This window comes from Balaenoptera physalus (genome assembly GCF_965194825.1).
Source record: "Balaenoptera physalus genome assembly, chromosome: 4".
In the NCBI taxonomy this organism is placed as follows: domain Eukaryota; kingdom Metazoa; phylum Chordata; class Mammalia; order Artiodactyla; family Balaenopteridae; genus Balaenoptera; species Balaenoptera physalus.
The window spans coordinates 140,431,394-140,553,289 of record NC_138891.1 but is presented as its reverse complement, the minus strand read 5'-3'; the positions used below and the strand labels follow the sequence as shown (position 1 = coordinate 140,553,289).

General features: G+C 45.8%; 2 long non-coding RNA genes across 2 annotated transcripts; both read left to right on the top strand.

Moving 5' to 3' along the window:
• Positions 1 to 7,063: 7,063 nt before the first annotated feature.
• Positions 7,064 to 18,825, top strand: LOC309659304. The gene is made up of 2 exons (XR_014262733.1): positions 7,064 to 10,861; positions 14,458 to 18,825. It is a non-coding gene; the product is annotated as an uncharacterized lncRNA (long non-coding RNA).
• A 12,400-nt stretch (positions 18,826 to 31,225) lies between these two features.
• Positions 31,226 to 72,630, top strand: LOC309659306. The gene is made up of 3 exons (XR_014262735.1): positions 31,226 to 43,139; positions 56,399 to 56,549; positions 68,541 to 72,630. It is a non-coding gene; the product is annotated as an uncharacterized lncRNA (long non-coding RNA).
• Positions 72,631 to 121,896: the final 49,266 nt, after the last annotated feature.

Here is a 121,896-nt window from a genome sequence, read left to right as displayed (position 1 = left end):
TTAGCGCCTAGCCTCGCGGCCAGTGCAGATGGAGTGGCTCATCCAGGCAGCTCTGTGAAGCTGCTCGATTGTCACCCCCTCCTCCAGCTGCTAACTCGCCACAGGTCCAGGTCCTGCAGCAAGTAGGGGAAAGGGCAGCCCCTCCAGCCCAGACCTGCCTGGCCCCCAGGCCTGGGGTTTTCATCTCTGTTCCATCCAGACTCTCTTTGCCTTTTTTTTGGAAACCACGGTTTAAGGGAAGAGCTCTGACAGTGTCCTTGGAGGGAGGATGTGCTCTTCTTTGTGGGAAACAGCACCTTAGAATTTGATTGTCAACTTTGCCCGAGTTAGGGAACTTCCCAGGAAGTCATCGGATGTGAAATTGATTTTGCTTTTAAAAACATCGGAGGGTGATAAAAACTGTTGTCAGTGTTCCTTTGTTCGCCTGCTATTTCCTTGTTTCCTTGCCTGTTCTCTTTGTACCTGTATGTGGCGGGGGTGCCTGTTGATATTTGACTGGTGGGAGACAAGTGTGGAATCATGCTGTGGAGGTTTAGGTGTTTCTGAGGAAGCAAAGCACTGTCCAGCCATGGGGTAGGCTGCTCTGTGCAGGTCATGAGCTCCCCGCTACTGGAAGTAACCAAATTGCCCAAGAAGACCTCCTGGAATGCATGATTTGGAATACTCAAGATGTAGCATGGTGCCTATATACAGTCGGCGCTCAATAAATGCTTGTTGGATGAATGAGTTTCTGAGCTTGGGCGTCCCCTTCCTGCCCTGAGGAATCTTAGACAGGGTGAATGTTACAAAAGACACTGAGGGATTTGTCAATGAAGTCATTGGCCTTTCATCTTCAAAACCAACCCAGCCAGAGGGTGGCCACATTTCCTCAAACTCACTCAGCTGCTCACGTCGGGGACACATCCCAGGACTTCAGATGTTTTGTAATCAAGAAGTTCTTAAGGTGCTGTCTCGAGACCCTTCTGCCACAAGTGAAGTTCACTTCCCTTGGCATCCTCCCTGGCAGTGGAGATGTAATTGCACCTGTACCCATATGTGTATATGTATATGCGTTCTGTCCTATCCTGTCCTGTCCTGTCCCGTCCATCCTTGGAGGATGCAGCACTTGGAAGGAGGTCACATCCTTTTGTGCTCGTCCTGGAGCTGAGGTTGGCACGCTCCAGCGCGAGGGCCACATCTGGCCTGCTGCCTATTTTTGTGAATGAAGTTTTATTGGAGCACCGTGAATATTTTACGTATTGTCTGTGGTTGCTTCATGCTACAAAGGCAGAGCTGAGTAGTTGCAACAGAGACCACAAGGCTCATGAAACCTAAACTATTTACTTATCTGGCCCTTAGAGGAAAAGTTTGCTGACCTTTGATCTACAGCAAAAAGATTCAAGATAAATGTTGAAAATATGAGCAGATATTACACAGAATACACTGAAATGTAAGGTCTCAGCAAGGTCTGCTGTGAAATCAAAACGATGGGGCTGCAGAGCAATTTCATCCTTAGGTATAGACCCCAAAGAATTGAAAACAAGGACTCCACAAATAGTTGTACACGAACAATTGTGGTGGCATTATTCACAATAGCCAAAAGGTGGAAATAACCCAAATGTCCATCAATGGACGAAATGTAACATATCCATACAATAGAATATGATTCAGTCATAGCAAAGAATGAAGTACTGACACATGCTACAACATGGATGAACCTTGAAAATATTATGCTAAATGGAAGAAGTCAGGTATAGAAGGTCATATATTATATAATTCCATTTATATGAAATGTCCAGAATAGATAAATCCAAAGAGACAGAAATAATTAGTGCTTTCCAGGGGCTGGGTGGGAGGGGAAGAGGAAAGGACTACTTAACGGGTGTGGGGTTTTATTTTTGGGCTGATAAAAATGCTCTGGAACTAGACAGAATTGATGATTGTATAACATTGCGAATGTACTAAGTGCCACTGAATTGTTCACTTTCAAATGGTAAATTTTATATTGTGTGAATTTCACCTCAACTGAAAAACATGACAGGGATGCTACACAATACGATATATCCCAGAGGGGCACCTGCAGCCTCAGGGTCCTCGGTGCGCCAGCCTCCCCGCGTCTGCGATGCATTTGTGCTTGTGCGTCTATGATAACCCCAAGTCACTTTCAATGCAACACCATATACATGGTTTCCTCCAGGTGGAGTTCTATTAGGTAGGCAACCAGAGTCTCATTATCCCTCTTCAGAATTTCTCCATCATGTAGATCCCATCAATTACCAACTAATTTCCCCATTCCAACCTTCATGCTCCTTAAAGTTTCCTTGCTTAGATAGAAGCCTATTTTCCGCAATTCATCCATGTTAGATGTATGTACATTTCTGGGAGGTGTAGGCGGGCAGGAAAGGCAGAGAATGGGGTGGAAATACATGAACACAGACAGTCTTGGGTCTTGTTGCAGGGTTCTGTAAGGGACAGGATGGGGATGGCACTGGGAATGGGAGAGACTGAGAACTATGGTCAGAGAGAAGGTCCCCGTGGACAGTTAGCATGAAGACAAGGGAGGGATAATTTGTTGAAGGGATGCTTGCTGAGTTGTGCAGTTTTTTTTGTTTTATTTATTTATTTATTTACTTATTTTTGGCTGTGTTGGGTCTTCGTTTCTGTGCGAGGGCTTTCTCTAGTTGCGGCAAGCGGGGGCCACTCTTCATCGCGGTGTGCGGGCCTCTCACTATCGCGGCCTCTCTTGTTGCAGAGCACAGGCTCCAGATGCGCAGTCTCAGTAGTTGTGGCTCATGGGCCTAGTTGCTCCGCGGCATGTGGGATCTTCCCAGACCAGGGCTCGAACCCGTGTTCCCTGCATTGGCAGGCAGATTCTCAACCACTGCGCCACCAGGGAAGTCCCGAGTTGTGCAGTTTTTAAGCACCATAACACAATGGCTACATGCGTGGAGTCCCTGGGGTTGAGTAGTGCACAACCTGAGCAACCGTACATGGTGGCCTTGGGAGAAAACCAATTCACCAGACTGATTATCTTTAACTTTGATGTTCAAATTACAGACTCATCTGAGATCATTATCTCATCTAACGCCCTTATTTGAGAACTGAAGAAACCAGGATCCTAAGAGGTTAAGTGCCTTATCCAAGGTCACATAGCAGAGACTTTGAGTCGTAATTCTGTCTTTCTTTTCTGATGCCCTTAATCACTGAAGAGGTTGGTGTAGAAATGGAATGAATTGGAAAACCAACTGTCATAATTTCTGCCCCCGAACTTTGCCCTTGACAAGACACTAAGGGACACTAACACTCAGCAGGAAACACTTGAATTTCATCTTCTGGTTTTCTTTGTTGGAGAGAGAGCCAAGCAAAAAGACAGGCATAAGAGAAGGGGTTAGTAATGGGGAAAGGACAAGGAAAGGGGTGTGTCAGAAATTTAGAGAGAAAGGCTGGGAGAAAGAGGAAAACAGAAAGCTGTGTGTGGAACGAAGGGAAAGCAGAGATTGGAAAACCATCATAGCTGATGGTAGAGACTTGGTTCCGTGTAACACAGCTTGGGAATCAACACTGGTGGGAAGACAAATAGCCGAAATCTGCAGGTTCAGGGGGCTTTAGGAGAATCTCCACCCAGCCTCCAAGTTGCTACCAGCAACAACTGTACTTTAAAAGCCGCAACCTGGCAGTTGTTAGTCATGAAAGCATTTAGTGTAGCCTGCTTCCTCGTCTTTACGCTTGTCTTCAGGACCTGTTATGTAATTTGTGGGCCCCGTGCAAAAGAAAAATGCAGGGACTCTTGCTCAAAAATTAAGAACTTCAGTATGGCAACAGCTGTGTGGGCCCTTCTGAGCGCGGGGCCCTGTGTGACTGGCCCTCTCTGTTCTGAACAGGCTAGGGTGATTATTCTCATTTCGGGTGGAATAACTTGGTCACAGAGATGGGCTCTATATTTTGAACTACAACATAGGTATTAGATAAATGGCAACAGGGGATTCCTTGGCTGTCCCGTGGTTAAGACTCTGTGCATCCACTGCAGGGGGCACAGGTTCAATCCCTGGTCGGGGACCTAAGATCTCACAAGCCATGTGGCATGGCCAAAAAAAAAAAAGATAAATGGCAACAACAGAAATGTGTCACCTACATGGAAAATGCCAGAGTTGAGCTGTCTACTAGAGCACTTAAGTTTCTGCCATTCATCGTGTGAGCATCAGTGACCTGATGCCAAACAACGAGCCTTGTCTTCTGGCCCAGCTTTGTGGAAATTCTCCCAGTTCGTCTTGTGGCACCAAATACATGTCTTTTCCAGGGAGTCGGAAGTATTCCAAAGATGCTCCCTATCCAGGGTTGCTAGATAAAATACAGGATGCTCAGTTGAAGTTGAATTTCAGAAAAACAACCAATAATTTTTTTAGCATAAGTATATCCCAAATATTGCATGGGACATACTTATACTAAAAAATTATTGACTATTTGTCTGAAATTCAAATTGAACTGGGTATCCCGTGCTTTTGTTTAAGAAATTGATAACTCTATATCTAATGCATTCTTAGGACACCTGGGGCTATATATGGGAGCTGCAAAATCACTGATGTGGGTCTGAAGCCCAAGCTAGGCTGACATGTCTGAGTGATGGAAAATAAACCAATAATGGGAACTGTTGGAATTCTGGTCTGTGTTAGTTTCCTAGGGCTTTTGTAACAAAGTACCATAAACTTGGTGGCTTAGAACAACAGATATTTATTCTTTTACAGTTCTGGAGGGTAGAAGTCTGAGATCAAGGTGTCGGTGGGACTGTGCTTCCTCTGATGGTGCTGGGGAAGGATCCATGCAGGCGTCTCTCCCAGTTTCTGGGGCCACAGATGGTCCTTGGCTTGTGGCAGCATAACTCCAGTTTTCTCACGTTATTCTCCTTCATCTCTTCACAGCTCTCCCTCTGTGTGTGTCTGTGTCCAAATTTCCCCTTTTTATAAGGACGCCAGTCATATTGGATTAGGGCCCACCCTCATGACCTCATTTTAACTTGATTACCTCTGTGAAGACCCGATCTCCTCATAAGGTCACATTATGAGGTACTGGGATGTCTTAGTCTGTTTGGGCGGCTATAACAGAATACTATAAACTGAGTGGTTTGTAAACAACAAAAGTTTATTTCTCACCATCTGGAGGCTGGGAAGTTCAAAAGCAAGGAGCCTGGCGAGGGCCGGATTCCTGGTTCACAGACCACACCTTCTTGCTGTGTCCTCACGTGGTGGAAGAGGTGAAGGAGCTCTCTGGGGTCTCTTTATGAGGTCACTAATCCCATTCAAGAGGGTTCCACCCTCATGACCTAATCATCCTCTGAAGCCTGACCTGCTAATATCATCACCTTGGGGGTTAGGATTTCAACATATGAATTTTGGGCAGACACAGATATTCAGTCTATAGCATAGGTGTTAGGACTTCAGCATATCTCTTTTGGGAACACAGTTCGATCCATAACACGGCCCTAGAACTGTCCAGGGCCTTTCCTTTCTGAGACTTGGTTGGATGGCTTACATTTGGAGGGCTGGAGAGCCCATCTGTATCTGGCCGTGAACAATCAGTCTTAACTGATGACAGTTCACAAGGTGACAGCCACGGCCGGTCCAGAGGGGTCAAGTCACAGGAAGTCAGCTCATCAGAGGACAGGCATGGAGAGGGCCAGGGCTGTCTGTGGAGAGGAGAGCGTGTGTCTGCTCAACACTCCAGCTGTTGTGTGGACATGTGGAAATTTTCAAGGGAACGGGCAAACATGCATGCTTACTTCTGCAAAGTAAACACCTCTGGAAACTCTTTCTTCATGGAAGCGGCCCACGCATTTTGCACAAAATGTTGCATAAGCTTTGGAAGTCATGGGTGGAAATTGTTTGCAAAATCCCTTGGAGCCTTATAACAAATGTTTGCCTCAGTCTTGAAGCCTAAAACAAACAATCCTTCTGTTTCGAAAACGTTGGTTATATATAAAATAGATAAGCAACAAGCATACACTGTATAGCATGGGGAATTATACCTATTATCTTGTAATAACCTATAATGGAGTATAATCTGCAAAGATATCGAATCACTATGCTGTACACCTGAAACTAACACAATATTGTAAATCAACTATACTTCAATAAAAATGTCAGCTAATGAGATGTTTTGTTCATTTTCAGCTGAACCTGTAATAGGGAAGAGGCTTTGTGTTCTATTTACAAGTTAATCACTAAAGGGATATTGCCTGTATGCTTAAATTATACATAGCGGCCCATCTCTGGGAACACTGCCTCCCAGATAATGAGCATTAAGCTACAGTACCTTTGTTTACCTCACAGGAAACATCCTGACCAGGCCCACCTGTGAATGGCTGCAGAAAGGAAGAAAGTAACACATCCTCTCTGGAGTCTGGCCAGAACCAAGAAATGTTGGACTTTACCCCCTCCCCTGTTAGTATGAAAGGAGCCTGAATTCTAACTCAGGCAAGCTGGTTCTTTGGGACACTAGTCCGCCATGTGCTAGGTCTGCTGGCTTTCTGAATAAAGTCAATATTCCTTGCCCCAACAACTTGGCTCTTGATTTATGGGCCTGTTGTGCAGCGAGCAGTATAAGCTTGGACTTGGTAACAAAAGGGACAGGAGAAGGTATCATTAGGAAAAAACAATTTGCTTGATCATGTTGGTCAAGCAAAGTATCAGCTGGGGACTCCAGTCATGCTTGTTGCTTTTATCAGAGGGTGATAGCAGGTTAGTATTTTGCTGGATAGACTTAAAGATCAATTTATTATTTTATTTTATTTTATTTTAATTAATTAATTAATTTATTATTTATGGCTGTGTTGGGTCTTCGCTTCTGCGCGAGGGCCCTCTCCAGCCGCGGCAAGCGGGGGTCACTCCCCATCGCGGTGCGCGGGCCTCTCACCATCGCAGCCTCTCCTGCTGTGGAGCACAGGCTCCAGACGCGCAGGCTCAGTAATTGTGGCCCACGGGCCCAGCTGCTCCGCGGCATGTGGGATCCTCCCAGACCACGGCTCGAACCCGTGCCCCCGGCATTGGCAGGCAGACTCTCAACCACTGCGCCACCAGGGAAGCCCAAAGATCAATTTAAAGGATGAGCCTCTGATACCTGGAACTGGATATGTTCAATCAAAGGCCACCATGATAATTTTCAAAGGAAGCCTTGGCGAGGCTGAGGGATAACTTGCGGCAGATAAATATCTGGTTCCATTAGCCCTTTCCTTCTCCTTTCTAGTGAGAAGAGGTGGGATGACAAGACCATTTTGACAAGCCGAGAAATTGTGTGGATTTTCGAAAAAGAGGCAATCGGATACAAAATGGTCTTTAAGAATACTTCCAAGAATCATAGCTTTAAAGTTTGGGGAGAGCTGTAGATCAGGGCTGCCCAAGAGAAAGAGAATCTGAGCCCTTTTGTTGTCTAAAATTTTTTAGTGACCACATTCCAAAAAAGGAAAAAAGAAACAGTGAAGTTAATTTTAATCATAAAGCTTATTTAACCCAGTATATCCAAAATATTATCATCGCATCATATATTCACTCTAAAAATGGAGATTTTTGCATTCTTTGTTTTATTCTAAATTAAAGTCCATTGTGTCTTTTATACCTATAGCACATTTCAACTCTCATTTCTGACCAACTACACTTCAAGTGCTCAAAGCCACAGTAGCTAGAGCTACCTAGCTATATTGGATGGTACAGCCCTGGACCTTTGTTCCTCTAAGTGTGGTCGGTATGGTCCAGGTCAACTGGTCGTATCTGCATCAACTAGAATTTAGTTGTTTTTTAAAGTTAATTAATTAATTTTGGTCTCGAGGCTTGTGGGATCTTTGTTCCCCCACCAGGGATTGAACCTGAGCCCTCGGCAGTGAAAGCATGGAGTCCTAACCACTGGACCACCAGGGAATTCCCTGGCTGTTAGCTGTTTACATGCAGAACCTCAGGACCCACCCACACTTGCTGGGTCAGTCCCTGCATTTTAGCCAGATGCGGCTCTGTGGTACATTTCACCTACGCAGGCCCTTTACCTTGAGGCAGAACCCTTCTGTGCAGAGAGATGAGACAGTGTCTCTCTCCCAGCAGCTGCTTTCCAATCCCCAGCTTCTCATCCCGGACTCTGGGCTCCCCCAACTCAGCTGCCTCTCTGTTGAAGCCCTACTGCCCTGGGCTCTCTGGGGAAGGTGCCCCCTCATATCTGATGGCTGATGATGAAAGCTCGCCTGCAAACAGCAAAAGGGAAAAGAAATGTTCAATTCCCTCCTCCTCCGATGGGGGCTTCAGCTGGCTGGACTTCAGTTCAGGACATTCGACAACAGTGAATGGACTGTTGTTTGCTGTTAGCACCAAGGCGGAGAGGAGGCGGCCCTGGCGTGTGAAAAGCCATGTCTGTGTCCTGGGTCACGGGAAACCGGCTCTTTCATCGTATCTCGGTGAAGTCAGGGAGGTGGGTGGGTCGTCTAAGCTTTTCTTCTACTTTCCTGAAGAATGATGCTCTCCCCTGCTTGAACTTCACAGTTCGGTTTTCTCCCTTACGTGGGTAAGTTTAGATTCCTATATACTGGACCCCTGTAAATTGAAATTCCATCTTGCAGAATTTGTTCGAAAGTCAGTCTAAGGGCTGTGACTTTGACTCATTTGCTTGCTGATCCCGGGGTAGGTGTGGTCACAGCAGATGTGCCGTGGTTGGGAAACGAAGCCTGGTGGGGAGATACCAGGATCTCCCGTTTGGGATGATGGAGCATGTAAATGCAGGCTTCCCTGGAGGTCAGTCAGAGAGACTCCTGTGTGTGGGTGTCGGCCCTCGCTAAGGACAGCCAGCTACAAAAGCAAGCAACCAAGAGCCTAGCAAATCGCTTAGCCTCTTGGTGTCCCTGTTTTCCCATCGATGACATGGAATTTACATTCCTGGAGGGTCTCTCCTGAGATCGGAGAAGACATTTGAGGGCCACCCAGGGAGAGAAGGAACGAAGAGCAGGCGCTGGGAACAACACACACGCACAGATGGGATACAGAGATGTTGGGGTAATAATCTCCAAGTAGGAAATCCAAGAACCTCCCAAATTCAGATTTTATCAGAAAGGTCATATGATCCTCAGGCAGTGTAAAGAAAAAAGAGGAAAACAAAATTAAACAAAAACGTAAAGAAATCCAAGAGATAATGGAAAAAATCCAGCCAGACCCTCCCAGGGTATAAATGACCCCATGGGAGTAGACCAGGCTGCTGTTGGCTGTAGGAACGTTTCGAGCCCTTCTGGAACTTTTGAGGCTGGTGGGTAACAAAACCTTGCTCAGATCTCTGTCAGTATTCCTTTCATATGATTTTAAAGAAAGATTCCTAAGAAGCCACTGGCATACAAATTCCTTTTACCTAAACACCCCACTGGAAAACGAGTTCCCTGCTGTAGGAGGTGGCTCAGGGCCGGGTCTCTGAGGACACGGCTGCCAGCAGAAATACCACTAGGCAGGTTCCCCCCATGGTGCGGGGACAGAAAGTCTGATTTCTTGTGGAGAAAGGCGTCCGAAGAGTGTGTAGAATCCTCGGCATCATATCTTTCTGCAAAACAAAAAAGGTGAAATGCCCAAGTCATCTCTGGACAGAAATCTCTAGAAAGATGATTACCTAATAATAATTAACCAGATTCTGGTCCTCTGGGGACATCTAGGTACTCAAATCTGACTTTGGTAATGTTGAGTGGAATTCTGGAAGCACAAATAAATCCTTAATTCCATGATACGGTGGCTTATTTTAAAAATCAAGTAATACATTCACCAGGTGTGAATTTTAAGTGCTAAGGTGCATTATGGGATGGCATTAGCCCTTTCTGAGAGAATGTTCCCCAAACACATGGCTGAAGACTCAAGAGTGTTACTTCAAATGGCTCATCACTCTCTACTCTTAAAAATTAAAAAATATATATTTTTTCTAATTATCCGTTATACATGCCCATGGTAGAAAGCTGGAAAATTAGAGCATAGAGTAATGAATGAAATTTACAATAATAATCCCACCAGCCAAGATAGCCACTGTGAACATTTTGGTCTAGAACATGTTGATTTATATAGCTTGGATCTTACTGTATTGATTTTTTTCGCTTTTCTACTTAATATGGTGTATAGTATACAATGACATTTTTCTCATGTCACTGAAGATTATTTGTAAGCATGGTTTTAAAGCTTTTTATTGTGGAAATTTAAAAGCGTACCAGATTTGAGAGCAGTTTATCATGAACTGGAAACACTGGCAATGATCAGAATGTGACCAATCTTGTTTCTTTTAACCCCTCTAATCAACACCCTGCCCCTGAAATCATCTGGAAGCACTTTCCAGGAATCATATAATTTCATCTCTAAATATTTCAGTATGTAACTGAAAGATAAGGAAAAGACTGAGAACTTAAATAATACCAAGAAAACCACAGTACCATTATCTCATCTAAAAACAATGACAAATTTTTAATCAAATTAAAATCAAAATTTTAATCACCAAATACCCAGTCAATGAGTCAATGTTTACATTTCCCTGAATGTCTTGTGAATGTTATTTCGTTTTCGACAGTTTATTTGAATTGGAATCCAAACAAAGTTGGTTCATTTAGATTGGTCCATACATCTCTCTCTTCTTATTAAATTTTCTTATAATTTATTTATTGAAGAAACCAACACATTTGCCCTGTAATCTCCTAGAGTCTGACATTGCTGATTGCATCCCCATGATTTTGTCTAATGTGTTGCCCTTTTCCTTCTTTTTCTTACCCATTAGTAGTTATTGGCGTCTTCCAGTGAGTCTGCAAGCTGCAACATGCCCCGAGGGAGAATCAGCATCCTGAGAAGGGGCGTCAGCAGGACCAAGGTGGTCACGTGTCAACAAGAAATTCCAGGTGCCGGTAATCTTGCAGGTGACTTCTCCCCTGAGGACACATGACTTCTCCCCTGAACCCTGTGGTTCTCTGCCAGGAGAGGCTGCAGACATGGGCTCACAGAGGGAAGAGTGGAGGCAACGTTCTAGAAAGTATAAAAGGTGGGGGTGAGGGGCGTGTGTGTATGTAAAATACCGGGATAACTGCCTTACCTCTAGGCTGGATTCTGTGGTTGAGATAGAATTAGTTTGGTGCTCAAATTTGGAATATTTGCTATTATTGATGGAACATAACTTAGATTAGTTGTAATCAAGTTTCTATGTTTGTGTGGTGACGTGGGAAGAACACTGAGCTGCGTTTGGGTCTCAGCTCCACCACCGAAGAGCAGTGTGACCCTCAGCAGCCCCCTTGTGCCTCCCAAACCTCAGTTTCTTCATCCACAAAATGGGGGCAGCAACCCTTGCTGACCTCACAGCACTGCTGGGGGTGGACAACGGCAGGGCATTTGGCAAATGCTTTGTGAATTTGAGGAACTCAAAGCGCAGTCCCCGCAGGAGACAGGTCGGTGGGGGCTGTGACTTCCCCCATCCCCCCACAGTATTTTTTAAGTGCAGAGCCCTGGGCTTTCCATGTAATATGTGTTCAATAAGCCTTTGCTGTATTGCGCTTTAAAAAATTTTTTTAAGTGAAACATTCTTCTTTATTTTTAGTAATTTTTCTTGCCTTACAGTCTACATTATCTAATAATAGTGTAGCTATTCTGGTTTTAATTTTTTAAATATATTTGTGTATATATTGCATGGTATAGTTCTATTCTCTTACTTACATTCCATTTTCTCATAACAGTAATTCATTTTTTTATTGTGGTAAAATATACATAACATAAAAGTTACCATTTTTACCATTTTTAAGTGTACAGTTCAGTGGCATTTAGTATATTCACTTTACTGTGCAACCATCACCACCATTGGTGTCCAGAACTTTCCCATCTTCCCCGACTGAAACACATTAAATGCTAACTCCCCATTGTCCCCTCCCCCAGCCCCTGGCAACCACTATTCTACTTTCTCTATGGATTTTATACACTAGGGACCTCATATAAGTGGAATCACATTATACTTGTTCTCGTGTGATGACTTACATCACTTAGCATAAAGTTTTCAAGGTAGTATTGAAATCCTAACATTATTAAGTCTTCCAATCCATGAACCCAAGATATCTTTCCATTTATTGGTATCCTCTGTAATTTCCTTTAGCAATATTTTATTACTTTTGACCCTATTATAAATGAAACTGTTAATTTCCTTTCTGCACTGTTCATTGTTAGTGTACTTTGTGTGATGATTTTGTATCTGGCAACTTTGCTGAATTCCTTTATTAGTTGTAACAGTTTTTCTTTGGTGGAAGTTTTAGGGTTTACTCTGTATGAAACCATGTCATCTGCAAGCAGAGACAATGTCACTTCTTTCTTTCTGATTTAGATGTATTTATTTGCCACATTAAATCTTTATTAATCCTATTCTAGAACCATTCCTCAAATAGCTATAGGTCAGAAAAGGAGGAAGCAGAAGCCGGGCTAAAGACTGTGCATTTGGTTAGTCTCTTCCCCACCCATAAAGGAGTGTCTTAGTTCAAGACAATTTTGACTGAGGGGCCTGGTTTAAATTAACACCAAGGCAGCTGAAAGTCTTAATTTGGGACTTAGACGCTTTGCCATGTGTCCACTGAAGCTTCCAAAGTGGAGACTGTCTGGTCAGTAAAGAAAGTGCCAGGGAACACTCCGTTGCATTAATCGCCCAAAGGTCACAGACACTGAATTCTCAGCATCTAGGAAGATGGTTGAATTAGCAATATCTCCTTTGTTGATAATCTGAAACTCCTTCTGAACCAAACATCATTTTACGGTATTTTTCCACAAGCAAGAATGGTCATATATAATTTACGTAACTTTATAACTTATATAACCGGGTAAAAATAACAGCAGCTATAATACACGAATCAGGAACATTTCTCTGTATTAGAGGGCCCTGCAAGATTTGGGGAGAGAAGACAAAGTGTGATAGTAGATGGTGACCACGTCCTGGGATTTCTCTCTGCACAGCTGTGTCACTTATCTGTGTCTGTAAACGTGTGTGTGTGTGTGTGTGTGTGTGTGTGTGTGTGTGAGAGAGAGAGAGAGAGAGAGAGAGAGACAATTCTGAGATCCACATACAGGAACTGTTTGAATGAGTCACCACGAGTTAACCTTCGTAACAAACAATCCCATCATTTTACTGGCTTAGTACAACAGAATGTATTCTGTGTTCATGTGAAGTCCAGTCGGTGGTAGAAGTTTGGTGGGAAGGGAGTCTGCCCCACAGCGTCATTCAGGAACCCAGGCCCCTTCAGTCTTATGGCCATGCCATTCTCCAAGGCCTTGGCATCCTCTCCACTCAGCAGACGTGGCAAGAGAGCGTATGAAAGATTTCCCGGAAGATTTTTCAGGGTCAGACCAGGAAGTGGCATGTGTTCTGCTCACGTTCCATTGGCCAGAACCATCACATGTCCACCTGTTTGCAAAGGGGACCGGGGAGTTGGTCCAGCTGTGTGTCTCGGAAGCAGAAGCCCCTTGGGACACAGGGCATTCTCTGTCACGCTGGCCAACCTGCAGATTGGTAAACCAAACCATCCCGGGAATGGGAAAATAATCTTTTTATTAAATCAGAGTATATTGAGTTAGTATCTATTACATTTCTTTGGGATTCAGTTGCTTTATGACTCAGTGAAAAGACTTTTAAAATTAATATCTTGTTAATAAAGTTTTTCTCAGTGTTTGGTCTGGCTTCATAGTTAAAATTTAAATTTTCTGTATAAAGGTCTTAAGACGTATACTTTTTTTTTCCTTCCAGTTTTATGGAGATATAATTGACATACAACACTGTATAAGTTTAAGGTGTACAGCATGATAATTTACTTCCATACATCATGAGATTATGACCGCAGTAGGTTTAGTGAACACCCATCGTTTCAGATAGATACAACATTAAAGAAATAGAAGAAATTTTTTCCTTGTGATGAGAGTGCTTAGGAGTTCCTCTCTTAACCACTTTCATATATAATGTACAGCAGTGTCCATTATATTGATCGTTTGTACATGACATCCCTAGTACCTATTTGTCTTACACTGGGAGTTTGTTACCTTTTGACTGCCTTAATGTAATCCTTCCTCGCCCCTGCCACTGGTAACCACAAATCCCGTCTCTTTTTCTATGAGTTTGTTTGTTTGTTCATTTTTACTTTGTCAAGAACTACAAAGGGCCCTATATTTTACCCTACTTGTGAGCTAACAAGTCAGCCTGCCAGTTTCATAGCAAAAGACATGAAACTCCCGAGTCAGAGATGTTATTTATCTTGTTCACTGCTGTCTACTCAGTGCCTAGAGCACACTGCATGGCACACAGAAGCCTCAAGTAGTAGGAAGGAATGAGTAAGTAAATATTCATTTATTATGGATTTGTTAGTATCCAAAATAAATTAATACTTACTTGCATCAGTGAATAATTATGTTACTAATGAATAAGGAAATATTATGACCTACTCTCATCAAACCCTCTACTTACACTTTGTCCTCTGTTTCAGTAAAGGACACTTCTCAGTTGCCCGGATCAAAAACCGAGGGCCACTCTGAACTCTCCCTACCAGAATGGAAATGATCACAGGCACGAAAACACCTACCAGCCAACGATGGTTCCTCCACGTGCCAGCTCCTGGTGACTTGATTCTGCTGTCGGCTTTAAGATGGTGGAAGGAACCATGGAATGCAGGCAGCCACTAGAAAGCCAGAGAGACAAGGAAACAGATTGTCCCCAGCGCTTCCAGAAAGAACCAGCCCTGCTGAGACCTCATTTTTGGTGCTACCCATGTCAGATGTCTGACCCCTGAACTGTAAGATGACACATTCGTGTTGTTTTAAGCCACTGTGTTTATGGTCATTTGTTACAGCAGGAAATCAACACACAGGAGAGAGGGGGCTCACGGGGAACCCACCCCTACCCCTGGGAACTGGCCAAGGACTCTGATGACGTCCTGAAACGTTTAGTTTTGTAGGATGAGCGCAGAGGGGGAAGGGGTGTTTCACACATGGTCAGGAGCAGGAACTGGAGAGCCTCTGAAAGAGGTTTCCAGGCTAGGCTGGAAGGAGCCAGAAGGGAGCATCCTGGCTTCTCCGTCCTTGTTGTTGAGAATCTTCAGTGTGTACGGAAGGGTATGGGGACAGGTGGGGAAGGGAGAGGTTAAAATTAGCACACAGGTAAAAAAAACTTAGCAAACAGGTGCACAACTGTGCAATAAAACCAAACCCTCCCCCTGCCCTTGGGAGCAAAGGACTTTTCTTTCCTTTGCAGGGGACCTTCCCAGCTTCTTTCACCTCCATGTGACTGAGATCTCTGCAGCTTACGTGAGGTCCATCATCCCGGCTCTGTTCTGGCTGCTGGGATAGTAGCTTTTTCTTTTTTTTCACTTTCTTTTAAATATTCTTTTCTTCTCCCGATTGCTTCTACCTCAAGTTTTTCCAGCAGAACTTGGAATTTAATAAAGGGGAAAAAATGACAGATGAGACTTAAAATTAGGATGTTCTAAATTTCTAAAAGGAGACTATCGAAAAGGAAAAATGCTCAAGTAGCACCTAAAAGGGAGGAAAGAGAAACAAATGAAATGATCGTACAAGAGGCGTGGATGGTCAAGGATTGAGCGGTCCCAAACGAGTCACCCACCGGTGCCCCTTGTCTCCCAGAGAGAGATGGATGGATGGAAATACAAGATAAAGGAAGGTCGAGTTTTTCGCATAGACATTAGAAAGGCCTAAGGAAGGATGCACACTTCACAAACCTGATGGTTTGATTTCCCTATTCTGATCCTTGGTCTTCTCTTTGACATCTTTTCTCAAAGCTGCATCATATTAGAAAGAAGAAATGGCTCTTGGAATTCTGCACTTCCTTTCTCGTACTTCCTGAAATAGCAGCCCCAGTAATGTAGGTTGCAGTCTTGGAGCACAGACCACATTTTCTTCCACAGCACAGCCTCATGGTATTTTGTGTCCTGTCCATTTTTCACCTGATTCCAAATATGTATATGGTCCTTATAGTTGAAAGAGACAGTGTTTCAGGTCTTATGCATGTATACATTTCTGAAAAATGCAGACTGCTTTGTCTTCACACCCAACGTTAAAGAACTTGTATGGACTTGTCAAGTGACGTTGTGGATTATTATTCAGGAGTCATCCTCTCTAAACTTGCTTAGAAGTTATGAAATGTCTCTTGATATTTGTAATCAGCCTGTGCGTTTGAGCTGACAAGTGGCCTCAATACAAAGATGTTTCCAAACAGATGCGTGTAGACGGGTTCCCTGATGCCTTCCGCCACTCATTAGAGCTTTTATTTGCAGTTGTTTTTTGATCACTTATCAGTTGTGTTAATTATGCTTTGTTAATTTGTTCAAGTTTCATATTTGCTGTCATGTATAATCATAACATTGTCATAAAAGCCAATAATTTGTAGGTGATGGCAGATGGTAGGGCTCCAGATGGGTGCCAGAGACAGAAATGAATTTATAGATCACATCATGATGTTCTTGTCTTTAAAGTTCCTTTCTTGTTCTCTTGCAAAATCTTTTTTTTTTTTTTTTTGGTGTGTTTGTCTAGAGGACACGAGCCTTTGAAATAATTTTTCTCCAGGATGTCTCTCTGGTGCCAACTCTCCATGATGACTGTTGAAAACACCCTGAGATGTTTTATATAAAAAAACCAAAACCCAATAATAGTAATAAAATTACTGGAAGCAAGGGTAGAGATCAGCCAAGGCAATTAAAAAGTTTCTGAGTAGCAGAGCAGTCATTTCTGCAGTTGCAATTCCAATCATGTTGGAAATTGTCATTGTCTTGAATCCCTTTGATGAGAAATCTCTCTGGGTCTCTTGTAACGCCTCTGGTATGAGTGTCTTGGAAAATCAAGTGTAATTTCTGGCTTCCCTTGGGGAGGGGGAAGATGGAATATTTTTTGCTTTTCTTGAGCAGTGTGTGATTTTGCCAGATTCCCTCTGTGAAGCTTCAGATGGCATCGATGTGATAAATGGCTACATGGCTCTGCAAATAATTTGAAATCCCAGGGAAATTCTCCTGGGTTGGCAGGAAGAGGGGGTCTGTGCCACCTTTTGGGAAAGTAGATATTTGAGATGAACGGGATCCCCACCAGAGTACACACATATATCATGCCAGTTGCCCACCTAGAAAGGGCAGACCAATAAGACATTGACCATCTCACAATGGGGATATTGACCAATCTCTCAGTCCTTGGACATGGCTGAACTCTCCTTTTAAGACCTGCCTGCAGAGAATGCGGGTCTGTCCCGCACCTAGGACTTCAGAAAGTTGGCAGACAGCTTCAGTTATGTTGGGGAAGCATCCAGATGAAGGTTTCCCCTGGGGCTCTCGTTCTGACTTGAAATTACTAGAGTCATTTACTCATCTGGGAAGCTGAGCACCTTCCAATGGGTGGAAATGGCATCTGAATGTCTCCTTGTTTGGATCCTGGCTACCATCACTGTAGATTTGTGGTTTCTAGTGGGAGGCCAACCTCCTCGTGGGGCCTCTCGCTGCCAAGACGTGGCCAATTTTAGGGCCTGGGACACCCCCTCCAGAGACTTGGGTATGTACTGATGGGAGGAGAAGGAGGGATTTGTCCCTTTCTCCCTCGACCCTTTTTGGGCTGACCTTTTCCTGGAGGAGGGGATAGCGGATGTTGCCTTTCCAGAGCATCACAGAACAAGCACTTGTTCTAGTTGCCTCATCAGATTCCCAAGAATCTCAACATCCTTGGAAGAGATCCTCTTAGTCTGTGGAGTCTTTCCCATGGAATTTCATTGAGGGCGACCAGTCAATAAGGGCTGAGCCAGCAGTTAAATCAGGTCTGTGCAGATTTTAAGCACTTTGGGAATGCCCTGAGACTCTGACTCCACGGCCTTGCCCCTTCTTGGACAGCCTCCACCTAGCAAAGACCAGGGTTGGGGAGATCTTCATGGGCCATCCTTGAAACCCCACAACTATTTTTTTTTTCACATACTGTAAAAGTCATCCTTTTAAAGGGCACAATCCAGTGGTTTTTAAAAAATTTTATTGGAGTCCAGTTGATTTACAATGTTGTATTTGTTTTAGGTGTACAGCAAAGTGTTCAGTTATACATATACATATATTCATTCTTTTTCAGATTCTTTCCCCATATAGGTTATTAATATTGAGTAGAGTTCCCTGTGCTATACTGTAGGTCCTTGTTGGTTATCTATTTTATATGCAGTAGTGTGTGTATGTTAATCCTAACCTGCTAATTTATTCCTCCCCCTACCCCCTTTTCCCCTTTGGTAACCGTAAGTTTGTTTTCTATGTCTGTGAGTCTCTTTCTGTTTTGGAAATAAGTACACTTGTACCTTTTTTTTTTTGTTTGTTTGTTTTAAGATTTCACATATAAGTGATATCATTTGTCATTCTCTGTCTGACTTAACTTCACTTAGTAGATAACCTCTAGGTCCATCCATGTTGTTGCAAATGGCATTATTTCATTCTTTTTATGGCTGAGTAATATTCCATTGTATATACGTACCACATCTTCTTTATCCAGTCATCTGTGGATGGACATTTAGGTTGCTTCCATGTCTTGGCTATTGTAGATATTGCTGCAATGAACATTGAAAACCCCACAATGATTGCTAGCCCCCTAGGTGCAAGGAGTTCTGGAACTGAAGAGCATGCTTGCGTTCCTGAGGGGCAGGAGGAAAAGTACCTTCTTGCTGGTGAGTCTATGGCACACTTTTCCTGTAAAGGGCCAAAAAGCAGGTTTTTAAAGCTTTGCTGGTCATCTAGACAATGACTCAACGCTGCCATTATAGCATGAGAGCAGCTATGGGTGATACTTAAATGTGTGGTCACAGCTGTATTCCAATAAACATTATTCGCAAAAACAGGCAGTGGGCTGCAGTTTGCTGATTTCTGGTCTATAGTAACTCTCTCTTCCCGCTGAAAAAGAACGGCAGGGCACTAATTAGTTTGCCAATGTCTCAGCTTATGGAATATAAAAGTTTGATTATATCACACTCGGGTAAGAACAGAGCAGACAGAGGAGGGCGGGAAGTGCTGGTGGAGCATGGGGGAGGGGCACCTGATCTCCCCCACATGGGGGCTAAGGTTGGGGGAAAAGACTTAGAGGGTGGAGAGGGTCAGTGAGCTTCTCAGGTGTCGTGGTGCCAAGATGGGTTTTGAGGATGAAGTGGGAGTTTCAGGAGGTCAAAGCCAGAAGGGGATTCAGGGAAAAGCAATGGCAGGTGCAAAGACACTGAGACACAGCAGAGCTGGAGTTTGCAGGGTGCCCACGTGCTCTGGTGTGTCACTGCCTAGGTCAAGGATGGGGGGTAACTTCAATAGCAGAGGAGGCTGGTGAGTCAGGCCAGGACCAGGTCATGAATGGTTTCCTGCCTTATGCAAGGAATGTGGGCTTTTTCCTATTACTGCTGCAAAGCCACTGAATTCTAGGCAGGTGACAGACGTGATCAGAAATGGGAGGGTGATGAGAAGGGAAGATGGGAGGTAGGTGGGATGCCCATGCTTGGCCTTGGCCCGAGGACCCTTGGATGAGTTCTGAGTCCTCTGCAGGTTTGGTCCAGGGCCTGGGTTAGTGACCCCCAGCACCCGCTATGTTCAGCCACTTGTGTTTGTGTGATCTCGGGTTGGCCAGCAGATGCTTCACCTGGTGTGTGTCTCAGCGTTTTCATCTGGGAAATGGTGCCAGTGTTCCTCCTCCGATGACAGAAAAGCATTTCATGGTTTGATGGTTAGTTTCATGTGTCACCTTGGCCTGGCTATGGTACCTAGTTATTTCATTAAATGATAATATAGGCGCTGCCGTGGGGATATTTTGTAGGTATGATGCTGATTTAACCTCAGTGATCGGTTGATTTTGTCAAGGAGATTACATTATCCTCGATGCTGTGGATGGGCCTCATGCAGTCAGTTAATAGGATGTAAAAACACATCTGAGGCTTTCCCAAGGAGGAAGACATTCTACCCATGGACCGAAATTCTACCTTCAGTTCCTGCCCGAGAGTTTCCAACCTGCCCTACAGATTTCAGACTTGCCCAGCCAGACCACACAACTGCATATGCCAATTCCTTGAAATCAATTAATCCGTCTGCCTGTTTGTCTCTAAACACACACACACACACACACACACACACACACACACACACACACACACACACAGCTGGTTCTGTTGGTCAGAATCCTGAGCTGATACACATGGTAAGAGCAAAACTGAGATGTAATTGTGATGATGAGTTTAATTAACAAAGTGAAAGTTTAATGATGTTTTCCACTGCAAAGGTAGAAAAAAAAGCGTCTTGAATGGAAAAGGTGGGTATATTTTTGGTTCTTCTGTTTTCATCCCAGGGGTCATTCAGAGACACTGAGACTTCTGTTAACCTAGAAATGTATTAATGGGCCCCTCTGCCTGCCCCCCGCCCCCCAGTTTGGCTCTACGGGCCTTGGAGATGTTCACTTATGATTCCCAGGTATGAATCAAGACACTCCAGGCATCGTAGATGCTTGCCTAATTCCAGCTCTGCAGGTGAGATTATGCCCTGTCATGCACACCCTAGTAGGGCTTTGTGGGAAAATCCAGTGGTGTGCTTAGGCATTATTCACTCTTGCTAATGAGTAAGTCATCTTGTGTAGACAACAGAGCTGGTCTGGGGAAGCGACTCCAGGGGCTCAGAAGAAAGTTATGAGCCATGTCGGGTCTGAAGCTTAAAGTAAATTACCTGGTTGGCGCCCAGGCTAAGTGCCAGGCAGGGGGCCCGGCAAAAGCTACTGGGCTGGGTCTTTTCGCAGAGAGTGGCTGTGATGAGTTACCCCAATGCCAGCTCATAGAAACACAGTCCAACAAGTGTTTCACTTCTCACAGGCAGAAACCTTTGTGCAATCTGGCCGATGGCCTATGGACAAGAAGGGGATTTGTGGGAACTGAGGTGGCAGAGGGCAAGAAGGGCGACTGTCTAACTGCAGAGCGCAGAGAGCCCAAAGGGCGCCGCTGCCATGGCCCAGAGGGCTGGGACAGAGATGAAAGGCCCTCTGGTGCCCACCATTTTGGAAAAGTCCACACCTTCTATCGGAGGAAACACCAGAGACCTGGGGCGGGAGCTTGCTTAAGGGAAGAAGAAACGTTCTTGAGTTTCAGTTGCTGGTTCGGGATTTAGAGCGCCCAACTTGAAGCAGAACAGGGGATGAGACCAGATGCCAAGAAGCCAGATCCAACGAGGGCTGTGTCGACTCTGGAACATCAACCATGGTGCCACTGCCAGCACGAGCTAACAGAGGCCAGCCCGTGGTCAGTCCTCGGCAGCTCCCACCCAGTGTTTAAGGGCAAGAGTTGGAGGAAGATGTGAATTCATGCTAAGAGGAAAGAAGGGGGTGAGCACCTCCCCCAGAAAAGATCAACCCGAAACTGCCAAGGATTAGGGAGTTCCAAGCTTTGTGGCTAAACCTCTGACTAGGGCTTCCAGATTTAGCAAATAAAAATACAGGATGCCTGAAAAAATGGTGCTGGGACAGCTGAATGTCCATATGCAAAACTATGAAGTTGAAGCCTTTCTTTATATCATATACGAAACTTGCTCATAGATCTAAATGTAAGAACTAAAAGTATAAAACTATTAGAAGAAAACAAAGGGTAAATCGTTGTGACTTTGGGTTAGGTAAAGCCTTCTTAGGTAGGACGCCAAAAGCATAAGCAACAAAAGAAAAAGTAGATAAATTAGACTTCATCAAAATTGAAAATGTTTGTACTTCAAAGGACACAATCGAGAAAGTGAACAGACAACTCACAGAATGAAAGGAAATATTTTCAAATCATATATCTGATACAAGTATAGTATTCAGAATACACAAAGAACCCTTAAACTCAATAATAAAAAGATAAACAACCCAATTGAAAAATAGGCAAAGAATCTGAATAGATATGACTTCAAAGAAGATACACAAATGGCCAGAAAACACATAAAAAGATGCTTGTTAGCCATTAGGAAAATGCAAATCAAAACCACAGTGAGATAGCAAGCACTTCATACCCTCCAAGATGGCTATAATAAAAAAACGCCCAGAAACTAATAAGAGTAGTAAAGAAGTGGAAAAATTGGAGCCCTGTATATTGCTGGTGGGAATATAAAAAAAATATCAATAGTTTAGCTGCTGTGGAAAATTCTCAAAACGTTAGAGTTATCATATGACCCAGTAATTCCACTCCTAGGTATACAACCAAGAGAAATGAAAACATATATCCACACAAAAACTTGTGCACAAATGTTCACTGCAGCATTATTCATAATAACTCAAACATAGAAACAGCTCAATGCTCATCAGCTGATGTTCGGGTGAATGAAGTGTGTTATATCCGTCAAATGGAGTAGTATTTGGCAATAAAAAAGAACGAGGTACTGACATGTGTCACAACATGGATGAACTTTGAAGAAATTATGCTGAGCGAAGTATGTCAGTTCTAAAAGACCATGTATTGCAAGATTTCATCTATATAAAATGTCCAGAATAGGCAAATAGTAGAGTAGTGGATGTCAGGGACTGGGGAGTGGGGTTGGGTGCAAGGGGTAGAGCGTGACCACTAATGGGCATGGGGTTTCTTTTTGGGGTGATGAAAATGCTCTAAAAAAATTGATTGTGGTGATGGTTGCACAACTCTATGAATATACCAAAAAACCATTGAATTATATTCTTTAAATGGGTGAATTGTATGGAATATAAATTATACCTCAATAAAGCTGTTAAAAATACAAAATGCATAGTTAAATATGAATTTCAGATACATTGTGACTAATTTTTAGTATAAGTATGTTTCTTGCAATGTTTGGGATATACTTATACTAAAAAATTCGTCATGTTTATTTGAAATTCAAGCTGCAACAGGCATCCTGTATTTTATGTGGCAACCTCACACCTGAGTGCACTGCAATCATGTGAGAATAACTTTGAGAATGATTAAGGCTGGGGGGGCGGGTCACTATTTTTTAACCCCCCCACCACCAGGCTACCTGGAATCAGAGACCAAATCAACCTGGAGGCTCCTGATCTCATAGCCCAGAGGTGGTTCCAGCTCTCTGAACGCCCTGCCTTGAAACGTTTCCCGAGTTACTTCTAAATAGTTTGTTATCTGTTTTGCCAGCCAGGGAGGGTTTTCCTGGAAGCTCTCAGGGCTCCTACTGTGAATGAGCAGGGCGTACAGGTTATCTCTTTTCTGCATCTCGTCCTGTAATACAGGCGCATATTTCCTGTCACCTTGGTTGGAATCAGGGCAGGCCCCATGGCTCTTCTGGTTACTTTCAGATCAGTGAAAATTCTCTGGGCATCTTATTTCCCTCAAGGTCTCAGATTAGTAATTAGCACATGTCCAGCCCCATGTACTCATGAAAACACCTCACTTCACTCCTTCCCCAGCCTTGGGAAAGGGAAACAGGGAAGGGGGCTGGTTCTTCTTTCTTTACTCTGCCAGCCAGCTCCTTCCTAACTGCCCTCCCCCACTGGGGCATTGACTTCTCCAGGGAGGGGGAGAGGCAGGACATGTTCTACTGTTCTGGTACCAATGTGGAGCTGGTCTTGGAGGGTTTTTCAATTAGATTTTCTCATGTTCTGTACCAATTCATGAGAATTTTTGGATTCTATGTTTCTATGTAGCTGTCTGCTTTATTCTTATAATAGGTACATTGGTCACCAATTAAATATTGGACTTTTTGATCCCCTCCTCCATGTTTCCATCCCTGCCCTTTTTGGCCAAAAGCCTGCTTTTGGTTTTAGGGTTCATTGGCTTTGCTGGCAAGATAATCCCTTGTCTCACACAAATAAACAGCTTCAATCAAATCTTTAATAGAAGGTGATTTAACTTAATTTCAATATACAATCATTAAAAGGAAAGGAATAAGAACATTAACAGAGTATATAACAGAGCATACATCACTGAATTGGGCTGACACCTACTTCCAGATCCAAGCAGCAGCTGGGAAGTCCCTTGAACAGCAATCTGGAGTCCCATTTGGGAAGGTCCCAGGTGGTGTGTCCACCCCACGGGTGACACTTCAGAGTGCCGCCCAAAGGAGTCCTGCTTTTAACGCTGATGACTATCAGCTTGCGTGCAAATATGTAGCTCTGGCTATTATTGCAAATGCTTTGATACTTTAGTTGTAAGTCTCAGAATATTCCCTGATCCCCGGGAACTAGCCAGATTCCCAAGGCCCAAGAAGCTTCGTGACTTACTCCCTTCTTTATCTGTTGGTTCCCAAGACTTGCTAACACCATTTCTGCTGACCTGCATGTAGTCTAGCAGTTCGGCATGTAGCTCTTTCAGGGTCTTTGTTTAGTCAAAGGTCTATTGTTTCCTCTGAAGCCTGAACAAGACTATTTTACTAGCTTCCCCAACATGCCTTCAGATCTTCTGGTCAAACCTCTGCTCTAGGGATGGGTGGCCAAGCCATCTGGGCTCACACCTGGGGGTGGATGTGAATCGCCCATCTGGAGGAGTGCTGAGCTCCGGCTTGGGACCCACAGTCCCCAGAGGGTCATAGGTGTGGTCACCAGGCTTGAGTGGAGGCCTCCTGCTTGGAGGTCATCTGACTTTGGAAACACCAGGAAATTCTAGGTCATTCTCTCTACTCAGTGCTGTTGGGTACTGGTCTATGTTACTGCCACACACACACACACACACACTAATAATTTATGGGGTGTGATGCAATTATCTCAGGTTTGCATGGCTTTTAACCTGCTAACAACCACCAAGCGAAAATGTTGTGCCCTCCTAAGGCAGGTCCCCATATATTGTCTGGCAAGAAAGATAAGCAATGGCTTCTCTGCGACATTCAGGTGATAGGTTGATAGTGTGTCATCTGCACTTGCTCAGTAGGGGGTGAATCCAGGTCTCCTTCCCAGCTGCTGCGGCCCCAAGACATCCTCCTGAGAATTGTTCTGGAACTTTTCTCAGAATAGTCACCTCCTCAGATGAGTACAGAGGGAAGACATGAAGTCAGCCTTGCTTTTACTGAGACATGAGGGGAAGTTGTCTGGGCATCGGTGTCATCAAAGAACCTGGATACAGGGACAATCTCCAGGGCCAGGGCCGGGTGGAGGGCACTGTGGGGGGTGGCAGGGATGTGGGCAGGTACCTGTCCACCGTTGCTCATCAGCGTCACTCAGAGTGGCCAAGAGGTGGAAGCAGCCCAAGTGTCCATCGATGGATGACTGGAGAAGCAAAATGTGGTCTATCCATAGGATTATCCAGCCTTATTCCTTATTATGAATATTATTCACCCTTCAGAAGAAGTGAAATTCTAAAACGTGCTCCAACAGGGATGAACCTTGAGGAAGTTAGGATAAGTGAAATAAGCCAGTCACAGCAAGACAAATTCTGTAAAGATTCTACATGATATGAGGTGCCTTGAGTAGCCAAACTCATAGAGACAGAAAGTAGAGTAGTAGGTGCCAGGGGAGAGGGGAGGGGATGGGGAGTTACTGCTTAATGGGACAGGGTTTGAGCTTGGGATGATGAAAAAGTTCTGTGAATAGAGGGTGGTGATGGTTGTACAACCATGAGAATGTGCTTAATGACACCGACCTCTACACTTAAAAATAGTCAAAATGGTAAATTTTGTGTTGTGTATACTCTGCCACAAAAAAAAAAAAAAAAAGGTAAAAAAAAAGACACTATGAGGAAGAACCTCCCCTCCTGCCCTGGGAGGAACTTGAAATGGTCCTTCCAAAGTGCTGGATACACCATGACAGGGCCTCTCTTATCATTCAGCTTCTCAGCTGGGCTTTGCATCCTCCCCTTTGAGCCCAGAAGAAGGAGCAAGTCTTCTCTCTGTCCTGAGGTCAAGATGCTTAATTTGCAGTGGAACCTCTATTCTCAAGAGTAAATTCTCTCTTGCCCACAAATACTTGTTCCAAGTGGAAAACCAAGTGCCAGGCTGATCCAAGCCCTGTTACACAGCTCCCTTCCAAGGCTCACTCTAGCCCCATGTCAGTTAAGTGACTTGCCTAAGGTCATGCAGCTAGAAAGTGCTGGAAGCTGAAATTGAACCCATGTCAGTCTAACCCAAGGCCCATGGTCTTAACCACTGTTCTTTATGGCCATTCATTTTTCAAAACTCAGCTCTGATTCCCATTATCTCTGAAAGCATCTCCTGGCTGGGAGCGATCAATATCACAGCTGCCTCCTGTCCCTCTGCATCATCATAACAAGCAGGCCAGCCTCTCTGTGAATCCCTGGAGCCTTCAATATGAGCATGATGCTGTCTGAAGTCCCTTTGAGTGTGATGCATGGAGAAAAATGACTTCTGCTCTGCTAGGGAATCAAAATATTAAAGGAAGATTATGTCTTTCACAGCTGGGAGCAACTCTGATTTTTCTATGGTTCCTGTCTTTCATTGATTTGTGCTTCATTAGTCTTTTGGGAATATCTTAATTCTACAGTGTTCTGAGCAAGGAACAGATTTAGTTGGCATGGCTGGCATTGTGCAATTAGACAAAGTCCTGCTGATTACTGAACTGGAGAAAGTCATCTGAGCCCAGCGGAGCAAAATTCCAAATTGTCCTTTGTCCTTCCACATGTGTCTGCGCCAATAGTATAGCACATTAAAACGAACAGAAGAATTTTTGTTCAATAAAGAAGACCTGTTCAGTAAAGAAGATAAGGCAGACATGCAAGTGTCACTCTAAGAGAAAGTATTTGTAATATCTAAAACTGACAAAAGATTAAAATTGAGATTAAATGATACAAAAAAATTCTTAGAAGTTGTCAAGAAAAAGATTGACTCTATCTTGCTAACTTGTGTTCTTGCTTCCTGATTTAATGGTAAAAAAAATTTAATGGTTGAAAATATTTAGGCCAGGGAAGACCTGAGTCTTAGTGTGTAATGTTGTGACTGAAAATATCCAAAATTTTAGTGTATTTTCTCTAATTGATATATTGATACAGAGAGGCCACATGATGTAGTAGAAAGACCATGTTATGGTCTGAATGTGTCCCCCCAGATTCCTGTGTTGAAGCCCTGACCACTGGTGTAGCTGTATGGGAACTGGGAGCTCTAAGGAAGTAATTGAGGTTAAACAAGGTCGTAAGTGTGGGACTCTTCTCTGAGAGGATTAGTGTCCTTGTAAGAAGAGACACCAGCGAGCTCGGCTGTTTGCAAGCCAGGAAGAGAGCTCTCATCAGAAGCCGACAATGTGACACCTTGATCTTGGACTTCTTCTCAGCCTCCAAAATTAGGATAAAATAGGGACTTCCCTGGTGGCGCAGTGGTTTAGAATCTGCCTGCCAATGCAGGGGACATGGGTTCGATCCCTGGTTCAGGAAGATCCCACATGCCGCAGAGCAACTAAGCCTGTGCGCTGCAACTACTGAGCCCGCATGCTGCAACTACTGAAGCCCGCGTGCCTAGAGCCTGTGTTCCACAGCAAGAGAAGCCACCGCAGTGAGAAGCTCGTGCACCGCAATGAAGAGTAGCCCCCACTCGCCCCAACTAGAGAAAGCCTGTGCACAGCAATAGAGACCCAAAGCAGCCAAAATAAACAATAAAATAAAATTAAAAAAAATAAAGTGCTTTAAAAAAAAAAACAAAATTAGGATAAAATAAATTCTTATTGTCCAAGCTGCCTGGTTTGTGATATTTTGTTATGGCAGCCTGAGAAGACTAATACAGACCAATAGTTTGGGACCAGAAGAAATTAGTTTGGAATTCTGGTTCTTTCACTTTGCTGGTTGACCTTGGACAAGTTACTTAATCTTTCTGAGCTTGACAAGTAACACAGGATCAATGTACCTTGTTGGTAGGTTTGTTATTAGTTAGAGATAACATTTGATACAGAGTAGACACCCAATAGGGTCTAATTCAATTGTAGGATATGCCCTAAGCCGGTTTTCTTTCCTAAAGGCCAATCCTTGCCCATCCCTTGAAATGTGAAACACTGAATATTTGGTAACTTGGAGGATATGTGTTATTGGAATTGACAAGGCAAAGGGGACACTTTTCCAAATGCAATGTGTATTTCTGTATTTCTTCTTTTCATTGTTAGGTATTGGCACAGAATCTTCTTGGGAAGAAACCAGTTCACACCACTACTAATGACCACACTGGTGGTCATTACTGGTCCAAACTCCCCAATGAGGCTCTGAGGAGCTGCAAACTTACAAATAGAATCCAACCTCTTCCCTTAGACCCGGCCAAGAGAAATGCATCTTCGCCCCAAGGGAAAATGCTTTTAAAAGAGCCTATTTACTTAAAATGTGGTGAGCACTTTCATGCCAGCCACACACAACCAATATTTAACTAGACACTAACTACTAATTCTAAGGTGAGTCTTTGTGAAGGTGTCAAGAACACCGAGAATTAGACACTTAAATGTTGCTCCAATACCTGGTTCCTGCAGTCTTTGTGTGGATTGGAGAAGGTGGCATGTCTTTGCCAAAATTGATCTTACTGGTGACAAGTCTCAAAGTTGCTTCTGCAAATGTTGGAAAACTGTCACTCAACATCCCCCAAATCCTTAGGTTTAGAGTTTCTACTGAGCCTGAATTTTTGTGCGCTTGGTACAGTCACTGCTTTCCAAGCGTGGGACCATATTCCGTTGCTCTAATTATCAATTTTTTGGATGAACGTGTGGGAAGAGTCCAGAAATTCCTTTGTGATTTTTGTTACTGTGGATTCCAATGGGGCAAAATGTGAAACTGGAGAATTTATGTCGCCTTTTTAAGCTACAAAATAAATAATACTGACATTTGATCCATCAAACAGTTGCGACAACCCATGATGAACCTACTTTAAAATCGAAGGTAAGCTTCTTTTCTTCCTGGGAAGGACAACCCTCTGCCCCTTGATTATTCTCCTCCCTATTAGTCATGGAGACTTTTGTTCAGTACTTAAAATTACAGGCTCATCTACATTCCTGAAAGGCCATATCAATTGTAGGTGTCTTGAGCCATTGGCCATTGAGGATTCCAAATTTACTGCGTCATTGCCACGGGCTTTTCTAACCCCCATTCTAAGCTAATGGACTTCACGGGCAACTAAACTAGGAGTGGAGAAAGTGGTTGGTAAGAAAATATCCTGAGGATGAAAAACATTTATCATGCACCCCTGTGAACTGCTTATCGGTTCGTTGAGAATGTGTCAGTGTGTTGTTCTCTTAGAATCTCTTGGGCAGAGTGCAAACGACTTGGCCTGACATGACACCCGGGTTCCTGGCATCGGTTCTGATCCTGAAAGACACATGAGGGGTGAAGTAGCTAAGAGGTACCCGACATTCCGTGGCAGGTGACAAAGAGCATCATTCAAGAATCCACGTGGGAAGGCTAGCCCAGGAGAGGAATTTCTTGAAATTGTACATCTCTTCTCACTATATAAAATGATTTAAAAGCATTGGTCATCTGAATGACTGACAGCAGAATTCTTCTCAAGGAGGAAATAGTCGTGATATTTGGAAAACACCATGACACTTGAGGTAGGAGAAAGACCCCTTGCTTTTTCAGAGATGAGAAGAGGAGGATGAGAAAAGAGGGGGGAGGAGAGAGAGGTCAGGGGATGGGGGTGGTGGTGCTGCGGCGCCTGAGGGTCTGCAATTGGAGGTAGTTTTGCACGTGAACTTCAGTTTGAACCCTTCTCCATCTCTCTGGCCACCAATCTGCAGTGAAGCCAGTCACCCCTAACGGGTGTCCTGTGCGAGTTGGTTTTGTGCGAGTGTGCACGCCCGTTCATGTACATGTGTCCTCTCATGTGTATACCTCTCCGTGTGTGTTCATGCACGCACACATGAATAGCCAGGCATGCTCGTGCCCACACGTGCACGCATTTGCTCTGCTCGGCTTTTCTTTCTTTTTTCTGACATTCTTTTTTAAAATATTCTTTTCCATTATGGTTTATCACAGGGTATTGAATCTAGTTCCCTGTGCTACACAGTAGGACCTTGTTGTTGATCCATTCTCTATAAAATCGTTGGCATTGGCTAATCCCACACTCCCAGTCCTTCCCTCCCCCACCCCCTCCCCCTTGGCAACCACAGGTCTGTTCTCTATTTCTGTGAGTCTTTTCCTGTTTTGTAGATAGGTTCATTTGTGCCATATTTTAGATTCTACATATAGTGATATCATATGGTATTTGTCTTTCTCTTTGTGACTTACTTCACTTAGTATGATCATCTCTAGGTCCATCCATGTTGCTGCAAATGACATTAATTTGTTCTTTTTTTATAGCTGAGTAGTATTCCATCGTATATATGTACCACATCTTCTTTATCCATTCATCTGTCGATGGACATTTAGGTTGTTTCCATGTCTTCGCTATTGTGAATAGTGCTGCTATGAACATAGGGGTGCATGTCTCTTTTTGAATTATAGTTTTGTCCAGGTATATGCCCAGGAGTGGGATTGCTGGATCATATGGTAATTTTATTTTTAGTTTTCTGAGGAACCTCCATACTGTTTTCCATAGTGGCTGCACCAACTTTCATTCTCACCAACAGTGTAGGAGGGTTCCCTTTTCTCCACATCCTCTTCAGCATTTGTTATTATGCTTGGGTTTTCATGTGTGCTTGTGTGTTCACATGCTGGAGACCCTGCCCCAGGGCCAGGGCCTGGAGGCTGAAACTTCAGGAAACCATTGGATGAATGGAGAGGACCTCACACTGCTGCATCTGACATGGAGTTGGGGGTCCAAGCTGACGTCGTTGAGGTCTGGGGGATGGGGAGAACCCCACTCGACATGTGGCTACAGCTTTATTTTTTGTTTTATTGAGGTATGGTTGACAAATAAAATTGTAATGTATTTAAAATGTACAATATGGGGATTAGATATCCGTATACTTTGTGAGAGATTCCCACCATCCTGCTAATTATCACACATCCAACACCTCACGTATTTACTCTCTCTTTTTTTTGAGAACACTTAAGTTCCACTCTTTCAGCAAATTTCAATTATTCAACACAGTATTCTAAATGACAGTCACCATGTTATACATTCCATCCTCAGACCTTCCTCATAACTCAGTCTGTACCCTTTCACCAGCCTCTCCTGTTTCCCCCACCCCCAGCTCCTGGCAATCACCATTCTACTCTCTGTTTCTATGAGTTTGACTTTTTTATTTTTATTTTTTTTGAATTTTATTTTATTTACTTTTTTACACAGCAGGTTCTTATTAGTTATCTATTTTATACATATTAGTGTATACATGTCAATCCTGATCTCCCAATTCATCCCACCACCACTCCCTCGCTGCTTTCCCCCCTTGGTGACTTTTAAATTAATTAATTAATTATTATAAATTTATTTTATTTTTGGCTGCGTTGGATCTTCCTTGTTGCGTGCGGGCTTCTCACTGCAGTGGCTTCTCTTGTTGTGGAGCACGGGCTCTAGAGCACAGGCTCAGTAGCTGCGGCTCACGGGCTTAGTTGCTCCACAGCATGTGGGATCTTCCCAGACCAGGGCTTGAACCCGTGTCCCCTGCACTGGCAGGCAGATTCCTAACCACTGTGCTACCAGGGAAGCTCGTGAATTTTTTATTTTTAGATTCCGCTTTGTGTTACAACCTTAACAGCGAGCATTTCTTGCTATGGCTCTGCATTTGCCCCAGCTGGATTTCAAGCAGTCACGCTGTTACCAGGACCCTCAAGCAAAGGGCTGGGCTCAAAGGATGTACAAGGCATGAATGGTTTTCTGTAGCAGATGCTAGAAGGTTGGCCAATGCCATTGGTTTCCCGGGGTGTAATGTGTGTCACTCCATGTTCTGCGCCTGATGAATTCTCACCAGCCATGTCTCATCACTCCCTGGAGTGTCTCCACCGAGGCTTCGATGAGACCTTACACCACAAGCAAGATCCTGGGATAAAGGGTGCTAAGTGCTTACGACAGTTCCTGGCAGAGAGCAGGCGCTGGTTATTGGAATATGTAGGTATTTCAGGTACTACTCTGATGATACCTGCTCCTACCACATTGGAACCACAAATTGGGTTTTCTTGGAAACCATGAACTCAGATGGCCCCGACATACTGGGGCTCAGTGGGGTTTGTCCTGGGGAGGAAGGCGTGCATGGGTGTTTGTGCCGCGGGCTCCGGATGGAACAGCTCCATTAGAAGGAGCCTCCGTAAAGCCTTCAGCCACTGGAATTTAGAACATACCTGCTGAGCCGTCCCCAGAGGTACAGGCTCAAGATGGGGACTCTCTGGCCATTGCAAGGAAATGCCTGGCTTTTATACATTGGCTACTGCACGGCTTGGTTTGCAATGTAAAGATAAGTTCATTACCAGCTTTGACTCCCACTGGACTAAAGACCTAAATGTGAACCGTAAAACCATAAATTCAATAGAAGAAGATGTAGGAGGATGTCTTTGGCCTTAGAGAGGGAAAAGGATTAGTAAGCCAAAGTTTAAAAGCTCACATCACAAACAAACAAACAAAATCAATAAAACCTATTGCCCATGAGGACCCCATGGACAAGGTTAGAGAAAGACAACAGATTGGAGAAGGTGTCAGGTTGCAGAAAGATGTGTCCACAGCTGAAACTAATAAAGAATATATGAGAAACACCTACAAACCAGTAAGACAGAGAAGGAGTTCTGTGAAATAATGCCATTTGCAGCAACATGGATGGACCTAGATAGTCTCATACTAAGTGAAGTAAGACAAAGAAAGACAAATATCATACGATACCTCTTATATGTGGAATCTAAAATATGATGCAAATGAACTTATTTACAAATAAGTACAGCAGAAATTAACACAACATTGTATATCAACCATACTTCAATAAAAAAGACTGTTGAATGCATAAGCCAGCAGAGACTTATAGACTAACTGGTAGAATGACTTTATTTCAGAAACCGGTTAAAAAAAAAGAAAGGCAAATACCATATGATATCATTTACATGTGGAATCTAAAATCTGATACAAATGGACTTAATTACAAAACAGAAACAGACTCACAGACATACAAAACAAACTTATGGTTACGAAAAGGGGAAAGGGGGTGGGGGAGGGATGAATTAGGAGTTTGGGATTAACATATACACACTACTGTATATAAAATAGATAACCAACAAGGACCTACTGTATGGCACAGGGAACTATATTCAATATCTTGTAATAAAACATAATGGAAAAGAATATGAAAAAGAAAAAAATATATATATATAAAACTGAATCACTTTGCTGTACACCAGAAACTAACACAACATTGTAAATCAATTATATTTCAATTAAAAGAAAGAAGAAATTCTAATGGAAAAAAGGATGAAGGATATAAACAGGTGATTTACAGGAGAGGCAGACCTCCAAAAGGTGCTTAAGCTTAGGAGGAGACACTCTTTAGGAATGGGAATGGGAAAAATGCAAAGTAAAAGAATAAGATATCACTTTCAATCCATTAGGCAAAATTAGGAAGACTTCTAATACCAAGTGTTGGTTGGGGAGTGGATAGAGGAGCCCTCAGGCCTTGCTGGTGGGGTGTTCACAGGAGGGCAAAATGGCAGCTCTTCAGCTAAGTGCCCAGGCACACTCAGCGATGGGCACCCAGGGCAACAACATCAGCACCATGTGTCCCAGATACATTCTTTTTTTTTTTTTTTAAATAGATCTTTATTGGAGTATAATTGCTTCACAACACCATGTTAGTTTCTGTTGTACAACAAAGTGAATCAGCTATATGCATACACGTGTCCGCATATCCCCTCCCTCTTGAGCCTCCCTCCCACCCTCCCTATCCCACCCCTCTAGGTCATTGCAAAGCACCAAGCCGATCTCCCTGTGCTATGCTGCTGCTTCCCACCAGCCAACTATTTTACATTCTGTAGTGTATGTATGTTGATGCTACTCTCACTTCACCCCAGCTTCCCCTCCCACCCCGTGTCATCAAGTCCATTCTATGTCTACCTCTTTATTCCTGCCCTGCAACTAGGTTCATCAGTACCATTTTTTTTTTTTTTAGATTCCATATATGTATGAGTTAGCATACAGTATTTGTTTTTCTCTTTCGGACTTACTTCACTCTGTATGACAGACTCTAGGTCTATCCACCTCACTACAAATAACTCAATTTTGTTTCTTTTTATGGCTGAATAATATTCCATTGTATATATATACCACATCTTCTTTAACCATTCATCTGTCGATGGACATTTAGGTTGGTTCCATGTCCTGGCTATTGTAAATAGTGTTGCAATGAACATTGTGGTGCATGTCTCTTTTTGAATTATGGTTTTCTCAGGGTATATACCTAGTAGTGGGATTTCTAGGTCATATGGTAGTTCTATTTTTAGTTTTTTAAGGAACTTCCATAATGTTTTCCATAGTGGTTATATCAATTTACTTTCCCACCAACAGTGTAGGAGCGTTCCCTTTTCACCACACCCTTTCCAGCATTTATTGTTTCTAGCTTTTTTGATAATGGCCATTCTGACCGGCATGAAGTGATACCTCATTGTAGTTTTGATTTGCATTTCTCTAATAATTAGTGATGTTGAGCATGTTTTCATGTGCCTCTTGGCCATCTGTATGTCTTCCTTAGTGAAATGTCTATTTAGGTCTTCCACTCATTTTTTAACTGGATTGTTTGTTTCTTTGATATTGAGCTCCATGAGCTGTTTGCATATTTTGGAGATTAAACCTTTGTCTGTTGTTTCATTTGCAAATATTTTCTCCCATTCTGAGGGTTGTCTTTTTGTCTTGTTTATGGTTTCCTTTGCCGTGCAAAAGATTTTAGGTTTAATTAAGTCCCATTTATTTATTTTTGTTTTTATTTCTGTTACTCTAGGAGGTGGGTTAATAAAGATCTTGCTGTGGTTTATGTCAAAGAGTGTTTTTCCTATGTTTTCCTCTAAAAGTTTTATAGTGTATGGTCTTACATTTAAGTCTTTAATCCATTTGGAGTTTATTTTTGTGTATGGTGTTAGGGAGTGTTCTAATTTCATTCTTTTACATGTAGCTGTCCAGTTTTCCCAGCATCACTTATTGAAGAGGCTGTCTTTTCTCCATTATATGTTTTTGCCTCCTTTGTCATAAATTAGGTGTCCATATGTGTGTGGGTTTATTTCTGGGCATTCTATCCTGTACCACTGATCTATATTTCTGTTTTTGTGCCAGTACCATACTGTCTTGATTACTGTAGCTTTGTGGTATAGTTTGAAGTTGGGGAGCCTGATTCCTCCAGCTCTGTTTTTCTTCCTCAAGATTGCTTTGGCTATTCGGGGTCTTTTGTGTTTCCATACGAACTGTAAGATTTTTTGTTCTAATTCTGTGAAGAATGCCATTGGTAGTTTGATAGGGATTGCATTGAATCTGTAGATTGCTTTGGGTAGTATAGTCATTTTCACAATGTTGATTCTTCCAATCCAAGAACATGGTATATCTCTCCATCTGTTTGTGTCATCTTTGATTTCTTTCATCAGTGTCTTATAGTTTTCTGAGTACAGGTCTTTTGTCTCCTTAGGTAGGTTTATTCCTAGGTATTTTATTCTTTTTGTTGCAGTGGTAAATGGGAGTGTTTCCTTAATTTCTCTTTCAGATTTTTCACCTTTAGTGTATAGGAATGAAAGATATCTGTGCATTAATTTTGTATCCTGCTACTCTACCACATTCATTGATTAGCTCTAGTAGTTTTCTGGTAGCGTCTTTAGGATTCTCTATGTATAGTATCATGTCATCTGCAAACAGTGAGAACTTAACTTCTTCTTTTCCGATTTGGATTCCTTTTATTTCTTTTTCTTCTCTGATTGCTGTGGCTAAAACTTCCAAAACTGTGTTGAATAATAGTGGTGGGAGTGGGCAACCTTGTCTTTTTCCTGATCTTGGTGGAAACGGTTTCAGTTTTTCACCATTGAGAACGATGTTGGCTGTGGGTTTGTCATATATTGTCTTTATTATGTTGAGAAAAGTTCCCTCTATACCTACTTTATGGAGGGTTTTTATCATAAATGGGTGTTTAATTTGTTGAAAGCTTTTTCTGCATCTATTGAGATGATCATATGGTTTTTATTCCTTAATTTGTTAATGTGGTGTATCACATTGATTGATTTGCATATATTGAAGAATCCTTGCATCCCTGGGATAAATCCCACTTGATCATGGTGTATGATCCTTTTAATGTGCTGTTGGATTCTGTTTGCTGGTATTTTGTTCAGGGTTTTTGCATCTATGTTCATCAGTGATATTGGTCTATAATTTTCTGTTTCTGTGATATCTTTTTCTGTTTTTGGTATCAGGGTGATGGTGGCTTCGTAGAATGAATTTGGGAGTGTTTCTCCCTCTGCAATTTTTTGCAAGAGTTTGAGAAGGATTGGTGTTAGCTCTTCTCTAAATATTTGATAGAAGTCACCTGTGAAGCCATCTGGTCCTGGACTTTTGTTTGTGGAAGGTTTTTAATTACAGTTTCAATTTCATTACTTGTGATAGGTCTGTTTATATTTTCTAATTCTTCCTGGTTCAGTCTTGGAAAATTGTACCTTTCCAAGAATGTGTCCATTTCTTCATGGTTGTCCATTTTACTGGCATATAGTTGTTTGTAGCAGTCTCTTATAATACTTTTTATTTCTGCAGTGTCAGTTTTGATTTCTCCTTTTTCATTTCTAATTTTATTGATTTGTTTCCTCTCTCTTTTTTTCTTGATGAGTCTGGCTAAGGGTGTGTCAACTTTGTTCATCTTCTCAAAGAACCAGCATTTAGTTTTATTGATCTTTGCTATTGTTTTTTTTTCATTTCTATTTCATTTATTTCTGCTCTGATCTTTATGATTTCTTTCCTTCTACTAACTTTGGGTTTTCTTTGATCTTCTTTCTCTAGTTGTTTTAAGTGCAGGGCCAGATTGTTTATTTGAGATTTTTCTTATTTCTTGAGGTGAGATTGAATTGCTATAAACTTCCCTCTTAGAACTGCTTTTGCTGCATCCCATAGGTTTTGGGTCGTTGTGTTCTTGTTGTCATTTGTTTCTATGTATTTTTTAAATTTCTTCTTTGATTTCTTCAGTGATCTCTTGGTTATTTAGTAGTGCATTGTTTAGCCTCCATGTATTTGTGTTTTTTACAGTTTTTTCCCTGTAATTTATTTCCAATGTCATAGTGTTGTGGTCAGAAAAGATGCTTGATATGATTTCAATTTCTTAAATTTTCTGAGGCTTGATCTGTGAAACAAGATGTGATCTATCCTGGAGAATGTTCCATGTGCACTTGAGAAGAAAGTGTATTCTGTCACTTTTGGGAGGAATGTCCTATAAATATCAATTAGATCTATCTGGTCTGTTGTGCCATTTAAAGCTTGTGTTTCCTTATTTATTTTCTGCTTGGATGATCTGTCCATTGGTGTAAGTGGGATGTTAAAGTCCCCTACTATTATTGTGTTACTGTCGATTTCTCCTTTCATGGTTGTTAGCATTTACCTTATGTATTGAGGTGCTCCTATGTTGGGTGCATAAACATTTATAATTGTTATATCTTCTTCTTGGATTGATCCTTTGATCATTATGTAGTGTCCCTCCTTATTTGTTGTAACATTCTTTATTTTAAAGTCTATTTTATCTGATACGAGTATTGCTACTCCAGCTTTCTTTTGATTTCCATTTTCATGGAAGATCTTTTTCCATCCTTTCACTTTCAGTCTGCATGTGTCCCTAGGTCTGAAGTGGGTCTCTTGTAGACAACATATATATGGGTCTTGTTTTTGTATCCATTCAGCCAGTCTGTGTCTTTTGGTTGGGGCATTTAATCCATTTACATTCAACGTTATTATCGATATGTATGTTCCTATTACCTTTTTCTTAATTGTTTTGGGTTTGTTTCGTGGGTCTTTTTCTTCTCTTCTGTTTCCCGCTTAGAGAAGTTCCTTCAGCATTTGTTGTAAAGCTGGTTTGGTGGTTCTGAATTCTCTTAGCTTTTGTTTTTCTGAAAAGCTTTTGATTTCTTCATCAAATCTGAATGAGATCTTTGCTGTGTAGAGTAATCTTGGTTGTAGGTTGTTCTCTTTCATCACTTTAAGTATATCCTACCACTGCCTTCTGGCCTGCAGAGTTTCCACTGAAAAATCAACTGATGACCTTATGGGGATTCTTTTGTATGTTATTTTTTGTTTTTCCCTTGTTGCTTTTAATATTTTTTCATTGAATTTAATTTTTGTTAGTTTGATTAATATGTATCTTGGTGTGTTTTTTGTAGGGTTTATCCTGTATGGGGCTCTCTATGCTTCCTGGACTTGGGTGACTATTTCCTTTCCCATATTAGGGAAGTTTTACACTATAATCCCTTCAAATATTTTCTCAGACCCTTTCTTTTTCTCTTCTTCTTCTGGGACCCCTATAATTCAAATACTGGTGCGTTTAGTGTTGTGCCAGAAGTCTCTGAGATTGTCTTCAATTCTTTTCTTTCTTTTTTCTTTATTCTGCTCCTCGGCAGTTATTTCTACCGTTTTGTCTTCCAGCTCACTTATTTGTTCTTCTGCCTCCGTTATTCTGTTACTGATTCGTATTTTTCATTTCAGTTATTGTGTTGTTCATCTCTATTTGCTTGTTCTTCAGTTCTTCTAAATCATTGTTAAACATTTCTTGTATTTTCTTAATCCGTGCTTCCATTCTATTTCTGAGATTCTAGATCATCTTTACTATCATTACTCTGAATTCTTTTTTCAGGTAGATTGACTATTTCCTCTTCATTTATTTGGTCTTGTAGGTTTTTACCTTGCTGCTTCATCTGTGACATATTTTTTTGCCATTTCTTTCTTTCTTTCTTTCTTTTTTTTTTCTATGAGTGGGATTGTGTTCCTGTCTTACTGGTTGTTTGGCCTGAGGCTTCCAACACTGGAGTTTGTAGGCTGTTGGGTAGAGCTGGGTCTTGGTGCTGAGATGAGGAATTCTGTGAGACCTCACTCCAATGGATATTCCCTGCGGTCTGAGGTTCTCTGTTACTCCAGTCGTTGGGACTTGGAGCTCCCACTGCAGGAGTTTCCGCCCAACCCTTGGCTTCCAAATCAAGATCCTGCAAGCAGTGTGGGGTGGCAAAAAAAAAAAAAAAAAAGAGAGAACAATAACAAATTAAAAAATAAAATTAGACTAGGAAACTAACAGCTATGTTAGAAAGAATATAAAAATAAAAATACAGATGAATCAACAACCAGAAGGTACATCAGTACCACAATAGTAAAAAAGAGGAGGAAGGAAAAGAAAAGGAAAAAAAAAAAAAGGTTGAGGGGGAAGGCCTTGGCTGTGATGCTTGGGGCCTAAGCAAGGGAGAGGTTTGGGTGGTGGGCGGGGCCTATGCTCAGGACCCACAGGGCTGGAAAAGGCACTGGGGGCTGTGGGGGGTGGGGTTTAGGCTCAAGGAACAGACGGGGCCCAGGCATAGCCCCCACCCCTGGTCTCAAAGGGCAGGGACCTCACCTGGGAGCCCAGCAGGCTTCCTGGGCTCGAGTGGGTGGGGCAAACGCCCTCCTCTCCTCTCCTGCTCCTCCAGTCTGGGGTCTGGGAGGGCCCCTCCCACCTGCCTCTTCTGACCTCCCCAGCCTCCCTCCTATGCCCCCAGGACCCATGCGGCCTGGGTGGGGCTTTGGAGGGGGCGTACCGGCTTGGGAGCTCAGCAGGCTCCCCCGCCCGAGTGGGCAGGGGAATCATCCTCCTCTCCTCTCCCGCTCTTCCTAGAGAGTCCCTCCCACCCGCGTCTCCTGATCTCGGGGCTTCAGGGGCACCGATCTTGTCTGGCCTCCACTTCTCCTCCCCCCTCAGTCCCCCTACATCCTACCAGTTCACTCTGGGGTTCCTCCTGTCTCCTTGGGGGTCAGTGTCCCCCACCAGCTGCCGGCAGAAGCTTTAGTTGTGGGGAGACGCTAATTCCCCGTCTTCCCACACCACCATCTTGACTCCGTTCCCCTCCGAGATACATTCTTATCAGAACCATAGGGGCACGTGCGTGAGGGTGTGTGGTGCACAGTTGAGGGTGGTCCCAGAAACCTGGGTACACCTGGCTGCCCAGGCTTGGGGCTGGGGGGTGGGTCACGTGCAAAGAGGCTCTTCGTGAAGCATCAGCAGCAGTGAGAGGGGTTGAACCAGATGCGCCAGACAAGCTTCCTGGGACATGAACATCTGTTTATGTGTTTCCTGCCTTCCCTTTCTTTCCACATAGATCTCCAAGTCTTTTTCCATTTGCTTATATTCTTCACGGTAAGCAATTCACCCCAAACAACTTTCCATGTTCTCTTGTAGCGTTTTCCTACCTTTGCCTTAGGTGCACTACTTAGTGATAATTGATGGAAAGGTCCTCGGTCTGCTCTGCCCCCTCCCCTCCTCCCTCCTTCACACACTGGGCACCACCGCATGCAGGTGCTGTGTGGGTGCTGGGAATGTAAGTGTGACTAAGTCCACAGGCTGGCTGACCCCCTAGAACTTCAGGTGAAGGAACTGAAAACCAGCATATCTTTATTTGTCATACAGGGTAAGGGTTCTCAAACTTGTTGGTTTTGGAGCCCCTTCACACTCTTAAAAATCACTAAAGACCTCCAAGAGCTTTTGTTTTTGTGGGCTGTGCTACCCAGAGCATTTTTACTGTATTAGAAAGTAAAACTGAGAAATTTTAAATATATTTTATTGAGTAAAAAGTAATAGGCCCATTACAGGTTGACATAAATAATATATTTTATTAAAAAAACTATATTTTCCAAAACAAAGTCGTCTACTAGGAAGAGCAGCATTCTTTTGCATTTTTTTTTTCAAGTCTCTTTAATGGCTGGCCTACTGGAAGACAGCTGGATTCTTTCTCATTCCTGCCTTTATTTTCAATCCGTTGCAATATCACATGTCACAAATCTTCTGGAAAACTCCACAGTATATTGAGAGAGCAAGAGTGAGAAAGGCAGGTCTTAGTGTTACTATAAAACTGGCTTTGACCTCATGGAGTCCCTGAAAGGGTCTGAGACTCCCGGGGGTCTCTGGATAGACCACACTTTGACAACCACCGACATTGGCCTTTCTGGCGATGTGGTATAGTTACTGCCTTGATTCTAGAACCCATAGATCTAGTGCTGTGATATGATCCAGGGTTGAACTCTGGCTTAGATCATCAGACATTAACCTAGAAATTGGGGGTGAGGGAAAACTGAGGTGGGCTGCAGGCATTAAACTTTCTTTTCAGTGTTTATTCATCTCTTTTGAGTGTTTAAGTGGTTCGTATTTTATTGACTACAGGAAGCAGGTTGTAGGTGGCTCATTGATTTTTCGCTGTTATTTACTGAGCACTTGCTATGGGTTAGTCATTTTGCTGAGTGCTTTCTCTTGCTAAAATTAGTTTATCCTTTGCATGGCTCTTAACATACAAAGTGTTTGAATCGAAAGAATCGGGTGTTAGTGGAAATTTAAAGGTGCTGTGGGTCCTTTAATTGTGTGATGGCTTTGACCTTGTGTGAATCTGTAATACCCAGAGATTCTTTTGTATATTGGGCATAAGAGGGTTTCACAATCCTTACATTGGAGGCAAATTCTCAGGAAAATTCTTGGAAGAACTTAGGTGGAGAGGGAAAAATCTTCAGTTCCCAACTTCTGTGGGGTAAAAATGTGTGCTCCCTGTTGGAAATCCACTTTTTACAACTGAGACACATGCCTTGGGGCCCTGGTGTGATTGGCAGTGATTTCTTCATTGCCTGATGGCTTCTTCAGGCACTAGTGAACAGATCACATTTGAAAAATAGATTTGGGTAATTTTGTACAGCAAAATGTTGGCAACAACATACTTGTCCCCCTAAAATAAGACTGGTTAAGTATATCATGGGACATCCATACATACAATGGAACGCTACAGGGGGTGTGCCTTTTATGTACTAATGAGATGGCTCCAAGAAAGAGTGTTAAATTACAAAGGAAAGTACAGCAAGTCCCCTGCATATGAAACTTCAAGTTGCGAACTTTCAAAGATGTGAACGTGTGTTCGCATGTCCAATCACGTAAGTTAGTTCACGTGTCTGGTGAATGTTGTCATGTGCGTGCATCCTCTACAAGTGGCTGTGCTTTTGTGTACTTTACTGTACAGTACTGTATAGAGTACAGTAGTACAGTATCTTTATTTCAAACCCAGAACCTGTACCATCAACATCAGGCGTGAGTGAAATTGCAGCTTGCCCTCCGTCTCCTATTGCTGACCACCCTTCAGCTCTACCATCTCCCACCTCCTCTCCCTCCCCCAGTCAGTAACTCTTCTTGCCTGTTCACTTGATGCCAGCCCCTTTATGCCAGCTGTTGTACTGTACGACTGTATTTTTCACGATAATATACTGTAAGATTTAAAATGTTTTCTTTGTTTTTTGTGTTTTCTTAATGTATTATTTGTGTGAAAAGTATTATAAACCTATTACAGTACAGTACTATATAGCCGATTGTGTTAGTTGGGTACCTAGGCTAACTTTGTTGGACATACGAACAAATTGGACTTACGAACGCGCTCTCAGAACGGAACTGTACAGAATAGGGTATAGGGTATGCTACCGTTTGTGCAAAAGGGGGAGTATCCGTTTGTTTGTATTTGCATAATAATCTCTGAATATTATTAGATAGAAGGTAATATGTAAAACCACCCACTAAGTGTGGAGGTTTGTTGGATGGGGCAGGAGGGAAACTTCTTACTTGTATACCTTCTCACACTTTTTGATAACAGGCAAGTATTACCTTGTCAAACATTAACTATGTCTAAAAATAATTAAAAACCTAAAATAAAATCCAGATGGAAAGCAACCCAAATCCTTTTCACTAAAGCCCCTTGCTTTTTCTAGACAAGAAGGAGCCCCGCTGTAAACTGAGACAGTCCTGCTGTTGACGTGAATGACCTTTTAGTTTTAACGGACGTCAGGCTTTCTGACTGCATAACTGTGATAAATGCAAAAAGGCACGCACTAAAATTGGCTGAGGTTGGCTCAGCAAAACCAACCTTTATGGATCCACGTCGCGTCTCATTGGCTTGGTTTTAGCAAGGAAACACACAGACCCAGTGTTCAGAACTGCTGGATTGAGGGTGGAAGTTTTACAGTTTTCTTTGGACAGGTTTCAGGGGCTGTGAACATTCTTGGAGAGAGGGCCTGAGCGTGCAAATCCGTTAGGTTAGACTCCAAGGCACCCCCTTGTTTAGCCCGTCACCGGGAAGGATGTAGTGCCAAGCGGGGGCAGGTACTTAGCCGACTGCGGTGACAGGATTGCTGTGTCTCTGGGGAAGCTCTCAAGGAACAGCAGCTAAAGAAGGTAAGTGAAATTTTCAGTGCAGATGTGGTGGGGATGGGTTCTGGTGATGTCTCAAACCTAGCAGTAAAGAAAAGGATTTGGAGTCCTGACAAAAATGACCATTTTCACAAATGAACTTATTTACAACACAGAAATAGACGCACAGATTTAGGAAACAAACTGATGGTTACCAAAGGGGAAAGTTTGGGGCAGGGATAAATTAGGAGGTTGGGCTTAACATATACACACCACTATATGTAAAATAGATAATCAACAAAGACCTACTGTATAACACAGAGAACTCTACTTAATGTTCTGTGATAACCTATATATATGTGGGGAAAGAATCTGAAAAAGAATAGATAGACGTATATGTCTAATTGAATTACTTTGCTGTACACCTGAAACTAACACAACTTCAATATAAAATAAAATTTTAAAAAATGATCATTTTCAAAATGTTTCAAAAATCACATGATTCTCATATGGTTACACAGTGAACATATAGCAGAGTTTTAGTTTAATTAATGAGGAGACAGAGGTTTGAAACATTCCCCCTTTTCTCAAACATTCCTGCTGTGCACCAGTGAGTGTCCAGTGCCCGCAAACAGCAAAGATGACCGTCAGGACAGGTCCAAGCCAAGTCAACCTCTCTAGGCTTCCTTGGTGTCCCACCTGTGTGCTGTCCCGCCTGTGTCCCTGCACTCAGAAGCGAGCTGCTCTTGGTTTACTGCTCAGTTGTAATTTCTTAATGTTTTAAATGGGAGTCCCATGTTTTCACTTTGCAATGGGCCCCCAAATAATATAGCCACCTTGCATTTAACTCATTGTACCTGGAACCAGAGTTCCATGATAGCTTTTTTTTTTTTTTTAAATTAACTGTGTCAGATCGAATATGCTTTAAAACAGAGGTCTGCTCTTCTTGAATTTTATTTCATTTTAAACGCACTCTATAGATTGGTTTTCTATAAAAGGCCATCTGTCTACTCAGGAGTAGTTTTGTACAATAATCCCTGATAATTAGCTCATAATCTTTCCTGGAACGAGATGTTTGTTCTTAGGATAGGAGGGGCCCGGGAGCCAGAAAAACAGAGCCCCATCTAAGGTAAATGAAACCTGGCACCATCGAGTTATTCTATTAGAGGTACTGAGTGTTTAAACAGCTTTGTCATCAGAGTTGGCTGTGTGTTTAGGTTTGAACTGAAGTAGGACCTTTAGTGTGATCGGTATAGCTACCAGGGAAAAAGTCTTCTATTTTTCTTGGAACGTGTGAAGAGTTTTAATTTCAGAGAGTGTATTGAGTAAGCATTTGCTCTTTCACCTGAGAGTACTTTGTGTGTAGTTTTGAAAATGCGATGCCATGTCCTACTGCAGGATTAGCCTTCAGTTTTACTGAGGATATGTTAAAACAACAAATGCTTCTATTTAAGCAGGAATATTCTAAAGGAACGGCAGGACACTGCCTGGGGAGCAGCCCTGTGTTTTAGACTTTCTGCTTCATCAGGATGTGTCGGGAACAATTGTGCAGAGAGTTACGGTTTTAACTCAATCATTTAAGAAAGACTTAAACATCCAAATGAATTTTTTCCTTAAAAATTTTAAAATTTATGTTCTTTTGTTTTATTCTACTATCTTCCCTTAGCCTCTCCCTGCATGTTGGAAGATAAATAACTTCCCACTTCAGTCTGAAAGTTCGAAGTGTTCCTTCTCAGTGTACAGCCATGCATATTGTGGGATCCAAATTCGGTAGATGATATTGACATCGTTAGCCTATTAATTTTTTTTTAACATCTTTATTGGAATATAATTGCTTTACAATGGTGTGTTAGTTTCTGCTTTATAACAAAGTGAATCAGTTATACATATACATATGTTCCCATATCTCTTCCCTCTTGCGTCTCCCTCCCTCCCACCCTCCCTCCTATTAATTTTAACATATACAACAATGTCATATGAATTCTATATAATTTTAAGGGTGGCTTTTATACTGGGTTATAAAATTATAAATATAAAGACTATAAAATTATAAAATAGCTTCATATATATATATTAGATGATTTTTCTTTTAGCAGTTTACGTTTACAGAAAAATTGAGTGGAAAGTACAGAGAGTTCCCATATATCATCTCACTCCCCCTACCCCCCATTTCCCTGTACTGAACATCTTATATTAGAGTGTGATATTTGCTACAAATGATGAGCCAGTATTGATCATTATTTTTTTAAATTTATTTTTTATTGAAGTATAGTTGATTTACAATGCTGTGTTAGTTTCTGGTGTACATCAAAGTGATTCGGTTATATAATACATATATTATATATACACATATACTATATATACATATATAACATATATACATATATAATATATATGTATATGTACACATATATATTCTTTTTCATTATGGTTTATCACAGGATATTGAATATAGTTCCCTGTGCTCTACAATAGGACCTTGTTGTTTATCCATTCTCTATATAATAGTTTGCCTCTGCTAATCCCAATTCCCAGTCCTTCCCTCCCCCACCCCTTGGCAACCACAGTACTGATCATTATTATTAGAAGAAGTCCCTGGTTTACATTAGGGTTCACCCTTTGTGTTGTACATTCCATGAGTTTTGACCCATGTAGAATGACATGTGGTATCATGACAGTATCATACAGAATAGTTTCACTGCCCTAAAAGTCCTCTGGGCTCCACCTCTTCATCCCTCCCCTCCTACCCACCCTGAACCCCTGACAACCACTGGTCTTGATACTATCTCTATAATTTTGCCTTTTCCATAATGTCATATCATTGGAATAATATAGTATGCAGAGTTTTCAGATTGGATTCTTTTGTTTTGTATAATGCATTTAAGGTTCTTGCATGTCTTTTTGTAGCTTGATAGCTCCTTTTTTAAAATGGCTGAATAATATTCCATGGTACGCATGTACCATAGTTTGTTTATCCATTCACCTATTGAAAGACATCCTGGTTGCTTACAAGTTTCGTGGCTTTTGTGGCCGCCTGGTGATTGGGACTAGTGCTACCCATCAGCCCCTTGTTCTAGGGTTTCCTCAGACTTGTAAGAGATGAAATTTCCAAGGAGGCAAGCCACGAATTAATCAGATGCTTCACTTCAATCAGAATCAGGCTTTCTGCCAACATCTGTTTTGTCGACAGCCCCCGTCACCACAGGATCTGGCCTTGGAGCCAGTTTTTCCGTCTGTATTTGGAAACATTGCCCATCTTCTCCCTGGCTGGGTGGCCTGTCATATATTCCAAAAACAACCTCACCTCTGTCATCTTTGATGTGATCCTTGGCTAAGTACTCTGAAGGCCCCACACATTTTCATCCATGCCCTTCGACTACCGTGTTTGTGATCCTCCTCCTCTCTGGGTTTCTTGGAACACAGTACATACTGTTTCATTGCTGCTCTAATCATCAATCATTTCCACCTAGTTACAGGAATGCCTAACATTTATTTCTTTCTCTTAAAACTTTAATGTTACTTTGCTTACAAACTTACGTTCTCTGAGTTGGAATACAGCCATCAACGACTAATATTTTAAAAGGTTGCCTGGTTTATTTTTTGTTCTCAGTAATTTTTGTGCATGCAAAGGCATCTATTTCTCCTGTCAGAGTGCAAATGGAACTGAGAACCAAAGTCACTGCTCAGCTTCCACTGTAAATGTTGAATTTTAAGTGCATAGTGAAAACGATGATCTCAGAGGCTAGGCGTTCTCTACACTGACGATAAATTGATAAACAAATGAGGGGGGAGGAAGACTTTCTTACAGGAGGATGCCGACTTGATAAATGAAATGCAAGTGTTGCAATTGTAAAAATCATCATGTTGAGTGCATCATGGTAAACACTGGTTTAAGCAGAAACATCAATGGATGCTAAATCGTGTGTGTGTGTGTATGTGAGTGTATGTGTGAGTTAGTCTCCATCCAGATTGCATAGATGACTCATTATTTGCAAGGGGGAAATAGAGACAATACTGTGCACGTGTCAGACAACACCTTTAACTGGGAATTAACATCCCAGTCGAGGGCAGACGACACCGGGCGCCTCCAGATGGGGTACCCCCAGGAGGATACAACATTCCACAGGCTGCATTGAGCTGGGAGGCATGGCCTGAATCTAACCAAGAGGAAACATCAAACAAACCCAAGTAGAGGGACATTCTGTAAAATAACTGGCCTGTATTCTACAGATATCATGAAAAACAAGAAAAGTTGAGCCGTTAAAGGAGATTTAAAAAGGCTAAAGAGACGACAACTAAATTCTAGACCAGATCCTGTATTAAAGGGGATTAAATGCTACAAAGGACATTATTAGAATAATTGATGAAAATGGAATACGGACTACAGATTGGATAAAAGTATTGTGTCAAAGCTAAGTTTTCTGAATGCAGTAGCTTTCCTGTGGATCTGTAAGGGAATATCTATGTTCCTAGGAAATTACTACTTTAGTATTAAGGTGTAAAGGGCCATGAATATAACCTATTCTAGAGTGGTTCAGAAAAAATAAATAATAATATGTGTATAAGTAGGTTTTTGTGTGTATGTACACATACAGGTAGACCTCATTTTATTGCACTTTATTGCGCTTCAAAGTTATTGAGTTTTTTTTACAAATTGAAGATTTGTGGCAGTGCTGCATGTCTGTCAGCGCCATTTTTCTAACAACATTTGCTCACTTTGTATTTCTATGTCACATTTTGGTAATTCTCACAATACTGAAGAATTTTTCGTTATTATTATATTTGTTAGGATGACCTGTGACCAGTGATCTATGATGTTACTGCTTATGACTCGCTGAAGGCTTACATGATGGTTAGCATTTTTTAGCAATAAAGTATTTTTCAATTAAGATATGTAAATTGTTTTTTTTGTAGACATAATGCTACTGCACACTTAATAGACTACCGTACAGTGTAAGCATAACTTATATGCACTGGGAAACTGAAACATTTGTGTGGCTTGCTTTATTCCGATATTTGCTTTATTTTGGTGGTCTGGAACTGAATTTGCAGTATCTTTGGGGTATACCTGTCTATATGCACATATTTTTAAAAAAGAAAGAAAAAGCAGAGCAGGTAGGAAGGAGTGGGGCTATTGGGGGTGGGAGGGGATGGGCAGGTTGCAGTAGTCAATAGAGTGGTGGAATAGTGTCCTTGGGCTGCCATAACAAACAGGGTGACTTAAAACAACAGCAGTTTATTCCCCCATAGTTCTGGAGGCAAGTAGTCCAAAATCCAGGGGTCCACAGGGCCATGCTCCCTCTGAAGGCTCTAGGGAAGCCTTGCCTCTTCCTTGTCTCTTTAAGCTCCTGGTGGCTCCAAGCAGTTCTGGTCTTGTGGCCACATCACTCTGATCTCTGCGTCTGTCTTCTTGGCTTTCTTCCCCTATGTGTCCCTCTGGGCATCAAATCTACCTTTCTTCTTACACAGACACCAGTCATTGGTTTTAGGACCCACCCCAAATCCAGGATGATTTCATCTCGAGATTTTTAACTAATTACATTTGCAGCATCCCGATTTCCAACTACGGTCACATTTACAGGTTCCACGTGGGCATGGATTTTGGGGAGGGGCACTATTTGATCCACTACAGGGTAGGTCAGGATAAGCATCAATGAGAAAATAAGGTGGAGAGAAAGCTTAACGGAGGTGAGGGGCTGAGCCAGACAGCTCTCTGGGTTAAGTGTACTCCACGAGGAGGGGTCAGCCGGAACCGAGTCCCCGAGAGGCTGTGTGGCTGGGGCAGAGGCAGTGCTGCGGGGGTGGGGGGAGCTGCAGAGGGACAGGCATCACAGAGGGTCCTGTGGACCATTATGAGGACTCTGCCTTTAACTCTGAGTGAACTGAGGGCGGAGGAGTGACACCAGGTCACCACAGGTGATGAGAACAGGAACAGGAGCTGTCAGGAGGCTGGTGTGCGAATCCGGAGCGAGCTGAGGGTGGCCAAAGGGCCAAGACACTGAGAAATGCTTGGGTCCTGGATATGGTTTGAAGGATGGGCCAGCAGGGTTTCCTGTCTAATTAGAGGTGGGGGGGGGCTTGGGGGTCGGGAGAGCGAGGGAAAGGAGAGTAGAGAACGACTCCAAGACCCTTGGCCTGAGCAACCAGAAGGCTGAGGTTGGAGTCAAGGGAAGTGGGGAGTGGTGGGGCAGTAAGTTTGGGTAAAAAGAGCTCAGCTTTTGGTGCACTGGTCAGGAGATGCAGGGGTTGAGGTATTGAGTTGGCTGGTGAATAAGCGAGTCTGGAATTTGGGAGGGAGATCTGGGCTGGAGACATAAATTGGTGGGTGGATGGCTTTTGTTCATTACTGGCTTTCCCCAGATGTTAGTATTTTGGATGACAGAAGGAAAAGGAAGGGGGGAGAGGATCGAGGAAGGAAGGGGAGTAAAGAGATGGCAGGGAAGGTAACTGGAGTTGGACAACCTCACACAGGGCCCACGACTTGGGTTTTATTGGCAGACGTGGTGTGAAGTGGTGTGAGAAGAAAGGGCTTTGGAATCAGACAGACCTGAGCCTCTGTTTCCACGGCTGTGAAACAGGGATAATCATCATTGGCATCCAACCCTTGAAGACCCCGGTGTGAGTGAGAACAGAGGTAGAACACTTAGGTTCTGTTAAGACAATAACAGTAGCTAACGTGTCATGGTTCTCACTATGGGCCAAACTCTGAGCACTCTGCCTGTGTTCACTCATTTACCCTCACAATAGCTACGAGGGAGGTTGATTATTCTTTCTATTTGGGAGCTGGTCATTCTGAGTCACAGAGAGGTTACGTGCCTGAGTTCACACAGCTGGTAAGAGGTGGTGCTGGTTTCACTCAGGCCATCTGCTTCCAGCACCTATGTTCTTCACCTACATTGCTTCTCTGCATGTGTGCTTGGCATGGACTAAACGCTCAAAAAGTACTCCTGTGTCCAGTCAGGGGCATAACTGCGAGTATCGGGAATTATAAAAAAAAAGGGGTCCTGGGACAGCCAAGCTGAGGGAGCGACTCCCATCGTTTTCTGCATTTCCCCCGTGTAGGTATGAAGCTGAAAGGAAATAAGCGTGAATGTCAGACTAAGAGATGAGAAAGAGGGCCCATTCCGTTCTGCTGACTTAAAATGTTTCAGCAGATCAGCCTGGGGGCACTTTTCTTCATATCCTGTTACCTTTGGACAACGATTTTCTTTACTTCTCTTTTCCGGAATTGCCTATCTCCCTTTGATTTTTAACCTTGTGTGTGTGTGTGTGTGTGTGTGTGTGTGTGTGTGTGTGTGTGGAGAAGAGAATCATGTAATATTTATTAAATAATTTAGTGTTCAACAGCCAAGGGCCTGGAAGGCAAGATCAGGGGGGTCAGGGTCCCTCCGGCTCTGCCGCAACCCTGCAGGTCCCAGGGCGTTTGCCCCCGAGGTCGGGGTTCCGGGTGTGCAGCTGCCCTGGGCTGTCGTGTGTGAGAAGGCACATGTGATACATGGGCGGTACTGCCCCCAGCAGAGAGACAGCAGGCGAGGCCGTGGTGCTCCCGAAGGTTTCCCGACCAAGGAACGGCTTTGAAGATCCATCTCACACTGATGGCCACAAACTGCCCTGGTGAGGGATCTGTATTGGAGATGAGGCTGATCAAAAACTTGTAGCAGACAAATGCGACCCCATGTCACTTTGTGAATGTCACAGGGCGGCCGAGGGGGGGCCGCCCTGCGACAACTATGCCTTGCTCCGGAACACATAATAATTGTTTGGGCTGTTTCCGAACCTCGGGGCTGGCGGAGGGTGATACTAAAATAGAGGCGAAAATATTAATATGCCACCGTTCCTAACATGCAGAAAAGAAATAAAAGGGACCCCATTCCCAGAGTCTCCTGGGGCCATTTATGGACATGGGCAATGCCCCCTGCCGCTTCTCTTTTTTTTTTCCCCCTCTAACAAAGTGTTGATATTCCTTTTATAAATAAGTTCTTCAATATAGAGGCATCAAACACAGCGACCTTATCAAAGACATGTAACAAGTATCAACAATTTACAAAAAATATGCACAATGTCCTTAAACACATGAAAAGAATCTCAGACTTGATTCAAGTTAAGAGAGATGCAATTACAACCACACTAAGATACCATTTCTAAACTGATAGATTGGTAAATCCAAAGGTTTGTCAACACACTCAGTTGGTGAGGATGTGAAAACCGTGTCCTTTCCCACACTGCTCACAGGGATGCAAAATGGTATGATCACTGTAGTAGGCTTAATATTGGCTTCCAAAGATATCAGGCCCCAATCTCTGGAACCTCTGAATATTACCCTATATGGGAAAAGGGTCTTTGTAAATGCAATTAAATTAAGGATCTTGAAATGGGGAGGTTATCCTGCATTATCCAGGTAGGCCCTGAATGCAACCACAAATGTCTTATAAGGGAGCCTCTGCCTCTTTTCTAAAACGGTTCTAAACCACTGCCAAAGTAGCATCAACCACAAACCCCAGCTTATTTTTCTGAGAAGAAAGTCATAAAATCACTGGGAAGCAAATGGAAATTCAGAGAATTATAAAGAAGAAAATTAAAACCATACGCTCTTCTGTCACTGTTAACGTTTTGGCATATTTCCTTCCCAGGCTTTTCTCTATGTGTATGTGTTTTGATGGTGTTACAAAACTGGCTACATTTTTGTTTCTCACATTTTAAACTTATTATCTTGTGATTGCATTCAACTTTGAAAAAATGATTGTAATTAAAATCATCTTTATGAAAATGATTTTAATTGATCCCTATCATCATATTGTATCTTATGCTATCATAATTGATATTAACAGTTTAATACTGTTAGTCTGTTTCCAATTTTTTTCATAACCAATTACGCTGCAGTGAACACCCTGGCAAATAAATCTTGGTGCATAGCTCAGATTCCTTGCTTTGGATAGTGCTTCTTCAACTTTCCTTCCTAACCCTAAAGTGAATCTAATAGCAACTTTGAGGTCTTCATTTTTTTCTTAAAATGTTATATGAATTTTATCTTCTCTAGAGTGGACTGGCTTATTTTAATGTTAAAATAATGCTTTCAATTACTGATCACTTAAATGACCTCTTCTAACCTTACCCCCAAAGCCTTTCAGTACAACAGATGTCCCAGGAAGATGTGACCTGGGGACCCTGAGGCCTCAGTCTCAGCTGGTAAGCGGTCACACACCTCAGGGGACAAATGTGCACCAGACTGAGAAACAGACCTCAGCAGAGAGATGCAAAAATGGAATTGCAGGGTTAACGGGTGGGAACTTTTTAGAAGTTCTCGATTCATGTTGCCATTAAAATAAATTCTACGTGTATAAAAGTTAAGTAGAAAAAAGGAATCATAGAAGAGTTAGAAAATGTAGATGCATACTGACTGTTCTCAGGGTAAAGGATTTCCTAGATATAGAAGCAAAGATACAGCACAACGAAAAAATGAAAGGATTTATCTACATATCCAAAAATGACATCAATGAAATTAAAAGGTAAACAGTAAACTAGGAATCTCTATTTGCTGTACCTTTGTAACATATATGTATCTATATGTGTACATGTGTGTGTGAGAAGGCGCACCCACCTCTTTACTGAGGATGCCTTTCAACAGAAATTAAGCCAACAACACCCAGCGGAAAGACGAGCACCAAACATACACAGATATTCACAAGAAGAGACAGAAGTGACTAATACTCATAAGAAGAGCAGTCAACAACCTCACTAGCAATCAAAGAAATGTTATTAATACAAAATGCCACTCTCAACTAGTGTATTGGCAAAGATTTAAAAAAAGGCCAATGGGCAGGCCAGGCTGGGGCTGGATTCTCTACCCAGCATTCTCCTGTGCCTCTGCTCTGAGTGTAATAAGTTAGTCCTTGTCTCCTGCCCAAGCCTGGTGACTTCGGGCTGTGTTCCTCAGCTCCCGTTTTGCCCTGTCTCTGTTTCCCCCAAACCCAGGTAGAAACAACTTCACCTTCATTTAAACCCCTGTCACCTGTGTCTGTGACTCTCTTAGGTAGTATGAACTATTTTACTTGATATTATTAATACTAAAAATAGCTATGGTTATCTTACAGTTTGGAAATACATAGCATTATGTTATTGGATCTATTCAACACATACCTTTTGCGAGTCCATGCCCTGTTCTGCGTGCTGGGCATGCTGCAGTGGACAGAACAGACCTGGTTCCCGTATGTCATGGTCTGCTGGTGGGGGACACAGGTACTCAGCAACCAGATACGTAAAAGCCTAAATGTGCGGTTTCAGCAGGGGTGACGCCAAGAGAAAATTAAGAGGCAAGACAAGAGGGTAAAGGGCCACGGAGGGGGCGCTCGGAGGCATTTTAGCTCAAGGTGTGAGAGAAGCTGGCATTCGAGGCGAGACCTGCATGCAGGTCGGGGACACGTCATGGGAGAACCTGGAAAGTTCCTCCAGCAAAGGGAGCAGCTGTGCCAAGGCCCTGAGGCAGGAACAGGCTTGAGCAGTTCCAGGTGCAGGAGGGAGGCCAGTGTGGGCAGCGGGAAGTGGTAGGAGGTGTGGGCAGGCAGGTGGCCAGAGCGGGAACACACAGGGAGGGCCAAGCGGGTCAGGGGGAAGCTCTGCCTTGTACTCACAGGGGGAGGGGAAGACTCCAGACTGAGGACTTTAAGCTAAGGAATGTCATGTCCTAACTTACTTTTTAAAAAAAATTGAGATAAAAGTCACATCAAATAAGATTCACTCTTCTATTTATTTTAAAGTGTATCATTCAGTGGTTTTTAGTATATTCATGATGTGCAACTGTCTCCACCACCTAATTCCAGAACAATTTCATCACTCCCAAAAGAAACTCCTAGCCCATCAAGCAATCACTCCTCACCTCTCCCTCCCCCCAGCCCCTGGCAAACAGTACTCTACTCTCTGTCCTTATGGATTTGCCTATTCTGGATGTTTCATATAAATGAGATCATACAATACAGGGTCATCTGTGCCTGGCTTCCCTCACGGAGCACAATGTTGGCAAGGTTCATCCACATTGTAGCAGGTGTCAGAACCTCAGTCCTTTTGATGGCCGAATAATATCCCATGGTATGGATGGACCACGTTTTGTTTATCCAGTCATCAGGGGATGGACATGTGGGTTGCTCCCACCTGACTTTGTAAGAGAATCTCTCTGGGCCCAGAGCAGAGCAGGTGAGCAGGCAGGAGGCGGCAGCCATCACCCTAGTCATGCAGGTGAGGGATGACGCTGGGGCCCACAGGTGAGTGACGGCCGAGGGAGGAGGGGAAGCCAGTGAGGCAGAGCCTGTCTCCGCACGTTGTTTCTTTTTTTTCCTTAGCCTCTTCTGCTTTATTTATTTTTAACATCTTTATTGGAGTATAATTGCTTTACAGTAGTGTGTTAGTTTCTGCTTTACAACAAAGTGAATCAGCTATAGATATACATATATCCCCATATCTCCTCCCTCTTGCGTCTCCCTCCCACCCTCCCTATCCCACCCCTCTAGGTGGTCACAAAACACCGAGCTGATCTCCCTGTGCTATGCGGCTGCTTCCCACTAGCTATCAGTTTTACATTTGGTAGTGTATATATGTCCCTGCCACTGTCTCACTTCGTCCCAGCTTCCCCTTCCCCCTCCCCGTGTCCTCAAGTCCATTCTCTACTTCTGTGTCTTTATTCCTGTCCTGACCGTAGGTTCTTCAGAACCATTTTTTTTTTTTTAGATTCCATATATATGTGTTAGCATACAGTATTTGTTTTTCTCTTTCTGACTTACTTCACTCTGTATGACAGACTCTAACTCCATCCACCTCATTACAAATAACTCAATTTCGTTTCTTTTTATGGCTGAGTAATATTCCATTGTATATATGTGCCACATCTTCTTTATCCATTCATCTGTTGATGGACACTTAGGTTGCTTCCATGTCCTGGTTATTGTAAATAGAGCTGCAGTGAACATTGTGGTACCTGACTCTTTTTGAATCACAAGTTTTTTTCTATCAGTGCCCTACCTGCTCTTTCTCAGTCCTCTGCAGGCTGGCTTTAGGAACTCGGTCATGGTTACTGTGAATGAGCATCCCCCAGACCCCCGCGGGATGTCCTTCCCCAGCACTCCTCCACCTGGACCACGTCGACTTCCTGTGCTCTTTCTTTTGCACGAGGATTAACTGTTAAGTGGCATCTGGAGTGAGCTGGGCATCCTGCGCCAACCTGGAGATGGGTATTAATAGCGATTTTCCTCTGTGAGGTGTAGAACCATCAAGTCAGGACAATGGGCCCCACGGAGAAACCTTCCAGAAGCGACCACATGCTGCTGCTGCAGACTGAGCCCCCGAGGCCCCCACTGCCCACCTCTGTGGGGGAAAAAAGTGCACAGAACAATTTCTGAAATTAAGTGCCATCCACTGGGTTATTTTAAACCAGAGAAGGAGAAAAGCCTCCTTCAACAGACAGAATGGACTGGATTTGATCCCATGTTTCCAGGGTCAATGCAAGTGCTTTGGGTCAATGCCACCCCTGCAGTGTGGCTCCGTGTTTTGTTACCAAGGGTGTCATCATCTAGTAAAAAAGAAAACATCATGTGTTGCGTGGGTGAGATGGTGTTAAGTCTGCAGCTCAGAGTAAAGCTTGGCAATTGCTGTTCTCAACATCCCTCTCTTTTCTAATTTTTAAAAACTTCCTTTTCTTTTTTACATTTTAAAAGAGTTCTTTTCATATTTCAAATGGAACGCAAACTTATACAAAATTCAAAAATTACAAACAAAACCAGCCAAGGTTAGCTTCTGTCACAGCGCCGTCACCAAGGACCTGGGCTGTCCTCGCAGGCGTGTTCACGTTCTTGTTGGTACGTGATGTTCTTCTCAGCTGCTCTGGGATCTGAGAGCTGCTTTGACTCCATCTGCACTTCCTCCGACTTTCGGCTCTGGCCTTGCCTTAATTATGACTTGCTATCTACAAAGAGTGCAGAGAAGGACGGTGACAGAAGCAACAGGCTTGCCGTTGACGCTGTAACCGAGCAGGGCGCTGGCTAGGCTAAACAATTCACAGGATCCTCTGCAAACGCTTTGAGCCGAGGGCTGATTGAAGCAAACGAGCAAAAGATACAGCAACACAGGGAAGGGCCCTGATGGGTCTTGGACCTCGGATCTATATATCTCTATCTCTAGCTCTATCTCTATCTCTATATATCTATATCTATATCTATGTCTATGTCTATGTCTATGTCTATGTCTATGTCTATGTCTATGTCTATGTCTATGTCTATGTCTATGTCTATATCTATATCTGTATCTATATCCTTCCCCAGAAACCCAGCTTCATGGAGACCCATTGACACTTCTGAGACACAACGGAATGCCTACCTCATCCTAACTGGAATCAGTAACTCAGAGCTGCCCTGGTCGTCATGTGTTTGCGTGGCCTTGTGAGGACGTCCTTCCATTCTCAGTTCCAGGCTGGTAAGTTTTCTCCAGATCCCCTTCCCTCACCTTTCCTATACTCTTTCCTGCATTTCTCCCCAGAATTTTTTCAGAAACTGAGAGATTCATCAAGTTGCCCAGGTGGCAAATCTGGATCAGAACCCCAGGCTCTCCACCTAGAGCCAAAGCTCTGAAACCCCCAGCAGGGTTCTTGGGAAACTCGTGGATTTACAAGGAAAGGAGGGAATTCCCCGGCGGTCCAGCGGTAAAGAGGTCTCGCTTTCACTGCTGAGGGCCTGGGTTCGATCCCTGGTCGGGGAGCTAAGATCCCACAAGCCGCGCAGCACGGGCCCCCCCCCCCCAAAAAAACAAAACAAAAACCCAGAAACAAAACAAAAACAAAGCAAACAAAAAGAAAAAACAAGGAAAGGAATGAATGATGCTGTAAACAACAGGGATGGTTAGAGGTGGTCTCCCTGGGGAGGCGCCACTCTCCCCAGATGGAAGCCTCTGCCCAGGGAGGGGACCGCAGCTCTCTGGGACCCAGTGCAGGCGGCTCCCCTTCCCTCCGTCTCCGGGCAGCAGGAGTCTGCTCAGCGCTGCCCGGAAGAGCGTTTGCGGGGTTCTGAGATGAAGACCGCGCTTCTCAGAGCAAACCCCTCGGTTCGTTACTCCCAGAAGCAGAGATGACATACATTTCAGTGGGTCTAGCTGTACTGCACCTGCCTGTCTGTCTTGAATTTAAGGACGTACATCCTTACAAGCGAGCCAGGAAGGATGGTGGCAGGAAAGATGTGCTGGTTTGGGGATCACCTACTCGGTTCCTGTCCTGCATCTGACTCTTCCAGATGGGGTGACCTCAGCCAAGCTGCTTGGCCCCCTGAAGCCCCAGTTTCCAGTTTGTAAGATGGGGCCAGTACTCTGGGAGTGACCATGAGGACCAAGGAAGGTAGTTCAATTCTCCTCCATACAGCACCTGGCTCCTATGACGCACTCAGGGACTCGCGATGTTTACTTGACATATTTACACTTCCTAACGTGGGTGGGTGTTAACCTCCCCTTTGCCGCATCTTCCAATGTTCCGGTCTCCACTTATCTGCCTGCATGAACCCTCCCTCGCCCCCTCCCAAACCACAGAGGTTTCCTCTCTTCCGTGGTCAGTTTAGTTCATTTTACTGCACCCCAAGAGCTCCCTGGGAGCTGGGACTCAGTGAGCTTCCTGAGTGTAAATATTGCTTCACCAAGAGCAGGAGGTGGCGGAGGTGGTGGCTCAGTGGTAGTTTAAGATGTTGGTGAGGGGACAGACGGGAGCCACATTTCTGCTCTCAAATAGGCAGTGACGAGGCCACTTACTATTTTTCTTTTTAACTTCTATAGCTTTATCCAATACATCCCTCCATTTTTTTTTTAACATCTTTATTGGAGTATAATTGCTTTACAGTAGTGTGTTAGTTGCTGCTGTATAACAAAGTGAATCAGCTATACGTATACATATACCCCCATATCTCCTCCCTCTTGTGTCTTCCTCCCACCCTCCCTATCCCACCCCTCTAGGTGGTCACAAAGCACTGAGCTGATCTCCCTGTGCTATGCGACTGCTTCCCACTAGCTATCTATTTTACATTTGGTAGTGTATATATGTCCATGCCACTCTCTCACTTCGTCCCAGCTTCCCCTTCCCCCTCCCCGTGTCCTCAAGTCCATTCTCTACGTCTGCGTCTTTATTCCTGTCCTGGCCCTAGGTTCTTCAGAACTTTATTTTTTTTTTTAGATTCCATATATATGTGTTAGAATATGGTACTGGTTTTTCTCTTTCTGATTTACTTCACTCTGTATGACAGACTCTAGGTCCATCCATCTCACTACAAATAACTCAATTTCGTTTCTTTTTTATGGCTGAGTAATATTCCATTGTATATATGTACCACATCTTCTTTATCCATTCATCTGTTAGTGGACACTTAGGTTGCTTCCATGTCCTGGCTATTGTAAATAGTGCTGCAATGAACATTGTGGTACATGTTTCTTTTTGAATTATGGTTTTCTCAGGGTATATGCCCACTAGTGGTATTGCTGGGTCATATGGTAGTTCTATTTTTAGATTTTTAAGGAGCCTCCATACTGTTCTCTATAGTGCCTGTATCAATTTACATTCCCCCCAACAGTGCAAGAGGGTTCCCTTTTCTCCACATCCTCTCCAGAATTTATTGTTTGTAGATTTATTTGATGATGGCCATTCTGACTGGTATCAATGAGGTGATACCTCATTGTAGTTTTGAGTTGTATTTCTCTAATGATTAGCGATGTTGAGCATCCTTTCATGTGTTTGTTGGCAATCTGTGTATATTCTTTAGAGAAATGTCTATTTAGGTCTTCTGCCCATTTTTGGATTGGGTTGTTTGTTTTTTTGATATTGAGCTGCATGAGTTGCCTGTATATTTTGGAGATTAATCCTTTGTCAGTTGCTTCACTTGCAAATATTTTCTCCCATTCTGAGGGTTGTCTTTTCATCTTGTTTATGGTTTCCTTTGCTGTGCAAAAGCTTTTACGTTTCATTAGGTCCCATTTGTTTTTATTTCCATTTCTCTAGGAGGTGGGTCAAAAAGGCTCTTGCTGTAATTTATGTCATAGAGTGCTCTGCCTATGTTTTCCTCTAAGAGTTTGATAGTGTCTGGCTTACATTTAGGTCTTTAATACATTTTGAGTTTATTTTTGTGTATGGTGTTAGGGAGTGTTCTAATTTCATTCTTTTACATGTAGCCATCCAGTTTTCCCAGTACCACTTACTGAAGAGGCTGTATATTCTCCATTGTATACTCTTGCCTCCTTTATCAAAGATAAGGTGACCATATGTGCGTGGGTTTATCTCTGAGCTTTCTATCCTGTTCCATTGATCTATATTTCTGTTTTTGTGCCAGTACCATACTGTCTTGATTACTGTAGCTTTGTATTATAGTCTGAAGTCTGGGAGCCTGATTCCTCCAGCTCCATTTTTCTTTCTCAAGATTGCTTTGGCTATTCGGGGTCTTCTGTGTTTCCATACAAATTTTGAAATTTTTTGTTCTAGTTCTGTGAAAAATGCCATTGGTAGGTTTGATAGGGATTGTATTGAATCTGTAGATTGATTTGGGTAGTAGAGTCATTTTCACAATGTTGATTCTTCCAATCCAAGAACATGGTATATCTCTCCATCTGTTTGTATTAGCTTTAATTTCTTTCATCAGTGTCTTATAGTTTTCTGAGTACAGGTCTTTTGTCTCCTTAGGTAGGTTTATTCCTAGGTATTTTATTCTTTTTGTTGCAATGGTAAATGGGAGTGTTTCCTTAATTTCTCTTTCAGATTTTTCATCATTAGTGTATAGGAATGCAAGAGATTCCTGTGCATTAATTTTGTATCCTGCTACTTTACCAGATTCATTGATTAGCTCTAGTAGTTTTCTGGTAGCATCTTTAGTATTCTCTATGCATAGTATCATGTCATCTTCAAACAGTGACAGTTTTACTTCTTCTTTTCTGATTTGGATTCCTTTTATTTCTTTTCTTCTCTGATTGCTGTGGCTAAAACTTCCAAAACTATGTTGAATAATAGTGGTGAGAGTGGGCAACCTTGTCTTGTTACTGATCTTTGTGGAAATGGTTTAAGTTTTTCACCATTGAGAACAATGTTGGCTGTGGGTTTGTCACATATGGCCCTTATTATGTTGAGGTAAGTTCCCTCTATGTCTACTTTCTGGAGAGTTTTTATCATAAATGGGTGTTGAATTTTGTCGAAAGCTTTTTCTGCACCTATTGCGACGATCATATGGTTTTATTCTTCAGTTTGTTACTATGGTGTATCACATTGATTGATTTGCGTATATTGAAGACTCCTTGCATTCCTGGGATAAACCCCACTTGATCATGGTGTATGATCATTTTAATGTGCTGTTGGATTCTGTTTGCTAGTATTTTGTTGAGGATTTTTGCATCTATGTTCATCAGTGGTACTGGCCTGTAGTTTTCTTTTTTGTGACATCTTTGTCTGGTTTTGGTATCAGGGTGATGGTGGCCTCATAGAATGAGTCTGGGAGTGTTCCTCCCTCTGCTATATTTTGGAAGAGTTTGAGAAGATATTTTGGAAGAGTTTGAGAAGAGTTTGAGAAGGTGTTAGCTTTTCTCTAAATATTTGATAGAATTCACCTGTGAAGCCATCTGGTCTTGGGCTTTTGTTTGTGGAAGATTTTTAATCACAGGTTCAATTTCAGTGTGTGTAATTGTTCTGTTTATATTTTCTATTTCTTCCTGGTTCAGCCTCAGAAAGTTGTGCTTTTCTAAGAATTTGTCCATTTCTTCCAGGTTGTCCATTTTATTGGTATAGAGTTGCCTGTAGTAATCTCTCACGATCCTTTGTCTTTCTGCAGGGTCAGTTACTTCTCCTTTTTCATTTCTAATTCTGTTGATTTGAGTCTTCTCCCTTTTTTTCTTGATGAGTCTAGCTAATGGTTTATCAGTTTTGTTTATCTTCTCAAAGAACCAGCTTTTAGTTTTATTGATCTTTGCTATCGTTTCCTTCTTTTATTTTTCATTTATTTCTGATCTGATCTTTATGATCTCTTTCCTCTGCTAACTTAGGGGTTTTTTTGTTCTTCATTCTCTAATTGCTTTAGGTGTAAGGTTAGGTTGTTTACTTGAGATTTTTCTTATTTCTTGAGGTAGGATTGTAGTGCTCTAAATTTCCCTCTTAGAACTGCTTTTGCTGCATCCCATATGTTTTGGGTTGTCGTGTTTTCATTGTCATTTGTTTCTAGGTATTTTTTGATTTCTTCAGTGATCTCTTGGTTATTTAGCAGCATATTGTTTAGCCTCCATGTGTTTGTATTTTTTACAGTTTTTTTTTCCTGTAATTGATATCTAGTCTCACAGTGTTGTGGTCGGAAAAGATACTTGATACGATTTCAATTTTCTTAAATTTACCAAGGCTTGATTTGTGACCCAAGATATGATGTATCCTGGAGAATGTTCCATGAGCACTTGAGAAGAAAGTGTATTCTGTTTTGGATGGACTGTCCTATAAATATCTATTAAGTCCATCTTCTTTAATGTGTCATTTAAAGTTTGTGTTTCCTTATTTATTTTTATTTTGGATGATCTGTCCATTGGTGAAAGTGAGGTGTTAAAGTCCCCTACTATGATTGCATTACTCTCGATTTCCCCCCTTTTATGGCTGTTAGCATTTGCCTTATGTATTGAGGTGCTCCTATGTTGGATGCATAAATATTTACAATTGTTATATCTTCTTCTTGGATTGATCCCTTGATCATTATGTAGAGTCCTTCTTTGTCTCTTGTAATAGTCTTTATTTTAAAGTCCCTTTTTTTCTGATATGAGAATTGCTACTCCAGCTTTCTTTTGATTTCCCTTTGCATGGAATATCTTTTTCCATCCCCTCACTTTCAGTCTGCATGTGTCCCTAGGTCTGAAGTGGGTCTCTTGTAGACAGCATATATATGGGTCTTGTTTTTGTATCCATTCAGCCAGTCTGTGTCTGTTGGATGGAGCATTTAATCCATTTACATTCAACGTTATTATCGATATGTATGTTCCTATTACCATTTTCTTAATTGTTTTGGGTTTGTTATTGTAGGTCTTTCCCTTCTCTTGTGTTTCCTGCCTAGAGAAGTTCCTTTAGCATTTGTTGTAAAGCTGGTTTGGTGGTGCTGAATTCTCTTAGCTTTTGCTTGTCTGTAAAGGTTTTAGCTTCTCCATTGAATCTGAATGAGATCCTTGCTGGGTAGAGTAATCTTGGTTGTAGGTTTTTCCCTTTCTTCACTTTAAATATGTCCTGCCACTCCCTTCTGGCTTGCAGAGTTTCTGCTGAAAGATCAGCGGTTAACCTTATGGGGCATTCCCTTGTATGTTGTTTTTCCCTTGCTGCTTTTAATATTTTTTCTTTGTATTTAATTTGTGATAGTTTGATTAATATGTGTCTTGGCATGTTTCTCCTTTGACTCTCTGCACTTCCTGGACTTGATTAACTATTTCCTTTCCCATATTAGGGAAGTTTTCAACTATAATCTCTTCAAATATTTTCTCAGTCCCTTTCTTTTTCTCTTCTTCTTCTGGGATCCCTATAATTCGAATGTTGGTGTGTCTAACATTGTCCCAGAGGTCTCTGAGTCTGTCCTCAATTCTTTTCATTTTTTTTCTTTATTCTGCTCTGCAGGAGTTATTTCTACTATTTTATCTTCCAGGTCACTTATCCGTTCTTCTGCCTCAGTTATTCTGCTATTGTTTCCTTCTAGAGAATTTTAAATTTCATTTATTGTGTTGTTCATCATTGTTTGTTTGCTCTTTAGTTCTTCTAGTTCCTTGTTAAATGTTTCTTGTATTTTCTCCATTCTATTTCCAAGATTTTGGATCATCTTTACTATCATTACTCTGAATTCCTTTTCAGGTAGACTGCCTATTTCCTCTTCATTTTTTTGGTCTGGTGGGTTTTTACCTTGTTCCTTCATCTGCTGCGTATTTCTCTGTCTTCTAATTTTGCTTAATTTACTGTGTTTGGGGTCTCCTTTTTGCAGGCTGCAGGTTCGTAGTTCCTGTTGTTTTTGGTGTCTGCCCCCAGAGGGTAAGGTTGGTTCAATGGGTTGTGTAGGTTTCCTGGTGGAGGGGACTGGTGCCTGTGTTCTTGTGGATGAGGCTGGATCTTGTCTTTCTGGTGGGCAGGACCGTTTCCGGTGGTGTGTTTTGGGGTGTCTGTGAACTTATTATTTTAGGCAGCCTCTCTGCTAATGGGTGGGGTTGTTTTCCTGCCTTGCTAGTTGTTTGGCATAGGGTGTCCAGCACTGTAGCTTGCTGGTCATTGAGTGCAGCTGAGTCTTGGTGTTGAAACAGAGATCTCTGGGAGAGCTCCCGCTGATTGATATTACGTGGGGCCGGAAGGTCTCTGGTGGTTCAGTGTCCTGAACTCGGCTCTCCCACCTCAGAGGTTCAGGCCTGACACCCGGCCAGAGCACCAAGACCCTGTCAGCCACACAGCTCAGAAGAAAAGGGAGAAAAAAAAGAAAGAAAAATAAATAAATAAAATAAATAAAGTTATTAAAATAAAAAGTAAAAAATTATTAAAATAAAAAAGTAATAAAAAGAAAGAAGAGAGCAACCAAACCAATAAACAAATCCACCAATGATAACAAGCACTAAAAACTTAACTAATATAAACATAAAAATCAGAAACTAGTTAGTCACATACAGCAAACCTCAAGTCTACAGTTGCTACCAAAGTCCACCTCCTCAATTTGGGCTGATTCGTAGTCTGTTCAGGTATTCCAGAGATGCAGGTACATCACGTTGATTGTGGAGATTTAATCTGCTGCTCCTGAGGCTGCTGGGAGAGATTTCCCTTCTCTTCTTTGTTCGCACAGCTCCTGGAGTTCAGCTTTGGATTTGGCCCCGCCTCTGCATGTAGGTCGCCCTCTGGCATCTCTTCTTTGCCCAGACAAGAGGGGGTTAAAGGAGCAGCTGATTAGGGGGTTCTGGCTCACTCAGGCTGGGGGGAGGGAAGGGTATGGAATGCGGGGCGAGCCTGTGGTGGCAGAGGCCATTGTGACATTGCAACAGCCTGAGGCATGCCGTGTGTTCCCCAGGGGAAGTTGTCCCTGCATCACGGGTCCCTGGCAGTGGCGGGCTGCACAGGCTCCCGGGAGGGGAGGTGTGGAGAGTGACCTGTGCTTGCCCACAGGCTTCTTGGTGGTGGCAGCAGCAGCCTTAGCGTTTCATGCCCATCTCTGGGGTCCACGCTGATAGCCGCAGCTCGTGCCTGTCTCTGGAGCTCGTTTAGGCGGTGCTCTGAACCCCCTCTCCTCGCGTACCCCGAAACAATGGTCTCTTGCCTCTTAGGCAGATCTAGACTTTTTCCTGGACTCCGTCCTGGCTAGCTGTGGCGCACTAGCCCCTTCAGGCTGTGTTCACGCAGCCAACCCCAGTCCTCTCCCTCAGACCACTTATTATTAGTGTGATTTTATTTCATTATCTGTAAAGTGGGTCCAGAATTCCTCCTAGAGTTGTTAAAAAGAATTAAATGAGATCTTACGCATAGACCTCTTAGAACTTTGCCTGACCTTGTAATTGCTGCTTACGTGTTAGCTGTTATTATTATTCCCACTTATAAAATTTTTGGTAAATCATTTCTTCTTTCTGAACCTCAGTTTTCCCATCTGAAGTAGTAGTAAAATCTGTCCTCCTGGGCTGTGGGGATTTGATGAGGTGCTGTGTGTGCAGGACTGGTGTGGAGTAAGCACTCAACCCTGGCAGCAGTTGCCCTACCACCTGGGGGCAGGAGCCCTGCCCTGATTCCCCTTTCCTCGAGAGTTCTGGCAGGAGCTGGCCAAAGATTTAGCAAATAAAATCACAGGACTCCCAGTTAAAATTGAATTGCAGATCAACAACAAGTAGCTTCTTATTACGTCTCAGATAGTGCATGGGACATACTTATGCTAAAGAATTGTTCATTGTTGATGCACAATTCAAATTGAATGGGAAATCCTGCCTTTTATATGGCAATCATGCATGAGAAACTAGTGTGAGGCTTGGAAGGTAATTATGGTCAGAGGCAGCAGGGGCCAGAGCAGAGGTGCCCGTGGGTTCCAGCTTGTTCTCTGCTCTTCTCTGCATCCCTGTGTCCCCACTGCTGGCCCTGCTGACAGCTACTTGCCTCCCGGCCACGAGCTACCCCTTGACCATCCTGCCTCAGCATCTGGATGTGCTTGGCTTGTCCTTACCCACGCATTAGGCTTCCCAGTTTTTCCAATGTCGCATAAGGCGAATTCTCACCATAACCCATGGCGCTCCTATTGGTTCTGAGCCCTGCCAGCTCCCCACAACCCACACTGGTCCCGACTGCGGCAGCCTGTGGCATCTGAGTGGTCTTTAAACCTCTTGTCTGTTCTCGCACCTTCAGGATCCCTTTCCTGGGGTGAAAAAACAAACTCCATCACAGATTTGGTTTAGGAGGAGCTCTGACACCCCCCTTCCCTCCTCTCAGTGTGACGAGCAGCCCTATCAGAGACCTGGGGACGCTAATGACACGTCCTCCTTTCAACAGCATCTCGGAGATTTGTGCAAAACCCGAGTGGAAGAGCATCTCCAATTTCTCATGGTTCTGGACATAGTGCAGTCTGGGGCGGTTCTGGAAGCAGGCTGGCTCCAGCCAGTTCCCTGCAGCCTGGAGACGCGGCGTGGGTGGAATTCCCCTCGCTGCCCCACCCCAAGGCTTCGTTCACCATAATCATCGCCCAATGTGACCTCTCCACCCCTCCCTTTCCCAGGCTGCTCCTCTTGGGGTCTTCCAGTCTCAGGAAATGGAAATTCCATCATTCCGGTTCCTCGGACCCAAACTTTTGAGTCCTTCTAGACTCTCTCTCTCTCACATCTGATCCACCAGCAAATCCCTTAAGGATTGTGCAGAACCTGGCCGCGTCTCATCCCTCCCGCCACTTCCGCCCTAGTCCAAGCGGCCACCATCCCTCTTCGCTGATCTCCCAGCCCCCGCCTTGCTGCCCCCCAACTGCCCCCCCCACCCCCATACAGCAGCAGAGTGAGCCTTTAAAGACATCACTCTGCTCAAAACCCTCTAGCGTCTTCCATTCTCACGCAGAATAAAATCTCCCAGCCCAGACCTCTGCTTTCAAGACCCTAGGTGGTCTGGCCCCCGTGGCTCCCTGACCTCTACCCGCCCACCCCCCCTGGTCACGCCATCACTCTCCCTGTTTCAGACACACTGGCCCCCTTGCTGCGCCTTGAATACACACACAGCCGTCCCAGCCCTTCTCATCCCAGCTTTGCCCTTGCGGGCTGGTCCTCCCGGATGAAACCTTCTCCCCCACGGCCACCCAGTTCTCGACGTCTTCGCCCAAATGTCCCCTCACTCAAGAGGGCTCTGCTCACGTGGCCTTGCTTTTCCCTCCTGGCGCTGGACACCGTGTGGACCACCGCCCCGCCCTCATCACAGAGGGATGCTTTCACATAGGCAGATGCGGAAGGAATGCGTCACAGACCGGTGGAGAGGCGGCGGGCTGGCCAGCCCCATGGGCTCCAGCACTGCCAGGGAAACACACTGCATGTTCTCGGGTGGCCGGAGGGAATCACTGAGAGCGAACCAAGCTTCTGGGCGTTTCTGCCTGCCCTCCTCATGTCTGCTGGCGAGCTCACCTTGATTCTGTACTCTTTACATCTGTTAATTCCTCGTCTTCCTTCTCTTTGTTGCCTCAAGTATCTGTCGGCCACACCACACTCTCAGGTATTTAAAAGGACAGCCTTGCCCCCCAGTAACAGGAATGATGAAAGGTTTTGCTCAGTGGCCTTGGCTGTCAAGGCGGTTCCCTATCCTTAGGTCACTTCGGCCCGTGTGCCCTACAGCCATTCTCAGAGGTCGAAGGGACACATATTCTGTCCATTCTGCAGTTAGAAACCCGAGGTGTGCAGAGTTAAACGCTTTCCCCTAATCTCACAGCAGCTGCGTGGTAGAGGTGATACGAATCCATTGTTTCTTCCTTGTTTCTAATTTTAAAAATATATTAAATAAAGAGAAGTTTAAGATAAAATGCTAAGAGGAAAACTGTCCATAACCCCTCGCCTCCAATACAGCTCTTTTTGTTTCCCCACCAGGCCTTGCTCGTATGACAGGCATCTCTCATAACTGTACTAACAAGTATGACTCAGCCTTGTTAGAAATAACTTGTCAGGTGGCCACATAGCCTCGCAATAATAATTTTTAACGACTGCAAAATAGTCCAACAAATAAAAATTCCAAATGATCTGTCTTCGGGTTATTTCTCTATATATATACTTTTCTAATTTTTATTATTTATTTACTTATTTATTTTTAGCTGTGTTGGGTCTTCGTTTCTGTGCAAGGGCTTTCTCTAGTTGCGGCAAGCGGGGGCCACTCTTCATCGCGGTGTGCGGGCCTCTCACTATCGTGGCCTCTCTTGTTGCAGAGCACAGGCTCCAGACGCGCAGGCTCAGTAGTTGTGGCTCACGGGCCCAGTTGCTCCGCGGCATGTGGGATCTTCCCAGACCAGGGCTCGAACCCACATCCCCTGCATTGGCAGGCAGACTCTCAACCACTGCGTCACCAGGGAAGCCCTATTTCTCTATATTTTTAAACTACCACACTGCAGTGGAAATGTTTGAGTTATATTGTTGTCTTTCTTTTGAGCCCAGGTGTTCTGGGCTGATGTGTCCCTCCAAATATATGTTGAAGTGCTAACCCTCAGTACCTCTGAATGTGACTTTCTTTGGAAATAGGGTCATTGCAGATGTCATCAAGGTAAGATGAGGTCCTTAGGGTGGGTGCTAGTCCAATGACTGGTGTCTTTAGAAGAAGAGAAAACGCCACAGAAGCAGAGACTGGAGTGAGGTGTCTACGAGCCAAGGACTGCCAGCCCCCTCCAGAAGCCAGGAGAGGCACTGAAGGATCCCCCGCAGAGCCTTCAGAGAGAACGTAACCCTGCCAGCACCTTGATTCAGACTCCGGCCTCCAGACGTCGAGAGAAGACATTTCTGTGCTTGTTAAGCCTCCCAGCTTGTGGTGCTTTGTCACCGTCGCCCCAGGGAACCAACACAGACTCTAATTCTGATATTCTGTCACATACACACGCATCCCATGACTATGCCTTGCTGGCCGGGGGTGACTGTTGGCACCGGGCGAGCTGGTACAGGTCCAGCCACCCTGGGAAGAGGCTGTCTTTGTGGTCCAGCCTCCAGCGGGCTACACGGGGCAGAGGCCTCGGCCTTCCTCCAGCCTGGCCGGCAGGGTCCTCTGTAAAAGGATGGACTCGAAGATTTTGCCTGTCAAGCTCAGCCAGGGTGACCTCGGCGGCCAGCCTCATGTCCCTTCTCTGCACTTGGCTGTGTGTCCTCAGCACTCGGGCCTGGAGCTGAGCCCCTGTGTTGAGACACAGGTATGCAGCTCGGCCAGGCCCTAAGTGACCCCCAGCGGGGCCTGGGACGCTGCCTGCGCCTCCTTAACTCTGGATGTCATTTGTGTTCCAGACGGTGCGGCTGCAGGAGCGCAGCCAGAGTGAAGTTCAAGCCCGGATCCGAGGGGCGCCCTGCTGTGGGCTTGCCTCTGACCCCAGCGACTGCATCATCGCTTCAGCACCCCTACCCACGCCAGCCCTGAGTTAACCGCGCATCTCCACTGCTGGCTTGCGGCATTGCCACATTCACAGGTGCTCTCTGGTGGCACAGAAAGACGATGCCCCCCTCCCTTTGGGTCAGTTTCTCTCCCTGGACTCACAGCTAAGCTGGAGGTATTAGCTGGGCCTTCAGAGACATGAAATCCTCTACCAGCTCTGGTCCCTGCAGAGGTAGGAACGGGAGGCTGGAGGTGCAGGCCCTGAGGGAACGGGGCGAGCCTCTTCCTAGAAAAGACGCTTCCCGGCCCTTGGCGCAGGGCTTTGCTCTTCTTTCAGCCTCCTTGAAAATGGCCCGTAGGGGCTTTTTTTTCTTACATGCATGACAGATGGGGAGGTAGGGTGTGGGCTCTGGGCGGGGGTCTAGTCTTAGCCTCTCACCGGCTTGGTGACCCAGCCTCAGTGGAGCCCTGACAGCGCCCAGCCCCCTCCTCGGACGGGGGATGTTGGGTTGGTAGTGGTGGGTGAGTGTGTGAGCTCTGGGAAACAGCTCCTGAGAGCTTGCAGGTCCCATGATCAGCTCTTTGATTTTACGGTTGGAACAGATTTCCAAGTGAGTGTCTGGTCAGCGCCTTTACAAATGAATGGAAGTGGAGGTGGAGAGGTATGTCACGTGACACAGGCTCCTGGGTTCCCTGCCCCGTGCTTTGTTCCCGTCCCACATTTGGGACGGAAAAACACCTGGCTGTGGGATTAGCGACAATCGATGTTATTATTGGCATCACCCGCAGGGACTAAATGAGCCTGTCCAGCGGGGATGGCGGCTGGACACTGCCTTTGCCCAGGGCCCGTTCATGTGGACGGTGACAGCCTGTGGGCCACCCCCTGAGGCGGGGCGGGGACTCTCCCTGAGCCACTGCTTCCAGAAGCCTGAGCTAACCCAGAAACGCCATGTGCAGCTTGGAGACGGGGTTCGGGTGGCCCCCAGGGGAAGGCCCTTGTGGGCAGGTGCTGGGAGAGAGTGGCTGCCAAGGAGGAACCACCGAGAAGTGAGCCCGCCCCCTGGGGAAGGGGCTGAGCCCAGAGGCTGGGCCACCTGCCTGGGGCGGGGAGGGCTGGACACCACCCTCCAGCTCTCATCTTCCCTCAAAATGTAAAGGCTCTCACCACCTGGGCTGCGACCCTCTGGGCGTGAAGATTGTGTTTGCTCGTTTGGAGCTTCCCACAAAGGACAGGGAAGAGATGCTGATGGATGACTTGGCAGGTAGAAGGGAGACCCGGGTCTTTCAGGGGCAGCTTAGAGCCAGAGCCCACTGGACCCTAAGCGTGGCTTTCCTCTCTCTCTTCCCTTCCCTCCCCTTTTCTCCTCCAAGGATCCCCTCCCCCAAGCCGTCTGCGAGAGGGGCTGTCCCCTCCCCACTCCGCTCCTTGCTGCTCCTCGCAGCAGTTTGTGTTCAGGGCTTCCTTCCGGGACGCAGGGCCCTGAACACCCACCCACCTGCTCAGCGGGATGAACTTGAACCTTGTGGGGTCAGGCAAGCTCTAGGGGTCCCCCCCCATAGAGCTCCCTTCCAGCAGCTCCTTCTGGCCCACCCTGCCTTCCTCCACGCCCAAGGTCCATGGCAGGTCTTGGGAGAACTGTCCTACTACTAAAAACTGTGTTTAACGCAGAGCTTCATGAAGACAGGACTTTAGTACAAGGTTCCTTGAAAATGGTTACAGCCCTGCAGAAACAGGGACACAGAGCAGGCAGACACAGCAGAGATTTCTGTATCTACCAGGGCACATCCACTTGCCTGGACACAGCTCTACAGAGGCCCAAGCCACAGACAAGTCGGGCTGCAGCTTTGCCCGCTGCGCACTGCACCCGTGTTTCCAGCCCAGTGTAGCCAGAATTCCCACGGTGGCTGCAGAGAGAGCCAGCCTGTGCCCGGTGACGTGCAGCCTGGCAGCGGGCCTGAGCACCTGGGGGCGGATCCAAAAGTGCTAACGGAGCACCTGCTCTCCCTCTGGGGTGTGGCGGGTGGATTTTGTTGGTGGGCACGAGCCCTTCCACCCTGCCTCTCCCAGGGGCGTCAGGTTTGCCCCTTTTGCTGTTTTGTTTAGGGCGAGGATGTTAAGGGTGGAGGGTGATATTTACAAGGTGGTGTGAACATTTTACCCTTCAGCTGAAGGGCAGGAAGAGGCAGCAGCTGCCCTACAGCAGGAAGTGACACCTCCAGACTGGCAGGGGAGGGTTTCGCCAGGCAGTTGCTATGTCTTTGATGTCGCCTGCCCTTTTCTCTCTTCCCGACCGCTGGACAGCTGAGTGGGCTTAGGGGGAGGCAGGGGCAGGCTTCCGTTTCCAGGAAAGCAGCCTCTGCAAAGGTCACTCCAGACAAGCTGAGCAGGGACCTGGGACTTCTGAGTCCCTCCCTGCCTGATCCGAGACCTGAGTTTGGCCCTTGGCCTCATCTCCATCCTCTGTGGCCACTTCCAGCCTCTCTAGGTGAAGTCTAGCCACGTGGCAACTCCAGCAAGAGGCCCACCCTGGGGTCATGCTTATTAATTTACCACAGGGGAAAGGAGCTGGGCATCTGTGTTACTGTGTGGAGAGGGTTGAAAAGGAAATGCCCTAAGTACATTTAAAGAGTTAAGGAGCCTGATTTAAAACAGGGAAGAGGAAAGCCTTTAAAAAACTTAATTTTTAATGTGATTTATAGGTTCTTATTCTATATTCACCTATCAAATGGATTATTTCCTACCCCCAAGGATAAGCAGAAGAAGAAACGTATTAGAATATATATTTTGAAGTATATATAACTTTTAAGTAAATATTTGTTTGGCCAAGACCTACTATTATGTGGTGGTAATTTATTATAATTCTCCTATGAAACTATTTTTATCTCTATATTTGCTTTTCACAGCTGCTTAAAATGAGTTTATGAACATGGTAGCAAGAGTATTCACCACTAGTGCTAGTACAGTAGCCAGTAGTCACATGTAGCTATTTAGCATGTGAAATGTTGTTAATCTGAATTGAAATGTGCTGTAAGTGGAAAACACTCACTAGATTTTAAAGTCTTATTATGAAAAAAAATCTCATTAATAATTTTTTATCGATTACATGTTGAAAATAATATTTGAATGTATTGGGTTAAATAAAATATACTATTAACATTAAAAAAACTTATTTTTTAAAAATTAAAAATGTCTTAAAAATAACATTTATCTTTTTTTTTCTTATTATAAAAGATGAAATGTTTACTGTAGAAAATCTAGAAGTGAGAGAAAAGTTTCAGGATAAAGCAAAAAATCATTTTGAATTCCACCAGAAACTGATAACCAACCTTTATTAACTTTATGGTTTAGTCTTGATCAACAGACAGACACACAGACACATAAACAGACACCCCTTCACTCATGAAGGAGACCATCCTACAAATACAGCATACATCCTCTTATTTTCATATAAAATTTCATCATCAGCATTTTCCCCCCTGTCTTTGAAAACGTGAATTTTTAACAGCTACCTGCCGTTCCACGGAAAGGCTAAGCCATTTATTTGGAAAATTTAATTTAAATGGATTGAAATGTACAATTTTGTCTTACAAGGCAGAATAAAAAATGTGCCACCCTGCACCTCAGTTTTCCCCATCTCTAAAGTGGGATAACACAGCCTTAGTTCAGGTGGCTGGTGTGGCCTTTAATTAACGTTTAGGAAAGGCCTTGCAATTCATGAGTAAAAGATTGCTGCTTAAGATTTTGTGTCATTGTCCGTAATTATTGTAATTTTCTCATTATGGGCAATTAGCACATCACAGGACAACAGAGAGGAATTTATTTGGGAGTGGATCTGCGTCTTGGTCTTGCTTGAGCTGGCAGTGGAGGTTCAGAAGGCCCATGATTTTCTTCCGGGCTGGAGAGACAAGGATCAACCAGGAGGCGTCCGTCCTAAATGGGCGGAGGTAACTGCTGGTGCTCCCGTGCTGCAGAGGGCGGCACGGGGTGGTGGGGAGGAATGCCACACACACACGCTCACACACACACACACGCTCACACACTCACTAATACACACACTCATGCACACTCACACACATTCATACACACATGCTCACTCTTACACACACACACACTCACACACTCATGCTCACGCTCTCACACATTCACACACACACTAATACACACACTCACACACGTTCATACACACACGCTCACTCTCACACACACTCACACACACGCACTCACAGACACGCACTCACACGCACACTCAGACACACACACTCCCCCCCCCACACACTCACACACGCAAACAGCGTTGGGGGCAGGGTGCAACTGGGCTTTCCCCCTTGCAGGGTGGCCACTCGCCATTCCCCTTTGCTGTCCTGATTTTCATCTCTTAGAACACATAGATAATTCCAGGATTTTCATCAGAAGCCTTTAGAGGCCAAAGGTATATTGGTTCATTTAGGCTTTCCACAGATTTTTCTAATGGCCCATGAGCTATGTCATGGCCATGACTTTGGATGCTTCAGAAATTCTCAGACGTGACCAACGAGGCCTCTCGACATCTTCATAAAATGAGAGAAAGAGGTAGAATAGAGCATTTAGCGGCCAATGAATTGAGCATACATTTGCCACAGTTTGTAGAAATGTTTAAAGTCCCTCTCCTGAGGGATGATGACCATATTTTCTCACCCTCACATCAGGACACATGGTCTGACCAAGGCCTGTCTTCCTGATCTGGGAGAAGAGGTATGTAAAAGCTAAGGAGATGGAACATTTGCAGTGGACAGTGACATGGAGACTCCAGGCCACGTGGTCACCTTGCACTTGGGAGCGATGTCCACAGTCCTCGGAAATTCTTAACACCCTAGCCAGCTTTTCGGAATGTTCAGGATCTTGCAGATTTCCTGATGTCAGTTTCACAGGTACTGGAGACCCTTACGAGCAGTGATGAGTCTTGGACCTGCTTCATTCCTAACAGCAGTCCTGACACTGCTTTCCCCTTGGGTGTGGGGCACTGGGGAAGGGCTGTTTAGACCATTCTTGAGTCAACATCTAGTTCTGGGGGACAGATTTAAACCTGAGATCATTGAGGGGTTCAGATTGTTGGTTGATCCAGATTTGGGCTGGGACCCATGGGCTACGGAAGATAAATACAGATGTATCCCACATAGACAGACTGTCTCTATGGACATCCAATAATGGCTTATTCCAAGCCTAAGCTGACCCCTTAGATTCATTATCAGACTTTGAAAAAGAAGTTGGGATGGTTTCAATCCTTCACAAAGCAAAGGAGGAAGTGGGTGGAGGGCAGCCGCATCCTTCTTCTCCAATCGAGATCAACTGATAGACCTATTGTTCCCGTAGAACAAGATTAACTGGTCCTGAGCAAACCGAAGTGCTTCTGCTGATCTGGGGCTGCATGATTCTAGCGCAGCCCTTCTCAGATTTTGAAATACTGAGTTCTTTTTCACTTCTCACGTCTAGGCTTTGTGATTATAAGCCAGCATGTCTTCATTTTACCAAAATATCTCAGATTGAGATGTTGAATGCCCCATCATTCCTTGATCTCTGGAAACAGTGGGCTAATAGGAAACGTAAATCTGGTAAAAGTTTTCTCATTTACCAGATCAGATATCTCCAAAGTGGGTGCATGCACTTCCAGGACTCTGTAAAACAATCCGATGGAGGAGTTCAGGAAGAAAATTCCAGAATGTCAATTTCTATGTTTTTCACTTTCACCTTGTTGATTTTTTGAGTGTGTTTTATAACATACACCATGTAGTGTATATGAGCCTAATGTTTTTGTTACTGGTAGAAGTGCTGTAGACCGGGGGTCAGCATACATTGGCCCACAGGCCAAAATCAGCCCGCCCTCTGTTTTTGTATGGCCCACAAACTAACAATGGTTTTTACATATTTAAATGGTTGGGAAAAAAAATCAAAAGAAGAACAGTTTTTTGTGATACATGGAAATTACATGAAATTTCAATGTTAGCATTGTCCATAAATAAAGTTCTACTGGAACATATTCATGCCCATTCACTTACATGGGATCGGTGCTGTTTCTGCATACTCTGATGGCAGATCTCAGTAGCTGCAAAAAGACCAAATGGCCCTAAAAGCCAAAAATATTTACTAGCTGGTCCTTAAAGAGAAAGTCTGCCACCCTTGCCCTTGGACCGCTGGCTTCAGGTCCTGACACAGTATTTTTTGTACCGACTCACCTTTGTGGAAAGAGTATTTTTTTTTTAATTGAAGTATGGTTGATTTACAATGTTGTGTTAGTTGTAGGTGTACAGCAAAGTGATTCAGTTATACATCTATACATATGTATTCTTTTTCAAATTCTTTTCCATTATGGTTCATCACAGGATATTGAATATAGTTCCCTGTGCTATACAGCAGGTTTTTGTGTATATGTGTATATATGTTAATCCCGAACTCCTAATTTATGTCTTCCCCCCTTTCCCCTTTGGTAACCATAAGTTTGTTTTCTTTGTCTGTGAGTCTGTTTCTGTTTTGTAAATAAGTTCATTGGTATCATTTTTTTAGATTCCACATATAAGTGATATCATATGATACTTGTCTTTCTCTTTCTGGCTGACTTCACTTAGTATGATCATCTCTAGGTCCATCCATGTTGCTGCACATGGCATTATTTCATTCTTTTTCATGGCTGAGTAATATTCCACTGTATATATGTACCACATCTTCTGGAAGGAGTATTCTTAAGCTGGGTAAGTGTAACTTCCTTAAGAAATTTGCAGCGTGTGTCTTGGAGGACCTCTGCAGAGCATTTTGCAGGTCAGGTGGGAGGTGGTGGAGGAAAAGCAGGGGAAAGCTGAGAAGCTTTCTCAAGAAAGTCCTGAAGTCAGACTTGAAGAAATGAGGAAACTGCACAGAGAGCTGATGATGGGATAGGAACACGTCCAGGACAAGTGATCCTTGTTCCTTCAACCTGTTAGTGTCTTTGGATATCAGTGCTGGAGTCACCCCCTAGTTAGAGAGACATCACCGCGGTCGTGTTAGCGGTCCCGTTGCCTTCACTATGCTTACCCAGCTCCCGTCCCCTCGTGTGTGTTTATTTCTCCCCATAACCTCCCTGGGAGTGGTGTTTCCATGGGTTAAGCTGTCTCGGGATCAGTTCACTTCCCTTTCGACACATGAAAGAAAAACAGTCAAACCCTCATCCACATGGGAGGACCTTCCAGCAAAGCCAGGTGGATGATCACAGGTATTTTTTACTCTGTGTTTTTTTTTTAAACCAAGAATGGAGGCGAATACTTGGGTCCAGCCGCTGCACCTCAGTGGATCCAAAAATGCAACCTTGCTTGTCAGACTCCTGTTTGATCACTGCTCCGCTACCGTGTATAGGAAGACTTAGGTCAAGGAGCCCTGTTTATGTCAAAGGTTCGCTGAAGCACTACAGGCTCCTGCCAAGGGGTAAAAAGTTCATCTCAGCAGGATTTTTTTGTTTTTTGGTAGATGTCCAAAAAAGCAGCTCTGGAGAGCCCAGGTGAGAGAGGGTATTCTGGTTAGAAAACTGGTTAGTCTCCAGGGGACCTGAGAGGGACCAGAGGCCCTGGGGAAGGAAGTGGCTTATTCCAAACGTTGGAAGGCAACAAAAGATGTAACTGGATTCTGAGTCTGTGTCATTCACCGAGGGACAGTCCAGTAGGATAGTAAGAGGAAAACCTCTGGGTGCTGATGAGAAAAAAATGGTTCCCATCAGGCAACCGTAACTCAGGGAAGATGGATGGTTTCATCGCAGGAGGAAGATGTGATCCGTGACATTCACTGGACTCAGCTCTCACACCTCACGCAGCTCTGAATAAACATCGCTTACTAATACTATGGGGTGACTTAAGCAGAAGGGCATATGAATCAGACTTTCCAGGAAAGCAAAAACCACCCCAGTGGGCAGAGTGCCCACTTCTCCTTTGCTTGCACGGTGGTGACCGCGAACGAGATTTCTGTGGGGACGGGTGGTGCCTGTGGACGAGAAGCCAGGAAATGCAAATCTCTGGTTGTTAGTGATCATGTTGGAAGTTTTGTTTTCATGGAAAGCATGGCGTGGTGACCCGTGGGGTGACGCGAGGGCCAGGTACCCCCGCCCCTTGAAGCCGGTCTCCCGGGTTGCTTGGTGACAATGTGTCAGCGGATGCAGGAATTGGAGCTCCAGCCCCTGCTGTGGAGACAGGGCCCACTTGCAAGGTCAGAGGAAATGGACTGACATTTCGCCTTTCATTAAAAGTATTTTAAAAGTGTGAAACAACAGCCACATTAAAGAAATAAATGGAAAAACTCCCAATCCACCCCTGTAAGATGATGACTATTTTCATTTAAAAATATTAACTTCTTTGAATTTTAAAACACTCTCAGGAATGGGGCACACACATTTTTTTGCACAGGGAACCCTCGCAAAGAGTGAAATCATGGTTCTTTCTGCAACTGGTGGCACGAAAGCCCTTTCTTCTTCCTCGAGTCTGCCTGCCATGTGTCTCTGTGGACAAGGTTGGGACAGAAGGTTGTACTGGGCTCCCGTGTCCGTATACAGGGCCAGGGCAGGTGACAGTGGAGGGGCTGTCAGGGCCCCAAAGCAACACACCCAGTGCTTTCCTATGATGGGTTAACCTGCAGTCATGAAGCTACCCAGCTCACCTGCCCACAGCTGCTTCCGAAGGACCATCTAACTGTCTCCTGATGGCTGTGACCTGGAAGCGCCCTCCATCCCCACCTGCCCACATGTAGGGCCCTAGTCTCCTGCAGACAGGCTTTAGGCTAAAGGGAATGAGCTAGAAGTGGAGGTGCCACTAGGAAGAATGGTGATGCATGTGCGCGTGTGGGGGTGTGTGTGCACCTGAGAGCATGTATGGGAAAATGAATGTGAGCTTGTGAGAGTGTGCGTATATGAGTGTGTGAGTGTGAGCATGTGTGCGTGTGTGCGTGTGTGTGTGTGTGTGCGCGCAGCGTGGATGCAGCAGGCTTGTCTCATAAACCCAGCCCTGAAGGCAACTCCCAGAACAGCTGTTTCCAGAACGTTCCGGGAGCATCACTGCGGAAGCTCAGGGCTTCTCTGGCTGAGCCTGCAGTGAACACCCGATCATGCAGGTCAACCAATCCTGCTGCTGGATTTGTTCTAAGCCGTGTACCACGCTGCCTTACAGGCACATCTTGCAAAGGGAATGGTTTGCTTTGCCTGAAACCGAGTCTGGGGAGGTGGGGAGGGACAGGTACCTAGAGAGGAGGGTTTCCACGTGGCCCACAGCGAGCCCCTCCACGCCTCTACCCAGGGACGTCCAGGGAGTCTGTCCGCAGAGTCGTTCCCGGGAAGAGCCCCTGGAACAGTGATGAGATCATCTTGCATTCTCCCAGGAGAGAATCCCCTGTCAGGGGAGGCGGGGTCCCCTCGTCTGGCTGAGATGACGAGCGGGGGCAGGCGGGCTCCCAGCAGCAATGGGCTGTTTGTGCACCTGCAGCGGCAACGCTCAGGGCGCAGGAAGCATTCATTCATCCATGCTTTCATTCAGGAAACTAGCGGAGGAGATTTAAAAAGAGCATCAGAAACATCTAAAATGAATACACCTTTGCCATCACGCGGAACTATATTGTGGGGTGAGCGAGCAGCTGAACGAGGGGCCGCTGTAGGTGGAGTGGCAGGGCCCCCAGGGGAGGTGGGTTCCTCAGGACTCAGTCCTGAACGTGCCTCTGGCTCCGGCCCCTTTTGCCTTTGGCAAGTTCGTGATCGCCTGGGGCCCCAGGTGCCTGTGCTGCCCCAGCTTTAGCCCAGCTGCTTCTTCCCATCTGAGCTCTACATCCACGTGGGTGACTTACATCTCCACGTGGGGGTGTCCCAGGCCCCCAGACTCAGCGGGTCCAGACTACACGCACGGCCTCCCTCCCCTCCCCTGCCCTCGCTCCTCCCCTGGGGACGCGGCCCCTGTTTCTTGGAGTCATAACTCCCTACGATAGCTAATGTCTGTGCGACTGGGTTACAGGGTGCTTTGGATTCTGGTTAGACCTTGTTCTGGGCGTGTCTGTGAGGGTGTTTCTGGATGGGCTGAGCATTTAATCGGTAGATTGAGTAAAGCAGGTTGCCCTCCCCAGGGTGGGTGTGCCTCAGCCCATCCTTTGAGGGTCCAAATAGAACAAAAGATGGAGGAAGGGAGCATTTGCTATCTCTGCTGGACCGTTCGAGCTGGGACATCGATCTTCTTCAGACTCTGACCGAAGCTGCACTGCCAGCTCCCCTGGATCTCCAGCTCGCTGACTGCAGGTACAGGGACTTCTCAGCCTCTGTAACTACTGGAGCCAAATCCTTATAAATATATTCTAAGTCCGGTTTCTTGAGAGATGCTGGCTAATACCCACTGCCTTCCTCTCCCACGACCTGAGTCCTGTGCCTCTGGCTCAGCCTCCAGTGTCTCCCGCAGGACCAAGCCGTCATCATCTCTCACCTGGATGGCCCAGATGACCAACTCGTGACCATCCAGGTGAGAGATGGGAGCTCGTTAGGCATCCTGATCGGAACGTTTGCTTCTCATTCCAACAGGGTGGCTCCTATCTCCCCTGTAGGTGACATCCCCTGCCCCGTTCCCCCCAGGGCCCCGGCCCACCCGTCATCTTGTAGCACAGGGCGTTCTCTTCCTTTGCTGCACTCACATTAATTGTAGTTAAATAGCCATGCGGGTAACTGTTGAGTTTCTCCCGAACACCGGGCTCCGTGAGAGCACAGCGCCTCTGTCCTGTGAACGCCACTGCCCCCAGCCCTCTCCAGGGTGGGCTCCATAAGGGTCAGGGCGTGACTGATGGAGTCTCCAGGGGCACGAGGGGGAAGGGAATTCCTGGAACAGGCAGAGTGTGAACGCAGTGGCCCTGGCACGTTTGGGAAACTGTGCGAGCTGGACATGGCAGGCGTGTGGAGGGAGGGGCTGGCGATGGATGGCGGGGGGACCATGGCCCGGAGGGCTCAGCGCATTGCTCCCTGGGGCCTGGACGCACCCGGGAGCGAGGTGGGTAAGGATGCAAAGCGGGGGAGTGACTGGCTGGGGGGCGTCGCGTGGGAGGCCGGGCGGCAGGGCAGGTGGGCGCCGATGCCACGTGAGCCTGAGCCTGGGGAGGGGGCCTGGCTTTAGGGGCCGATTCAGGGTCAGGTTCTGTGAACTGGTGCAGGAGGTGGACCGGCGTCAGGAATCAGGGGGCTGGAGTAGCTTGGGGCGGCTTTCCATCCTAGCCTGGCCTCCTTAGGACGCTTGAGGGTGAACCTCCAGGTCTGAATATTCAAAACGAATATTTCTATTTGGCGGGGTGTGTGGGGTTGGCCCCTCAATTCCTTTTCCCCATCTTGGAAGCTGGCGATCAGCTCTTTTATTTATACAATTCACGTGCTTCCAGAGCAACGAGAACTACTCTACCTTCCCAGCACGTTACCATTTGTGCAAATCAGTCGTCTGTGGGCATTTGAGGTGATTCCACTTCCTTTCTCCGCCTCCCACCTCAAAACACTGCAGAAGCTCCAAAGAGCAAATCCGTGTTCCTCAGTGGGAGAGGGGGCTTGACAGGACGGGGTAGAACCCACGGTTGGCGCCTTGCACCCAAGTGTAGGACACCCGCCAGCTCTGCCTGCGTCCCCAGGGGAGGCTTCTGGCTCCAGGGGCTGCATTTTCCATCAACCCATCTTGGCTGGCCGGGTGGGGAGCGAGCAAGGCCTGGGGGTGTTGGAGGATGTCGCGGGGAGCCGTGTCCTGAGAGGCCAAGCTTGCCCAGGCGAATGGCTGCCCCGAACAAAAGTGCTTTCTGATCTTCAGATGCGAACAAGCAAATGCACGGCGGGTTGGGGGGATGGGGTTAAAACAAAAGCCAAGAAGTCCCTTCCCCTGGAGAGCCTGTCCCCACCCCTCTCAGACCTCAACCTCCCAACACACCTACTGCCCAGACCAGGGTCTCCCAGCTCTTTGGAAAGTGAGGGTCCTTGTGATTCAGCACATCTTGAAGACCCATAGGATCTTGGCATTTGTTGATTGAGAAAAGGTGTCGATTGTCAAAAAGGTGCTGTAAATTCCTAACTCTTTGAAGGAAGGTGGGTTTCGTCAATCCCAACAATCCTAATCCTTACATGTTATCAAAAAACAGTTCATTGTACTTGTTGAGTTTTCAGACTGCTTGATTGACCTCTGTACCCATAGCCCCCTTGTCATAATTCTGTGCTTTCTAAGCCCAGGCCTGTGGCTCACTCAGCGGGGGTGTTACATAAGCTACTGGGTGAGCTCACCATGTTCCTGAATTTGTTGTTGGGTGAATATATGTCCTGTCTTCCTGGGGGGCTTTGTAAGCCTTCTTGGGGGGCAAGAATGATGTCAGGCGGCAGGTGCCTTGTGTAGCGAAGGTGCAAAACGCAGGCATGTTGTTAAGATGACATGGTAGCAGGACCAGAAGGGCCAGGTGCTGAGACCAAGTGTTTGGGGAAAAACAAATCTCTGATGAAAACCTACATTGTGATAGAACACTACTCAGCCATAAGAAAGAATGAAATAATGTCATTTGCAGCAACATGGATGGACCTAGAGATGATCATACTAAGTGAAGTAAGTCAGAAAGAGAAAGACAAATACCATATGATATCACTTATATGTGGACTCTGAAATACGACACAAATGAATCTATCTACGAAATGGAAACAGACTCATGGACGTAGAGCTCAGACTTGTGGTTGCTAAGGGGCGGGGGGAGGGAGAGGGATGGACTGGGAATTTGGGGTTGGTAGATGCAAACTATTATATATAGAATGGATAAACAACAAGGTGCTACTGTATAGCACAGAGAACTATACTCAATATCCTGTGATAAACCTTAATGGAAAAGAATATAAAAAAGAGAATGTAAATATGTGTATAACTGAGTCACTTTGCTGTACAGCAGAAATTGGAACAGCATTGTAAATCAACTATTAAAAAAAACCCTACATTGTGGTCACACAAGAAGAAACAGTCATTCAGGATGCAGAGGTGGACACAAATAAGGGCATCTAGAGGTACGTTTTTAAAGAAAAAATGGCACGGCCAGGAAACTGGTCAGAGCTCGAAATTCCGTCCTGCAGCCCAGGGATAAAGGAGAGAGCCAATTGTGTTAGAACCTTCCAGAATAAAAAAAAAAAGGGAAACTCACCCTTCGTAGAGCAGAAGACTTGCAGAGACTGCGGTGGGGTATGGGAGTGGGGTGGGGGCAGTAGTTCTGAAAACAAAAGTGACAGAGTGACAGGGAAGAAAAAAGAGAATAAAGAGGGTTACATTGGGACAGCTCCGCATCCAGGTGGGACGGAACCGGAAGCAGGCTACAGGGTGTCGGGAAGAGTCATGACCTCCTCAGAAAAGGCTGAATTATGACAACTAGACCTACTGCTGATAAAACGTTCTTCTCCAAAAAAGATAGCTATTTGGCCCATTATTCATTGGCATTCAGAAATTCTCTTGTTCATGTTAGGTTGGGCCTCTAGTTCTTACGTTTTGGGAACCATGGAAGCTTTGGAAGTGCCCACGGACCCCTGGCCTCAGAGCCCTCCCCTCCCGTGCTGTCCGGGGCCAATTGCCTTTCTGAGTGCAAAGTGCGCTATGGTTCGGGAGGAGGATGCCAGCCGAGAAGTCGCAGGCATCAGGGTTTGTCCTGGCTCTCCTTGGGGACCCTGGGTGTTGCCCTCCCCCCTGGGCCTTCAGGGTTGGACTTGATTGCCTCTGAAGTCCCTTGCAGGATAGGTGTCTCTTCTATTCTAGAAACCATCTCCGAATGATTCTTTCCTGTAGAGTTGATGACTTGTGAGAGTGGGGATCAGGCAATATGGATGCCATCTCTAACTTTGTCCCGATCAGCTGTGTGACTTTGGGCAAGTTGCTTAACCTCTCTGGGCCCTAGTTTTTCTCATCTGTGAAATGCAGTTAATAAGTTTCTTTTTTTTTTTTTAATCTCCAAGTTTGTTGGGAGGATTAAGTGCTCAGTGAATGACGTGAGCTCTCCAGCACAGAGCAGCATCAGGAGTTGTGTGTTATGTGATTGGTCAAAAGGGACCCGTTGCAAAGTGAGATAGGCAGCAGGTGAAAATATGTGCAGAAATTGCCCTTGGTTCAATCAAATGCTGCAAGATCTGCTCGAATTCCAGTTTATAGCATAATAGTTTTTATATTCATCATTTTCTCAGGCTTTCCTTAGGGGCAGAATCTCCTGGAGGGCTTGTTAAAACCCAGATTTCAGTTTCTGATTCAGAAAACTCACCTCTGAGGTGAGGTCCGAGAGTTTGCATTTCTAACAAGCTCCCTGGGGATGCTGATGCTTCTGGATGGGAAAACACACCTTGAGAACCACTGGATTACGGATTGTATCCTGACACTTATTTTTTATCCCTCCAAATCTGAGTAATGCTCAGATCCCACTTAAAGGAGGAAAAATCAAGGATTCTCTCATTTGTAAAACACTGAGTTAGTCTTATTCTATGAATCTATCCTTCAACTGTGAATTTGTGAAAGTAAAATCATTTTTTACATTTATATTATCACTGAAATGAAAACATAAAATTGAAACATTTTTCTGGAAAAGATGCAGCTCACTGAATACAACCTTAGAAACATTACTCCACAACAGAAACATTGCTAATTCTTCATGTACCCTTAATAGTAGTGAGGAAGGAGGGGTAGGGAAGGGACGGGGAGGGGCTGATTTGAACCTTGAGCCCCTCTCCTCGCTGAGTGGCTTTGGGCTGTGTCCGGGGACCTCGGTCCTTGGATGTGAAGCGCTGTGTGGGGTGTGTGTCCACGTGAGGCTCTGGATCTTGCTGGCTGCTGGTGGGCAATACAGAACCTTCCGTGGGCCTGGTCAGGCTGGCAGGGTTCTCAGCTGAGGAAGGAGCAGGTGGGAAGCTGGGTGGGATAGGGCGGGAGGTGCCAGTGCCCTGGGGTGAGCTTTCCCGTCGTTCTGTGCTGCTGGCGAGCTCCTCCGTTTAGTTTAGGTTAAAATAAGACATACATTTCAAGCTCAAAGTCAAGAGTTCCCCAGGGACAGCTGGCTATGCCGTGGGGACTTGCACTGCTTGGGTTAATTCTGTATTCTTTTTTTTTTGCATCAGTTGTCACTCACTGAAGGTTAGAGTGATTCCCTGGATACTTCACACTTTAAACACTTCTTCTGATCTAAACCTTGAATCTCTTGACAACACAACAAGCGGTGTTTCTTCCAAGTGATCGGCCGCCCATAATGTTCTGTAAGTCAGACTGGATGAGGCAACATCCCACCCTCCTCCACCACCCCGAATCCATATCCTTTGGAAGTTTTGGGGTGCTGTGTCATGTCTGAATACAGGGAAAAAAAATGGAAAGTTATCTATATTCTACTACCCCAAGAGTTCTGTAGCTGTGGAAGGAGATGGCGTGTTACACAAATGGAAGGTTCTGGGCTATTTGTATCTATGGATACAAACGTTTGCACTAGAAGGACCGAGAGGGGGCAGGAAGTGGGGTGCTGGGACCCCAGCCCCCTTCTCTGGCCTTCCTGATGATGGAGTGACTCATCTCTGCCAGGAGCTGGAATGCTGATTTGATGCTCCTCTGGGTGGTCTTCTCCAGCTCCATTTTTCAGAGGAGGTGTAGTGGAGTGAGGCTGGGGCACCGATAAGCTGGTGTGTCCACCCCCCAAATTCACGATCACCCCGCAAATTCACGTCCACCCCCCAAATTCACGTCCACCCCCAAATTCATGTCCACCCCCCAAATTCGTGTCCACCCCCCAAATTCACGTCCACCCCCCAAATTCACGTCCACCCAGAGCCTCAGATTGTGGCCTTATTTGGAAATACGGTCTTTGCAGGTATAATTAGTGAAGTGGGGATGAGGTCATGCTGGATTGGGGTGCACTCTACATCCAATGACCGGTGTCCTTTTGAGAAGAGGAGGGGACACAGAGACCCACAGGGATGAAGGTGCGCGAGGATGGAGACAAGGGTCGGGGTGATGCAGCCACGAGCCGGGAGCCACCGAGGAGTGCCGACAGCCACCAGAGGCTGGAGGGGCTGGAGGGGCTGGAGGAGGCAGGAAGCGTCCTCCCCTGGAGCCTTCAGAGGGCTGAGGCCTCTGACACCATGATGTCGGGACTTCTGGCTCTAGAGCTGTTCAAAGTCCCTTTGCTGTGCGGCCCTAGGATATGAATACAGCAGGGAAGCCTTTTTTCCAGGGACTCGGGTGTCCAAACGCATAAAAATAAACACATTCCTGTGAGGGTTGGGAAGAGGCCCGGGGCTCCCCTTCCCTCCCTCCTCACTGGTTTTCTCCGGGCTAAGCCTTCGCGCGTGCAGGCGGGCACGCAGGCGGGAGGCCTGGCTGGGCCACGTCACAAGCTGTGTGTAAATCTTGCTGTGTTGGGCTGGTTCTTTTCCTTTGTACCCGGTAGTGGTAGCTGCTTGTGTTTAAGAGATAAGGGGCAGGGAGGAAGTCGGGGGGAGGGGACTTCAGCGCAGAGGACAGTGATGGAATTACTGCCAGAAATAGTGACCCAGTGGTGTCTCCTTGATGCCAATGCCCGGAATGGCCTTTGCCGGGTGATCAGGGTCAGAGACCTGTGCTGTCGCAGCTCTGCTTCTCATTACGTGACCTCCAGCAGGACAGGGCTCTGAGCTGCCTCAGTTTCCTCAGCTGAGAAATGGGCTAATGACTTGCACAGACGTGCATTCTGGGTGAGGATAAAGTGACTGAGTGCAGGTGTGAGACTACTGTCTCGTCTGTCAAGTGCTTTCAATTGGTAGTGACACCACGGTTGCCTTGGTAACAGATGTTGCTGTTTGGCAAATTCCCAGCCAACAACCAAGCTGTGGTACTTGACCTGGGTGTCGCTGATCCCGTTCTCACCCACCAGGGTTGTCTTCAACGCAAGTGAATTCGTGCCTCCAGGCACGAGGCTGCTCCGAGGGCATCACACACGCACACACACGCACACGTGACAGACGTACCCTGAATCACGCCGTCATGCCCTGTGCTATGGTGACGTGGACAGGGTGACAGATGCGTGTGACCATCCCAGGGAGCCACACCGACCTTTCACCTTTGTTTTTAAAAAAGGTTTCTGGGACTTGGAACTTTTAGAAAATGACTCCTTCCTCTATAAGATGCTATCTCCTAACAAGACCTTCTGAGCCATGGGGAGGGAGCGATGGAATATTTTCACAGTATTGGCCCTTTTGAACGACTGAGAAACCAAAGACCAATGTCTGAAATTAGGATTCCGAGCATGTGACTCTCCTGGGCAGGGGTGCAGAGTCATCTCTTCCTTTGGGGATCTGCTTTCTCGGAAGTTGGGTACTTGCCAACCGTGCAATCGGCTCCCTGAAGTATGGTCACCTTCTTTCGTGTTGGGTTGCAAAGAAAGTAAGTTACTCAAGGTCACAAGCTTACTTAGCACCAAAGCCGCGACCGAGAGAATGTCAATCAAAGAGCTCACGTGTGCTGAGCCCGTGCTGTGAGCCAGTCCTCGCTCAGTGACCTCCGTGCACGAGTTTGGTGACTCTTCGCGACCTCCGTGATGCAGGCTTCATCCCCATTTTACAGCTGAGGACATTGAGGCAGAGAGGAAAAATAATCGGGAGCGAGGCAGTGTGGTTCCGGAGCTCCAGTTCTTAACACAATATCCTCCTGCCCCCCCACACCCGAAATCAAGCTGCCTGGGCGATCCCGCCGCACAAGGAAATGGGAGGGATGCTGCTTGGGGTGGGGCTGACGCTTGGCCCTGCAACTCACCCGCTGTAGGACCCAGGGTTGAGCACTTAACCTCTGACCCTGGGTAAATTACTGAACCGCCCCAAGACTCAGTGTATTCTTCTGTAAAATGGGCATCCTGGCAGATACCTCATCGGCTGCTGTGAAGATCAATTGCATGATGTGTGTAAAGCACCTGTCAGATTTTATTCCCAAGAGACCTTATCTATTCTTCCTCCTTCAAGACTGGAAGTGTCACCTCTGAGGCCTTGCTGCCTGGCCGTGCTAACTCTGCAGGCATGATTGATTAATCAGATGAAGGCAGTCTCGGACATTTCAAGGATTCTGCAAGAAACTACCACACATCTTATCGCCTTGGCCTAATCAGCATGAGAGCTTTTCTCTATATTTATTGTGTTGGTGTTTCTTTATCCCTGACCTGAGGTCGATTTTGATCAGCTATGGGATCGGTAGAGCTGCCGTGTCATCCTGGTCCGACGGGTTTGGCCTGGGCCTTCAGATGCTGTGTCCATGACCAGGCTTTTAGACTCAGCAGGGAGCCCCACGTCCTGCCCATTAGGTGGGTATCAGGGCTTCCCAGCAGGTATCTCCTCCCTGGGACACCCTCCGCTCCCCACCCAGGGCTTCCCTCCAGCATCCTGGTACTCAGCACCTGCCGGGGCCTTCCCATCCCTCTGACCACTGACTCAGTCTGGTAGGGGCGGGGTGGGGCCCTCCCTCTGTCTCCGATGCCCTGCAGCTACTCAGCCTCTGCTGCTGCTTATGGCCTGTGAGTGGGGTCAGTGGGAGGTGAAGGCCCAAGAACAAGACACAGCAGCCCCAGGGCTCACCCTGGCAGCAGCCTGAGTTTCAGGTTGTCATTATCTAGTGAAATAATTACAGGCCAGAAAGGCCATTCTCGTGATTTGGGCCACAGCTCCTCCCAGAAAGCCTCTTACTAGCTGAGAAATGTTGGCTACCCTGAGGACAGCAGATCCCCCCATTGCATCCCGTTCCCATTTTTCTAAGCCTAGAAATGAACGTTGGCCCCAATATATTCTGTATCATTCAAAAAATTACTCATAGGTAGGGGGAGTTACACAAGTACATATCAAGTGTCCACCATATGATGGCACTTTCTGGGTTCTATAAGGGACACAAAGGCAAATCAGACACCATCTTGTCCTCGAGACCTCTGGCGTAGCAAGGATACGTGTGCACGTACACACACACACACACACACACACACACACACACATATACACAATATAATGTTGCAGTAATTCTGTTATTGAAGTAACAATTTACCACGAATTTAGTGGCTTAAAACGACACAAGTTTCTTCTCTTACTTCCTGCTAGTCACAAGTCTGACCCAGGGCTCCTTGGTCTGAAAGCGAGGTGTCAACACCGGGTGCGTTTCTTTCTGGAGATTCTGTTTTCTTGCATTTTCCACTTCTAGTGGCTCCTCGGCTGGTGGTCCCTCCATCCATCTCTGACTCTTCTTCCTCGCCGTTATGTCTCTCTGTGACCACAGCTGCGACAGATCCTCTGCTAATCACAGGACACCTGTGATTAGATTGGGCCCAACTGGGTCACCCAGGATACCCACCCGGTCTGCACCCAAGCACACCTGCCAAGGCCCTTTGCCATGTAATGTAACAAAGTCACAGTTCCCAGGGATTAGGACGTCGGCATAATCTGGGGAGGGGGGAGCATTATTCTGCCTGCCAGAAATATATATACACGTAAGTAGTAACTACAATATGATATAAACTTGAGCTGATATAGTGATACCTATAAACAGTCATTTTAATATTATATAGATGAGTTATTCCAACAGCTCAGAGTGTTTGTCTAGGGGAAGTAGGTGTTCTGGACCTGGGTTGGCAGGTGAGGGCAGTAGTGGTAGTGTGGGGAAGATTAGTTTGGGAAAACATACATTCAAATAACAATACAATATGGTGTATATCTATCTATTATCTATCTATCTATCGTCTATCTATCATCTATCTATCTATCTATCTATCTATCTATCTATCTATCTATCTATCTATCTACCTACCTCTCTGTCTATCATCTATCTAATTTTACGTGTTGCTCACAAGAAATCATAGTTGGGAAACAGTTCCTGCTTTATGGGTACCAGAGGAGGAGGGGTGATTTTTATACTTGGGGGCTGGAAAGTCTTCGAGGGGGAGGCATGCTTGGAGGACTGGAGGCTGGGCCTTGGAGGGCAGGAGGGGGTTGGACCCATGGAGGTAGGAGATCAGGACGGTCAGGGACCAGAGGGAAGACGTATTGGGCAGCTGAGGGGATCTGACTCTGTCAGCTGGGCTGTAGTAGAGGATTTCACAAGGGGCAAAGGGAAGGTAAATTAGGGAGGTTAGGGCCTCCCTAAGGATGCAGGCCCTGGGCAACTTGCAGAGATTTGGAGCAAAACAGTGAAACACCCAGGAGTAACGGGGCCTGGTTCCAGCAGCAGGAGTCAGATGGGCTGATGGAAGGACCAAACCCACAGCGGGTACCTGGGTGAGGTTGGTGGGGGGCATGAGGGCTGCCCCGGGGCAGAGGAGGGGCAGGTCTGCTGGGGGCATCTGGGTCCCTGCTGGAGATGCCCTGGGTCCCTGGGGATCAGTTTTGAGAAGGTGAGTTGGAGGCACCCCTGGGAGGAAGTCGGGGTGACTGGATGGATCTGATGGGTTGGGTTTTAGGGTTCCATGTTCAAATGCTGCAATGAAGTGGGAGGATGGCAGGTCACCACGCGGGGGTGTGGCCACATCACAGAGAGGACGGCCACCCCTCTTTCAGTGTGGGCAGGAGGCACGGGAGAGAAACCTGCGATACTGGGATAGGTTTTGGTTTGTCAGGCATTCATTCCTCAGCATGCTGATGCCAGGTTGGCATGGGAAGCTGGACGGCCAGCGGGGTTTTCTGTGTGTTTCTCCTGAGAGGGTGTCCTTATCCATCACGGTGCCAGCAGCCCCTCCCAGCCGTTGGCAGTGCAGATTCTCTAGCCCAACCCAGAGCTCCTGAATCAGAAGCACTGAGATGCCGCCCAGACATCTGAGTTTCCCAAGCCCTCCAGGGGTTGCCGATGTCCCTCAGCTTGGAGAACCACATCCTATTGCCTTCCTCTCTCTCCGTCACTCCTCTCCGTCCTTCTCCTGTCCAGTCCTGCCCCATGGCCGATGCCACATCTTCACAGATCCGACACTTGGCAATCGCCATAGTGACAGGCTCTGGTGGGGCTTAAGGCTTCAGAGGAGAGTCACTCAGGTGATTCAAGGTGAAATCGTCTGTCCTGCAGGAGAGTCGGGGGACAATGAGTGAACATGACCCCCGTCCCAGTAGGTGGAAGCCAGGTGAGAGCAAGATCCCCCCTCCCCCCGCAGCATGAGGGATTCAGATGGGACGGAAACAGGACCTCCTTCGGTATGTGACATCTAGGGTGTGATGTCGACTCCCCCACTCTGGATATCCGTAAAAGCAGGGTGACTGCCATCCATGGTGAGCTCGCCTGGGGGCGGGAAAATGGACTTCATGACCTTGTATGGCCCTGAACCATTCAGAGTGTCTGGGATCTTACTGTCAGCTCCATTTCTGTCTAGAACATTCCACGGAGGACTTTGTGGGATTGAGAATGAGTTTTTTCTTACAAATGCAGACCTCCATCAGGGCTGCGGTGGGAACCTATGATGACGTCAAATAGAACTGTGGATGCTGCTGGCCCCACCGCACCCCTGTTCATCCACGTCACGTGCAGCTCCATCTGAGGGTGGACCGTGGCTACAGAGGGCCGTGCTGCTCAGGGCCAAAGAGGCCTGGGGTGAGAATATAATCATGCTGTGATGTGATGGGTTTCTATAAAAAGTGCATCACCCATGAGGTCTTTCACTTTGTTTTCCAATTGGAAAAAGACACTTCTTATTTTCCCTCCTGTCGGCTGTCAATACCTTTCTCAGGTATTCCTTTTACTAGCGCAGAAAAATCAAAGACACCCGAAACAAAGTCCGGCACCTAAAGAACGAGGAGGTGGGTACCAATGCTGCTCTGTGCCAGGCCTGAGCAGACGGTCAGGAGGAGTGGTGATTGGGTGGTGGCAGGGATGAGGCGGGTAGAGTGAGGGCCGGGGCTCTGGGTTGGGTGCCGGCTCCACCACTTACCTGTGTGAGCGCAGGTAAGAGGAAGGAGAGGGGGAAGGAGGCTGCAGCTCCCGCCCAGAGCCCGCCCCACCTGAGGCCACGGTGACCCAGGAGCCTCCTTGCCCCCGCCCTGCTCTGATGGGATGGACTAAGGAAAGACTTGGCCTAAAAAATGCTTCTGACCTTTTTTAAGAGTTGAATTTTTTTTTTTATTGTGGGAGAACATATATAACATAACATTGACCATTTTAACCCTTTTTTGCACATACTATTCAGTGACATTAAGTATTTTCACACCGTTGTGCAATCATCACCACCAACCACCTCCAGAACTTTTCATTCATCACGAACTGAAAATCTCCAGAACTTTTCATTCATCACGCCATTAAACACTCACTCCCCCTGTTACCTGCCTCAGCCCCTGGTCACCTCTAGTCTACTTTTTGTCTCTATGGATTTGACCACTCACAGAAATGGATCGGACAGAATTTATCCTTCTGTGTCTGGCTTCTTTCACTGAGCATAATGTCCTCCAGGCCCACCCATGCTGTAGCAGGCGTCAGAATTTCCTTCCTTTTTAAGGCTGAATACTCTTCTATTGTACGTATGGATAGACCACATTTTCTTTATCCATTCATCCACTGATGGACACTTGGATTGTTTCTACCTTTTGGCTATTATAAATAGTGAGCATTGGTGTGCAAATATCTGTTTGAGTCCTTGCTTTCAATTCTTTTGGGTATATATCCAGAAGTGGAATTGCTGGGTCATATGGTAATGCCGTTTAATTTTTTGAGGACCGGCCATACTATTTTCCATAGCACCTGCACCATTTTACGTTCATACCAGCCATGCGCAAGGGTTCCAGTTTCCCCACATGCTCGCCAAATTTGTTATTTTCTGATTTTTTTTTAATAGTAGCCACCCTAATGTGTGTAAAGTGGTATTGCATGGTGGGATTTGCATTTCCCTAATCATTAGTGATGCTGCCTGTCTTTTCATGTGCTATTGGCCATCTGTATATCTTTTTTTTTTTTTTTGGCTGCGCCGCATGTGGGATCTTAGTTCCCTGACCAGGGATCGAACCCGAACCCTCTGAAGTGGAAGGGCAGAGCCCTAACCACTGGACCACCGGGGAAGTTCCTATGTATCTTCTTTGGAGAAATGCCTATTCAAGTTCTTTATCCATTTTTGAAGCCGGTCTCTGATTTTACCTGCAGTTGGAAGGCTGGCTAGTTGAGCTATAAGATGCCAATGTTTTAAAAAAGATTTTCTTTTAGAATTTTCTTTGAAAGAAAGAAACTTGTTTCTGTAATTGGCTGGGCAATGTTATACTTAGGCAAAAATGTTTCTGTACCATATTTCTTCTGTCTCTAGGGGGAGGCAGGGCCTTCACCTCTTGCTGGTTCCTTGCCTCCCCGGTGTGCCCAGAGAGTTTGTGATTTGCTGAAGCCAACACTCCTTCTTGGAACTGGAGCAAAATGGAAGATTTTTGTGAGGGCCCGGAAAGCAAGTGGCTGAAACCACTGAAAGTATCAGCTGTGGTTAACAGGGCGGAATGGCCAAGGCAGAGTGGGGAGGCTTGGTGCTCTATCCTACGCCTAACTCTTGGCTTTGAGAACTATTTGTAAGAAAGTCTTTAATCTTTTTGTTATTCTTAGCCAATAGGCACATATTAATGCTCTTTATTGTCAGAAAGATTTTGGAAAAACTCTATGGTTGGTTAAATGGATTAAAACATATTAAAAAAATGGACATAATTGTTCAGGATGGTTGATAGTAAGGGGGCTGTGCAGGTGTGGAGGCAGGGAGCTTATGGGAACTCTGTATTTTCCAGTCAATTTTGCTCTAAATAAAGTCTATTAAGAAAGAAAGGACTTTTGAAAAGGAGATCTCCTACCACGTCAGCACCAAACCTACACAGATCATATCATAAATTAAGCTGTAATACAAAGCACATCTTCTGAGAGGCGTAGCTTGAATAACTAAGGCTTTATCTTCAAAGCTAGATTGATATCTATTGTTTGGCTTGAAGTGGGAGATACACATCTTTACTAAAGGAATAACATCTGTGGTGGTAGGCCCCAAGGACAGTTCATTCACTTGCTGGTGCATGTTTGTACGCACGCACGCACGCACACATACGTGCACCACCCGTACATGTGTGCCGCGTGCAAAGCTGGGGAGGCTGAACGTTCCAAGGCAACAGCTTCTCATTCACTGTGTCTGGATCGCAGGGTAGATAAGGCTTTTGGTGTGTGTGCTTACTATGAAATTCACTCCCCTTCTCCTTAACCAAGAGTTTCTTTGGCTTTGAGGAGCGTCCTGACTCTATTGTCCCCCACCACTGCGGCTGAGGGGGCCTGGGTCTTTCTCTATTCATCGCCTCTTGGCGGGTTCTTACTCTCTGTAGCTCTTACCATAGATCACAGCCGCCTTCTTGAAGTTCTCTTGGCTTCTGGGATACCATTTTTTCTTGATTTGCCTTTTATTCCTCTGACTCTCAGGGGAGCCTGCCCTGGCTCCCTGTATTGGTTAGGCGGCCCACTGAAGGGGGGTCGTTTGAGGAGAACTTAATAAACGGACAATTTACCAGCTTGGGGGCAGGGTAGTGCAGCACCCCAGGACCAGCAATAGTGGGGAGCCCTTGCTGACTCTTGGTCCGAAGGCCGAAAGCGGGGGAGCGGTTTTATCATTGACAGAACCTGGAGAGAGAGCTCAAGGAAGTGCATCTCTGAAGCAACCCAGCAGGGAAGGTTGGGGGGGGAATAAATACCACAATACCCTCCTCTCTGTGATCTTCTGATGTGCTCCCAACAGAGGCTGGCAGGCGGGGGCCACTGATGCATTTCACCCCCAGGATCCTGTGGCAAAGTGCAGAGTGGAAAAGCGGGGAGAGTGAATCTACAGGGGCAAACAGAAGCATGCGGCCACTGCCGTACCTGATATGGGCTGAATTATGTCCTTCCCAAATCTATATGCTGAAGTCCTAACCCCCAGTACCTCAGAATGTGACCTTGTTTGAAGATCAAGTCTTTAAAGAGATAATTAAAGTAAAATGAGGTCACTAGGGTGGGCCCTAATCCAATCTGACTGGTGTCCTTATAAGAAAAGAGATTAGGACACAGACACACACAGAGGGAAGACCATGTAAGAAGACAGGGAGAAGATGATGGTCTATAAGCCAAGAGGCCTCAGAAGAAACCAGCCCTGCCTGCACCTTGATCTTGGATTTCCAGCCTCTGGAACTATGAGACATTAAATTTCTGTTGTTGAATCAGCCTGGTCTGTGGTGCTTTGTTAACAGTAGCCTGAGCTAAGACAATACCTAGAGCTGCAACTTCCCCCAACACTTTTTCCTCTTTCCTTGCCTGAGTTTTCTCTTTAGCCTTTATTACCATCTGGGATACCATGTTTTATTTATCCTGTCCTTTGTCTGTTCCAAAGCCCCCTTCATTCCCATGTCAACCCCATAAAGGTGTGATTTCTGTCTATTTTGTTCGGTGCTGAAGCCCCAGGGACTAAATCATCACCTGATAAATAGAAAGTGCTCTGCTGGGGCAAAAGTTTGTTGAATGGAAGGTTTTCCAAATCTCTCCTTTCTAATAATCTTTGCTGGTTTCCTTCTCTGATCACCTCTTAAGCCCCAATGCCCCACACTGCACTCATTGGTCTTGGCCTCTGAAGACCAGCATCTCCTCTGGTCATCTCTTTGATGAGTAACACTGAGACCCAAGGGTGTCTGCAGCCAGGGACTCCAGAACCATTCCGGCCGCAGCCTCTCCTGGCTGTCTGACACATCTAATCCTCTCTGTCTGCGGCCATGGCCTTGCACTCGGCCACATGGGGATGCTCTCCACGCCCTCTCCGAGCTGGAGTCTGGGCTGGGGTAGATGGTGAGGGGAGGTGTTCCCAGCGTGAACACTTCGTCACTTCATAGTGTCAGCTGTGGGTGGGCCGGTCCAAGGGAGGTGCCAGGAGGTGGCAGGAGGCTGGTGTGTGAGTGAATCAGATGTGCAGTGCTGTGTGTGTGTGTGTGTGTGTGTGTGTGTGTGTGTGTGTGTGTGAGAGAGAGAAAGAGACAGAGACAGAAACAGAGACAGAGAGATTGAGAGAGACACACAGAGAGAAAGAGAGACATAGGGAAAGAGAGAGAGAGAGAACACATGTGTATGAAGTTTAACAGACTTCCTTCCTCTTCATGTAACATGATCTAATCCTATCAATTGTCAGGATATTGGCATTTGGCAAATGTGATGAATAAGTTTTTCTGGAAGGAAAAAGAAACTGCCAGACTCAGCCAGAACGTGAGGTCTCTTTGTACGTACGCGCCACATTTCCTCAGAAGCCTCTTGGGGGTTTTTTTGCTCATCTGAGATACGGCCCTCCAGGCCTCAGGACGGGGCCTGCGTTCATGTTGACTGTTTTCCAAATGCCTTAACTTCATCACAGAGAGAATCAGGACTGACCTAGGGTCAGGGAATGGGAAAGTTGAGTTGGAGCCTGTTTCTTCGGAACACACGGGTGGCCGCCCAGCACAGGAGATGGGAGAGCTCTGGACTGGGGAGAAAATCTTGAGCCAGTTCAGGTGTTGGCCGTCACTGGCAGGTCCTCAGACTCACCTCTTCCTCTCTCGGAGGCGAGGACCATGGTTTCCATGGGTGGGGTCCATGTGTGCAGGTGTGCACACGTGTGCACGTGCTTGGGTGGGTGTTCGTGTGTGTGCAGGCTTGTGCAGGCTTGTGCATGCATGTACACATGTATGTGTGTGTATGAGAGAGAGAGGATGCCTGAATTAGCACATTCGGTTATTAAAATAAAATGAAAGCCTCTTTGAAGAAGGTAACGGGTCTACCCAGATGCGGGGCATGTTGTGGACGGCTGGATTAGTGGACTCCTTCCGGGCAGTTTGAACCTGTAGCTGTCTGGACATGATCTGGGGACGAGCGGAGGCCAAGAAAAGATGCTCAGAGAGAATAACAAAGAAAAAGAATGTATGCGAGGATGGGTTGCCAGGGATTATTTGTACCCAAGAATGTCTTGTTTTATTTGTCAGAAACTCAGAAAAGGAAATAAGAAGAAAATGTAGAATGTACTACATTTCAGAATTTAGGGTGTCAACAATAAATTGTGCAACTACTGACACTTATTATGAGGGTTCCTTATTATGTGAATTTGAATATGCCATTCCTAGCCCCTGGATTCATTCTTTCACTCACTTAACCATTGAACAAATATTTCTTGAGTGCCTGTGATTTATTGATTCACTGATTCAGTCAAGCAATGGAGAGATATCACCCTCTCACTACATGCATCACATGGTGCTAATTTTGCCAAAATGTTAAACACTTTTGTGGAATAATTTTATTCTAGAAATGATTTTTCCCATCTCTTCAGCATCCTAGAAGAACTCTAAATAATCCTTGGCACGTTATTTCAATATTTTTACGTCACTTGATTAAAAAACATTCCTAAAGCCAACCATTGTGTTTTCATGTCAAAATATCAACAAAATATGGTGCTATTGATGTAACTGTAGGAGAGATGACATCCACACACACTAAATTCTGTAAACTATGACTCTCCCCCGATCAGGTTGGCACAGTTTGTAGAAGGAGGGAACAGGCTTGAGTTCTTACAAATACTGGGGAAATGCAGGTTCAAGAGCAGTTTGGAAATGATCGTTTCCTCTATATTTTTTGGCGGAATGTCCCAAACCCTTATCCTGGCCTTTTCCTTCTTTTGTTTGGAAAGCTTCTGGTATCCTTTTCCCAGCTCAGCCTGACTCTTGAATGAATCACCCCCTATGACCGGCTATTCTTTGCAGCCAAGCACAATCTAGCAGTGTGATATTTTTCCCTTTCCAGAAAGCCAGCTAAGTTCATACCCTGGGGACCAGACTGTGCCGTTACTTGCCACTTGGGCAGAAGCTTATCTTCATCTCCATGAGCCACAGGCTGGAGTCCTCCCAGAGCAAAGACCAGATTGGCCGTTTTGTGATAAAGTGCCCCGGGTCCCTAGTGCTTCTTTCATTTGGAGCACAGGGCTGGTGTCTGACTGCTGATGTGACTAATGTTCCCATCTGACCCTCTTACTTCGGGGGGGTGGAGGAGGGGGAGGAGAATGAGGCCTCCAAGAGGAGGGGACAGGGCTTTGTACCCCAGATCAGATGAGCTCCTGCCCTTCCTAGCCTGCCTGCAAGCCCTGAGGGTCAGTGTCAGCCTATGGCCTCTGCCTTGGACCCCACCCCCCACCTCTGTGAAGAGCCCTGCAGGGGGCTCTGCTAGGCTTCGTGCCGCTGAAGCCTCATCCAGTGATGATGGATAACCTGGGACATCCGTGGATGTCCTTCAGGGCAGAATGCCATGAACTGGAGTCATGGTATTTGTAGACCGCTGGCCGGTGGGACCAGAGGGCTGGGAACCAGCAGAAAACCCCTGGGGGCTGCTCCCCTGCGGCCATTCCTTTCTCAGTAGGTTCTCACAGCCCTGACCCTGGTTGACAAAGGGGCTTCAAGCCTTGCCTTACTAACCTGTCCAGCCCCATCCAAGCTCTCTCTCTAGCTCGCGTAGCTTTGCCCTATAGCCATCCTGAACTTCTTCCAGCTACTGGAACTGCCCTTGCCCACCTCTGGGCTGTCACACATGTGGTTCCCTTTGCTGATACACTCTTCCCTCCCCCAGCCTGGCCATGTCCTACTCCTCCAGCAGGTTTCAGCTTCCGTGGGGCACCCCTGGGGGTGTCATCCTTGGCCATCCTAAACAGATCAGGGGCTTGATCCTGTGGTCCCACATGCCTCACACATTCCCTGATGACAAAGGCTGGACAACGTGGGTTGGCCTCTGGGCTCGGCCACCTCCTACCCTAGTATGTCAGCTCTGCGGGGACCAGACCTGTGTGATACCGCTCTCTCCCCAGGGCCTGCACGTCATGGTCAGTTGGTAGCTGTTGGAATAAAGAGCCCTGCGCACCTAATGCCAGGTGCTGAGCAAGGTGCCAGGACACAGGGATGAGAAAAAAGCACAGGACCGGGGCTTCCTGGGGCTGGGCTGAGGGAATCAGAGAATTACAACCTGGTGCCAAAAGTGGTCCTCTGCATGGGATTCTAGTGTTTTTGGAGAGGCTGGAGGATGGATGCAGGGTGCCCAGCCCCGGGGAGGGGCAGCAGTCAGGGAAAGCCGCCTAGAGGAGGTGACGCCTTAGATGAGCGTTCTCCTTACTGCCTGTGCTGCCCACTAGGCTCCTGGAACCATGGGACCGTGGCCTTGAGCTGTGCTCTGGAGCCGGGGGTGGCGGCAGGGCTCCCAGGACCGCAAGTGGGAGTTTGGTGCCCAAGGTGTCCAGGCTGGTGGGAGCCCTGTGGCCTCTGGCTCTCTGATGGTGGCTGTATTAGTCAGCTAGGGCTGCCATAGCCAAATACCTGAAACTGAGTGGCTTAAACAACATTTACTTCCTCATAGTTCTGGAGGCTGAATGTTCCGGATCAAGGTGTTGGCTGGGCTGGTTTCTCCTGAGGCCTCTCTCCTTGGCTTGTGGACAGCTGCCTTCTCCCTGTGTCCTCACGTGGCCATCCCTCTGTGTCCAAGTCTCTCTGGTGTCTCTATGTCCAGATTTTCTCTTCTTACGAGGACACCAGTCAGATTGGATTAAGGCCCCACCCTAATGGCTTCATTTTACTTTAGTCACCTCTGTAAAGACCCGATCTCCAAATACAGTCACAGTCTGGGGTGCTGGGGGTTAGGGCTTCAACATAGGAATTTGTAGGGGGGATGCAGTGCAATTCAACACAACAGTAGCTAAGGCACACACTATGTGCGTCATTTGTGTAATGATTGCGCACCTCCGTAGAGTATGTAAACGTCACCTGAATACCCTGAAATTTGTCACCCTTTACTCACCTGTTCTTGATTTTCCCCCTTGTTCCCCATTGGGTTTCAAACCTCAGCCACCTCTATGGCCACATTCCAGCACAGAGGGCAAGTGTCCAGGAGGCATGAGAAGATGCCGTGAGGTCAGACCCTTCTGGGTCGTGGGGACCCTCGGACCACAATTAGACTGTGCTGTTTACTGGTTGGTGAAACTGAGCTTGATGTAAACTTCTGCTCATTTGCTTTAGTTTTTATTTCCCTGACAGGATTTTCAAGGTCAGCTGAACCCCTTTCACTGTCAATCAGTGTGAGGTGTGTCCCCACAAGTAGCACCCTGACTTCGCAGGGAGGTGGGATTTCCCGGCTCTTGGGTCCTTAGTTAGGGTCCCCTTGAAAGGACTGTGGTTACTGGAGCACCTTGGGTTGCGTCCTCATTAAAGCAGATGGGACAGAGCAAGCATGTTATGGTTGATGGTGAATAATCATAGCTTTTTTTTTACCTTATTATTATTTTTATTGAATGAAAGATTCTTTACATTCTATAGAGCTTTACAATTTTCAAAAGTTTCACACATGTGACTTCATATAATCCCATAATAACCCCCTTTTTTTCCTCCCCACCCTGTATTGACCCTCCCCACTTCCCTCGCCCCACTGGTAACTACTAGTTTGTTCTCTATATCTGAGTCTGCTTCTTTTTTGTTTTATTCACTAGTTTGTTGTATTTTTTTAGATTCCATATATAAGTGATATCATACAGCACTTGTCTTTCTCTGTCTGACTTATTTCACTTAGCTTAATGCCCTCAAGTCCATTCATGTTGCCACAAATGGCAAAATTTCCTTCTTTTTTATGGCTGAGTAGTATTTGGACAACTACTAGGTCCCCTCAAGGGCCCTGAGTCCTCCCCAAGGGGCTCCATTTGATTCCCCTTTCTGGGACTGTCATTAACCCCTCACCCTGGTGTTTTTGCTTCCCATGCGTTTTCAGAAGAACTTAGCGACCCAAAGTTCCACTTTCTCGCCTGAAAGAAAGAGTGCTGGCATAGCTCTTCACCACCCCTCCTGCAATGGCATCAACTAAATCTGATAAAGAGAACTTTATAGACACTAATTATAGCTGAGGACTCCATTCTGTGTTTTATATGCAAGCCTTCTGTGCTCTGTTTAATTTCTTAGGAGAAACCTCATAGCAAATTAACGTTTATATGGGCCCATTAATCTTCAAAGCATTGCAATGACTTTAGTCAATCCCAATGACCCTCTTGTTCAGGTAATAATGAGCCTTTCTGGTCTCATATTCTTCTCCCTTCTACATCTACATTTTTGTTGATGCAAGAAAAAACAAACACAGAGAAATGAAATACTCCATGTGATCCGTGCCTCAGGGCTGGGGCCAGGTTTGGATGGGCCACATTCCAGGCTCCCGGTCCCATGTTCTGGTCAATCAAGGCCTCTCCTCAAAGTGGATTCACTCTGCAGTGAGAAGCTCAAAGCCACATTTGATTTCCGAAGCCTTTGGCCAACTCTAAACAGGCCGTGTTTTATTAAACACGCACAGACACACGTGCACACACACAAGTGCACACACTGTTGTGTTGGTACGCACTTTTGCAAACTGGCAAAGAGGTTTGTGTGTGGGGAGGTGGGGATAGAGGTGGGCTTCTCTGAGGAGACCTATATCAGTCGATCGGGGCGTTCACTGGCTGCCAGGTGAAGAAAACCTGTGGAAGGAATTGGACAGGCCACCCCCTCTCGGAAAGGCGGCTCTCACTCCGTCGAGGTCTGGCGCACGCAGAGCCAGGATGGGCTTAGTCAGCCCTCTACTTCTGGTTTCCAAAGTGCAATTTCCAGCCACATTTTGGTCAGTTCATTGCAGACAGAGCCCCTCTATTTGCAGGGGACCCCGGGAGGTACAGGGGCTGCGTTCTTCCTTTGTGGCTGTGGTCTCCAGCCTAGACCAATTGTCCGGCTCCTTGATTCCAGGTTTTGATTCCAGCTCCGTGTCTTTCACTGGCAGAGCTCTCGCCAAAGGGATCTTTCTCCAATGGTTCAGAAAAAAAGGTCAGTGAAGTCGTGGTTTTAAGTGTTTTCAGTGGATTTGGGGGAAAGAAGTCAAGAAGAAAATGAGCAGAAAAAGTCCTTCCGGGTACAGGCTGATGCAAAGGCTCCCTAGAAGATGCCAAGAGGGCAGGTGACCCGACGATTAGTCTGTGCAGTTTTACTCCATAGAAACACTCCCGGGAAAGGGCCAGACTCCCACGGCATCCATCAGGAAGTGCAGGAGGAACATTCTGGAGGGGAAGGACAGCCGCCTAGACGCTGCTGACGCCCCCTCCCTCTGAGCCTCGGTGTGGGAATTTCTTAGAGCAGGACGCGAAAAGGGCACGTGACCCTGATGTGAACAAACAAATCCCCTGCAAGGTGCTAATCTTACGCTCATGTTCTTGCAGTTTTTGTTTTCCCGACATCACCAGCCTGACACCAGCCTGGTGCTCAGACCACAGTGACCACCACGGGATGCTGTTAAAAGGGATGATCCACTCAACCATTCCTTAGTCTCATCTGCCCAGGCTCGCGGGGAGAGATGCTGATACAGATTTTCTAGTTGAGAAAGAATAACCTTTCACTTATTACTTATCACCTTCATCACTTTTTTGGTTGTTGTTGTTAGAGGGACCAGTAATCCTGAGAGGAAAATGATGGCTAGAGAGGGTGTCAGGGGTCACAGCAAGGACCTCAGATAAGGACTCTCCAATTCTTCTGCGGGTGGAGACCCAGGCCTCTGCTTCCAGGCTCAGCCTAGTTCCAGGCAACCAGTCGGAAGAACACTGTTTTCCCACCTCCAAGGACATCTATTCGACAGATAGCAAGGCAGACCCACTCACCTGGTGGACCAATTTCCATGTGTATTGCTGCCTACCTCTCTCATATTTACTACCTCTAAGTGCTCACCCATCCCCCCTACTCACTGTCTCTTCCACCCAGCACAGCTTTGGACACCTAGACTCTACCTGTACCTGCATCCATGGTCTTGGGCACCTACAATTTTCTTTGTGCTTTGGGACATTCCTGCAAAAAGTCAGAAGCGATGCAAAGCTTCCCCATGACCAGGGGTGGGTAAGGGAGGGTTGTCGGATTCCAAACTGTCAGTGATGTTCAGGTGTAAACCAAAGGGCCGCCGCCAGCCCAGCGGGGAGGGTGGTGGTACCTTCCCAGTATATCTCAGTGGTTAGTTCTTCGAGCCTAGAGAGAGACAGCAGTAGAGCAGTGGATGGGTGTGGCCTGAAGAAGGTACAGACAGGAAAGTCAGGAATACATACAGTACTATCCTGGAAATTAGCAATCAGATTTTAGGTCAGCGGTTTTAGAAAATCATATGCTTTCTCACAGTTAAAAAAAGCCTTATTTTTAAGGGACATTTCTATTCTCATTTTTTTTTTTAACATCTTTATTGGAGTATAATTGCTTTACAATGGTGTGTTAGTTTCTGCTGTATAACAAAGTGAATCAGTTATACATATACATATAGCCCCATATCCCCTCCCTCTTGCGTCTCCCTCCCACCCTCCCTATCCCACCCCTCTAGGTGGTCACAAAGCACCGAGCTGATCTCCCTGTGCTATGCAGCTGCTTCCCACTAGCTATCTATTTTACATTTGGTAGTGTATATATGTCCATGCCACTCTCTCACTTCGTCCCAGCTTACCCTTCCCCCTCCCCGTGTCCTCAAGTCCATTCTTTACGTCTGTGTCTTTATTCCTGTCCTGCTCTATTCTCATTTTTAAGATGGAGCAACAGAGGGGCAGAAATAGTGCATGTGAAGGATTAGAGCTCCAAAGCGGACTTGTGGTCAGAACCAGACTGAAAACTCTTCCTATCGCTACTCGGTGGGTCGATCCCAAATGTGTCTAGAAGAGCCACTGGTGGAGACCATGAAGGTGGAGAGCCCTGGGGTGGGGGTGAGGGTGGGGATGGGCATTGGAGGGGAGAGGCAAGGGACGAGAAGGCAAGCTGGTTTTCCTCAGGGCAGCTCCTGGTGCCCCCGAGAAACCATCTCCAGCTGCATTAACTGCTCGGGGCAGGAGAGGAGGAAGGCTTCCCAGACCAAGAACATCATTCTGACCAGGTTTGGATAAGAAGAAAGGGTTTGAGGAGGAGGATTATCTTGGCGAGTTCTTGGAGAGAGTTGTCAGAGCGATTTGCAAATGAAAATCGACTTTGAAAACCATCACGTGTGTTATTCTGAAACGATTTTATGTAAAACTGGAAATACCCACCCACGTGAACTACTTATTTTGGGGATTATCTGCTACACGTTTTAAATTCCACCTGGGTCCCCTTTGCCACTGCTCACATATTGTAGCACACTTGCCCCCAGGCTACAAGGAAGATGGGGAGAGGACAGAGGATGGGGTGGGGGATGACCACATGGCCCACATCAACCATTGTCACATGGTGGTGGGGGGAGGGTGGCCTCATAAAATACTGGACACCCAGTTACATTGAGATTTCATTATTTTTACAATATAAGTATGTTCCAAATACTGCTTGGGATATACTTATACTAAAAAAGTAATTCATTGTTTATCTGAAATTCAAATTTAATTTTTGGTTTTGCTAAATATGGTGCAGGGAGACTCTTTCAAATAGACTTAGCTGAGGTGTTATTCCCTTCCTGCCAAAAGCCCTGGTGTCTATGTATGGGTGTGTGTGTGAAGACACAAAATGCAACCCTTTGTTGCAGGACTGTAGAGAGTGAAAGAATCTTATAGCAGCGAGCAGCTACAGCAATGACTTGTGGGTGGGATACCTCGACAGAGAGGGGGGTCTCCTTAATTTTCAGCCTCAGACAGAACAGTGCATCCGTTAGAAACAGCAGGGAGTAGGTCTCTATACGCAGTTACTGAGGGCCATCCACTCGCGGGACTGCTATGGGTTGAATTGTGTCCCCCCGCCAAAAGATAGGTCGGAGTCCTAATCCCTGATACCTCAGAACGTGTCCTGCTTTAGAAATGCGGTCTTTGCAGATATAATTGGTTAAGATGAGGTCACTCATAGTGGCTTAGGATGGGTTCTATCCAATATGACTGGTGTCCTTATAAGAAGAGAAGCAGTAACACAGGACACACAGGGAGATGCCATGAGATGACAGTGGCAGAGATGGGAGTGATTTGTCTACCAGCCAAGGAATGCCAAGGGCTGTTGGCAACGCCAGAAGCTAAAGGAGAGGTGGGGAGCGGATTCTCCCTCACCTCCCTTAGGAGGAACCAACCCTGTTGACACCTTGATCTTGAACTTCTGGACTCCAAACTGAGAGGTAAATTCCTGTTGTTTAAGCCACCCAGTCTGTGGTGCTTTGTCACAGCAGCCCCAGGAAACTAACAGAGTGGCTGTCATTTGATGGTCAGCAAAAAGACTGAGGGTGGTCTGCAATAATTTCAAGTCCTGAATTCAAGAAAGAGGCTTTTCCAACAACCAGCGGAGTGGGATACAAAAAACAGAGATGGTTCACCAGGATTAGTGACTCTAGACACAAAAATAAGAAGAGTACCTGGCCAGACCCAGGAAGGAGCTATTTCCGCCACCCACCATAGGCTTGGTGACACCAGAAATACATTTCAGGTATTCCTAACCTATGTGTGTGTCAGTGTGTGTAGATAAAAACTCCGTTACATTATCTGTTGACTGCACTCTGTATATAATATATAATATATATTGACTGCGCTCTGTATATAATATATAGTATATATTGACTGCGCTCTGTATATAATATATAGTATATATTGACTGCACTCTGTATACAATGCCTTCCCTGGGAGGGGTCATACTCTTGATTGTCATTATGAAGTCTCAAATTAAAATAATTGCTTGAGATTCTGTCATCAAGGTGAGTAGATCAGGACAGTCAAGATGCCAATGTCAGTCTAATATCTAGGTCAGAGGAGCCTCCACCCTCTTAGGAAATGTGTCTTTCACATACACTCTGCTCAAGGGTGACGTGTGTTCTGTTCCACCCTCCAACTCCATCAGTTGCTGTATATTCTGAAACTACAAAGTGAGTTTAGTGTGATCTTATATGCATTCAAATAAAAATCAGGTATGTTCCCCATCACTTAGGATAACTCCCAATCTCAATTGTTCAACTCTACTTCATTCAGCTCTTCCACAAGCAAAAAGAGGTGATGAGTTTGAGATCAAAGTTCTTAAATTAGACAGAAGTGTTTATTCATTGCCCACTATGTGGAAATCCTAGGTGTCACCAGGCTTAGGTGTACCGGGTATACAGGTGTCTATACATTTGGCATCATAGGGACTCTGGGTGACATTAATGGAAGGCTCGGTTGTTTTGACATGGGTTACAAATTAAGGTTGGGGGTCTGTCAGACCTTTGCTTACAGCCAGGGGTGAACATCCTCTACCCTCCCCACCCCGTCCCCCCACTGGGCATCATCTCTGAAGGACACTCATCCTTGAGTCGGGTTTCTTGTCTTTCAGCCATTTGGTTTTGGGTTTTTCAATTCTGTTCCTACTCTTTCCTTGGCTTTAGTGCCCTTTCTTTTCCCCATGTCTGTCCCCCAACTGTGCACATCATCTCTTTTAAGAGCTCGCCTCTTCCAGGAAGGCTTCCTGGAATCCCTCCTTTGCCTTACTTCCTCATCGTTTATATAATCCATCTAAATAAATATACCATAGTTGGGTTCACAGTGATACACTGCTTTGCAATGTGTGTCTGATTCCACCAAAACCCTTTTTGGTCTCTTTTCAGAGTCCTCAAATTTCACTCTACGCCCAATGGGCCACTCCTCCCTCCTCCCCTTCCATGCATGAGCCGACACTCAACGCCTTTTTGTCCATTCACACGTGACATGAGTCCACCTGTGCTCTTCTTCAATAACCTTTATGACATTCATGTGAGTTAGGGAGAAAATTAACAGGAAAAATTGCAGAGCCACCTGGAGCAGTCGCCCTGCTTATCACTCGGGGTTTTATCCCATTTCCCCCATAATTAGGTTACTTGTGATGCAGCCAGCTAATTGCCCGCCCCACCCCCCAGAGAACTCCAGCGCTATCTGTGAACCCACACTGCAGTGATCTCCCCACTGCAGGACAGATGTCAGGTGTGGTTTCCTTCCCACACAAACATCTGCTCTGTTGTTCCAAGTCTCTCATGAGAGCCAGCCGGCTCAGACTAGCAAAGGGATGGGTTCTTGGGTGAGGTGCTGGGTCCTGCCAAGTTCTAGGCACCCGGCCTGGGCCTCTCAAACTGTGTGACCCATCATCCCTGACTGGCAGAGCCTCTGTGGTTGCATTTAGAAATAAGCCCCCAGGATACTGTGCTCACATGTTCTGGTGGCCTGGGGCAAAAATGGGTCTAGGGACCAAATGACTCTTGACATTGATGTGAATACGCTGAGTAATTTTTATTTTGGGCAGCCACAGCTTTTTTTCCCTTTTTTCTCACAGATGAATGAATGACCAGTGAGCCACGACCTGGGAACCAAGAGACTCACGCACGTAGGGTGCACCCAGCTGTACTCACAAATGTCTTCAAGGGCTTCCTAGGCATTCCGGGGTCCTGACCCAGCCACCTCCTGGCCCCAGAACTTTCCCTGTGGGCCTGCAGGAGACCTTCCCCCCCCCCCCGCCCCAGGGACCGTGGTTGCAGCTTGTGGTAGCAGTTGATTTTTTTTTTAAGCACATAATAATTTGCAGATGTTGGCTGTCACCGGCAAAGCCAGAGCAAAGTTCCAAATGCTAAACCACAAACACATATCATTTTTACCCTCTGATTCCCGGAAATGAGACAGTGTCACAATACAACAATTCACGAAGATGAATATGCCTGTTCCCTTTAGGCAGTGGACTGGTGCCGATCTGGTGGAGATTATTGGCTATATATCAATTGCATTGTTCTACAAAGATGGAGAGACATCTCTTTGCTTCTGGTTAATGAAGAAGAAGATCACCTGTCTTCTTCATGTGACAGTGAATCTTTAAAAATTCCAGCCGCACAGAGCTTATGTTGAAAGAGACACAACAGCACTTGTGTAGGTTTCTCATGTCTAAATCTGGAGTTCTTAACCTACTTTGTGCTTAAGACTCCTTAGGATTCCTTCAGCAGCCTGGAGAAACCTAGGATGGCTTCTCAGAATAAGGACTTAATTATATAGGGTTACCAAGGAAACCATTATGCTGAAACACAGTTCACAAAATATTACAAAAAACCAGAACTGTGAAATGGTAATCCATGTGCTTCTTTATTAATACATTAAAAACAAGATCGAGCGGTCTGTCGAATAACTACCATAATTTCAAAGGAGAGAGAAGCATGGAAGGTATGTAAGATTCTTGCAACGGCAGCAATGCAATATGAAAATATCTGTGGGTTCGGTGGTCACAGGCGTGGCAGAGCCTGTGGGCTTCATTGCCTGTGCTTCTGAAGCAGGGAAATGCTATGTTCTGCTGGAGGTCAGTGAAAATAACAATAAAAATTTCTTTCCCATCCAAGTTTATAGACGGCTGGACTTCTAACTCAGGTAAGCCCCTGTGTTCTGTGCCCCGGTGGTGACGGCTCCAGACACATGTGGACGCTGCCTTGCCCCTGCTCTCCTGTGTGCAGATCCTTGCTTGGCCTTGAGGCTCTGATGACCTTTGACCTCCTGCCATTTCTGAGTCCTGGTTTATCTTCCCTAAGGTCTCTTGGTTGAACTGGGTCCTCATGATGAGGCTAGAAATTTACCCCCTTCCAAGGAGTCAAACCCAATTGAGTGAGTTGGTCCTTTTTATATGGGTCTAAGCCCATATAATGGGTCCACTCCATTTGAAAGAGTTTTTCCAAAGAAACAAGACATCGAATATGAAGCCTGGTTTTCAGCAAGGCAGCCTACCTGCACCTGGGCTTTTTCTTGTGTCTGCTGTAACAAAGTGGCCCAAAACAAAAGAAAGCTGTTCTCCCACAGTTCTGGAGGCCAGAAGCCCCAGATCAAGGAGTCAGCAGCGCCAAGCTCTCTGAAGGCCCAGGAGGGGATCCTTCCTGCCTCTTCCAGCTCCTGGTGGCTTCAGGCAGTCCTTGGTTTGTGGCTGCATCACTCCCATCTCTGGCTCTGTTCATGTGGCCTCTTCCCTGGGCATCTTTTCTGAGGGTACAATTCAGCTCACTAAAACACCCGAGTCAGAAATTGTCTATAGGAGTGATGCAGTGTAGAAACCAGGAGAGTGGAGAAACTAAAAGTCTCCTCATCTTGCCGCCCCTCACTGGGCTGCCGCAGAACCACAAAGCCGGGCTTTCTGGAGAAACTGCACTGTGCCTGACATGGAGCCTGGAGCTCCTGTGAATCGTCTCACTAAGTCCTCACAACCACGTGGAGGTTGTATAGGGCTGTTGTATTCCCATTTTACAGGTGAGCAAATGGAGGCTCAGCGAGACTAACTTGCTCTCATCCACAAATCAGTCCTGGAGTGAATCCAGATAGCTTCATTCCCGGTGCTCTCATCAGCTGACCTGTAAGACCTTCCTGTGCCATCCAGGATACTAGACCCTTACTACATGTGACTATTTGAATTTAAAATTATTAAATCTAAATAAAATCTAAAATCCAGTTCCTCCATGGCAATGGAGGGGAGTAGCTACCATATTGGACAACACAGAAACAGAGAACGTTTCTGTCAGCACAGAAAGCTCTACTGGGTGGTACTGCTCTAGACCAATGTTTATATTTATCTTATAATACTACCTATATCAATGGCATAACAACTAACCAGAATCCTCAATTAACCAGACAGTTTATTCAGCAAATAATTTTGTGGAGTATGAAGAAAATGAGAGGCAGACAAATGGAAGAGAGATTTAAAAAATCCAACCACATTCTGAGTAATCCCGGGAGAGTGGCCAAGTGTAGCTCCACCTAGGAGCCCCGTGGTGTCATCATGGACCCCTGACCTCCGGGCGGCCGTCCTCATTCAAAAAAGCAAGAGTAAATTATATCCACTCCATTGCACTGACTAGGGCAAGAAGGTAGACCGGGCTTATGCCACAAATGCCCAGCTTTTGCAAAGATCTCCTTGAACTAGCCAGTAAAATGAACTTAAACTTCTTATTTTGGGGGCATTCCACTTGACCGAGTTTCATCTGTGTTCCCAGATTGGAGAGAAGAGGACCTGTTGGCCATTGGACCAACCAATTCTGCCATTTTCTTGCAGTTGGGGGATTTCTTTAATATCCACCTTGGTTTTATAGTGACGCCAGTGAAAATACATTCAAAACGGAGGCAGAAGTTCACGTTCCAATGATGACAGCTTGAGCAGACCTTGTTGGGGTCCTGGGTGAGGTGGCAGCTGGCGCTGGAAGAGACGGGGGTGTGGAGGGGCTACAGTGGACACCAGTGGCCAGAGGAGTTCACGGCCGGCACACTGGAAAGGAGATAGTGCAGTGGGCTCTGCTCAGGGTAGCTTAGCGCCTTTGGCTGGGGATGGGGCTTGACAGGGATGGGGTGGGGAGGTGGCGGTATTGCTTTCATGAACTTTGCCCTCTGTAGGAAGGGCAGGTCCAAGCTGTAGGCAAGTTTTAGAGGCCACGGTAATCATCATTGCGCATCCTTGGTCCAGGTAAGGATGGAAAACCCTTTCTCGTGTTCTCTGATAGCTGGGGAAACTGAGGGAGTGTGTGATCAAGGCCCAGGACTGGTCAGTGGGTGAGCACACAAGTCAGAGGATAGAAGGTCTACTGGCGTCCAGCCAGGGCTCCTGCCTGGGGTGCGTCCCAGAGTCACGAGGCAGCTGGGGGCTGGGGGCTATTGTGGGCCCTCTCCTTATGCTCATGAAGCCTGGGTTCCTTTGTGCGCCCCTGGGTGGCTTCCTCAAGGAGAGGCTGCTGCTTCTGCATTTACAGTTTGCCACAAACCAAACTGCAAGGGCAGGGTCGATCTGGGTTCCCACTGCTCCTGGGAAGGGCTGGGGACTTCCAGTGTCTGGGGACATCTTTCCTCTCCGTTGTCTTGACTCATTTATGAAAGAGCAGCTCAAAAGCCTGTTTGTGACTTCTGTGTTTTCCTGAAAATGTGGGGATGTGCCTGGTCCCTCTAACCCAGGCACAGCAGAGATGTCAGAGGTCTGGGGTCTCTCAGATTCCTCTCTGTAAACACTCCCTCCCAGCCCTGGGAAGGAAGCATCCAGGGAAAGGGAGTTAGCAATGAGCCAAATGGGGATTTGCCAAAATGCCAATAAATGCTAAACACTCAGATGGGTGAGGTGGGAGCCCTGAACTTACACAAGCCACCCCCCAATCATTAAACCATGATTCACTGAGAACTTCCAAGTGCCAGGCATGGGGGAACAAGGAGGGAGCAGGACCAGACCAAAGGCCTGCCCTTAAGAAGCCTGAGGTCCAGGCAATGGGATCAGACCCCAAACACCCATTGCTTTGCTTTCCTTTCCACACGTCCTTCCTCTCTCTTCAACTGAGACACCCAATCTCTTGCCGAGAAAGGGCCACTCAACATTTACTATGACTCTTGAAGTTCATGGTCTTGGAATGCAGGGCTTCTGATGGCCAAGCAATGTGTTCAATGCCAAAGCCACTCAGGAACTCAACGCGAGTCCCTGTCTAGTGGGATGAGGGGCGATGCTGCAGAAGCTGGGCTCCCGAAGGAAACTCCCCACCCCTGCCCTGGCCTGAGTGCTAAACCAAGGTGCAGTGTGTCTTAAAAGAAGTTAGGAAGGCTGTGGACTGTCATTCTGAAAACCAACTCCCAGTTTTGGCCAATCCAATCATAACTCCAGTGCTGAGCACCAGAAGTACCATGGCTGGGATGTCACCTTTACCTCCTGGTAGCTTCTCACCTGGGCCAGTCTGTCCAGTGCCTCCATAACACCTTCCAGCATCCGGGTAGCCACTAGTCTAACTCTGATGACTCTTGGTGTAAATGCCTCTGGATATTCACAGAGTCGGGGCTGGTTGTGGTTGAATTGCAAAGTCAAAGCCATGGCCATTGGGACATCCTTGGCTCTGAATGTAGGCAGCATAAGTAAAGACCAGAAGCAGTAAGGACAAAGTCTGATGCGCCATTGTGCAAAGGGTTGGTTGAGGGTCAGCCCCTCCTTAGGGGATTAGGAGCTGGGCCCCACCCTGGCTTCCTGGCAGCCCCATCTGCTGGGGAGGCTGAGTGGCATGGGAAGGGCTGGCCTCACGCCCTCCCCACCCTCTCCACCCTCTCTTCTCTCCCAAGTGTGGACGCACCACTGATCAGGCCTGGAAGCTCTCCCGACTGCCCAGGCTTGGGGCCACCTGCCTGTCCTCTGAGCTCTTACCCTGCTGTTCCCCTTGCCCAGAGAGCACTTCCAGACACCCCTCCCTGCATGAATCTCACCTGTCCATCAAAGTCTAGCTAAGATGCCTCCATCTCCATCAGACTTTCCCAATCACACCTTTGAACTCCTATTGCACCCTTCAAATGCTTACCCTGTTTTAGGTTTGGTTGTCATGGTGATTCTCCTACTTGACTCATGGGAAGGGATTTCACTGAACTCCCTCACCTCCCCCAGAAGGTCTGGGTCTGAACCTGACCTGGGAAAACACTCAGTAGAAGGACTACCCCATCCTCTTTCGATTGCCTTGGTCGCAGGACAGCAAAATGCTGTTGCAGACGGCCTGGCTGGGTGCAGAGTGCATGGCAAAATACAGTTAAATGTGTTGGCTTAAACTGGGTGGCGAATATGGTGACACAGTGAGAGAAGTAAAAATCCCATACTTTACAGTGTGAACTGCCCAAATTACCAAGGATAATAATAACAAAACATATTTCTAAAAGCTACGATTCTTTAAATGCCCCCAATGCACCAGGCAATTTATATACATGTTATAATTGACTCTTACAATAGCTCTGCAGTGCTCAGCCAATCATCATCACCTCCATCAGTATCATCATCATCACCATCACCACCATCATCACCATCACCACCATCAGTATCATCATCATCACCGTCACCATCACCATCACCATTATCATCATCACCACCATCATCATCACCATCACCATTATCATCATCACCATCATCACCATCACCACCATCAGTATCATCATCATCACCGTCACCATCACCATCACCACTGTCATCATCACCACCATCATCATCACCATCATCACCATCACCACATCAGTATCATCACCATCACCATCACCATTATCATCATCATCACTGTCACCATCACCATCACCATTATCATCATCACCACCATCATCATCACCATCATCACCATCACCACCATCATCATCACCATCATCACCATCACCATTATCATCATCATCACTGTCACCATCACCATCACCATTATCATCATCACCACCATCATCATCACCATCATCACCATCACCACCATCAGTATCATCATTATTACCATCACCAACACCATTATCATCATCATCGCCGTCATCATCACCATCACCATAATTACCATCATCATCATCATTGTCCTGTTGGGATGACCAGGGTTGGGGTAAATCGAATGACTTACCTGAGATCCCACAGCTCGTTAGGGTCAGAGCCAGCACCTCAACTTGGGTCCTTCTGCTGTTCAAATCCATGCTTTACCCAAATAGCCTAAAATTGCCTTGTAAAAATAATAATTATATTATTTATTTTTAAATGGATTCAATGGTTTTCCGTTCATTATCTCATTTGAAATAAAAGGAAGATTTCAGAAGTTATTATTACATATATTGTAATACCAGTTGAATCTAGTTCAAACCCTTGGTTTCCACCTGGCTGCCCATTGGGACCACCTGGAGATCTGGTTAAAACCAGCCTCTGATTCCTAGATCCCAGGGGGCCTCGTCTTCCAGGCTACTGCTATGGGCAGCCAGATTCAGGGCCTCCGTCAAGCCAGGATGTGATCTGGCCCCAAGGCCAACATAACCAGGCTGACACTTTCTTCTCAGGGGACTGTTGGCCGTGGGCTTCATGGTCTGTGGGGAATTAGGACCCTTCTAATCTCCCCAGGTTCAGTGGGTGGGCCTGCTGTCCCAGAACCCACACACACGGGCTGGCCTTCCGGGAATTCGCCTGGAGGCCTGATTCCAGGGAGGTGTCTCTTCCCTCCCCAGCCGCTTCTCCCTCTTTCTTAAGAATCTGTTTTGGTTTCATATGTTAACAGTCTGTTAATACATTCTTTTACTTCCGCACTTTCATGGGTGGAGGAAGTACATGTGGGGAAGAGGATTCCAGAGCAGGAGTGAGAGACACTGGCTTTGCACCTGGGCCGTAATGCTTAAAGTCCACATGGCCTTGAAAAACCCAGTTCTGGACGCTTTCTTTCCTCTTGTGGAAAAGACCCACACGCCTACCCTGCCTAACTCACAGGGTCACTTAGTTCCAGAGAACCATAAACGTCCTTTGAAAAATATAAGGTCTAATGCAGTGGATGGTGGGATTGGGAGCAATGTAGCCCAATGGGACTGGCATGGTCTGATGTCATAGATGGGGTGACCTGGTCCCCTGGTTTGCCTGGGGCAGTCATGGCTCATACTAGTGACCCTTCAACTCTCAAAACTAGTAAAAGATACTATTAACTTCAACGTAAGCCCCAAGTCTTAAGATCTTGGGCAAATCCCTGAATTTTTCTAAGTCTTAGTTTTCTACTCGATAAAATGGGAATCATAATACATGCATTTAGATGCCTATTTTGAACGTCAAAAGAGATTCCAATTGAGAGCTCTTTATGAACTGGAAAAAAATCATACAAGTAGTAGGTGTTATTATTGTTCAATCCAGGTGGTGTGAAATTTGGAGGCACCATTTCGTGTAAGCTCTGGAATTTGGTTCTTTGCCAAGGGTTATCCTGTCTCTCCTGTAGACTCTTTCCTCCTCTGGCCCAGGAGGCCACTTGCTTTCCCAGTTACCTTGTCTGAAAACTAGAGGGACTGGCGTCCGGATTTCTGAGCTGCCTCCCATGGTTGACATTCTATGATTTCACAATTCTTAAAATGTTTGGCCCGCTGGTATGGGTTGGTTGTTTTCTTAAGAACAAAGAAAGCCAGGCAACCTAAACATGAAATCCAACCCCAGCAGCGCATTGCATGGACTTTGAAAACAGCATTAAGCAGAATGGTTATGTCTAATACTGAGCCTGCCGGCCTTGCCAGGGCCTGATAACTGGAATCAGATGTCTGAACTTGATATACACCTGCAGGTACAGTTACGGATTTTAATCCACCGAGCTCTGTTGTTGAAGCTGCTTGAGGACATTCAGTAACTTTCTTTAAAAGCTTGTGTTATATGACTCTTTGTTTTCCCAAGAAAAATTACTCACGTTGTATTACAACTGACTTCAGCACTTTGGCCTCTGGTCGAGGGATTTTTTTTGGTTTGGATTTGTTTTGCTTTTGTAGGGTTTCCATGCAATCTCTGGGGGTGTCTCCCGGCAATTAATTAACGTGCATTATGTGTTTGGGGATTGTCTTTCGTTTCTTCCCTGCACTGGACAATGAGATTACTGGGGGGAGTCTGGCTACAAGATTTACAGATGGAATCTGTGGGTGCAGGCTTCTCAGAACCTGGGCTCCAGGGACAAATAATAGAGATGAGAGAGAGAGACTCTTTACATCCAGGCCAACCATCCTAGGGCAGCACCCACCCTTGGGTCAGCCTTGAGCCCAGGCTCTGCCTCTCAGGGATGGCAGGTCACTGTGGGTCCCCTGATCAGACCCACACCAGGAGAGGCCGGCTGATGAACACAGTGGCTTGAATATTTTGCCCCCGACTTGAGTGGCTGCCTTGCTCTTTGCTGACAGACCATAGCTGCAAATCCCTACTGGTCCTCTCCACTGGGTCAGATGAAGTCACTGCTGTGTCTGCTTTGCAAAATACAGTGGAATAAAGCAAACCGGCAGAGGCCTCTTTCCTCTACATGGCTTTTCTGTGGTGTGGGTGGTATTTTCCTCCATGCTCCATCCCGAGGCCAGTCCTGACCCTCACTCACGGTCAGAGCCCACACCCCCGGGTTCCCTCTGCAGGGCGACTGCTCAAAGCACCTCTGTTCATTGTTGGTTTGGGGGTCTGTGCCGAAGATGTCAACTGTGGTCACCCAGCCTCTGAAGTTCTAGGCTGCATCAAACCCATTCTGCAGGTCGTGGGAAGTCCAATTTCTCTGAGCTTCTGCTTCAGCTGAGTTGCTTCCCTTCAGGGACCATCTCATCAGCTTCTTCTGCCATCCCCGTTTCTCACTGTGGTGGGTGTGCACGCTGGGTGGCCAGACATGGAGTTCCAGATCTTTCCTCTACAAATAACTCAGCAAAGCGTTGTGTGATTTGGCCAGTGGCTTGGGGAGCTGGAGCACTTACGCTCCAGCAACACCAATGACTTTGGAAAGAACTATTTCTGTGCCCAAAACAGTCCCTCTTTGCTCAGGGCCATTTGCTCAGCTGCAACTCACCTCCTCCTTGTGGTTTTCGGCTCCTTCACCATCTCCCCTTCCTTGAAAAAGCCCTTCCTGGCTCTTTCTCCTTCCCAAATTCCTCAGATAACCCCCAGTGCTGCAATTTACCTCCTTCTTTTACACCAACCCACGTCCTTAGGTTCTCAATTTCTACCCCGAGCAGCTGGATCAAGATGTTTGGCTAAACAGAGACAGCCACTTCCCTAAAAGATACCCTGGTAACCTAAATTTTTTATTTTTATTATTTTTTTCTTTTCCACTATGATGTATTACAGTATATTGAATATAGTTCCCTGTGCTATACAGTTGGACCTCGTTGTTTATCCAGCCTATATATAATAGTTTGCATCTGCCAACCCCAAACTCCCAATCCATCCCTCCCCCACGCCCCTCCCACAAGTCTGTTCTCTATGTCTGTGAGTCTGTTTTGCAGATAAGTTCATTTGTGTCATATTTTGGATTCCACATATAAGTGATACCATATGGTATTTGTCTTTCTCTTTCTGACTTACTTTGTTTAGTTTGATCATCTCTAGGTCCATCCATGTTGCTGCAAATGGCATTATTTCATTCTTTTTTATGGCTGAGTAGTATTCCATTGTGTATATATATAGACCACATCTTCTTTGTCCATTCATCTGTTGATGGACATTTAGGTTGTTTCCATGTCTTGGCTATTGTAAATCGTGCTGCTATGAATATAGGGGTGCATGCATCTTTTTGAATTAGAGTTTTTTTCTGGATATATTCCCAGGAGTGGGATTACAGGATCCTATGGCAACTCTATTTTTAGTTTTCTGAGGACCCTCATACTGTTCTCCACAGTGGCTGCACCCATTTACATCCCCACCAACAGTGCAGGAGGGTTCCTTTTCTCCACGCCCTCTCCAGCATGTGTTATTTGTAGACTTGTTCGCGTTGGCCATTCTGACCGGTGTGAGGTGGTCTATTCTGGTAAACTTAAGATAGTACATTTTTGGAGATGCCTACGACACGGGTTGGCTGTAGGATGGGAATTTAAAGTCACGTTTATTTGTCTGATCAGTATCTATCAAGCATCCACTCTTGGGGGCGGAAGGACTCTCTGTGCTCCAGGAGCTTTCAGGCTCATAAGAGAGACAGTCCTAGTGAGCAGCGTTACTAGCTGAAGCAGAGCATCTGCTGTGCCCAGAGGGAGGTGGAGCAGTGCTGCTGAAAGTTCCAGCGGGGGAGTCAGGGAAGACTTTGCTGCAGGAACAAGCCTTCAGCCAGACCTCAAGGATGTTGGAAATGGAGAACTGGAAGGAAGGGAGGGGACAGGACCCCCAGGTGGAGTTCACAGTATCATCCAAGGCTCAGAGGCAGTGCCATAACAGATTTCAGAGGCTGTGTTGGCAGTGAAAGCGATGGTTAGACTTCCAGTTTCTTGTCCAGCACGTAGGGAGCTTGGAGGTCATCCCTCTCACCCACACCACAAGAGAAACACTTAACAAACTGAAAATCAGCAACCAGATACAGAGAACCTGGGAACAGAAATGCACGAGCAGAAACGTCCCTGAAATGAGTGTTGGGTCCTTTTACCCAGTGCAAGATGTCTGGCTTTCAATAAAAAATTACAAGACACACTAAAAGACAAAAAGGAGTTTGAAGAGACAGAACAAGCATCAGATCTTGACTTAGATATGGCAGATGATTCCGCTCTGATGGAATCATCAGAGCGGGAATTTAAAACAGCCGTGATTAAGATGCTAAGGTCTCCAGTGCACCAAGTAAAAGGAACGGAGCTTAGCCTGGGGCCAGGCTGTGGGGAACCAGAGTGCAGGTGTGTGTGCACACACCTCAGGCGGCAAGGGCTGTGCTCATTGTTCCCAGCAGGGCACTCCTCTGCTCAGTCCTCACAGGCTGCCTGAGACCGGCCAGGCATGGGCTCTTCTAAACCACTGATTCTCCTTGTTCAGCGACCCCAATGCTCAGGTTGGCAAGGACAGCAACAACATAAAAAAGGTCTGCTGGCTTGGCCTTTGGGTGAGGTCAGGATTCAGCTGAAGTCTGGCTTCCTGGAGTTGAGGGCAGGAAAGTGGACTTGGTGACAGCAGCCTGATGAAAGCAATGACTTTTTATTGTTTGAGCAGAAAGATGTCAGACCAGGTCATCCTTCCTTCCTTCCTTTTTTCAGTCATTCAACATTTGTCGCCAGGCTGAGAGAACACATCACTTACTCTCTTAGCCCTGATGAGAACTGCCCACCAATAAAGGCAATCTTAGGAAGATGGGGACTAGGGCCATACAGTGGTGTAGTCTGGTCGCCATGGGGAGATTAGGAGGTTCAGCGGGAGGAGAGGGTAATGAGTCTTGGGTCCAGAGGATGGCCAGTCCTCTACCCTTGGAGGGGGTGTTGAATTTGCCTTCCCAGACTCCTACCCCCTCTCCTGATGTCAGACCCACCCCCGACCATGGGGTGGGCGGGATTGCACCCAGCTGGCCTCTTGTCTATGAGGGCAGATTCAGATGCAGTGACACCGCCAGACATAAGGAAGCGAAGCAATCAGCAACCACTGGGGTCTCTCCCCAGCGTTCTCTCTAATAAATCTGCTACCCCAGCATTTCAATGGGGAACTTAACTGAGTCCTAACCCTTCCTGTGAGAGATTTTCAAGTCAAGCCCACAAATACTCTTGTACACCCACTGCAAGGCAGTGCTGCATCCTGACGCTTTGGGCTTTTGCCCCCCCCCCCCAAAAAAAGCAAAGGCGCTGCCTGGTATCACATCATCTCCCTTAGACTCAAAAAATTAGATTTCCATTAAAAGCAAATTAGAGTCACAACAAAAACACACTTTTTGTACAGCTGCCAAAAGCAAAGGGAGCCCCTCCTCCCAGCTGGTCACCCACCATGCAGACCCCCTCACTGGCTGAGTTTGGGGAAGTGTGTTTGGTTTTGGGGTTGTACCCATTTGCCACTTACTAGCTGTGTGACCTTGAGCGAGTCACATACATTTTCTGAGCCTCTGGTTCTTATTCTGTAATGAGGCCCCCGAATATCCGCTTGCAGGGCCATTATGAAGATGAACGGTAACAGCTGCTGTTTCTGAGGCTCCCCCGGGCCAGCCCCAGGCTGAGCCTTTCACACCTGCTGACCCAGCAAATCCCCACACTGACCCCAGGAGCAGGCTTGGTTATTATCCCTTTTCAACAAAAGTAGAGGCTGAGGCACAAGGTCACGTGGTTCTAAGGGGTGGAGCTGCGGTTTAATCCCAGCAATCCAGCTCTAATGATACCCTCACCTCTTTGCCACGCCCCCTTTTGTAAGGTGAGTGCCCACCAGGTAAGCAGTACCAGGTATGGAGCTAACATCGTTCATGTCATTTTCTCAGCGTCTATGGGGACTCTCTGTAGCCCAGGCCCTGACACAAAGGATGGTCTCCAAAGGGTGGTTAATGTCAGCCCTGTGAGGTGTGAGTCTCAAGAGTGGGGCTGCCATGGGGTTTACAGGTAAAGAGAGTGCAGGATCCTATCTAGAGAGCAGCTTTCCGTTTCTGTGTCCACAAAACAGGTATAGGAGCTCTTAGTGCCATTTCCATGGTAAGCAAGGATGCCCTTGGGTAAGACAGAATCTTTAACATTTAATGTTGCTTCTTCATTTCTGTTTGAAAACAGGCTTGGGTCAATCCAGCTCCTGTTTCACAGGACCCGAGAAGAGACTATGGCAAAAACATTGATAGGAACTGAGAGAATAAATGACAAAATAATCCAGGATCAGAGCTCTGATCCCATTTCCCATTCAGATGATCCTCCCAGAGAGACATAGAAGGACATTAGCATGCGCGATTTAAGAGCAAACAGTTCTGAAATTGACACAACCTCTTTGGTTCAAATGAAATGGACCCCTTGGTACCCAAATCCATCACTGGCCCTAACCAGGAACCTCCAGGTCTAGACACATGGCCTGTTTGTTAAAGGCTGTTCCAAGGCTCTGTCCTCTATGTGAGTCAAGGTCAAGGCTGATGCCATACGAAGCCCACTCTGTGAAGATGCCCAGTATGAGGTCAGATGAGAGTTTCACCTTGCCTTCCGGGACAGAAAGCATTTGAAACAGATGAGTTTGTGCTATCCTTCCTCCTCCTTGGCTTTGAAGTAGGTGTGTGGACTGGCCAATGTTCCAGAAGGCAGACTTGGGGCTGCCTGGGGCTGTCTCTGGGGGTTGGGCAACCTCTCACGTGTCATTGGACCTCCCCAAACCTCATCAGCCAAAAGAGGTAGTCACCATGGAGAGTAACATAGCCATACGTCACTGGGTTTTTACTGGAATAAAATAACACTCGTCTTCCGATTTTGGTGGATGACTGAGCCTATTTAAATTGCCAGCTCAGCTTCACTTATTTTCTCCTGAACGTGATGTCATGCTTATGGATGGCCCCGGAGATTGTATTCTCCGCAAACCCAACGGGAACCGTGGGGCTGAGCCCAGCTGCACTTTCCCTGCCCTCTCTCCTTGCTCCTTGCGGAGGTGCCCTGTCTGGCCTCTGTGGGCGCTGCTCTCCTTTTCTCCTGCTCAGCCTGAGGTCTGAGCCTGTTAACCACAACAATTTGAGGGCTAGTTTTATGAGATTGCTAGCTCTCTTTGCCCAGGCGTAATTGCCCAGCAGGGTGGAAACTGGCGTTTGGCTCTCCTAAGGGTGTAGAATTCCAGAATCAATCGTGGCTCTCATTTCTTTATTGAACACACTAAGCTAGCCCAGGGGTTCTCAGCCTCGGTGCTGCTGACATTCTGGGCCCGGTTGTTCTTTGTCATGGGGGCTGTCCTGTGCATTGTAAGATATTTTGCAATGTGTCTGGCCTCTCGATGTTCTCTGCTCTGGACCAGAACATTCGAACTTTCATGTGGCTTCAAGACATGGGACCTAGAGGCTTAAGGGCATCGTGACCCATCCAGGACTCAAGTGGATGTTTTCATAATCACAAAACACAAGCCAGAATGCTAAGAACTATGATCCCCAAAATGACCGAGTCTGGATTACAATGCCTTAAGGTATAATAAGAACCACCCTTTGATTCTTGGTCTGGTCACTTTGGGGTAGGGGAGGTACTGCAATTCCAGTTCACGAGGAAAGATGCCTTAGCTGCCTTTATTCCTTCTCCCCAGGGTGATGATTTTCTATAGAGGACCTGTCAGGTAACAGGACCTCTTGGTTATTTAATAATGTCATGAAACTTCCCCCCAAAATCTCAAAACCAGAACAAAATCACTGAAACATGAAAAACAAGTGTCTACAATAGGAAAGGTGGTGGTCGTGATGTCAAAGGCCAGCCAGGAGATTTCTATCCCAGAAATTAGGAGGAGCCAGGGATTGCTCGTTACTGGGAGGATGTACCCTTCAGGCTTGCCCTGCCCCCCATACCTGCGCCGTGATTCAGGTGTGGTCACAGATGGGCTGGGCAGCAGTGTAGGTTCCAGAATTTCTCCCAAGGAGAGGCTTGGGGATATAATCTGGTTGAAGGAAAAGGTTAAGTTTGCACATCAAGTTGACAAACTCCTACTTAGACATCATGTTTCAGATCAATAAAAGGAGCAAGAGGGTTTTGGCCACATTTTTAAAAGATTAAGAAACTCAACTCTAAATCAAATAGAGTTATTTTCATATTCTCATTTTTTTCAAGGGGGTGGCACTGAGGTTGCCGATGGAAAGAAAAGCAGAGCCTGATGTGCATGTCCCCAAGGCCTTCTTGGCTGGACAACTGCAGGTTCCCTCCTGCAGTCGGGGAACGGCTTCCCCCAGATGGCCATCTTTGTGTCTCTCAGCCTGCCCCCCTGTGCAAGGACACGATGTGAAGTAGTGTCCCTTACTTCCTGCATTTTCTGCTTTTTCTCTGACTCTGCGAAAGTAGCCTGGGTTTATATCCAAGTCCTATCATTTGATAGCCGTGGGTGACCTTCAACAAGTCACCTTCCCTCTCTACGCCTCAGATTCTTCATCCATAAAACGGGAACCAGGATAATCCCTACCTCGTAGGACACTGTGAAGATTAAATAAGGTAATGCTGGGAAAACAGTTGCCGCAGTGCCTGGCATATTTCAAATGTTCTCATCGCACAGTTATTATTAGGAGTAGAAGTTGTAGTCATACTAATAGGTGTCCATTTATGTGCTCTTATCGGCCCAGTGGCCTGCAGGAGAGGCCAGAGTCTTGGGGAGTCTTTAATTTGCCTAGAGGTACTAATGAATTGCCATCTTTGCTGGAAAAAAAGACTGTTGAGCTTAGTTGTTCTCTGGGCAAGTTCATAAATAAATGCCCATTTGAGATTTGGGGCAAACACACTCTTTTAATCATTGAAAAATGCAAATAAATTATTTCCCCCAAAGACCACTGTAATAGTCAGGACAACCTAGGCTTACGCTGCTGCAACAAACAGCCCCAAAATTTCAGTGGCATAATATGTAAAAGTTTATTTCTTGCTCATTGCAAGCCCGTCTTAGGTCAGCAGCGGTGGGAACTCTGCTCTACATTATCACTCAGGGTCCCTGGCCTCACTCGCTGGAAGTTTGCTGATTGCCATGACAGGGGAAGGAAGAGAGTGGAGAATTGCACAGGGCTTGTCACTGCCCCAGCCTGGAAGTGACACATATCACTTCTATTTGTATTTCGTGGGCCAGAGCGGGTCGCGCAGGCTGGGAAGGGCGGGCTCCCATCTCCCCAGCAAGGTGGGGGGATGGGATGCGAGCGAGCACAGCTGGCCTCCACCGCTCCCAGAAACCACAGGCAGGGCCAGGGGCCCTTTGGCCAGTGAGGTGTGTTGAGAGAAGGAGTCCACAAACATTTTCTAAAGGGCCAGAGAGTAAATATTTTAAGCTTTGTGGCCATCGAGTCTTTGTCCCAACTGCTCATCTTTGGAAAACAGCCATAGACAATGTGTCAACAAATGGACATGGCTGTGTTCCAATAAAACCTTCTTTACAAAAACAGGCGGGCCATAGTTTGCTCAGCCTGGTTTAGGGTAAGATCATCCCTTAGAAAGCCCCAGCTGAGTTTTTAATAAAAACATAACATTCCAAGTGAAGCTTCTCATTTGTCAGAGGGGTAGGGCTCCTACGAGGAGTTAGACAAAGTGAGAGGTGTGTGAATGTGTCAGAAATGACCACAGTC